The 144179-nt window shown below is 41.3% G+C and overlaps 2 protein-coding genes, 3 non-coding genes and 3 pseudogenes across 21 annotated transcripts; 4 read left to right on the top strand and 4 right to left on the bottom strand.

Annotated features, from left to right (window-relative positions):
* Window positions 1-9510: 9510 nt before the first annotated feature.
* Window positions 9511-24425, top strand: EIF2S3 (eukaryotic translation initiation factor 2 subunit gamma). Its single transcript, XM_036439655.2, has 12 exons — window positions 9511-9659; window positions 10146-10209; window positions 12308-12435; window positions 12525-12646; window positions 14119-14213; window positions 15218-15376; window positions 16554-16688; window positions 18508-18602; window positions 19401-19545; window positions 20554-20723; window positions 21296-21468; window positions 24052-24425. Exons 1-12 carry the CDS (start codon window positions 9591-9593, stop codon window positions 24113-24115), a joined length of 1419 nt encoding a protein of 472 aa, XP_036295548.1. The 5' UTR covers window positions 9511-9590; the 3' UTR covers window positions 24116-24425.
* LOC118720278 lies at window positions 14505-14631 on the top strand. Its single transcript, XR_004988378.1, has one exon. It is a non-coding gene; the product is annotated as a small nucleolar RNA SNORA11 (small nucleolar RNA).
* A 9342-nt stretch (window positions 24426-33767) lies between the features above and the next one.
* On the bottom strand, window positions 33768-34657 carry LOC123652452 (annotated as a pseudogene).
* ZFX (zinc finger protein X-linked) lies at window positions 34319-111020 on the top strand. 17 transcript variants are annotated; one of them, XM_045582334.1, is made up of 11 exons: window positions 82691-83857; window positions 84777-84901; window positions 85470-85473; window positions 85528-85537; window positions 91740-91832; window positions 95109-95672; window positions 106704-106844; window positions 107239-107382; window positions 108057-108209; window positions 108740-108880; window positions 109702-111020. In XM_045582334.1, the coding sequence occupies exons 5-11, from the start codon at window positions 91772-91774 to the stop codon at window positions 110883-110885; spliced, it is 2388 nt and encodes a 795-aa protein (XP_045438290.1). In that variant the 5' UTR covers window positions 82691-83857; window positions 84777-84901; window positions 85470-85473; window positions 85528-85537; window positions 91740-91771; the 3' UTR covers window positions 110886-111020. The 17 variants fall into 17 exon arrangements, with proteins under 17 accessions (XP_045438298.1, XP_045438296.1, XP_045438287.1 ...); XM_045582335.1 differs by lacking the exon at window positions 84777-84901; XM_045582331.1 differs by lacking the exons at window positions 84777-84901; window positions 85470-85473; window positions 85528-85537 and adding an exon at window positions 74122-74254 and having other exon boundaries at window positions 83564-83857; window positions 91744-91832.
* LOC123652453 lies at window positions 34663-40211 on the top strand (annotated as a pseudogene).
* On the bottom strand, window positions 44626-44732 carry LOC118720296. The gene has a single exon (XR_004988391.1). It is a non-coding gene; the product is annotated as a U6 spliceosomal RNA (small nuclear RNA).
* LOC118720310 lies at window positions 54483-54588 on the bottom strand. Its single transcript, XR_004988405.1, has one exon. It is a non-coding gene; the product is annotated as a U6 spliceosomal RNA (small nuclear RNA).
* A 32069-nt stretch (window positions 111021-143089) lies between the features above and the next one.
* On the bottom strand, window positions 143090-143828 carry LOC118720158 (annotated as a pseudogene).
* Between the last annotated feature and the right edge of the window lie 351 nt (window positions 143829-144179).

Consider the following 144179-nt stretch of genomic DNA (forward strand, 5'->3'; position numbering starts at 1 on the left):
CTCTATGTAAAAATCAATAAAATATATTTAAAAAATAAAATGATAGAGCCTTAACTGGTTTGGTTCAGTGGATAGAGCGTTGGCTTACAGACTGAAAGGTCCCAGGTTCAATTCCGGTCAAGGGCATGTACCTTGGTTGCAGGCACATCCCCAATAGGGGGTGTGCAGGAGGCAGCTGAATGATGTTTCTCATCAATGTTTCTAACTCTCTATCCCTGTCTGTGAAAAATCAATAAAATATATATAAAAGAAAATAATACAATATGCAAGCCACATATTCATGAGGTGTGGAAGAGACTTTCAAGGGGCTGAGTGTACGTGCAGGAAGGACTGGCAGCAGCATAGGAAGGGAGTCTCCGGGAGAAGATAGAGAACTGCCAAGGAGACAGAAGGAGGAGCCGTGAGATAGAGTAAAACAAAGAGTGTGGTATGCTATGCCAGATAGGAAAGTATGGGAAGTTCTTCAACACCCATCAAAGATGAAATTAATATCACTATTGTAATGAAATATATTTACTTTGAAACACGTTGTAGACAATGTCCCCTTACAATAAATGGGAATGTTGCCTGGCTGGCGTGGCTCGGTGGTTGAGCATAGACCTATCAACCAGTAGGTCATGGTTCAATTCCCTGTCCGGGCATATGGCTGGGTTGCGGGCTCCATCCCCAGTGTGGGGTGTGCAGGAGGCAGTGGATCAGTGATTCTCTCTCACTAATGTTTCTATCTCTCCCTCTCCTTTCCTATCTGAAATCAATGAAAATATTTTTTAAAAATAAATGAAGATGCTAAACAGAACACTTTCTCACAGAGTTAATTTTTATGTTCTTTCTAAACCAGCACAAAGCAACACGATACTTTAGAAGCCTCAAGATACAAACCACATATTCCTAAGTACTGCATTTCGGTAGATGTGCATGCAAACACACACATTCTAAGTGAGAGCCCCAGAGTTGAGGTGAGTGGGAGCAGTGAAGAGCTAATATATGGTGTTTGCACCATGAAGGAAGTGAGAAAAAAAAAGCCTCCAGTAATGAGCTTAGCCAGAAGCACAGCTTTAGGACTTGGGAGGCCGTGGTTAAGGAGAGAGGCGGGATTGAATATAGGGTCTGAGGTTATTAGTTCGAAAACTAAATTCTTCGAAAAACAGTGATCACATAGCTCTCAGGACAAAATGTCTTTGTCCTGACACAGGGCACAGAGGGACTTCAGGTAAGTCAGCTCCGGCAGCCTCAGCTTGGGGTGGGTAGCTTTAGTGAAAGCAGGGAAAGTGCACACACGTGAATAGCAGCGGGAAGGGGGGGGAAGGGGCGTGCCTGGCTTCAAGGAAGGCTGAACTTCACTCTGTCCAGAGACCTAGGACAAAAGCAGCACTGTCGTGGTGGGGGGTGTTGAAATGCTAAGCATAGGTGAGACAGAATGGCCTTCCTGACTAGAAGTCTCAATATTGTCAAGATGGTGATTTTCCTCAAATTGATCTATAGATTCAAAACAATCCCTAGAAATCCCTAGCAGGCTTTTATGTAGAAATTCACAGGCTAACATTTATTTATTTTTTTAATATATCTTTTATTGATTTTCTTACAGAGAGGAAAGGAGAGAGATAGTTAGAAACATCAATGAGAGAGAATTATCGGTCAACTGCCTCCTGCACACCCCCCATTGGGGATGTGCCCGCAACCAAGGTACATGCCCTTGACCGGAATTGAACCCGGGACCCTTCAGTCCGCAGGCCGACGCTCTGTCCACTGAGCCAAACCAGTTAGGGCACATGTGTCAAACACAAGGCCCGCGGGCCAAATCCGTCCCGCCAGGCCTTGCAATGTGGCCCGCACCGCGCTGTCATCACTGCACTCCGCTGCGTTTCCATCACAATGACAGTTTATGACTGTTCAGTAAACCATTCGGCCCGAGATTTAGGCTGGATTTTAGATTTTGGCCCCTTCTCTGATTGAGTTCGACACCCCTAAGTTAGGGTCTAAAATTTATATTGAAATGCAAAGGCTCTAGAAAAGCCAAAACAACTTTTAAAAAGAATATGGTTAAAAGGACTTATACTTTACACTTGCCAATTTCAGATATACTATCTAAAACTACAGAAATCAAGACAGCGGGGTACTGGCATAAGGATAGAGATAATAGATCAATGGAGCAGAGAGCCCAGAAATAAACCCTTTTATGATCAAATTATTTTCAAGAAAGTTCCAAGGCAATTCAAAAGGGAAACGATTCTCTTTTCGGCAGATAGTGTTGGGACAATTGGATAACCACATGCAAAAATATGGAGTTAAACTCCTACCTCACTCTACATAAAAATTAACTCAAAATAGATCATAGACCTAAATGTAAGAGCTAAAACTAGAAACCTTGCCGAAGAAAACAGAGGGGTAAATCTTCACGTTCTTAAATATGATGCCAAAAGCATGATTTGTTGCCCTGGCTGGTGTGGCTCAGTTGGTTGAGCATTGTCCCATGCACTGAAAGGTTGCTAGTTTGATTCCCAGTCAAAGCACATACCTAGGTTGTGGGTTTGATCCACAGTCGGGTGTTCCAATTGATGTCTCCCCTTCTTTTTCTCTTTCTCCCTTCCTCTATCTCAAATCAATAGTATATATATTTATTGTATAAAGCACGATTCATAAAAGCAGAAATAAATTGGACTTCAAAGTTTAAAACTTTTGCTCTTTCTTCAAAGACACCATTAAGAAAATGATAGCCCTAACTGGTTTGGCTCAGTGAATAGAGCATCGGTCTGCGGACTGAAAGGTCCCAAGTTCGATTCTGGTCAAGGGCATGTACCTTGGTTGCGGGCATATCTCCAATAGGTGTGCAGGAGGCAGCTGATTGATGTTTCTCTCTCATCAGTGTTTCTAACTCTCTATCCTTCTCTCTTCCCCTATGTAAAAATCAATAAAATATATTAAAAAAATAAAATGAATAGAGCCCTGACCGGTTTGGCAGAGTGGATAGAGCATTGGCCTGCGGACTGAAAGATCCTAAGTTTGATTCTGGTCAAGGGCATGTACCTTGGTTGCGGACACATCCCCAGTAGGAGGTGTGCAGGAGGAGGCAGCTGATTGATGTTTCTCTCTCATTGATGTTTCTAACTCTCTTTTTCCCTTCCTCTCTGTAAAAAATCAGTAAAATATATTTTGATGAAAAGAAAATGAATCAGACAAGCTACAGACTGGGAGAAAATATTTACAAATCATGTAGCTGATAAACACTGTTTCCAGAATATTTTAAAACTCTTAATAAGATAAACTGCCCAATTTTAAAATGGCTTTGAATAGATATTTTGCCAAAGAAGATATATGAGTGACTAATAAGTACATGAAAAGATGCTTAATATCGTTACACATTAGAGAAATGCAAATTAAAACCACATCTACTAGCCCTAGCCAGTTTGGCTCAATGGATAAAGTGTTGGCCTGTGGATTGAAGGGTCCCGGGTTTGATTTCAGTCAAGGGCATATGCCTGGGTTGTGAGTCTCAAGGCAGCTGATCCATGATTCTCTCTCATCATTGGTGTTTCTCTCTCTCTCCCCCTCTTTCTTCCTCTCAAATAATAAAAAAAAAAGATAAATGTCTATTCAGATCCTTTGCCCCAATTGCCCCTCAGGAGCAGGGGGAGGTGGAGAAGCCCTGAGAGGCTATCAAGACCAGCAGCTGCTGCTCGCACCAGCTGACAGTGCCAAGCAATTGGGGCCAGTGCTGGGCACCGGCAGTGGGTGCGAGCAGTGACTCTGATGTCAGCAGCAGGTGCAAGTGGGGCCAGAAGCAGGTGAGAGCACCAGGTGGGACTGCAGCATGTGGGAGCAAAAAATTTTCAGTAACAACTAGAGGCTTGCCCCGATGACAGCAGTCAGTTTCCCACCTTGGTCTGGCACCCTCACTCACCTGCTCTACCGTCTTGCCATGGCCTATGCCCATCATGTTCTGCACTCTGCCACCTGTTGCCAACACCTGCCATGTTCCATGCCTGTCCCCTAGTGGTCAGCACACGTCATAGTGACTGGTTGTTCAGTTGTTCTGCCGTTCAGTCTATTTGCATATTAGCTTTCTATTATATAGGATGTCCAGAAAAGGCAAATCTATAGAGACAGAAAGACCATTAATGGTTGCCTGGGGCCAGAGGTAGAAATGGGGAGTGACTGCAAATGGATACTCAGGATCTCTTTGGGAGTGATGGAGATATTCAAAATCTGGATTGTGGTGATAGTTGCACAACTGTAAATTTACTAAAAATCACTTAATTGTGTACTTAAAATGGATAAATTATATGGTATACAAAATTTACCTCGATAAAGCCCAAATTTCTAAAAAGAGCATGCTTATTAATTGCCTATGAGTTCCATCTATGCTACTTACTAGCTGTGGAATTATGGAAATCTTATCTAATCTTTTTAGGAATCAAGTTTCCTCACCTTGGTAATAATAGCATAAATCTTTTAAAAATTGTATATATCTCATCAGATTGTTGTAAGAATTAAATAAAGTTCACACTTAAGTCAGTGCATTATTTGTTAACTACTATTATACTTATTAATGACATTATTTCCTGTAACATTTCTACTTCCAAAAGTTTCAGACAATGAAGCATATATTTTATTATCAATGATAAGTATATATATTGTATATTATACTAGAGGCCCAGTGCACAAAATTCATGCACGGGAGCAGGGGGGTGTCCCTCAGCCCAGCCGGCACCCTCTCCAATCTGGGACCCCTCCAGGGATGTCCGACTGCCCATTTAGACCCGATCCCGGTGGGATTGTACCTAAACGGGCAGTCGGACATCCCTCTCACAATCCAAGACTGCTGGCTCCCAACTGCTCACCTGCCTGCCTTCCTGACCGCTTCTGTCTGCCAGCCTGATCACCCCCTAACCACTCCCATGCCAGCTGATTGATGTCTAACTGCTCCCCTGCCAGCCCGTTTGCCCCCAACTTCTCTCCTCTGCCAGCCTGGTCATCCCTAACTGCCTTCCCTTGCAGACCTGGTCCCTCCCAACCGCCCTCCCCTGCTGGGCATCTTCTGTCCATTTAGGGGTAGGTTCTTTGACCACATGGGGGCAGCCATATTGTGTGTTGGAGTGATGGTCAATCTGCATATTACTCTTTTATTAGATAGGATAGAGGCCTGGTGCACAGGTGGGGGCCAGCTGGTTTGCCCTGAAGGGTGACTCGGATCAGGGTGGGGGTTCCCTTGGGGCATGGGGCGGCCTGAGCGAGGGGCCTGTGGTGGTTTGCAGGCCAGCCACGCCCCCCAGAGACCCAAGCAGAGGCCCTGGTATCTGGGATATATTTACTTTCTACAATTAAAACTTTGTAGCCTGGAGCAGAGCAAAGCCTCCTGCTTGCTCCATGGCATCAGCCATTTGTTTGGATTTGTTTACCTTCAATAATTGAAACTTTGTAGCCTTGAGTGTAGGCTTAGGTGGGCAAAGGCAGGCGGAAAGCTTGGCTTCCTCCGTTGCCGGGGAAACGCCTCCCTCCTGCTCTTTGTGGCTGTAGCCATCTTGGTTGTATTTATTTGCATACTCACTCTGATTGGCTGGTGGGCGTGGCTTGTGGAGAGGAGTGGTGATTAATTTGCATATTACTCTTTTATTAGGTAGGGTGTTACATATTATACATTATGCATTATATATTGTATATTATAGGTTAACATTATACAACATATAGCATACAATCATATACTAGGGGCCCAGTACATGAATTTGTGCACCTTGAAAGGAACTGTGGGCCACGAGGCTACAGTGGGCACAGGGGCAGGTCTCAGCCCATCTTCCGCACCCCTCCCTGGCCCCTCCTGCTGCAGCTGCTGGTCCCCTGTCTGCTGGCATCCCTGCTCCCGCTGAGCGAGCAGAGCCGGCGCCATAAGCAGGTGCGAGCAGCAGCTCTAGCGCCAGCAGCAGGTGCAAGTGGGGCCGGCACTGACAGTAGGTGTGAGCGCTGGGTGTAACTGTGGCATGTGGGAACAAAAAATTTTCAGTAAACACCAGAAGCTCATCCCAATGATGATGACTGGCACTCTGCCTTGGTCTGGTGCCCCTGCTCATCTGCTCCACCATCCTGCTGCGGCCAATGCCCACAATGTTCCACATGCGTCCCCCTGGTGGTCAGCAGATGTTATAGTGAGTGGTTATTCAGTTGTTCCGCCGTTTGGTCCATTTGCATATTAGGGTGTGTGTGTGTGTGTGTGTGTGTGTGTGTATAAATAAGTAATTTACTTATATTATCTCTATATAATAGAGGAATATGCAAATTAGCTGGGATGCCATAAGGTCACAACCGAACAGCAGGGATCTGAGGCTGCATGGTGCCTGGCTGAGGCGAGGGACCTCAGGCCGCACCCCCTCACCTGGCAGGGCTTGATGGGGGACCTTAGGCTGTGCCCCCGGCAGGGCTTGATGGGGACCTCAGGCCACACACCCCTACCCCAGTGCTGTGCCGGGACACCTCAGGCCATACCCTCTGCCCAGTGGGGCTTGACGAAGGACCTCAGTCTGTGCCCCCAACCCTGGTGCCAGGCCAGGGGACCTGAGGCTGCGCCCCCAACCGGGAGTGGCTTGATGGAGGTGGGGCCGACGGGGACTGGGTCTCACCCAATGGGGGTAGGGCCAGCCAGGTCTGGGTCTCCTGTGTTTTCAAAGCACTTGTGGGTGGTGGGCAGGGACTTGACTCTAGGTCCTGTGGCGTGCCCCAGACCCTGACAGGAGAGAGGTTTTCATATACATTTTAGTAATTTTCTTTCATCTCTGACACTTCTATTACAGAGAAAGGGCAAATAGCAATATTAAAATATTTCCTCCAATTAATTCCCTTTTAATGTGCATGAATTTTGTGCACCAGGCCACTAGTGTACTATATATTGTATATTATATATTATCTATACTAATGAAGGCCTAGGTGACCGTTGTGTGCGATGTTGTCACAAGATGGCCGCCACAAGATGGTCGCACGCACAGTGAAGGCAGGGCCTGGCACCCGCTCCATGTGGTGAGGCCTGGGAGTCCTGTGGCTCCACATGGCATGGAGGCCAGTCCCAGTGTCTCTGCTGCCTTGTGCAGAGGAGGTGGGTTCTAGTGGAGGAGGCAGGTCGCAATAGGGGAGGGCAGTTGTGGGCAATCAGGCCTGCAGGGTAGCAGTTAGGTGTCAATCAGGCCGGCAGGGAAGTGATTAGGGGGAGATCAGGCCAGCAGGGGAGCAGTTTGGAGGGCGATCAGGCAGGCAGGCAAGCAGTTAGTAGCCAGCAGTCCCAAATTGTGAGAGGGCCTAAACTGGCAGTGACACATACCCCGAGGGGTCCCAAATTGGAGAGGGTGCAGGCCAGGCTGAGGGTCCCCACCCCCATGCACGAATTTTGTGCACTGGGCCACTAGTATATATTACATTCTGTATTGTATTTATATATATATATATATATATATATATATATATATATATATCCCCCAAAATGTATATAAACTTTTTCTGATAGTTCAATTGATGTCTCTTCCTTTTCAAATTTAAGCATTGGAATTAAATTATTCAAAGTGTGTACACATTTTTTGAGAAACACTAAATATATATTTTTGAAATATATATTTCTTTTATTGATTTCAGAGAGGAAGGAAGAGGGAGAGATAGAAACATCAATGATGAGAATCATTGATGTTGCTGCCTCCTGCACGCTCCCCACTGGGGATCAAGCCTGCAACCCTTGGCTGGAATCGAACCCAGGACCCTTCAGTCAGCAGGCCAATGCTCTATCCACTGAGCCAAACCAGCCAGGACTATATATTTTTATTTTGTTTTTTCTTTTTAAGAGAGAGTGGGATGGGGAGAGACAGAGAGAGAAACATCAATGTGAAAGAGACACATCAATTGGTTGCCTCCCGCACACTCCCTACCAGGGCCAGGGAATCAAACCTCAGACCCTTCAGTCCACAGGCTGATGCTCTATCCACTGATCCAAACCAGCTAGGGCTATTTTTTTAATGTTGTTATTGATTTTTAGAGAGAGAGGGAGGAGGAGAGAGCAAGAAACATTGATCAGTTGCCTCCTGCATGTACCCCAACCAGGGCTGGAACTCAAAACCTTGCTATGTGCCCTGATGGGGCGCGCAGGAAGAAGCAGATCAATGGCTCTCTCTCATCTTTGATGTTTCTACCACTCTCTCCCTCTCTCTTCCTCTCTGAAATCAATAAAAATCAAATTAAAATTTAAAATAAAATGTACAAGTCACTGATTGTTTAGTATATTCACAAAGTAATGTAACCATCACCACTACTGACACATTGTTATCATCTGGGTTTTCTGAATTGGTGATACAACTATTTACAATGTCAGATAAATTCTAAATTTATAAACTAAGTTCCTAAATTTAGAATTAATTGCCTCCACTAAATACAAAATATTGTACAGGTTCTGCCATCACTTAACCAATGAATGTATTTATTGAAATATATCTTCCCATTTTAGGTAAACCGTTGTACCTAAAACTTATAAACATACCCATTATCATCTTTCTTAAGCATTAAATGAACACAGATAACCTAAATTCTTATTCAACTCTCCTTACATTTTTTCTGACCAGAAGTGAAAACATGTTCATGACAAAATTTATAAAGCCTAGAAATACACGGGGGAGGAAAAAAAACTTGCATTCTTTTTAACACTGGATGAAAAAGGGTTAAATCTCAACAACCTTTACATTTTTAAATATCAATTTACTGGTAATATTTCTATTAAAGAAGTGGGTTTTCTTGGATCAGCTTTTAAAACAACAACAACAAAAAAAAAACACCTTTTGGGGAGGTCTTACTGACCCCCAGCTTCTAATTCTTTTTTTCCTCTTTTTTTTTTATTAAGGTATTATATGTGTACATATTTTACCAATCCCCACCCCTTCCACTCCCACCAAGCTTCTTATTCTATGCTAACTCCATTCTAGCGCCACTACGGACCAGAAACGACGGAGAGTAAGTTCCACTTGGCTTTTCCCATCCGCCGGCCGCGGAACCTCCGCGCGGGGGCGCCCTGCCCGCCGTCCGCCTGTGACGCGAGGCGACGTGAACGTGGCCAGCTCAGCGCGTGGCCTCCTCCCGGCTCTAGCTCCGTCACCGGTGGGCGGGGCCCACGCGGACTTCGCCGTCGGAAATTGCGGAAGTGAGTGAAAAAACTCCGTTCCCACAGTCTGTCCTCACATCCTACCTAAAGTTCCCAGGTCCTGAGAAACCCTTCCGGCCACCCCCGCGGGAAACCGGAAATGGTTTCTCCGGAGCCGGCGCGCGCGCCGTCAGTTTCACCCGCGTAGCAAGGGGCCTTTTGGGGAGCTGCCCTCCGCTCTGCCTGCGCAAATAACCGACAGGCCCGCTACGAACAGACCCCGGAGTTTCGCCTCGCGTTTTCTAGTCATCCCGCCGGCAGGCACTGTATGAACCGAAGCAGAAAGAAGCCCAAGGGATGAGGCCCCGCCGCACCGGTCGTTCTCCTTGCCCCGGCCCGGGTCCTAGCCTGCCTGCTTTTCGTCGCTCCGCCCCTCCTCCCCCGCCCTGCGTTTCTCTGGCGGTTGCCGCGGCGACTTCCTTCCTCTACCGACAAGATGGCGGGGGGTGAGGCTGGCGTGACTCTCGGCCAGCCGCATCTTTCTCGCCAAGATCTCGCCACTTTGGTAAGGCTTCGATCTGGGGGAATACGGAGAGAACTCGAGAGTGGGGAAGACAGGGCCTCCCGAGAGGCGTTGAGACAAGGCAGTGCCGGGCTGCAGGAGCGTGGTTGGCTCTGGAGCCTGAGGTCCTGAGCCGCGCTGCTGCCGGCGTGCTGCCGGCACTGCCGTCGCCACCTGCATCTCCGCACGTCCGCGATCTGGGCAGCGGGGGCGTGAGATCCTGACATCTAAATGTCATTAAGGCTTTCACTTTTGAAAGTTTGTTTTCAGTGCTAATGTCAAGGTGTTCTCTAGAGAGCAGAGGAGTATAGTTCTATGGAGCGATGAGAAGGACTTTGAAAACTTGCCAGTCATCCGAGTGCAGGATTGCTTACAGAAGAGAGCTGTCCTCATAGTGGTGAACTTGGGTCAAGTGTAAAGTGAAAGGGGAAAGTTGTGACTTGCCTCATGTGTAGTGATCAAAAGTAAAAGTAAAATGTTTGATTGCAGGACGTTACCAAACTGACGCCACTTTCCCACGAAGTAATCAGCAGGCAAGCCACGATTAATATAGGTAAGATAAGAAGAACTTCTTGGAGACCTGAGTTGCCTGATCTCCAGCAAGTGATTTTCTCTCCCGTTGTGTGATTACCTGAATTATATAAGGTGGCAGATATTCAAACAGACTGTGAGCGCTTGTGAGCAAAGTACTTCCTTGTTTTCTTTGGGAAGCACATGTTACCCATGCTTACCTTACAGACTAGGTGAGGGGGGAAAATACAGACATATGAGAAGTTTAATAGCATAAGGCAGTATGTAGTCATGTAGCACTTTAAGTAAGAAATAAAAATGTGGCTGTACTTGTCACACAGAGTTATTGCAAGGGCAGAGTGTTTTTGAAAGTTTTATTTGCTATATAGGCTATTATTATGTACAGTATTTTTTTCCCCTTAATTGACACCTACAACTGTAGAGGAGAAGTTATGTTGACTGAGTGTAAATTTGGGCTGTTTGATAGTCTGTACAAACAGCACAGTAAAACCTACTTAAAAAGTAAGGATATTAAGGAGTTTTAAGATATATGCTGTCCTTGACATCATTACTGTCATTAAACCTGGGTTTTCTTATTTTCATGGATTCCTTTTGGTTAGGCTTATCATACCTATTTATTTTACTCTGGGAATACTGGCAAATTTCTGAATATATGTATTCTTTTTTTAATTTTTTAATTTTTTTTTATTGATTATGGTATCACATAATTGTCCTCATCCCCCCCAATCCCATCCCAAACCCCTCCCCACATATGCCCTTACCCTCCCCCCCCCCCTTGTCCATGGCCACTGGCCAGGCCCATATGCATGCACACAAGTCCTTTGGTTGATCTCTTCCCCTTACCCCCACCCTCCCCTGCTTTCCCCCTGAGGTTTGAAAGTATGTTCAGTGCTTCTCTTTCTCTGAGTCTGTTTTTGTTCATCAGCCTATGTTGTTCATCATTTCCTCTAGATGTGTGAGATCTTGTGATCTAAGAAATACCCTTATAAGAACCTAGACTGCAACAAGCCATAATGGTTATACTGAGAGGCAAATGAATCAGTCTGTAGTGAGTTCCTTTCTGGGCCAACAGTTCTTTTCTTTTTTTTCTTTAATATATGTTATTGATTTTTCACAGAGAGGAAGAGAAAGGGATAGAGAGTTAGAAACATCAATGGGAAAGAAACATCGATCAGCTGCTTCCTGCATCCCCCTTACTGGGGATGTGCCCGAAACCAAGGTACATGCCCTTGACCAGAATCGAACCTGGAACCCTTCAGTCCGCAGACTCTATCCACTGAGCCAAACTGGTTTTGGCCCAACAGTTCTTTTGAGTCCCAATTTCAATGTCAAATAGTATTCTTATTTTAAAAGTTTTATTTATTGATTTAAGAGAGAGAAACATCGATTTGTTGTTCCACTTATTTATGTATTCATTGGTTGCTTCTTGTGTGTACCCTGACCAAGATGGAAACCACAACCTTGGTATATTATGATGATGCTCCAACCTACTGAACTACCCAGCCAGGGCCTTGAGTGTCTATTTTAACATATTTTATTGATTTTGTACAGAGAGGAAGGGAGAGAGATAGAGAGTTAGAAACATCGATGAGAGAGAGTCATCGATCAGTTGCCTCTTGCACACCCCCTACTGGGGATATGCCCGTAACCAAGGTGCATGCCCTTGACCGGAATCGAACCCGGGTCCCTTCAGTCCCCAAGCCGACGCTCTATCCATTGAGCTAAACCGGTCCCGGCTTGAGTGTCTATTTTAAATGAAGGCAATCTTTCCTGTGATTAAAAACATGAGGTGAATAATTTTTAGTATGCTAAGTATGGCTTTTTTTGTTGTTAATCCTTACCCAAGGATGTTTTTCCCATTGATGTTTTAGAAAGAGTGGAAGGGAGAGGGGGGAGGCTCTCATCATTGATATTTCTGTCTCTCCCTCTCCCTTCCTCTCTGAAATCAATAAAAATGTATTTTAAAGAAATGTGTAGGCAAAAAATTGAAGCCACTGTTGGTTTTACATTGATATTTTATAATGAGTTTATGGCTTTGTTTTTCTGGTCCATTGTTAATTGCAAAAAATATTTGGTGGAATTAAGTGCATGTGAATTAATTTTTTGAATTTTGTCTGTAGGTACAATTGGCCACGTAGCTCATGGGAAATCCACAGTTGTAAAAGCTATTTCCGGAGTTCATACTGTAAGGTTCAAAAATGAGCTAGAAAGAAATATTACAATCAAGCTGGGATATGCTAATGCTAAGGTGAGCCCTGTACTGTGGAACTAAACATCAACTTTAATTGGAAAGTGCAGATAACAAAATCTAAATCTTCTTTTCATTGAAACTTTTAGATTTATAAACTTGATGACCCAAGTTGTCCTCGGCCAGAATGTTACAGATCCTGTGGAAGTAGCACACCTGATGAATTTCCTACAGACATTCCAGGGACCAAAGGAAACTTCAAATTAGTCAGGTGACCTCTTTGGTGCTAAAAACACTTTATGCTTTGTGGTTAGAGCTCTTTGAAGTATATTATTAACCAGGATTTATTTATTTATTTATTTATTTTGAATATATTTTATTGATTTTTTTACAGAGAGGAAGGGAGAGAGATAGAGAACTAGAAACGTCAATGAGAGAGAAACATCGACCAGCTGCCTCTTGCACACCCCCTACCGGGGATGTGCCCGCAACCAACCTACATGCCCCTGAACGGAATCGAACCTGGGACCCTTCAGTCCCTAGACCGACGCTCTACCACTGAGCCAAACCGGTTTTGGCTTAACCAGGATTTTAAACAGAGAGCCTAATCGCTGAATGGTTTTGTTATTTTAACATATGCTTTTTTTTTTTTTTTTAATTGATTTTGTACAGAGTTCTAAGGGAGAGAGAGAGTTAGAAACATGGATGAGAGAGAGTCATCAATCAGCTGCCTCTTGCACACCCCCTACTGGGGATATGCCCGCAACCAAGGTACATGCCCTTGACTGGAATCGAACCCGGGACCCTTCAGTCCCCAAGCCGACGCTCTATCCATTGAGCCAAACCGGTGTCGGCTTAACATGTGCTTTTAAATAGTTGTTTCTATTCTAAGGGGAAGAACAAAGCCATTCTTTTTTAAAATACATATTTTTATTGATTTTAAGAGAAGAAGGGAGAGATAGGAACATCAATGATGAGAGAAAATCATGGCTGCCTTTTGCATGGCCCACAACCCAGGCATGTGCCCTGATCAGGAATTGAACCATGACCAGCTGGGCAGAGAATTTTATCAAAAGCCGGGCCAATTCCAGCTTTTGAAAGTGCTAGAGAAATTTTTGGCAAATTATTTTTTCAGATGGCAATGTCCATTCTGTTAACACTGTTAGCTTTCAGATAGGTGAAATTCCCTATATACACTTCATACTGTATTTATTTTCATTGGATTTGGGAATTTCTGTCTCTTCAGTTATTTCTAGTTACTACATAGCTAATTTCATTCGCTTTGTAATGATCTACAGCGATTTGACTCTCAGCGAGTAGATAATCTTATTTTCAAGGTCTAGAAACACCAAGTCCTGTAACCACTTGACTTTATTTATTTTTATTTATTTTATTTTTTTTTTTACAGATAGGAAGGGAGAGGGATAAAGAGCTAGAAACATTGATGAGAGAGCCATCCACCAGCTGCCTCCTGCACACCCCCTACTGGGGATGTGCCCGCAACCAAGGTACATGCCCTTAACCGGAATCGAACCTGGGACCTTTCAGTCCGCATACTGACGCTCTATCCACTGAGCCAAACCGGTTTCGCACCACTTGACTTTATAGCAGTAATAAGTATTTGTATTTTTTCCATATTCATATGTAACATTTATATTCTGCATTAAAGTGATTTAATTTTGGGAAATCTATAACTTGTATCTTGAAGCATTGGAGGGCTGATTGTTATTTCTTCATTGGCAGGCATGTTTCCTTTGTTGACTGTCCTGGCCACGATATTTTGATGGCTACTATGCTGAACGGTGCCGCAGTGATGGATGCAGCTCTTCTGTTGATAGGTAAGTAACATCAGAATTGGTTTGGACAAATCAATGTGGAGCAAATCCAAGATGAAATATTTAAAGGGGAACGGCCTTTAAAGGCCATATCCATTACCTAAGGGTGACATGAATGGAAATTAACACGAAATACTAGATGACATCCCTGCCTACCAGCTATCACAAAATATTAAACAAGATAGACCTAAGGCCTGTAGAATTCATATGGTAGTATATATTTTTAAAAGTCAATAGTTCATTTTCCACACATCATATGACATAACTTCTTTTATTTTTAAAAGTATGCCAAGGTGGGTGTGAAGAGAGCAGAGCGCCTGAAGAATGGCTCCTCTGTGAATAACACACCAACAGCAACTTGGGCCTATTCTTCACAGGTGGCAGGATACCATGACTTTCCTGTGACATTAGCCCCAAACATGAAAAAAAGCATGCCAAGGGATATAATATAGGACACCTAAACATTACTGCATAGAGAAATGACCGTTGGAGTGCCCAACAAAACATGCCTATTTCTTTTTAATACACTGGTGGTTATCTTTACTATTAGTGTTCTTCCCTTTTTTTTGTTAGGGAATAAATAGTTGAAATTCATAGCTTGTATTAAGTGTCTTTTCACTTGCCCTGACCGGTTTGGTTCAGTGGATAGAGTGTCAGCTTGTGGACTGAAGGGTCCGGGGTTCGATTCCGATCAAGGGCATGTGCCTTGGTTGCAAGCGCATCCCCAGTGGGGGGTGTGCAGGAGGCAGACCTATCATTTTAGCCATTTAAAGTGTACAAATTGGTGGCATTAGGTACACTGACAGTGTTGTACAAGCATCATCACTGTCTAGATCCAGAACATCTTTATTACCCCAAAAGAAAGCCCTATGCCCATTAAACAGTCACTATTCTCCCCCAGTCCAGCTCTGGCAACTACTAATCTGCTTTATGTCTCATGAATTTGCCTCTTTTGACAAATATTTCTAGCTAATTCTCATGCATCTATTTTATTCTTTGTCATTTAGCTGGTAATGAGTCTTGTCCTCAGCCTCAGACGTCTGAACACCTGGCTGCTATAGAAATCATGAAACTGAAGCATATTTTGATTTTACAAAATAAAATTGATTTGGTGAAAGAAAGCCAGGCTAAAGAACAATACGAACAGATCCTTGCATTTGTACAAGGTAAGAAGCCGTAATATCTAATACATCTATGGATCACTTGGAGAGCTAGTTAATCCAGGTACCAGATGTTAGCTTAATAGATTATATAAAACAGGGTAAGCCTTATTTTTCTCTACCTACCACTGGTGAAATCGATGTTTCTGAATGAATAGACAAATATATTTTTGCTGGTTGAAAGAAATGAAGTTGTATTCTGGAAACTACCAGTTTAGTAAAAATCCTCAGTGAGCCCTAGCTGGTTTGGCTCAGTGGATAGAGTGTCAGCCTGGGGATTGAAGAGTCCTGGGTTCAATTCCTTTCAAGGGCACATGCCTGGGTTGTGGGCTCGACCTCCAGTATGGGGCATGGAGGAGGTAGCTGATCAATGATTCTCATCATTGATGTTTCTATCTCTTCCCTCTCCCTCTCTGAAATCAGTACAAATGTTTTTTAAAAAATAAATTAAAAAATCCTCTGATAATAAAATGAACAAAGCACTTAAAAAATAGTTCTTAAATACATTCTTAAAATGTGTAGCTACTTGGAGAATTGGAACTGACAATCATTTATTTAAACTTCATCATCCCTTTCTCTACCAGCTAATGTTCTTCATATCAGGGAGGACATGATACATCTTATTGTTGACATTTGATTCTCTCTCAGCCTTGCTTTTCTTGTTCAAAAGGTTGACTTTCCACAGAACCCAGTTCTTTCATAATGTAAAAGAATAAGTCATATTGATTAAAATTAATTCTGTTTGTTCCATTTCTTTGACCAGCCTGTTTGACATATAATTAATAAGGAGCAAATATTAATATGTGCAGTAGTCTTTGATTAGCAAAGAGTCTATAATTTTAACATTTATTGGTAAGTTAATTACATGTTACTGAAATCTTTCAACTAGTAAAGTGTTCTTTCCCAGGAGTGTTAGTATTTTATTCCTTTAAACCGTTTTATCATCTTAGTATATTAAATATATTTTAACATTTTTCTCTTAAAGGGAATAGTACCCATTTTCAGGAGTAAACGCAAACGGAATACTGCCACCTTTCTAAACAAAATTATCATTTTCTACTGGTTGCTGGCACTTGTGTGGGAATATGTATAGGCATCTGTTTCTTAATAGTTTCCTGTAACGTGTATAGAACAAGTTTTGTAAAGTTGAAGAATTCTGATTTTTCTGAATTTTGTCATATAGGTACGGTAGCAGAAGGTGCTCCTATTATTCCAATTTCTGCACAGCTGAAATATAATATTGAAGTTGTGTGTGAGTACATAGTAAAGAAAATCCCAGTACCGCCGAGAGATTTTACTTCAGAACCCCGACTTATTGGTAAGTGACAGGCTTTGTCTTTAACTCTTAAATTGGATCTTTTCTACATTGGTGATTCCCCCTTAAGAGTATTTATTGCTATTTCCTATACCTGCAGAAGTAATAATAAATATAATCTCCATTGAAAAATGTTTTTTAATTATTGAGTTTTGAGAGCCTATTGGCAATGCTAGATTGCATTATTGAATCAGGGCCAAAGTCCTGAATGCAGAAGAAATGTAACCTTTTTGTATATATGTTACATGATTGAGATGGAATAACACAATATTCTCTATGGGATTATGTTGTAATAAGGAAGAGAATATTAGAACTCTCACACAGATTTGTACCATTGATGAAGATTTTCATGTCCCTTTCACTTTCATTTAAGTTTAAAATATCAGTATTGCTATAATTTGATCATCAAAGCTTGTGATTTCTTTCTTATTTTATTGATTTCAGAGAGGAAGGGAGAGAGATATATCAATGATGAGAGAAAATCATTGATCAGCTGCCTATTGCATTCCCCCTACTGGGGATTGAGCCTATAATCCAGCCATGTGCCCTTGACCGAAATTGAACCCAGGACCCTTCACTTTGCTGGTCTATTGAGCCAAACCAGCTAGTGCTAAGCTTGTGATTTTTACAGAGATGTAGAAGCCCTTTCAAAACACATTTGAGCCCTTTTGGGCCACCTGTGTGTTGTGGGAAGTGTTCTCTTCTCTTGGGCCATTGTGATGCATACCCATTGTTAAGAGACACTGACTGCTCTCAGGACCTAAGTGAAGGTCATATAGTCCTAGAGTTGTTTTATAGTTTTAAAACTCAATTTTTATTTCAGAAGTTGTATAGAGGTATATAAAGAAAAGAAAAAAGTCCATAATGTCCCTGCCTCCCACTTCTAGCCCCTTAGCCCTGAAGTAACCAAAGTTAAACAATTGGCATATATTATTCCCATACCTCTCTTTGCTCACATCATCATGTATTTAGTTTCAATTTTTCTTTGTGGACGTGGAATCAATACTGTGTGTGTTATTTTAGTAACTAGTTTATTCCCCCCTTAATAGTATCCTTCCAGACCAGTACATATGGTTCTACATTCTTTTTTTCTTTTTTTAAATATATTTTATTTATTTTTTTTTTTTTTTTTTTTTTTTCAGAGAGGAAGGGAGAGGGATAGAGAGGTAGAAACATCGATGAGAGAAACATCGATCAGCTGCCTCCTGCACACCCCCTACCGGGGATGTGCCCGCAACCAGTGTACATGCCCTTGACCGGAATCGAACCTAGTCCATAGATGGATGCTCTATCCACTGAGCCAAACTGGTTTCGGCTATGGTTCTACATTCTTTAATGGCTGCATGACAATCCCAAGTATTTTTTTTTTTAATATATTTTATTGATCTTTTTACAGAGAGGAAGAGAGAGGGATAGAGGGTTAGAAACATCGATGAAAGAGAGACATCAACCAGCTGCCTCTTGTACACCCCCTACTGGGGATGTGCCCGTAACCAAGGTACATGCCCTTGACCGGAATCGAACCCGGGATCTTTCAGTCCGCAGGCCCACGCTCTATCCACTGAGCCAAACCAGTTTTGGCAACAATCCCTAGTATTGATGGACCATAAAATGCCTCCTGTCAGTGAACTTTTATGTTATTTCCACTTTTTCATAAGACTGCAATAAACTTAGTTGGAGTAATAATATCAGATTTTGTCACAAACTCACCCCTATGGTGTAAATCTTACGTGTGTACTATTTTAGGGAAGTTAACTTAGAAAATAATATTTCATATAAAATTAAAGTGTACAGACTCGGCTTTAATTTGTTTTATTTTTAGTTATTAGGTCCTTTGATGTCAACAAACCTGGCTGTGAAGTAGATGATCTTAAAGGTGGTGTAGCTGGGGGTAGTATTTTAAAAGGAGTGTTAAAGGTAAGTTGGGTTTTGGTGATTGTGTGTTTGTGTGTTTACTTAAGTTAGGTAAATTGGTTAATAACATTTAAATTTCAGGTTTTTACAACTTTGTAATACAATGTCTCTATACTCCAATGTGTGCTCACCACCAAAAGTCTATTGGTTATGATTTTATGATTTTGCTTTGTTTTCCCCTGGTCTTTTTAGTTTTTTTGTTTTTCTTTCAGTTACAGTTTACATTCAGTATTATTCTGTATTTGTTTCAGGTGTACAGCAAAGTGCTTAGAAAATCATGTACTTCCCAGGTCTTAATCAGGAAAACAGTATATTAATATTTTAAATTGAAAAAAAAAATTTTTTTCGAAAGACATGAAACTCTTTTTAAAAGAATTTATTGATTTGAGAGAGAGATCAATTTGTTCTACTTATTTCTGTATTAGTTGCTTCTTGTATGTGCTCTTCTTGGGGATCAAACCTGCAACCTTGGCATATTGGGACAACACTAACCAACTGTGCTACCCGTCCAGGCCAAAAATCTTTTTCTTGGTGCCTAGTACTTGATATAGATGTCTTTTAGTACTCCACATTTTTTGTGTAAATAGGCTTATGTGGTAGCTGGTTAGGAACAATTGGATGGTTCTGGTTTGGGAGATCTTTTTTACTTTTTTTTATTGCTGTGATCTTTGAAATAGAAAAAGGATTGCCTCTTCAGTTTTGTGGTCTTTCTGTTGGGACTTTTTATGTGTAAATGGGAATTGTGTTGTCCCTAATTCTAAATGCAGTAATTCTAATTATTAATTAATTTATTTTTTACAGGTGGGCCAGGAGATAGAAGTCAGACCTGGTATAGTTTCCAAAGATAGTGAAGGAAAACTCATGTGTAAACCAATCTTTTCCAAAATTGTATCACTGTTTGCGGAACATAATGATCTTCAGTACGCTGCTCCAGGGGGTCTCATTGGTAAGGATTTTCCTCTCATCCATATGTTATTTTTGAGAGGCAGGAGGGGAGAGGGAGAGAGAGAGAAAAACATTAATGTGAGAGAGGGAAACATCGATTGGCTACCTCCTGCATGTCCCCCATTGGGGAGCAAGCCCACAATCTGGGCATGTGTCCCGACTGAGAATTGAACTGAGGACCTTCCAGTGTATGGGATGACACCCAACCAATAAGCCACACCAGCCAGGGCTACGTTTTCATTTGTGGATATTCATGGCACTTTTCATGGGAAATGAATTACTCAAAAAGATATATTATAGATATTCCTTTTGTTAATTAGCACCCCAGGATATGTTCATTAATTTTAGAAAGGGGAGAAGGGAGACAGAGTGGGGAGAGAGACAACTCATGTACTCTCCAACCCTGCTTCCTCTTTATTTCTCTCCTATTCAAAAGATACACTGCTAACACATTTTGAAGTGGATTCTAGGAATCGTATATGAAATCTTCAAGCTAGCTTTTTTACCCGCCTAGGGGAGAAATGGCAGGCAGATATTCTTCACACTACTCATGAATTTTGTATCTTTTTAGCCTTCATTAAGGGTAGATTCATTTTTTAGTTAGTCTATTATCTCTTTGTCCTTTGTTTAGAATTTAAGTCAGGAGAGTCTTTCTGATTTCAAATACACAACTAACCTGGGAGTTTACAGTTCTATTTCTTCAGGTAAAATGGAATTTTTTGCCAAACCTATGTGGCTGTTATATGACTATGAAAATCTAAGTATTAAAATGTATAGGTGTGTGCTATACTTGTTTGAGTACATTTTGGGGTAAACAGCTTTGTAGGGAAAAAAGTTGGAACGTGTACACGCACATACATACACGCACACAAACGCTAAAGGCCCGATGCATGAAATCATGCAAGGGTTCAGCCCTCGCAGTCCAACTTGATCTGGAAGTTGTTTGGCTGTTCCGTCTAATTAGCATATTAGCTCTTTATTTCATAGGATATATCTTATTTCATATCAGGAGTTGGAACCAAAATTGACCCCACTTTGTGCCGGGCTGACAGAATGGTGGGGCAGGTCCTCGGTGCAGTTGGAGCTTTACCTGAGATCTTCACGGAATTGGAAATCTCCTATTTCCTGCTTAGACGCCTTCTAGGTGTGCGCACCGAAGGAGACAAAAAAGCTGCAAAAGTAAGTGCTTTCCATAATTCCTGTTTCCAAAAAAGTGACAGTGATGTAAAGACCAGTTTTACAGTTAACATGGGATTAAAAAATAATAATAATAAATTTGACTTCTTGAAAATGGAGAATTTCACTATGGCAGTCGGTTTAAAGTGAAACCAAACAAAACGGAAAAGTATGTCGTGACAATGTTATAGTCCTGTTATCCATTTTACTTCCTTCCTTGTTAATCTTCACCTGAGGATATTTTCCCATCGATTTTTAAAGTTGGAAGGAGGGGGAGAGACAGAGAATGAAACATCAGTGTGTCCTTCAATAGATTCGTTGCCTCCCGCACGTGTCCCATCCAGAGCCTGCAACTGAGGCATGTGCCCTTGACTGGAATCAAACCCGGGCCCACTCTATCCACTGAGCCAAACTGGCTAGGGCATCATTTGATATTTATTTATTTATTTATTTTTAGTTTCAAGATTATTCTGGTAGAGATAGAAAGTTGCTGACATCTGTTGTTGGCAAGGATGTCAGAAAACAAGTTTTGGAACACATTTACTTGATATTGAGGTTTATTTTTCTTTTCCTAGGTACAAAAGTTGTCTAAGAATGAAGTGCTCATGGTGAACATAGGATCCTTGTCGACTGGAGGAAGAGTTAGTGCAGTCAAGGCCGATTTGGGCAAAATTGTTCTGACTAATCCTGTGTGCACAGAAGTAGGAGAAAAAATTGCCCTTAGCCGAAGGGTTGAGAAACACTGGCGGTAAGTGTATTAGCCTTTGTCACTATCTAATAAAGAAGACACAGTTAATTTTCTTAGATCCTTGGTGGTGTGCATGGGCACACGCACACACTCTTTCACACACACTTTTCCTTCAATGCAACAGTTGTTGCGGCTTAACTTTAAACTGTATTTTTATTTGGATGACTTTGTAATCTTTATTTCTAGCCCTGATTTGTTTTTGTTTTTTTTGTTGTTGTTTTTTTAAATCAATCTTTATTGTTCATATTATTACAAAGGTTCCTCATTTCTTCCCCCTTCCACCAGGTTCCCACCCCCCATTGTCCTCATTCATAGTTTATGTTCAGTCTCTTCCTCTCCCCCCCCCCCCCCCAACAGTCAGACCACTCCCCTCCCATATCGCGGACTCTACAACAATGAACCGCTATTATTCATCAGGTTTTTCAATCTCCTTTTTTTGTTTTTGTTTTTTAATTAATAAACTTTTATACTTCTAAGAATAAATTTTAAAATCTAATAATTTTAAACCTTGTTTTTTTTCTGCCCTGGGAATTGAGAGCAACCTTGTTTACATGTAAACTTGCCCTTAGGCTATCAAAAGGTGTAGCCATTCAAGTATAAATGGACACATTGTTTAAACATAGCTGCTGGTTGGAATTGGATTACCTGTTCTGGGTGGGAAGGGCTTGTCATTCCCTTTCTCCATTAAAATTAAGGTGTTAGCTTTAAAACCTCTTTTTGGCAAGAGACCTTAAACTTTCAGAACTTTAAATTTTTCAGATAGTGAATCAGTTACTTAGCATTTTCTCAAATCAATAATACCTCCACATGCCCAAGGATACACATCACACAAAAGACATTTCCAAATAGATCAACCAACCTCATCCAGGCCCCACACAAGGCATCTAAGCCTTCCTCATTTGTTCAGCAGACCCTCAAGTTCCCCCAAAAGTTTCCAGCCATGTCTGAGAGGCAGCCGTGGGGCAGAGGCAGGCGAGGAGTGAGCTGTTCCAGGCCTGGCTGCTTCGGGCCTGGCCTCTGTTGCTCTGGTCCGTTCCACAACCAGCTGCTCCGGGTCTGGCCACTGCCGCTCCCAACCTGGCTGCTCCGGGCGTGTCCAGCCCTGATTTGTGATGGACACCTATGAAAAACCAATGAATTTGGTTCAGCATTTCCCTTGTCTATGGCTTTTTAAAACTTTCATTTGGAAATAAATTCAGACTTATCAGGAAAATTACAAGAGTTGCACACACAACTCCTGTATTCCCTTTTCCCAAATGCACAATTTATTTTTTGTGTGTGCATATATATTTATATATAAATATGAATAAACTTTTTCTGAACCGTTTGAGGATTAGGTTGTTTATAACCATGCCCCTTGATCTCATAATACTTCGTATATTTCCTAAAAACAAAGATATTCTCTTATATAACTATGTAAAGAAGTTTAACATTGATAAAATAATAAAATCTACAGTCCATATTCCAGTTTTATTGCTTGTCCCAATATTGTCCTCTATGTCCTTCCAGACTGGGTCATGCATTGCATTTAGTTTTCATGTCTCTTTGATGTCTAGTCTGGAACTTCCTTAACCTTTCATTGTTTTGGCATTGACAGCTTTGAAGAATACAAGCTAGTTACTTTATAGACTCTTCCTCAATTTGGGTTTATCTGATGTTTCCTAAGATTAGATTCAGGTTTTATATTCTTGGCTGGAATACTTATATAGGTGGTGATGTCTCCTTAGAGAATCACTAAAATTGTTCAAAGAAATGAGAGCACCTGAATGATTCTTAACATTTTAAAAATATTTTTTATTGAGTTTAGAGAAGAAAGGGGGAGAGAGAGAGAAACATTAATGATGAGAATCATTGATTGGCTGCCTCCTGCACTTGCCCTACTGGGGATTGAGCCCATAACCTAGGCATGTGCCCTGATTGGGAATCAAACCAGTAACCTCTTGATTCCCGGGTTGATGTTCAACCACTGAGCTACGCTGGCTAGGTGATTGTTACATTCTTTGGAGTTGTGGTTTTAACCCATGTGGAGGTGGATTTTGTTCTAGAAGCTACAGTTGAGTTAGCAATCCAGCTTAGTCACTTAATAGAGCAGACATTGGAAGAGGAAGCAGAGGTCCCTCTGCTGTTGAGAGTAATCTGCCAATAATATACTATCTAGTCCTTTTAATTTCCTTTACCAGCTAAGGTAATGCTAAAGCCATTGTGATATGCTGAGGTGCTGTGAATGGAGAAAAGGATAGAGAATGAGATTTTTTAAAAATATCAGAGGGAGGGGTTTTTGTAACAGTGATTCCTTAGGTGGATGGGAAGGCTCTTGGCAATTCTGGAATAGATGAGTTTTGATAGAGTGAAGATGAGCATATTTGTAGAAGCAATTTTTTTTTTCTTCTGTCATTCATTCTGACTGGAATCCATCTGTCTGGGTCTAAGAATCTAAGATGATAGTGTGAGCTATATGGAGGAGCAGGTTTTAGAAACATTCTGATTGAGCAGATAGGCAAGTAAAACCAGTTATGTCAAATGATTGTGTGGTAATAATGAAAGAGCCCCAAACTCACAGTTTCTTTCATTTTCATTTTGCAGTTTAATTGGTTGGGGTCAAATAAGAAGAGGAGTGACAATCAAGCCAACAGTAGATGATGACTGAAGAATTTGGATCAAATCAGATTTTCTATTACCAAATTAGCGATATATTTTCAAAGTAGTGCTGGGGAGTGAATTTCACCGTAGTATCAATTATTCTCATTTTTTGGTGATGCAAATGTAACCTCTCTAGTACTGAAATTAGGGTCTATAATAAATGCAAAAATTACTGGATTGATTCTCTCAGAAACTGCTCATTCCCAAATAATGTCTAAATTACGTATCACTGCTGGTTTGAAAGGAAACTGCTACAACTAGCTTTTGCTGTAGCACATGTATCACGGAACCTATTTGAAATAAATTTCTTCTTCTTATTTTCATGATTCCTCTTTGAGTAGTTTCCAGCTTGAAAGGATTATTACATCAGTAAAAACTTGGAGATACAAGTTTTTTTTTAAAGACTAGCTTCCCTTTGCCTCATATTTTATGTTGCTTTAGCTTCACAATTTTGAATAACAGAAATGAATAGGTTCAAATAAATTTATCCTTTAGAACAAGCATGTCAAACTCAAAGGCTGACACGGGCCAAATAAGGTTTAAGTTTATGTGGGCCGCAAAAAAAAACAAAAGCTTCAATTTTCAATACAAAGCTGAAATAAATGAGTCACTGTTAACATAAAATAATAGAACATTTTAATAAAAATTAATATTTTTTCTTCAACATTAACTTACCAAACTGAGTTAATACAAATTAATAAGTGTAACGCAGATAAACCTATTTTTCTTGTTCTCCAAAAGTGAAATATTTCCTGTTGTGCACACCAAACAAGTCAATCCAAGACTAATGGTGTGGCTATCGGCTGCTAAAATATTCGCTGCTGGTATTAGAGAAATGGTGCACCTGCCCATAAGGCGAGTAAGGGAAATGAGTGCAACAGGATTATAGTAATCAGCGAATGTTGTAGTTATTAAAAATTATAACAGGATATTGTAAAAATTGCAAATTTTTAAAAGAATATATATTGATTTCAGAGGAAGAGAGAGGGAAAGAGAATTATTGATTGCCTGCCTCTTACATGTCCCCCACTGGGGATCAAGCCCATAACCTAGGCATGTGCCCATGACCGGAATCGAACTTAGGACCCCCAGGCTGACGCTCTATCCACTGAGCCAAACCAGCTAGGGCAAATTATAAAATTTTTATTAAAATGTTTCTTACCATTATATTGGCTGGGCCACAAAAATAGTTGTGGGCCACGAGTTTGACATGCTTGCTTTAGAGCATGAGTGCTGGTTACTGTAGGCACCCTACCTACCCCCTTTTCCTGGGCTGGAATACAGGAAACTAGAGTCAGAAGTTCCCACCCTCTCCCTATGAAATCCTATAATTGTGTTAGTTGATGCCTGAAATCCCAACAGTCTTCCCCCATTGCAAATACTGTTAAATCAGGTGCTTCTAAATAAGATCTTCCAAGGCCTTATGAGATTCTAATATTAGTAATCTTTAGGATTTGTTATGTATATATAGATAGATAGATACTTAATTGATGACAGGGAGAGAGAAACATTAGTAATGAGAGAATCATTGATCAGCTGCCTGCTGCGCACCCCACACCAGGGATCAAGTCCGCAATGGGTTATATGCCCTGACCAAGAATCTAACTGACCTGGTTCATGGGTCAATGTTCAACTACTGAGCAAACGGCTGGGCAAAGTTTTTAAAAAAATATATTTTATTGATTTTTTTTTTTTACAGAAAGAAAGGGAGAAGGATAGAGAGAGACAGCGATGAGAGAGAAACATCGATCAGCTGCCTCCTGCACACCCCCTACTGGGGACATACCTGCAACCAAGGTACATGCCCTTGACCAGAATCGAACCTGGGACCCTTCAGTCCTCAAGCCGATACTCTATCCACTCTGCCAAACCGGTTAGGGCTGTTGTACTTTAATATTAGTAATCTTTGGAGCTTTCAAGATAAAAGATGTTAGAAACCAAGGGGTGTGCCCTTTGATTTTTTAAAAAATATGTTTTATTGATTTTCTATAGAGAGGAAGGGAGAGGGATAGAGAATCAGAAACATTAATGAGAGAGAAACATCGACCAGCTGCCTCTTGCACCCCTCCATCGGGGATGTACCTGCAACCAAGGCACAGGCCTTTAATCGGGATCGAACCTGGGACCCTTAAGTCCGCAGGCCGACACTCTATCCACTGAGCCAAACTGGCCAGGGCATGCCCTTTGATTTTTAACTTATTCTCCATGTTCCTGTACTTTACATGTGCTGTGCTTTTTAATTTTGCTTTTTAATTTTACTTATTTTTTATTTCTTAAGATTTTGTTAGAAAAGAAAAAAAAAGATTCTGTTAGAGCACTGGTTCTCAACTCTGACTGACAGTAGAATTGCTGGAAAAACCTGAAAAAAAGAAAGCTGCCTGCCCTAGCTGGTTTGGCTCAATGGAGAGAGCATGGGCCTGTGGACTGAAGGGTCCCAGGTTCAATTCCTGATCAAGGCACAGGCCCGGGTTGCAGGCTCATCCCCAATAGGGGGCATGCAGGAGGCAGCCAGTCCATGATTCTCTCTTAACATTGAGGTTTCTTTCTCTTCCTCTCCCTCTCTGAAATCAATAAAAATACCGTATGTGTTTTTTAATAAAAGATAGATGCCCCACAGAGATTCTGATTTAATTGGCTTGGGGTGGAGCTGAGGCGTTGATGATTTTTAAAAACTCCCCAGTGTTGAGAAACAAGTTTAGAGTTGAGAAGTAGGTGTATCAGATAACACAGAATCTCATTGAGTTTTGGTAGTCTGATAATATTCTCTTTTGCTTTCCTTCAATTTGCGTTTAATGTGGGATTGGATGCCATAGTCATAATAGTATGCTCTTTTGGGCATTGAAGCTGGTGTGTCATAGTTTAGAATCTATGCCTATGAGTTATGTAAGTATAAGTTTTGAGGAACCATGTTAATGTTACATACTTGGTTGACTTTGAAGGGTTGTGTTATAGCATCTGGAATACATTGAAATAAAACAAGGTTCTAATCCAAACCTGAAGTCTATATCTAATATGTCCCCTGTGTTTTCTAAGCATTTACCAGAAATTCTGGAATGACGTAACATCCAGAGCTTTGCAATAGTTGACTAATTTATTATGATTTTTTAAATATTCATACTAATTTTTAGAGAGAGAGGGAGAAACACGGATATGAGAGCACAATATTGATCGGCTGCCTCTGCATGCCCCCTACCAGAGATCCAGCCCAAACTTGGGCGTGTGCCCTGACCGGGAATTGAACTGGCAACCTTTAGGTGCACAGGATGATGATGCCCAACCAACCGCGTCACACTGGCCAGTGCAACTAATTTAATTACCGTATTTTTCGGACCATAAGATGCACTTTTTTCCCCCCAGAAGTGGGGGGGGAAAGTCCCTGCGTCTTATGGTCCAAATATAGCCTACACATATACTTTAAAAAAAAAGTTTTTTTACTTGCCCGGCTCTGTGTGGTCTCTGTGTGCTTGCCCGGCTCTAAAATGGTTCTAAATGCTGCTGTTTACTTTACAGGGTTGATTACATGTGTTTATGACTGTGATGTTGGGTTTTAATGCACATAAAATATTTTAGGACACTATTTGTTTCAGAATCTTTTTTTCTTCATTTCCCTTCTCTAAAAACTGGTGCGTCTTATGATCCGAAAAATACGGTAATCTCATGTCAGAATTGAAACCAGAAGTCTCTTGCATGAATTTCTTTTTTAAAAAAATACATTTTTTAAATTGCTTTTCTTACAGAGAGGAAGGGAAGGGGATAGAGAGTTTGAAACATTGATGAGAGAGAAACACCAATCAGCTGCCTCCTGCACACCCCCGATTGGGGATGTGCCCACAACCAAGGTACATGCCCTTGACCAGAATCAAACCTGGGACCCTTGAGTCCGCAGGCAAACGCTCTATCCACTGAGCCAAACCAGTTAGGGCTCTTACATGAATTTCAACAAATCTGCAAAGCACTGTGCTTAGTGTAAATGGGAATATACCAATAAAACAATGGGCCTTATTTTCTTTCTTTCTTTTTTAGTTTTAATATGTTTTCTTTAACATAATATGTCCAAATGATATAATTTTAATATATAATCAATATAATATATATATTTTTTAAATTTCTTTATTGATTAAGGTATCACATATTTGTCCTCAACCCCCCATTCCAATTCCCTAGGCCTTATTTTCATAGAACTTAAAGTTGGTACAGTAATTCTCAGCAAAAGACATACCTAGTTGAGAATCTGCTTGTACTGTGATGTTGCTGATGAAAGTTCATGGCATCTAAATTCTATTGGCCCTCATCAGCAAGATCTTTTCAGAATCTGACCAGTTCTCACCAGCCCCGCTGCTACCATCCTAGTCCAAGTCAGCAACGACAATAACCCTCTAACTCCTTCCTGCTTCCACACTTTCACCACTGCAGTCTGTTCTCAACATAAGCAGGAACCCTTTTTGTAAGCGAATGCTATGAACAACTCTGATAAATTATAAAGTTAGTCTCACAGAAGGGGGGGGGGGGCATAAGGACAGTGAAGCTGTGACATCCAAATGACATCCAGGCTGGCCTAGAAAGCTCTATTCACTATTTCACTCTGTGTGTAACCTCCCAAGATGTGTGTGTTTACATTTGGCCTTCACAGAGGAAAAAGAACGTTCCTTCTAATAAGTGTACTCATAAGATTTCTGCAATCCCATTTTTAGAAAAAAATATAGTGAAGCTTCCAGTGAAATGAATACCTTTCTAGAAATGCATAAAAACATTTTTAAAATACCAAAAATGAAGCAGGCACTCTTATAATATTGATAACAAGACACAGAATGTTAAAAAAAAAAAAAAGCTTTGCAAAAATTTTCACATTCTGCCAAATTTTAAGGAATAGGTAATTCTGATATTTAAATTGTTTCAGAAAATAGGAAATGAAGAGGGGGCAACAAAAGGAGACATCCTAACTCTGTGGTCGGCAAACTGGGGCCGGAGAGCCACATGCGGCTCTTTGGCCCCTTGCATGTGGCTCTTCCACAAAATGCCACGGCCTAGGCGAGTCTATTTTATTTTATTTATTTTTTTAATATATTTTATTGATTTTTTACAGAGAGGAAGGGAGAGAGATAGAGGGCTAGAAACATTGATGAGAGAGAAACATCGACCAGTTGCCTCTTGCACACCCCCTACCGGGGATGTGCCCACAACCAAGGTACATGCCCTTGACAGGAGTCGAACCCGGGACCTTTCAGTCCGCAGACCGATGCTCTACCACTGAGCCAAACCGGTTTAGGCTAGGCGAGTCTATTTTAAAGAAGTGGCGTTAGAAGAAGTTTAAGTTTAAAATAATTGGCTCTCAAAAGAAATTTCAGTTGTTTTACTGTTGATATTTGGCTCTGTTGACTAATGAGTTTGCCGACCACTGTCCTAACTCATTGTTTAAAATTATTCTATCCCTGCTGTCCAAACCTGGAAATAATACTACCAAAAGCAACAGAACCATTAGAGACATTATAAAGTTCTAAAATTCATACTATAATATTAGTAAATAAAGTCCAGCAATATATTAAAAAATAATGCTTTCTTGTGTACACCTGAGTGTTTTTATTGGTTGGGGGGGGGAAAAAAAGCGTACCTTGAAGATGCCTGTGGTACAATTCAAAAATTTAAAAACGTAGGTGATATAGAGAAGAAAACTATTAACTCGTGTACTTAGAGAACTATAAGAATTGTCGTTTTTAATGATGAAAAAATTTTCGTCTTGGTAAAAAGTTTCACTTGGGTAGAAAGGGGGGTTGTGGGGTTAATAAAATAACTAGGGTGAAATATAGAGGGTGGGAAGCAGTCATCAATTTCATTCCACCAGAATTCATGTTATTGTTTTGTTTCTGAATTCTCAAGTCCAGGTACAAGTCAAGAATGTCAGCTGCCGCTTCAATTCTACAACACGATTCTCTGGGGCTTAGCACATGAGATATAACTATTGGGAATGGAAGTGACAGAACATTATTTACTAGGCCCAAGGTTATCTACCTAAAAAGACATCCCAGAAACTGAAAAACTTATGAACTGCTAAGAGAATTTAGTAAGGTGACAGAGTTCAAGATAAACATGCCAAAATTATTAGTTTACTAAACAATTTACTCACAATACACAAATCAGAAAATGCAATGGTTATAAACTATCCAGGTATAAATGTGGCAAGAATATGCAAAGTATGCCAAAACCTGTTTGGCTCAGTAGATAGAGTGTTGGCCTGCGGACTGAAGAGTCATAGGTTTGATTCCCATCAAGGGCATGTACCTTGGTTGTGGGCACATCCCCAGTAGGGGGTGTGCAGGGGGCAGCTGATGGATGTTTCTCTCTTATCAATGTTTCTAACTATCCCTCTCTCTTCCTCTCTGTAAAAAAATCAATAAAATATATTTTGTTTAAAAAGAATATGCAATGTATATATGAATACAACCAACATTTGGAAGACAAAAAAGGAGATATGAATAATAAGAAAATAGGCAATATTCTTGAATGGGAATACTCAACATTGTACAGATGACTACCATATTTTCCCATAAATTCAGTGCAATAAAAAAATCAAGACTTTAAAGAACTTGTTCAGCTAAACGTAAAGATTTTGAAAAGTAAATTCATGATAGTAAATGAACTTTGAAAAGGAATTATGATGGGAGAGTTGACATACCACATTTTAGAACATATAAAGCCACAATATAAGAAGCATGGTATGAATACAGAAAGAGAGCAATCATTGGAACAAACTATAATTAGATCTAAAATTTTAATAATATATACTAGAGGAAGCATTTTATGTCAGTGAAGAAAGAGATAGACTGTGTTTTAGTCCAAATGGCTATTTGCCGATAGAGATATCTTATTGAAAATCTTATATAAAATTTCATCGAGACAAAATTATGAACAAAAAAGTTATGAGATTGTTTTAGCAATTTGGATGAGGAAGTCAAAACAAACCCAAAAGTTATAAAGGAAAAGTTGACAGATCCAATAAATGAAAGTTCAAAGCTTATGGCCAAAGATATTGCAGATTTAAAAGATGATAAGTTGAGAAAAAATTCTTGAAACTTACATGACATATGAAAAATTAATATTCCCAGTATCAATCAGTAATATAAAAATAGAATGAAAATAGGGAAAATACATACTGCATTTCTTTTTTCCCCCTAAGGTATTATATGTGTATATATTGCATTTCTTTTTTTTTAAATATATATTTTATTGATTTTTTTACAGAGAGGAAGGGAGAAGGATAGAGAGTTAGAAACATCTATGACAGAGAAACATCAATCAGCTGCCTCCTCTACACCCCCTACTGGGGATGTGCCTGCAACCAAGGTACATGCCCTAAACCGGAATTGAACCTGGGACCCTGTATCCACAGAGCCAAACCAGCTAGGGCCATATTCCATTTTTTTTAGATGGCTAGAAACTAAGAGGAAGAGAACTTGTATAGACTCATGAGCACACTGATTTGGTTTGGGCATATGTAGAAGTTAGTGACAGTGAAATGGTCCCACAGGCAGGAGCATATGCTGCATCTCATCTCCATGGAGTTTTCTTAGTGCCTCAGATTCCACAACAGGAAAAGCCTGTTTTGACTTATAAGATAGTGTCTATGGGATCATGAAAATGAGTTTTGTGCTGAACCATTGTACTTTTTAAAAAAATATATTTTATTGATTTTTTACAGAGAGGAAGGGAGAGGGATAGAGTCAGAAACATCGATGAGAGAGAGACATCGATCAGCTGCCTCCCGCACACCCCCCACCAGGGATGTGCCTGCAACCAAGACACATGCCCCTGACCGGAATCGAACCTGGGACCCTTCAGTCTGCAGGCCGACACTCCATCCACTGAGCCAAACCGGTTTCGGCATGAACCATTGTACTTTTATACTCAGAGATCATATCATTGTTCAGGAAGAACTTAGACAAATATTCCTCTTACTATGCTTGCATTTAAAGGACCCTTTACAAACATTTGGCATCAGTGTAATAATCACACTGTATTCTGGAGGATAAGGCACCATTAGTGAATAATGTGTCTGACTTCAGCTTTTTGGCTACAGAGAAAACCCATCTCACAAATATGTATAGGCTATTTATAGAAGAAATACAAATATCCAATACACATTTGTAAAGTGCTCAGCCTATCTAGTAATAAGGAATGTGAAAAGTAACAGTGTGATTCATTTTCACTCTTTAAAATTGGCAAAAATTAAAACACTTTATAGCAGTCAGTGTTGGTGAGGATGTAAACAGGTACATTCTTTAAAGAAGACAGTTTGATTACAACAAGATTTAAAATATCTTGCCCTTTAACCCAGAATCCCCCATGTGGATTATAAAGAAATACTTGCTGTATCATAAAGAAATATTTGCTTATGATGTTTATTTCAGCATTGTTTCTTTCTTTCTTTTTTCTTTTTGGTTAATCCTCACCAGAGGATATTTTTAAATTGATTTTTAGAGAGAGTGGAAGAGAGGGAAAGACAGAGAGAAACATCGATGTGAGCATGAGCCCTGACCAGGGCCTAGTGCTGGGGAGTGCCCAGAATCGAAACTGGGACACTGGTCTGTAGGCCAATGCTCTATCCACTGAGCCAAACCAGCTAGGGCAATTTATCTCTTTTTATTGCTGAATAGTATTTCACTGTAAAGATATACCGCATTTACCCATTCACCAATTGATTGGACATTAGGATTGTTTCCACTTTTTTTGGCTATTAAGAATAATGCTGCTATTGCCGAAACCGGTTTGGCTCAGTAGATAGAGCGTCGGTCTGTGGACTGAAAGGTCCCAGGTTCGATTCCGGTCAAGGGCATGTACCTTGGTTGCGGGCACATCTCCGGTGGGCAGTGTGCAGGAGGCGGCTGGTCGATGTTTCTCTCTCATCGATGTTTCTGGCTCTCTATCCCTCTCCCTTCCTCTCTGTAAAAAAATCAATAAAATATATATTTTTTTAAAAAAAAGAATAATGCTGCTATGAACATTAGCGTTCAAGTTTGTGTAGACATATGTTTTCATTTTTCTTCGTGTAGATTCCTGGGAGTGGAATGTTAGGTTGTATGGTAAGTCCGTGTTCTGCTCTTTAAGAAACTGCTAACCTGTTTTTCAAAGTGGCTGTACCATTTTCTATTCCCTTCAGTAATGTATAAGAGTTCCAGTTTTGCTGAAACCGGTTTGGATCAGCGGATAGAGCGTCGGCCTGTGGACTGAAGGGTTCCAGGTTCGATTCTGGTCAAGGGCATGTACCTTGGTTGCTGATTGATGATTCTCTCTCATCAATGTTTTTGACTCTCTATCCCTCTCTCTTCCTCTCTGTAAAAAATCAATAAAATATATATATATTTTAAAAAGAGTTCCAGTTTCTTCACATCCTTTCCAAAACTTGGTATTGTCTGCTTTCTTTTATTACACTAATTTTGGAGGATATGTAGTGGTATCTCATTGTGGTTTTAATTTGCATTTTCCTAATGTCTAACGAGGAGCCCATCCTAGTACCAAAATATCCCCCAAAATGGAGTTCAAGTTTGGTCAAACCATAAAGCATTGTCCCTTTACAATTGTAAAGGACAGGCAGAAGGAAAAGTCCCCCTAAACCACCATCTGCCCGGGTCTCGCCTAGGAGAATGGGAACAGGGCAGAAGAGAAAGCTACATGCATCGCTGAACTTGAGAACACTGCTTGGGGCCTCGGGGGGCGACTTCTGTTTCCTGCCTTTCCCCCCACTTCCCAGACAGCTGCTCACAGAGCTTGGGCACGTACCATCCTTATTCCGCCTGGTAGCCCGTGCCAGCCACTGGGGACCGAGCTCCTAATTTTTGTGGAGAGATGCCACCTTGAATTGGCCAGGGCGGCCTCCGGGTCGGTTGCTGAGAATGGGCTCTTCTTCCCACTTCAGTGGCCAGTGAGGTCCCGTGCCCTTTGGAAGCCCAGCGCCCACATAATCAGAGGGGACCGTGCCACTGCTGATGTCACTGCCCTTCGTGTTGACCACCAGAAAATGGTGCCATTCCCTACGTTTTGGGTCCTTCCCGCCGGGAGCATCCGGGTCTGTCAAGACCGAGGTGTAGGGTTTACTTAGATCGAGGCCGGCCCTTGCAATACTAGTGGCTCGGTTCTCAGCCTGGGTGGGCGTCGGCGCTCTGCCCAACTCGTCTACCTCCACCCCGGCGCCTGCGACCTGCGGCGGGTGCTGCGGAGCCTCCTCCACCCCCTGCAGGCTCCGGGGCCGGGACCACTCGCCGAGGTCCCGCCGGCACACGGGGCGGAGCAGGCGGACCGCCGGGAGAGCCGGAGCCGCAGCCGAGAGCCGCGGGAGAGACCAGGCGCCGGAAAGTAAGGTTTGCAATCGGGGAATGGAAACCCTCCAACTTTTGTTTTTCGAAATCGTGTTGACTATTCTCAACCCTTTGCATTTCCGCAGACACGTTAGGCTCCGCTGGTGCATTTCTCCCCCCGAAGGGCCTGCCGGGATCGGGGAAGGGATCGCGTTAAATGTTGTAGATCCGGGCGGCGGCCTGGGCCGGAGCCGGAGCCGCATCTAAGATGGCAGCGGCGGCGGCGGCGGGGCGGGCGAGGTGGGGGTGGCGGGCCGGGCGTCTCGGGGCCCCGCGCGGCCGATTCGGGGCTCCCTGGCGCCCATCGGCGACGCGATCGGCGGGATCAGGGGCGCGCGGAGCCGCAGGCGATGCGCTCTGGCCCCGCCGGGGCGGGCATCGCCCTCTACAGCCGTGTAGTTGTGTGTGTGTGTGTGTGTGTGCGTGCGTGCGCGCGTGTGTGTGTGTGTGTGTGTGTGGGCTCGGTGTCCCGCGAGACGGAGTGCAGCCGCGTGGGCAAGCAGGCCTTCACCCTCGTTACCCTGGGCTGCAGCGGCGTCCTCATCCAGTTCGCCGCACCCAAAATCTATCCCTTCTGCAATGTCCCAAAGACCTGCAGGGGCCATAGCCTGGAGCGGTCCGTGTTCTGTGAGCGAGGGAGGAGCCGTCCTCCATCTCAGCAGTATTTCCAGTTTTATGGCCACCTGCCCCGGCGGCAGAACAGGATGCAGGGCTACGTGCCGGGGAGCACCTAGCAGCGTGCCACGCTGCAGAGCCCCAGGGACTTCAAGGACAAGGTCGTTCTTGATGGTGGCTGTGGCTCTTGGGTCCTGTCGCTTTAAAAAAAATTAAAAAAATATATATATATATATGATTTCAGAGAGGAAGAGAGAGAGAGAGAGAGAGAGAGAGAGAGAGAGAGAGAGAGAGAGAGGCATCAATGGTGAGAGAAAATCATTGATCTGTTGCCTCCTGCACCCCCCACCCTGGGGATCAAGCCTATAACCTGGGCCTGGGCCCTGACCGATTGGCAATCGATCAGTGACCTCCTGGTTCATAGGTCGAGGCTCAGCCTCTGAGTCACACCAGGTGGGCTCCTGTTGCTTTTTGCTGCCCAAGCTGGAGCAAGGGAGGCATAGGCAGTGCAGGGCAGCACTGCGGCCCAGCACTCGCGGGTCTTGGTGAAGAATAACAACTTCACCTAGTGTATCAGCCACTGTATGGTGGCCACCTGCAGGAAGGGAGAAGAGGTCTCGCGCCCTGAGCCAGTGTACATCGCCATCTCAGAGCCCATGGGCTCCATGCTGTTCCATGAGTGCATGTTCAAGAGCCACCCACATGCCAAGTACCTGAGGCCTGGTGGAAACATGTTCCCTATCATTGGTGATGCCCACCCCGTGCCCTTCATGGATGAACTGCTCTCCATGGAGCAATTCACTAAGGCCAGGTTCTGCTTCCAGCCATCTGTTGCCCCTCCGAGATGCCGCTGTGGACGAATATTTCTGGAAGCTTATAGCGGACGCATTTGACACCCGGATGCTGATGGCCAGGCCTGTCAAGTACACGGTGAACTAACTCCTTAGAAGCCAAAGATGGAGACTTGCGCAGGATAGAAATCCCATTCAAGCCGAAACCGGTTTGGCTCAGTGGATAGAGTGTTGATCTGCGGACTGAAAGGTCCCGGGTTCGATTCCGGTCAAGGGCATGTACACTGGTTGCAGGCACATCCCTGGTGGGGGGTGTGCAGGAGGCGGCTGGCCGATGTATCTCTCTCATCGATGTTTCTTTTCTTTTTTTTTTTTTTTTTAAATATATTTTATTGATTTTTCACAGAGAGGAAGAGAGAGGGATAGAGAGTTAGAAACATCGAGGAGAGAGAATCATCAATCAGCTGCCTCTTGCACACCCCCTACTGGGGATGTGCCCGCAACCAAGGTATATGCCCTTGACCAGAATCGAACCCAGGACCTTTCAATCCGCAGGCCAACGCTCTATCCTCTGAGCCAAACCGGTCCCGGCTCTCATCGATGTTTCTAGCTCTCTATCCTTGTCCCTTCCTCTCTGTGAAAAATCAATAAAATATATATATGTAAAAAAAGAAAGAAATCCCATTCAAATTCCACATGCTGCAGGAGAGAGGTGAGTGGTAAGAGAAAAAAAAGGGGAAAAAGAAATTCCACATGCTGCAATCCGGGCTGGTTCAGGGTCTGGCTTTCTGGTTTGACGTCATGTTCATTAGCTTATAATAACTGTGTGGCTTGTCCAGGCGCCACTGGTACCAAGTCTGGTGCCTGTTGCTGTCACACACTCTCAGGGACATGCCTGCTTACTCCTACCGGAGACAAAGCTACGACATCAGGATTGTGGCCCAGGTAGACCAGACGGGTTCCAAGTCCAGTCACCTACTGGATTTGCAAAACCCCTTCTTCTGATACACAGGGGCGACACCCTCACCCCCGCCGGGGTCCCACTACACACCCACTTGGAGAGCACGTGGAACATGGCAGCACCTAAACCTCAGCAGTGGGATGCTGACTGCCCGGACCTGAGCAATGTTATTATAGACGGCTCCAGCTTTGGGCCACAACAACCAGATTCTTTTAGGGCAGTGGTTGGCAAACAGCGGCTCGCGAGCCACAGCCGCGGTTTGCAGCTCTGTTGACTAATGAGTTTGCCGACCACTGACCTAGACTCTCGATTCCAATAATTGCAGGCTGCTGTTGCTCCTTGTGATTAAGCCCCTCCCCAAGTGGTCGGCAAACTCATTAGTCAACAGAGCGACAAACCTCGGCTTGCGAGTTGCATGTGGCTCGCGAGCCGCAGTTTGCCGACCACTGCTTTAGGGTCCTCTGGCGCCCAGGGCAGCAGTGGTGGGGCTCCAGCACCCACCAGCTGGTCAACAGCCAGTTTACTACGGGCACCCCTGCCATCTCCATGGTCTCACCCATGTCTATCCCAACCAACAGCATGAACTAGGGGAGCTAGGCCCCTCCAGTTGGGAATGGACTGACAATACCAAGAAACCAAATGAAGACCCTGCTCCCCCTCACTCCCCACCCCCCGAAGCCTTCCTGGGCAGCTTTCACCCCAGTATTGAAGAAGCCCAAATACTGGCCATGGTCCTCTTTGCCTATAGAAACTTGGACACTTTTTAAAAAAATATATAGTTTATTGATTTTTTACAGAGAGGAAGAGAGAGGGATAGAGAGTTAGAAACATCGATGAGAGAGAATCATCGATCAGCTGCCTCTTGCACACCCCTTTCTGGGGATGTGCCCGCAACCAAGGTACATGCCCTTGACCGGAATCGAACCTGGGACCCTTGAGTCCGCAGGCCGACGCTCTATCCACTGAGCCAAACCAGTCTTGGCGAAACTTGGACACTTTAAAAAAGTGTATTTAAATATATTTTAAAAGTGCATTTTAAGCCAAAACCAGTCTGGCTCAGTGGGTAGAGCGTCGACCTGCAGACTGAAAGGTCCCAGGTTTGATTCCGGTCAAGGGCATGTACCTTGGTTGCGGGCACATCCCCAGTAGGAGGTATGCAAGAGGCAGCTGATCTATGATTCTCTCTCATCAATGTTTCTAACTCTCTCTTCCTCTCTGTAAAACAATCAATAAAATATGTTTTTTTTAAAGTGTATTTTAAATATATGTATTTAAAAGTATATATATATATATATATTTTACTAGGGGTCCAGTGCACGAATTCGTGCATGTTGAAAGGAACTATGGGCTGCAGTGGGCACGGGGGTAGGTCTCGGCCCATCTTCTGCACCCCCACGTGGCCCCTCTTGCCTTGGCCCTGGTCCCCTGTCTGCCGCAGCCTCATTCCTGCTGCCACTGTTTCCATGTGCTGACTATGCCAGCACCACTCACACCGATGGTAGTGCTGAGCAATTGGGGCTGGCACCAGCAGTGGGTGTGAATGGGTGGGAACAGGGCCTGTGCTGTTCGTTGGTATGAGTGGTGGCTGCTGCCCCGATCACCCCTCAGGAGCAGGGGGAGGTTGAAAAGCCCTCAGTGGCGATTGGGGCCGTCAGCCACCTCTCAATCCTGCTGACACTGAGGGCACCGAGTGATAGGGGCACCGAGCTATCAGGGCCCGCACTAGGCAGGACAGTGGCACTGTAGCAAAGAATTTTCAGTAACCACCAGGGGCTCACCCTGATGACGGTGACTAGTGCCCCACCTTGGTCTGGTGTCCCTGCTCATCTGCTCCACCATCCTAGCGCGGCTGATGGCCACCATGTTCCGTGAGCACCCCCTAGTGGTCAGTGCACGTCATCGCGACCATTTAGTTGTTCAGCTATTTGGTCTATTTGCCTATTAACCTTTTATTTTATAGGATTGATTTCAGAGAGGAAGGAGAGGGAGAAAGAGATAGAAACATCAATGATGAGAAAGAATCATTGATTGGCTGCCTCCTGCACTGCAGGAGGGTGGAGCCCACAACCTGGGCATGTGCCCTTGACTGGAATTGAACCTAGGATCCTTCAGTCCACAGGCCAATGCTTTATCCACTGAGCCATACCAGCTAGGGTGAACTTGGACAGTTTTTACACAACGTTGCTGCAGCTACCCTCACTGCCCACTCACCTCTTGGCCCTGAGCGTGGGTCATTGCCATATTTTACACAAGATCATACCACGGATCCCTGCTTCCCCCTCCTGCGTTCTCTACCCTGACCTGGGCTTGAAATCTAACGAAACAGACGTGCCCAGGCCTGACAGCTGCAGGCCCTGTGGGTGGGTGGCAGGGAGCAACTGTGGCCCTGCCCAGTCCCCCAGCGCCGGCCCCCCTTGCCTGTCTCCAGCGAGAAGGCAGTCTTTGCCAGACGGGGCCTCCCTACGCCTTGGTCACAATGGGCAAGACATGCTGCTTTTTAAATTCTATTTTTTTATGAAAAGAACCAGTGTCAATCCACAGACCCTCTGAGGAAACCAGGCCGGCCTGGCGGAGCCAGCAGCCCCCTTCCCCCAACTCAGAGGCTCAGTGGGGAGGGGTGGCCCTGCTAGGGCTTCAGAACAGGGTGGGGCCGGGCCTGCACAGCTCCATATATGTGTCACAAAAGGGTTCAGTTCACACTCGAATGTACAACCCACTCCAGCTGTCGGGAAGGCCCTGCCTCTCGCTGTTATCCTGTCCCTGAGCCCCTCTGGGTCCGCCCCCCTAATCCCTGCCAAGAGCTAGAGCAGGAGGCCCACGGGCCTGGAGGGGAGGAGGGTCAGAGTCAGCCACAGAGAAACCTCAAGGATCTGTGAGGGAGGGCGTTCTTTTTCCTTGTAGCTAACATTAGGCCTGCGTATTTCCCTCAGTATTTATATTCCCAGCCTAAATCCCATTTGGTCCCGATGTATGATTCTTTTCATATGCTGCTTCATTCAGTTGGTTGACAGTTTGTTAAATATTCTTACATTGATGTTAAGGAGGGATATTGATTTTTACTTTTCTTGTGATAGCTTTGTTTGGTATTGGGAAGGGGTAAAGCTAGCCTCACAGAATGAATTGGGCAGTGTTCTGTCTTCCGCTGTTTTCTGAGAGTTTGTAAAGGATCGGTAATATTTTTTCTTTAAATATTTGATAGAATTCACCAGTTTGCCAGGGAAGCCACCTGGATTTGAACTATATTTTCGGAGATTTCAAATTAGTAATGGGATTTCTTGTTGTAGGTGTGTTCAGATTTTCTATCGCTTATTGGGTGAATTTTGATCATTTGTGTCTTTTCAGGAATTTGTCCGTTTCATCTATTCTAAGGTGTCTCATGTGTGGGCATAAACTTGTTCAAACCCTTTTTAATCCTTTTACTTTCTGCAGTGTGGGCAGTGTTGTATCCTCTTTCGTTCCTGATTTTGGTAATTTGTGTCTTTTCTTCCCCCACCCCCCTTTTTTTGTCAGTTTTTTCAAATATATTTTTTATTGTTTTTTTTACAGAGAGGAAGGGAGAGGGATAGAGAGCTAGAAACATCGATAAGAGAGAAACATCGACCAGCCGCCTCCTGCACACTCCCCACCAGGGATGTGCCTGCATCCAATGTACATGCCCTTGACCGGAATCGAACCCGAGACCTTTCAGTCTGCAGACCGACGCTCTATCCACTGAGCCAAACCGGTTTCAGCCTGGTCTGTTTTTTCAACAAACCAACTTTTAGTTTTTAAAATTTTTCTCTATTGTTTTTCTGTTTTCTGTTTCATTGATTTCAGTTCTAATCTTTATTATGTCTTATCTTGCTTTGGGTGTCATTTGCTCTCCTTTTTCTAGTTTCCTAAAATAGAAGCACAGGTTATTGATTTGATTTTTTGTGTGTGTGATATAAATATTTAAAGCTATAAATGTCCCTCTAAGCACCATTTTCTCTGTGTTCCATCTTATTTTAAAAAGTAAATTCTTTATTATGAGATAATTATGAGTTCACATGCTGTTTTAAGAAATCATACAGAGATATCCCATGCACCCTCTACAAAATATCCCCCAATGGTAACATCTTACAAAACTATAATATCTCATTGTGGTTTTAATTTGCATTTCTAATGGCTAATGGTGTTCATGGGCTTTTTGCCATCTGTATATCCTTTTTGGTGAAATGTCTGTTCATGTATTTTCCTCATTTTGTAATAGGATTATTTGCTTTTCTATAGTGGAGTTTTGAGTATTAATCCTTTGTCAGATATGTGGTTTGCAAATATTTTCTCCCAGTCTGTAGCTTGACTTTTCATGCTCTAAATAAGGTATTTCATAGAGCAAAATTTTACCCATTTTTCCTTTTATGGTGCTTTTGATGTTAAGTTTAAGAACACTTTGCCTGGCCCTAGTGGGTTAGGCTCAGTGGATAGAGCATCAGCCTTCAGACAGAAGGGTCCCAGGTTCAATTTCGTTCAAGGGCACAGGCCCGAGTTGCAGGCTAGATCCCCCAGAAGGGGGCGTGCAGGAGGCAGCCGATCAGTGATTCTCATCATTGATGTTTCTATCTTTCTCTCCCTCTCCCTTCCTTTCTGAAATCAATAAAAAATAAAAAGAACACTTTGCGTGGCCCTAGGTCCTGAAGATTTTATCCTCTGTTTTTCCCCTAAATGTTTATAATTTTATATTTTACATTTAAATCGACAATCCATTTTGAGTTCATTTGTGTATCAGGTGCGAGGTTCAGGTTTAGGCTTGTTTATTTATTTATTTTTGCCTGATGGCTGTTCAATTGATCCAGCACCATTTCATGAAAATACTCTCCTTTCTCCATTGAATTATTTTTTTTCATCCATGTCAAAAATCAATTGTGTATCTTTGTGTGCGTCTGTTTCTATATTTTCTATTCTGTTCACTGACCTATGTCTATATGTCTACAATCTGGATTACTGTAGCTATATAATAAATCATGAAATCAGGTAGACTAAATTTTTTCTACTTTATTCTTTTTTTTCCAAAATTAATTTAGCTATTCTAGTTCCTTTTCCTTTCTATGTAAATATTAGGATAAGCTTGTCTACATCTATAAAAATATTATTGAGCTCTAGCTGGTTTGGCTCAATGGATAGCGCATTGGCCTACAGAATGAAGGGTCCTGGGTTTGATTCTAGGCAAGGGTACATACCTTGGTTACAGATTCCTTACCCAGTCCTGGTCGGAGCCCATGTTTGAGGCAGTCAATCGATGTGTCTTTCTCACATCAATGTTTCTCTCTATCTCTCCTCCTCCCTGCCACTTTTTAAAAATCAATGGAAAAATATCCTTAGGTGAGGATTAACCTGATATATCTGAGATTTAGATAGGAATTGCATTAAACCAGTACAGGAATTTGGGGAGAACTAAAATCTTTTCTATGTTGACTTTCCTAATCCATGAACACAGAAAGACTCTCCATTTATTTAGATCTTTTTGTATTTCTTGCATCAGTATTTTGTGATTTTTAAGAATACAAGTCTTATACATGCTTTGTTAGATTTATACCTAAGTATTTTATTTTATTCTTTACTGATTGTAAATGGTATTGTATTTTAAATTTTGGTGTCCATGTGTTCATTGCTAATATATAAAAATAGTTATTTTATACACTTATCTTGTATCCTGTGACGTTGTCAAAATTATTAGCTCTAGGAGTTATTTTATAGATTTAAAAATATATTTTTATTGATTTCAGAGAGGAAGGAAGAGGGAGAGAGAGATAGAAACATCAATGATGAGAAAGAATCATTGATCAGCTGCCTCCTGCATGCCCCATACTGGGGATCAAACCTACAACCCGGGCATGTGCCCTGAATGGGAATCAAACCATGACCTCCTGGTTCACAGGTCCATGCTCAACCACTGAGCCACACATGTGGGGCATCCTATATAATAAAAGCCTAATATACCAAATGGTGGAAGGACCAGTGGAACAGTTGGTCACTATGATGCACACTGACCACCAGGGGGCAGACGCTCAACGCAGGAGCTGCCCCCAGCCCGCAGGCCCCAGGCCAGCCAAGACAGGTCACCCCATCGGTTGCTCTACATATTGGCCCTGATTGCTAACCAGGTCTGGATCTAGCCCAATGGGGATGGGGCTGGCCAGGTCTGGCTCTTTTGTGATTTCGAGACACACGTGGGTGGGCGGGGACTTGACTCTGGTTCTGGTGGTGCGCCCCAGACTCTGACAGGAGGAAGGTTTTCATATACATTTTACTAATTTTCTTTAATCTCTGACACTTCTATTGTATTATAGAGAAAGGGCAAATAGCAATATTAAAATACTTCCTCTAATTAATTCTCTTTTAATGTGCATGAATTTCATGCACTGGGTCACTAGTGTTGAATAAGATGATGAGAGCAGACATCCTTGTTTTGTTCCTGTTCTTTGCGGGAAACAGTCAGTTTTTCATCAATAAGTATAATGTAAGCTGTAAGTATTTTTTTTTGTAGGTTTTATTGATCAAGTTGAAGTTACCTTCTATCCCTAGTTTTCTGAGAATTTTTATCGGGAATCAGTGTTGAATTTTGTCAAATGCTTTTCTGCATCACTTGATATGATTATGTGATTTTTTTTTTCTTTTTTAGCTTGTTGAAGGGATTTTAAATATTGAACTAGATTTGCATCCAAGCAATAAACCTTCCTTGGCCATGGTGTATGATTCTTTAAAACATTTTTTTTTTACTGTAATAAAATACATAGAGCATACAATTTACTATTTTAGCCATTTAAAAGTGTACAATTGTCACTAAGTACATTCACGATGTTGTGCAATCATCACCACTATCTAATTCCAGAACATTTTCATCACTCCAAAAGGAAACCTCATACTCATTAAGCAATCACTCCTCATTCCCATTCTCCCAACCCCTGGCAACCACTAATCTGCTTTTTGTTTCTATGGATTTGCCAACTCTGCATATTTCATGTAAATGGAATTATACAGTGTGTGGCCTTTTGTGTCTGGTTTATTTCACGTAGCACAATGTTTCTGTGGTTCATCCATGTCATAGCATGTGTCATTCCTTTCTATGACTGAATAATATGGCATATTTTGTTTATCTGTTCATCGGTTGATGAGCATTTGGGTTGTTTCCATCTTTTGGCTATTGTGAGTCGTGGTGCTATGAACACTCATGTGTAAGTTTTTGTTTGAACACCTGTTTTCAATTCTTTTGAGTATGTACCTAGAAGTGGAATTGCTGGGTCATATGGTAATTCGATGTTTTAGCTTTTTGAGGAACAGCCAAACTTTTTTCTAACGTGGCCACGCCATTTTGCATTCCCACCAGGAATGTATGAGGATTCCAGTTTCTTCACATCCTCATCAATGCTTTTTATTTTATGTTTGTTGTTGGTGTTACGGCCATCCTCGTGGGTGTGAAGTGGTATCTCATTGTGATTTTTATTTTCGTTTCCCTAATAAGTAGTGATGTTGAACAGCTTTTTATATGCTTGTTAGCCATGTTTATATCTTCTTTGCAGAAATGTCTATTCAAGTCCTTGGCTCATTTTTAAAGTGGGTTGTCTGTCCTTTTGTTGTTGAGTTGTAGATGTGTTTGATATATTCTGAACACTAGAACCCATATAATTCTTTTAATATGTTGCTGAATTTTAATTGCTAAATACAGGGGTGGGCAAAAATAGGTTTACAGTTGTATGTGAAACAGAATTTATTCTGTGTGTATGTTTGTGTGTGTGTGTGAACAGCCACCTCTTCAATAAATTATTTCTTATTTATTTATTTATTTTAAAATATGGACTGCTTCACGAATTTGCATGTCATCCTTATGCAGGGGCCATGCTAATCTTCTTTGTATCATTCCAATTTAAGTATATGTGCTGCTGAAGCAAGCACCAGAGTTTATTCTTTTTTAAAAAATATATTTTTAAAATTTATTTCAGAGAGGAAGTTAGAGGGAGAGAGAGAGATAGAAACATCACTGATGAGAGAAAATCATTGATTGGCTGCCTTCATGCCCCCTACTGGGATTGAGCCCATAACCTGTGCGTGAGCCCTTGACCAGAATCGAACCTGGGACTCTTCAGTCCCCAGGCCGATGCTCTGTCCACTGAGCCAAACCAGCTATAGGGCCCAGAGTTTATTCTTATGTTATTTATTAATTATTGTATTATTTATTTGTATTACATCTGTATTCATGAGGGATATTGACTGTACTTTTCTTTTTTGTGATTAATCCTCACCCAAGGATACTTTTCCATTGGTTTTTAAAGAGTATGGGAGGCAACCAATCGTTGTGTCTCTCTCACATAATTTTTTTAAATAATTTTTTTTTTCTTTTTGCCTCTCTGGGTGTTTTTAGCTACCTTGTCTTCTAAATTGTTGACTCAGTCCTCTGTTTCATCTAATCTGCTGTTGATTCTTCTAATCTTCTAGTGTATTCTTCATTTCAGATATGGTATTCTTAAATTTTGACTAATTCTTTTTCATTGTTTCTATGTCTGTTGTTTTATGCTTACTATCTCTTTATTGAAGTTCTCACTAAGTTCCTTGTACATCCTTATAACCAGTTTTGAACTCTATTCGTGGTAGATTGCTTGCCTCCATTTCATTTAGTTCTTTTTCTGGGGATATTTCCTGTTCTTTCCTTTGGGGACTGTTTCTTTGTCTCCTCATTTTGGCTGCCTCTCTTTATTTGTTTCTGTGCATTAGGTAGATCTGCTATGTCTTCTTGTCTTGGTATGGAGGCCTTATGTAGTAGGAATATTGTGGGGCTCAATGACACAGCCTCCATGATCACCTGAGCTAAGTGCTTCAGGAATGTCCCTTGTGTGGGTTATGTGAGCCCTCCTATTGTAGTTGAGTCTTGATTGCTGTTGATCCATCAGTGGGTGGAATTGATTCTTAGGCTGGGTGAAGATGTGGATTGACCCCAACCACAGTGTATGAACTGCTGTGTGAAGGCTGACCCCACAAAGTGGAATTTGCCCCAACGGGGTTTGTGCCTACTGAGATTTCCCTTTTCTTGAGGAACTAATTAGGTGGTGCTCTGCTGTGGTCTGAAACCTGCCACCATGTGTGTTGGGGCCTCTTGGGAGGGACTCCGTTGCAGCAGGTCAATATTAGGCACTTCAGTGACTGGCTCTAGGCTACCTGTTTGGAGCTACAAAGGAATCCACAGTTTGTGCTACCTCTGCTGGGCATGGGTGTGAAGAGAGGAGCCAGGCTGCATATCAAGGCCAGTTTCCACCAGCACCAAGCCTGGGAGCAGGTCAGCAAATAGCCCAAAGCACCCCCCAACTCCACCTCCGCCTGTGGCTTCCTGTTAGTCTCAGTGAAATAGCCTCTGGTGATATGAGAGTTGCATGAGGTAGGTTCACAGTGAGTCACCAGGTAGAGGCATGTGTTCTTCACCAGAATGATACAGATTCAAACTCAGTACCAGTGCTGGGACTGAAACCACTCAGCAAAAGTCCCAGAGTACACAAAGGTCAGCCGCCACCATCCAGTGCCTGCAGTCCTGTGTAGTGGGGCAGGATCTCGTGGAGTTATCAGGGTGAGGCCAGTAGAGTTCACCAGACCCAAAGAGACCAAGATTTCGCCATGTGAAGGGAGGGGTATACACAAGAATGGTGGCGCTGGTCAGGTATGTGAGAGAAAATTGGCACCTGCCCTAGAGGCACAGAATTCAGTCTCTGCCTGATTCTGCCCAGAGCTTTTCTAGAAACTGCACTGCAAGCCCAGGCTGGCCACAGCCAGGTGACAATTCTGCAGGACACCAGGTTGGCAGGGAGGGGCCACTGGGAGTTGGGAGGGTGGGGCTAGTGGATTTCTTCTGGGGATAAGCTCCAGTCAGGTACGTGGTAGGAGGCGTGGTCTCCGCCCCAGAGTCATATAACTGTCTCTGACACCCCCTGAGTTCATCCTCAAGAGGCCTTCAGGAAATTCTACCCAACAGGCGCAGGCATCTGACTCCTCTTCAGGGCTTGAGCATCTGTGGGAACGTGAGAGAGGGACTCCGCACAGGGCCCCTGGCGGCTGTCCCTTTAGCTCTCTCCTCGGAGCCACACAACCCAGTCTCTCCAGTCTCTTCTTTGAGCCTCCTTCCCTCCTCTGGAGCCCATGGTGAGTGGCTGTGAGATTTTATGCTCTGATTCTTTAAGAGGGTGCCTGAGTTTCTAACAGACCCCATCTCCCTGATGCAGTGGTCGGCAAACTACAGCTCCCGAGCCACATGCGGCTCTTTGGCCCCTTGAGTGTGGTTCTTCCACAAAATACCATGGCCTGGGCGAGTCTATTTTGAAGAAGTGGTGTTAGAAGAAGTTTAAGTTTAAAAAATGTGGCTCTCAAAAGACATTTCAATCGTTGTGCTGTTGATATTTGGCTCTGTTGACTAATGAGTTGGCTAATCGTTGCCCTGGTGGACAGAATTTGCACTGATTTTCACAGCCAGATGTTACGTGGGCTCCTCTTCCCGGCTCTAGTGTTCTGGGCTGGGAGCCCTGCTGGGGTTGAGACTCAATGCTCCTGGCAGGGGGAACCTCTGCAGCTGAGATATCCCTCTGGATTCTCAGCCACTGCACGTGGGTATGGGTCACATCTCCACTCTTCCTACCATTCTCGGTATGGCTTCTTCTGTAAATCCTTGCTAATAAGATTTTTGTTCAGCTAGTCTTCAGTTGGTTATATAGATTAATTTTCCTTTATTTTTGTTGTACTTTCAGTTTGGTCCTAGGAGGAAGTGTGTGTGACTTCTATCTACTCTGCCACCACCTTGGATCATCTGTGAAGGTATTTTTTTAAATTGTGATTAACATTTAAATCAATGGTAAAGCAGAATATCCTCAATAATGTGGGTGGGCCTTATCCACTCAGTTAAAGACCTTAAGTGAAAAAACTGACCTTCTCTGAGGAAGAAAAAATTCTGCCTTTGGACTTAACACTGCAGTTTTTCCCTGGGTCTCTAGCCTGCTGGCCTGCCTTGAAGATTTTACAATAGATTTGCCAGCCCCACAATTGTGGGTGAGTGTGTGTGTGTGTGCGCGCGCGCGCGTTTTCTCCCCTCTTTATCAGTGATATTTTGCTGTTTCAAAAAACCCACAAACTTCCAGAATGCTCCTTAGAGGGCAGTATTGTCCCTATTGAGCCTGTAGCACTTTTGAGACAATTGCTGTATCTCCTGAGGCTACTTTTGGGCCAGAGACTTGAGTGGGTTGTGAAATCGGGGCTGTAGAGCTCCAGTTTCTCATGGTCTCAAAGGCTGGACTAATCCCCTTTTATAAACAAAATTATATGGATTCCAAATTTTTAAGTAGGGGTTGTACTCACAACCTACATAATCTTCACCTTTTTCTCTCTATAAAGATATATAATATATATTATATAAATACAATATATGTGATATTTTGTGTTATATATAAAATAAGGAATATATATCCTGAGTGGCCAGATTATTATGATCTCTGAATGCATAATAATCTGGCCACTCAGTATATATATATTAGAGGATTAGAGACCCAGTGCATGAATTTGTGCATGGGTGGGGTCCGGCCAGCCTGGCCAGGGGAAGGGGACATGGGCGGTTGGCCAGCCTGACTACTGGTTGAACTCCTGGTTGAAGGGACAATTTGCATATTAGCCTTTTATTATATAGGATATACACTGAGTGGCCATATTATTATGTGTTCAGAGATCATAATAATCTGGCCACTCAGTGTATATAGATATATATTAACACATCTACTTCTATTGAGCTCATCTAGTGAATTTTTAATTTTATATATTGTATTTTTACCCTCTAAAATTTCCATTTGGTAATTTTTATAGTTTATTTTTACTCTGCTGAGAACTGTATTTTCATTTATCTAAAGGGCGTGTTTACCTCATAGAGCATAATTATAACAGCTTTAAAGTCTGTCTGTTAATTTGAACATCTGAGTTATCTTGGATTTGGCATCTGTTGAATGTCTTTTCCCTTGGGAATTAGCCATGTTTTTCTCAATTTTTTGTATGTCCAATAATTTGGATTGTATACTGGATATTATGAATCTTACGGTGTAAGAATCTGGGTCCTGTTAAACTCTCTGGTGGATGAGATATTTTTTTTAAAAGCAGGAAATCAACCTGGTTAGGTTCAGACTACAAGCTTTGTGTGCAGTGGTCCCAATGTTGGTTCAAAAGCCTCTGCTCTGGTACTTTGGTCTTATCCCGCATGTGCTCTACTCAGGAGTTGGTTGAGGGGTGTTTTATATAATAGTTTAGTTCTCAAAGTCTTTGCTTTGTTGCTTTGGGTCTGTCCCATGCATGCTCAGCTCAGAGTTGAGTCTGGGATTTGTGCTAGTTCATGTACAGAATTAACTCCTCCAGCAATCTCCTTTTTGTGATTCCTTCCACACTTCCAACTTTCAGGGGCACATTTTCTCAGTTGTCTGGCCAGAGTATAGGGTTCCTTGGAGGTATTCTCTGTGTACTGTCTAAGCAAGCTCTGCTGTAGATTTCTTCTCTGATCAATGTTGGGAGAGAAAGTAGCTAAAATATATGGGTAACTCACCCCTCACCTCTTCAAATTTTTACTTCCCTTCTCAATGCACCTGATTTTGCTGACATTTCAGAGTATTCAGGTAGTTGCTTTTGTGTGTTTCTCCCCTCCCCCACACCTCCACCCCAGAGATTATAGTTGTTCTAAGTGGGAGAGATAGACTATAGTGGGCTTATTCCGTTTTGGCTGGCACCATAAATCAGCACATCCACAGTATTTCTATCAGTGGTAAACTACTTTTTATGTCTATAAATGTCTGTATTTTGCCTTTATACTGGTAATTTATCTAGGTATAAAATGCTATGTTGGTAATATTTCCCCTTTTCACTTTGAAAATATCATTCCACTGTCTTTTGGCAGAGTTGGTGACTTATACAAAGTCTGTCAGTTATCTAATTTTAATTTCTTAGTGATAATACCTTTTTTCTCTTGTGGCTTTTAAGATTCCCTTTATCATTAATGTTTTGTATAATAGTTTCACTCCAACATCTCAAAAAAAAAAAAAAAAGTATCAATAACCATCCATAATGCCCCATAGAGGGCAGTATTTTTCCTGTTGAGCCCAATAGCACTCCAGTGACAATTGCTGTCTCTCTTGACTGAAGTTGCTGTTTGGTCAAAGACTGGATAAGTTGTGAGATCTGAGTATAGAATTCCAGTTTCTCACAATCTCAAAGGTTATACTAATCCTTTTATAAACAAAATGACATAGATTCCAAAATTTTAAAATAGAGGTCATATCTACAATCTACACAAGCTTCATTTTTGTGTTTATAACCTATTTCTTTCATTGCTTCATGGAAATTAGCCTGCACTAAGGTTTTGGCGAACTTCTTTCAGTCCTTAATTGCTTTGTATTTCTTTATTACCTTAAATATATTTCATTGTAACTTAAAGTCACTTAAGGTCATTCATTAGACCCTTTGCACTCCTTCCTACTTTCCTTCCAGTAATTGTCAACTTATTTATTTAACATTAATTGGGTTGATATGCTAGGTTCTATACTAGACCCAGACCTTTTTCTCAATGTTCCCTCAACCTCTTTAATGCACTAATAATCCAGAAAAAAAGTTTCATGACAGAACAGAGTTTTGAGGAACATACAAAGTTGTGCCAGAAAATTCTTTGACTTACGTAACTTAATCTCCTCCTTAGTGGGTATATTTTTGGTCAGAAGAACTTAACCATTGTTTCTTAAGCTTCTATAAAACCTGCCCTGCTACTTTCTATGAAATATATTACAGTAATATTTATTGACCCATGTGCAGGGTGGTTGTGAGATATTTTACAATATTTATTGTCAAGTCTCAGTCGATAGAGAAAAATTGTTACTGAAAATGGTACTTTTGGGAAATGTTATTTGTCAGGTTGAATCATTTGTTCTATAACATTGTGTGTTAAACCTGAAAGTGATAAATAAGTATTAAAAATGAATCTGAGTATTTTTCTTTTATTAGTATTAATAACATCATTTCAAGTGGATGTTGGAAGACATTTAGTTTTTGAGCAAAAATAATGCAAATTTTAATGTACTTATATAATTTAATGATAAAATAAATATTTCTTACTAAATATTAAAAAGAAGTGGTTGGTTTAAATTAGGCACATCTTTGTTCTTCATAAATGGTTGTCCAGAGCTTGAACTTTGAATTTCTATTTCATAAATTTATTAAAAATACAGACTCAAACTATGTATTTAACTGTGTGTGGGGTTTTTTTTTGTTTTGTTTTTTTTTTAAACATTTTAAAAGCATAAGTGTGCCTTGTTTGGGGAAATAAAGTTAGAAAGAAGCAAATAATTTGTATTCTAATTTTGCCTATATCAAATTTCTATTAATTGAATGTTGTTCCAAAATTTACTAGAGAAACTTATACATGCAAAATTCACTTTAAACCATGAAGTACTACATTACCAAGAAATATTACAGTAATAATTTAAAGGAATCCTAGGGCTAAAAATTATTTTGAAGTGATTTCATAGACTTAGTTAAATGAGCAAGGCCATAGGAGAAAAAATATTAAGGAATAAATGTTCCCCTTCAAAGAGAGGAAGAATGAAAAAATACAAAGGACAAGAGATCCCTTATTTTCAGGGATCCCTTATATTCACAATTTGGTGTGCAGTCCTCATGGGGATAGAGCCAGAAAATCCATTATTTATAAAAATAATAATAATAATAATAGGATAAAATCTAAGAAATTAAAGAAACCACTAGAATATTAAAATTGAATTGGAAATATTCACATAAACCCATTATTAAATAGTACATTAGTTATCTACTGCTATTTAACAATATTAACACAGACTTAGAGGCTTAACACAAGACACATTTATTCTCTCTCTTTTTCTGCGGGCCAGTTGTCTGGGCATGGCATGGCTTAGCTAGATGCTCTGCTTCAGAGACTAACAAAGCTTCAGTTAAGGTGCCCGCCTAGTTGCGTCTCCAGTTGCGTCTGCTTCCACGCTCACGTGGCTGTTGGCAGCTTTTCATTCCTTGCGGGCTGCTGGACTGAGGTGAGGGTCTCCGTTTCTTGCTGGCTGTCAGCTGGTGGCTGCCCTCAGTACAAGGAAAGCCAGGGAGATTTTGTTATGCTAGAAATCAGTAGTTCTCAAAGATTAGTGGGGTCACATTGCCCTGGCCGGAGTCAGGGCATTTAGAGGATTATGAAGCCTCACGGTGGCAATGAACTGAAACAGGTGGAATCTATGAAAAGCCATGGTTTAATAATGATGCTCAAAAGTCTGAAAAGGTTTACTTGTCACCATTCGAGGCGGCTGTTATTACTACCCTGTTTCCCCGAAAATAAGACAGTGTCTTATATTAATTTTTGTTCCCAAAGTTGCGCTAGGTTTTATTTTCAGGGGATGTCTTAATGGTACACATTTATTGTTAAATGAAAATAAAGGGAATTTATTACCTGTATACGGTACAGTAGTATGGTAGTTGTCAGCACAAACCAGACAAACTGTGAATCCTACAGTATCAAGAATTTACTCATTTATTCAATGACAATCATGTCATCATCTTCTGGAACATCATCATAACAATCCAATTCCTGAATTTCCTGGTGAATGTCTTGTGACTCCATTTCTTTCAGAATCAGTGGACCAAATCTCTCATGTTTAGCCTGGGGGGGGCTTATTTTCGGGGGGATGCCTTATATTTCACTCAGAAGGAAACCTGTAAGTAGGTCTTATTTTCGGAGGATGTCTTATTTTTGGGGAAACACGGTAGGTAATTTGGCTATTAATAGTAAAGAGTGGAGAATTTTTTTGCCTTTCCAGTAGAATCTGAATTTCAATAACCAAATATCCCCAATGGATAAGGGGAGCTCTACTTCAAAGATGAACACCAGTTAATAAGTGTAGAGGGATGATAGATTTTAAAACACCGCAGACTTTAATGGAGGCGCCAGGGGAGAACTCATTCCTTGCTTTTTCGAGCCCTGGAGGCTGCTAACATTCCTTGGCTCTGCCCGCATCATTCCAGTATCTGCTCTTATCTTCATATCACCTCTGCCCTCTGACTATCTTGCTTTTTCTTATAAAGACCCTGTGATTATCTGGGGCCCACAAGGATAATCCAAGATAATCTCCTCATCTCAAGATCCTAACCCTGGCTGGGTAGCTCAGTTGGTTAGGCCATTGTGCTGATATGCTAGGTTGTGGGTTCAATCCCTGGTCAGGTCACATAAGAATCAACTAATGAGCACTAACCAGTTTGGTTCAGTGGATAGAGCATCGGACTGTGGATTGAAGGGTCCTGGGTTCGATTCCGTTCAAGGGCATTTACCTTGTTTGCGGACACACCCCCAGTAGAGGGTGTGCAGGAGGCAGCTGATCGATGTTTCTATTCCTCTCCCTTCCTCTCTGTAAAAAATCAATAAAATATATATTTTTAAAAAGAATCAACCAATGAATGCATAAATAAATGGAACAACAAATTGATCTCTCTCTTTTTTTCACTCCTTTCCTCTCTTCTCCTCTCCTTGTCCCTCTCGCTCTCGCTCTCAAATAAATAATAATAATTTTAAAAAGATCCTTGCCGAAACCCGTTTGGCTCAGTGGATAGAGCATCAGCCTGCGGACTGAAAGGTCCGGGGTTCGATTCCGGTCAAGGGCATGTACCTTGGTTGCGGGCACATCCCCGGTGGAGGGTGTGTAAGAGGCAGCTGATCGATGATTCTCTCTCATCGATGTTTCTAACTCTCTATCTTTCTCTCTGTAAAAAAATCAATAAAATAAATTTTTAAAAAATAAAATAAAAATAAAAAACAAAAAAGATCCTTAACTTAGTCACATCTGCAGAGTTCCTTTTGACATGAAAAAGACTCAAGGAATTAAGTCATGGACATCTTTGAGGGGAGGCCATTTTTCTGTCTACCACAGTATGTGATGTTTTTACTTTTGTGCCTATATTTTGTAATATTATATAATGTGTATTCATTACTTAAAATGTATAAGTTAAATGTAGAAAACTGTTATAGGTTAATACCAAGTGACACGAAACACGGCTCTTTGAGAACTTTTATCGGGCTCCCTATGAAGTGTGAGCTTGGTTTTTATTGATACTAAATCAGAACATTCAAGTTCACAAGTATGGGTCGCCAGAAAAGGCAGTCAACGTTCGGTCACTGGGCCATAGACTTTCGTGTGTTGGATTGAACAAGGACCCATCCATTAAGTTGTTTCTTCCATTTTGTGTTGTCCCCGGACACTAGGAGGATGAAATAGCAAACTCAAATTCTGCAAGGAAGAATGTCTCATTAGGAGAGTGGGCCTCACGAAGGGCAGCACCGCCCAAGGCTGTGCTTTGGACACATGTGGCGTTGGGACAGTGATTGACAGGACTCCCCTGGCAGGGACTTCCTGGCAGTCAATGGGAAGGAGCCAAGAATGTCATATGTTCCTTAATGCATGTGACATTCTTCCAAGGACAGATTTTCCGACCTCTTATGTAATTTTCAAATGTCCCCTGAGAAAGTCACATATATGAGAAGCCTATTTGTCATTGTCTGAGCCTAAACCCAATCTCATTCTGCATCTACACTCCGAGTACTTTCTTCTTCTTCTTCTTCTTTTTTTCCCCTGAAATTGAATTTAAAAAAAAAATATGGAATGCTTTCACAAAGCTGCATGTCATTCTAGCACCGGGGCTGCGCTTATCTCCTCTGGATAATTCCAATTTTAGTATATTGCCGCTGAAGCGAGCATAACTCACAGTCTTTTACACACAGTTTTAATATCCTGGAATTTTCCAGGAACGGAACCACTATACAAACTGAGAGGAGTGTGTATTGTTTTGTTTGGCACGCTCCCAAGAACGGTTTCATGGTTTAGAAAATCACACCAGTGACATCAATGCCATTTATGGGCTGTGCTGGCTATCTCCCATTTGCCCTTCGAGATCCACTCCCCTCCTCTCTGTCTGCTCTGTGCCCCTGGGAAGGGTTTCTTTGCCTTCCCGTTTCTGGGTGGGTTCCCTCAGAAAGGGAAGGCAGGAAACGTGGGACGTGAAAGGAGAGGGGTGTATGCCACTTGAAATGACTACCAGGTAATAGGTGTTTTCTGATCCGTGGAAAAAGGAAATTGAATGTGGCAATTTTAGATTCCATTAGGAAATGATAACGTTGTGCATGCGATGGAGTCCCAGCTAGTCAGAAAGCACAAATAATGCGTAGGAAGAAATTCTTTAAACCTCCATGGGCTTAACGGTGGCAAGCTAAAGTTTGGATATCCTTAAAACATTTGTCTTTTTTTTAAAAACTTTATTTTATTTTTTGAAATATATTTTATTGATTTCTTACAAAGAGGAATAGAGAGTTAGAAACATCGATGAGAGAATCATCGATCAGCTGCCTCTTGCACACCCCCCACTGGGGATGTGCCCGCAACCAATGTACTTGCCCTTGACCGGAATTGAACCTGGGACCTTTCAGTCCGCAGGCCAAGGCTCTATCCACTGAGCCAAACCAGTTTTGGCACGTTTGTCATTTTTATTTTATTTTTAAAAAAATATATTTTATTGATTTTTCACAGAGAGGAAGAGAGTTGGAAACATCGATGAGAGAGAATCATTGATCAGCTGCCTCTTGCACACACACACACACACACACACACACACCCCGGGGATGTGCCCGCAACCAAAACCAGAATCGAACCCAGGACTTTTCAGTCCACAGGCTGATGCTCTATCCACTGAGCCAAACCAGTTTCGGCCGTTTGTCATTTTTGTGTGTGTGTGTGCCATCGCTATGAGATTTATTTTGCTTATGTTAGGCTAATATTATTAAAACTCTATGAAGCCCGGCCGGTGTTGCTCAGTGGTTGAGCATCTACCCATGGCCCAGGAGGTTACCGGTTTGATTCCTGGTCAGGGCCCATGCCTGGGTTTCAAGCTCCATCCCTTGTCCCCAGCAGGGGGTGGGTGTGCAGGAGGCAGCCAATTGATGTTACTGTTTCTCCTTGGTGTTTTTGTCTCCCTCTTCCCCTCTCTCTCAAAAACAAAACAAAACAAAAAACCCCAACCCTATGAAAAGATAGACATATTAATCGAAAGGGAACCACCATCTTAGGAAATATATGGAAGACAACACTATTAATACTTTTCTATAGAATCTTCATTTAAAAATAAAACCCTTTCTCGTGTAATATTTCCATTGATACTGAGAAGATAAAGATGAATATATATTGAAAAAAACAAACAAACAACCCTGCTATGGTGTTTGCTCCCTCTGATATACTTCTTCCTTAACTCACATTTATGGCTTCCCGAAAGTTCTCTATGATTGTTCAACAGCAAAACCCAGTTTGCTGTCACTGGGTAAAAATGGATGGCTGCATTGTAGCGCCTGAAAGCAGTGGGGAAGGGAAATATTCCTAGGGGTAAAACTTTGAGCGTTATGTCTTATTGTTCACTTCATGTGGAAGGAGAGATGGCTTATTTTCTCTTGAGGCATAATATTGTTGGGAGATACAATCGGCCAGAGCCCAGAGTGACCCTGATGTTCTTGTTTTGAATGCCAGGAATGCGAGGCCCTGGCCCTCTACCTGGACTTTCATCTCTCAAGGCCATATTTGCAGGGACTTGCCCGGAGAGAGGAGATGCTATCGGACAGAGAGCAGCTTTGCCATCAAAGATGTGAGGTCAGCAGCCCGGGCCAGTGTGGCTCAGTTGGTTAGGCACTGACCCATGCACCGAAAGGTTTTGGGTTCGATACGGTCAGGGCACATGCCTGGCTTTTAGACTCAATCCTGGATAGGGGGTATGCAGGAGGCAGCTGATGGATGTTGCACTCTCACATCAATGTTTCTCTCCCTCTCCCTCTCTAAAAATCAATAATATATATATATGTAAAAAAATATATATGTGTGTATATATATATATATATATATATATATATATATATATATATAGACACACACACACACACACATATGTGTTTTTTTTTTTTCCGAAACCGGTTTGGCTCAGTAGATAGAGCATCAGCCTGCAGACTGAAGGGTCCCAGGTTCGATTCCGGTCAAGCGCATGTACCTTGGTTGAGGGCACATCCCCAGTAGGGGGTGTGCAGGAGGCAGCTGATCGATGCTTCTATCTCATCGATGTTTCTACCTCTATCCCTCTTCCTTCCTCTCTGTAAAAAATCAATAAAAAATATTTTAAAAATATTTTTTTAAAAAGATGTGAATTCTCAAGGCCAGTATTTCTTGGCTGCGATGCAAACTTGCATTGGGTACAAAGTGTGTCCATCTGGGCCCCTCCACATCCTCCCTGTGGGACTTGAGGAAGTGGACATTTTAAGTATGCAGTATCCCCCATGCAAGCATGCTGCTGATGCTCATACTTACTGTGCTGCTGGCTTCCAGGGAATGGAAAGAGGCTACCTTGTTAGCTTGTAAGTAAGAAAAAGTCCCATATACCAACAGATATTTGTTATACACTTTGTAGGTGGTTTTACAAGCCGTTTGGGTATGACTTGACTCATACCTGAGTTTGCATTGAGGGTTGCGACTTGGAATTCTTCCTCTGTAGTTTGGCCCTTATGGAAAAATTTTTGTCATTTTTATGTTCGAATGACTTCTTTTTTTCTTGGTTCAGGCAAAACTCCACTGGCAGAGGTGTCATTGCACATCTGTTGGAAAAAGCAGATAAGTTTTACTGAGTTCATGAAACGATTTGACAAGTTTCATAAGCAGACAATACTAAGGACCAGGGGTGAATGTATTGCCAATATAATAAATCAGAAATTCAAATATTCATTGTCAGGTTTTTTTAATTCACACTATAGATGGAAAACACTACATGGTCATTCTTCATTGTATATAATTCTATTTTGCTTCTTTCTTTCCCATATTAAGTTTTATTTTTAAAATATATTTTTATTGATTTCAGAGAGGAAGGAAGAGGGAGAGAGAAATAGAAATATCCATGATGAGGAAGAATCATGGATCGGCTGCCTCTTGCAAGTCCCCCACTGGGGATAGAGCTCACAGCCCAGTCATGTGCCCTTGACCGGAATCGAACCTGGGCCCTTTCAGTTCACAGGCTGAGGCTCTATCCACTGAGCCAAACTGGCTAGGGCTCCATTTAAAAAAAAAAAAAAAAAAAAAAATATATATATATATATATATATATATATATATATATATATATATATTCTTTTTTTTTTATTGATTTTTCACAGAGAGGAAGAGAGAGGGATAGAGAGTTAGAAACATTGATGAGAGAGAATCATCAATTAGCTGCCTCTTGCACACCCCCCAATGGGGACGTGCCTGCAACCAAGGTACATGCCCTTGACCAGAATCGAACCTGGGACCTTTCAGTCCTCAGGCCGATGCTCTATCCACTGAGCCAAACCGGTCTCGGCAGGGCTCCATATTAAGTTTTGATCTTCTTAGAGCTGTCTTTATGTCCCTCAGTTCTATCGCTAAATAACGGGATTTCGGCATTTGAACTGGAAACCCACAGGCCCGCCTAACTGCTGGGGTAAGAAATCCCAGCAACACCCTCGGCCAGTGCAGCCCAGTTGGTTGGAGCACTGTTCTTTTGACCAAAAGGTGGCAGGTTCGATCCCTGGTCAGGGCACATATGGGAGATAACTGGTCGATGTTTCTCTCTCTATCTCTTCCTCTCTTAAAAAAGAGAGAGAGAGAGAGAGAGAGAGAGAGAGAGAGAGAGAGAGAGAGAGAGAGAGAGAGAGAGAGAGAGAGAAAGGAAGAAAGAAAGAAATTTCAGAAACAGAATAAGATGGTTTTCTTGTTTCTTAAAATGTCCTTGAAAATGTTATGTCTAACCATATAATACTTTTGGGTCTTGTAAGACATCTGGAAATCAGAACTTCTGGCTTGTTCTGTGAACGTAACCTTGGCCTTAAAAGGCCAGTGCTTCTTTCTGTTTGTACTACTTAATAATGTGTTTCCCGGGTAATGGTTATTTAAATTTACATCTCCATGTCCTAAAAGCTATGAATACCCATGAGTTTTAGTAGCGAAGTTAATTGAAAATTTATGTGCACACACAAATTTATGTGCACATGTTTATAGCAGCTCTCTTCATCAAAAACTGGAAACGACCAGATGTCCTTCAGCAGGTGGGTGATAAACTGGTAGATGATTACAATGGGACACTAGTCAGTGAGGGAAATATCTACCGGTTCACTCGACATGAGAGAATCTCTTTTGAGTGGTAAAATATACATCACATAAGCATGGATGAATCTTAAATGCATTTTGTTAAATGAAATCAGCCAGGCTCCAAAGACCCAAAAGTATTGTATGTTTCCGCTCATGTGACATTTTGGAAAAGGCAAAGCCAGAGGGATGTGTATAGCGATAGGAATATGGCTGCTGTAAAAAACGGCCACAAACTTGGTGGCTTACAGCAACACAAACGTATTCTCTTACAGTTGGGAGGCCGGGGTCTAAAGTCAGTCTCACTAGGGTAAAGTTGAGGTGTGGTAGGGCCGGTTCCTTCTGGAGCCTTAGGGGAAAACTTGTTTTTTTGACATTTCTAGCTTCTGGAAGCCTCCTGTATTCCTTATCTGACTCCTTCCTCGTATCATTCCAACCTCTGGCTCCCATTCTCATGACTCCTCCTATCTCCCTTGACTTTTTTTTTTTTCTAAATATATATATTTTATGATTGTTTTACAGAGAAGAAGGGAGAATGATAGAGAGCTAGAAATATCCATCAGCTGCCTCCTGCATACCTCCCACTGGGGGTGTGCCCGCAACCAATGTACATGCCCTTGACAGGAATCAAACCTGGGACCCTTCAGTCCGCAGGCCGATGCTCTATCCACTGAGCCAAACCGGTTTCGGCCTTTCCCTATACATTTGAAAGCTTTGTCCTTTTGGGTCCCTTCTTCAGCAGTTTAACCCTGTTCAAGTGCCACTGTGAGTGCAGCTATATATCCTATTCTTATAAATGTTGCATGGGCACTGGGGAGGGGAGAGGAAAGGGGGTATCGTCTAGTACGCATATTTGTTTTCAAATGTATTAGTCATATTATTAAGTGATTCTCTATCCTTCATATTTTGGCTTTATAAATGTCAGTGTCACTTTTGTTGTTGTTGCTAATCCTCATGGAGGATATTTTTCCATTGATTTTTAGGAGTGGAAGGGAGGGACAGAGAGGGAGAAACATTGATGTGAGAGAGACACATTGGTTGGTTGCCTCCCGCACGTGTCCCAATCAGGGCCAAGGATCGAGCCTGCAAGCTAGGTACATGCTCTTGACTGGAATCGAATCTGGGACTCTTCAGTCCGCAGGCCAACACTCTATCCACTGAGCCAAACTGGCAAGGGCTCAGTGTCACTTTTTTAAAAATATATATTTTATTGATTTTTTTACAGAGAGGGGAGAGGGATAGAGAGTTAGAAACATTGATGAGAGAGAAACATTGATCAGCTGCCTCCTGCACACCCCCTACTGGGGATGTGCCCACAACCAAGGTACATGCCCTCGACCGGAATCGAACCCGGGACCCTTCAGTCCCCAGGCCGACGCTCTATCCACTGAGCCAAACTGGTTAGGGCTCAGTGTCACTTTTTAATGTCAGATTTTACTAATATAAATATTTCCATCTTTGATTTGTCTTGATTTGCATTTGTTTTATATGTTTCCCCCTTTCTTTATGTTAATTTTTATTTCATTTTGTGATTCATTTAAATAATATGAAATTCAAATTTTATTTTTAAAATTTATTTTTAATCATAGTTGATATACAATAGTATATTAGTTCCGGGTGTACAACACAGTGATCCAACATTTATATACCTTACAGAGTGATCACCACAGCAAGTCTAGTAATCATCTGTCCCTGTACACAGTTATTAAATGTTATTGACTCTATTCCCTATGCTGTATATTACATCCCCATGACTTATTTCATAACTGGAAGTTTGTACTTCTTATTCCCTTTCCTCTTCTCTGCACAAACCCCCATCCAACCTCGCCTCTGGCAACCATCAGTTTGTTCTCTGTATCTATGAGTTTGTTTCTCTTTAGTTTGTTCATTTGTTTTGTTGGGTTCCAGATATAAGTGAAAGCATATGGCATTTGTCTTTCTCTGTCCAACTTATTTCACTTAACGTAATACTCTTTAGGGTCCATCCACGTCCAAAATAGCAAGATTGAATTCTTAGTCCAATTTGTGAATCTTAATCTTTAATAGGGGAGTAGATTCCATTTCTACTTCTCATGATCACAAATACATTTAATTAGTTATGTCATATTTTCTATGCTATATTTAATGTTTCCTTATCATTTTTATTTCTTATGATTGAAAAGATTTTGTGGTTTATTTATTTATGTTTGTGTCCACGAGTTTCTGTTTTATATCCCACATACGAGTGAAATTATAGAGTTCTTAGCTTTTTTGCTGACTGACTTATTTCACTTATCCAGTCCTCTATTGCAGGGACACTTTGGTTCTTTCCACGTCTTATCCGTGGTGATTTTAAAAATTGGTTTGTTTTCCCTTTTGACTGTTTGCTTTTATCGAACTCCTTTCTTTGGAAGACATGTACACTCTGTGATACTGCTAAGCGCGCCTTTTAAGTTTTCCCAAAGCTTTCTCTGTGTCTGGGAGGGAATGCACACAAGCATTTTAATAGCAAGAAAGCTGTGAACAACTGTCGGGGCCATGTCAGAAGGACTCAGGCACCAACTTAAAAAAGTTCCCACTCTCCGAAGCCGGTTTGGCTCACTGGATAGAGCGTCGGTCTGCGGACTGAAGGATTCCAGGTTCCATTCCGGTCAAGGGCATGTACCTTGGTTGCGGGCACATCCCCGGTGGGAGGTGTGCAGGAGGCAGCTGGTCGATATTTCTTTCTCATCGATGTTTCTAGCTCTCTGTCTCTCTACCTTACTCTCTATAAAATATATATATATTTTTTAAAATTCCCATTGGCCACAGTTGGTATAATTTGAGCATCAATAAAAGTAATTGCAGTGGATTGAAACACATGGAATATGTGTGAATCATGAGTTTAAAATGCTACTAAATGTATTTTTAAAATTTTTAACAGAGTGGAAGAGAGAGGGATAGAGAGTTAGAAACATCTATCAGCTGCCTCTTGCACACCCCATACCGGGGATATGCCCACAACCAAGGTACATGCCCTTGACCGGAATCGAACCTGGGACCCTTCAGTCCGCTGGACTTGCTCTATCCACTGAGCCAAACCGGTCAGGGCGCAAATGTATTTTTCACTTTCAAAAGAAAACACCTGATGGAGGCAGCTGACTTCCAAAACGTTGAGGTGACTCTGGGAATTGTTGAGGTGACAAGTCTCTACTAACACTCTCCCCAGTAAAAGAACAATTTAGCTGGTGAAAATTATTTTTTAAAAAAAAAACCCAAAAACCAACCATTTAAACTCTCTGGAATTTGTCCCAAGGACATACAGCAAATAGAAACATTCATTCAAGAAAATTTCCTGCTTCAACTTTAGTAAGAACAGTGGGCGTCTGTAGCATTTGAGCCGCGAACTGCTTCCCACTCCGCAGCTCAGTGTGAGGAAAGCTCCACTGGAAAATTCAGTCCAGAAGGCGGGGCTCCCTTTTCTTCCCGCTGCCAGTCTTCACTCCAGGAAGGGCAGGCTGGCATAATCTCTCATCTCACATCAGCTCTGTGTTGCCCAAACTTCATCCAGGCAGATAGATGCAGGGAGGGGACTGGAGCTCCCTCCCCCGCCCAGTCTCCCCAGTAGGACAACAGTTCAGGTTGGTACTGGGTCCCACCTGATCCGCCCTGCTTCAGCTTGCTCACAGGGCAGAGGATTTAAAAATCAGGAGGAGGAGCAAGAGAAGCCCTGACTGGTTTGGCTCAGTGGATAGAGCGTTGGCCTGTGGACTGAAGGGTCCCGGGTTCGATTCCCGTCAAGGGCATGTACCTTGGTTACAGGCACATCCCCAGTGGGAGGTGTGCAGGAGGCAGCTGAATCGATGTTTCTCTCTCATCCATGTTTCTAACTCTCTGTCCCTCTCCCTTCCTCTCTGTAAAAAATCAATAAAATATATTTTTAAATTAAAAAAAAAAAAGAGAAGACCCAGGCCGAAGACCCCTGCCCAGGTCCCCTCCTGTAAAACAGATGTGTCACTCCAGAAGCGGGAGCCATCCTCGCCTCCCCCAGCTCAGGTGTAGTAGTGAGAGGTCCCTCTTAGAACTGTCACACGGGGTGTGTGTGTGTGTGTGTGTGTGTGTAATATTTGTTAGCTATCATTGTGAAAGACAGTTTGGCAGAGTGTACGGATCTTTGGTTACAACCTTTTTCTCTAAAAATGTCTAGCTGTTGCTCCACTTTCTTCTGAAAGCTGATGTGGCAGGAGTCGGAACCCAAATGGCCTCTGCTGCCTGGGAGCAGAGTGGGGAGGGACGCTGGTCGGACTGCCTTGGTTTGCACTCTGACCGCCTCAGTTTACATGGATGTGTGACCTTGGGCAAGGGTCTCCACCTCTAACCTTACTGCCAGCATCTGCACAGCGGGGCAACTCCTAGACCCCCCTCCACTTGTGTGCCCTTGGCGTTTGTTGGCCAAGCTTCTCTTTGATTCGCTTACTTTTCTCGCTCCGCCCTTTTCATTCTGGGGGGATTTCGAATCACAGGACCCGCAGCCCCTGGCCAGTTCTCTCACCCCGTTCCCTTGGCCACTGTGATGGATCCCAGGGCGAGCACAGGGAGAAAAGAGAACTTCTCTGGTGAAACCAGGACAGACTCCCTCTCTCCTGGTGTCACTGAGCTCTGATAAGTGAGCAGGAGCTGCTGGGGCGTCTGGAGGCAGCCCGTGGGCCCCCGGGAGGAATGAGAGTGAGGCAGCTGGAGAGCAAAGGGATCCGGACAGCATAGCTGGAGTTCCTGACTCTGGTCACCTAAAGGCCAGCACCACCCTGGTCTGGAATGTATGAAGGCCACAGGAGAGAAGTCACGCAGGGCACCAAGTGCGCAGAACAAATGATGTTTTCTCCTGTCCTGAGGGTCCCAGGCCCTTTGCTTTTGGAGCTAAAACGTATTGCCGTGTGTGTGTATGTGTGTGTGTGTGAGATTAGATAATCCTCCCTGAAATGGGGCAAGTTCCTTCCTTCAGTCTACACATGGAGATCGCCCTTAAACTCAGAAAAACCTAAAAGATCTTTCATGTCCTGGCCGGCTAGCTCAGTTGGTTAGAGCATCATTCCAATATGCCAAGGTTGCTGGTTTGATCCCTGGTCAGGTTACATACAAGGATCAACCAGTGAATGCATAAATAAGTGGAACAACAAATCTCTCTCTCTCTCTCACTCTGTCTTTCTCCCTCCCTCTCTCCCTCCCCCCTCCTTCCTTCTTTCCCTCCCTCCTTCCTTCCCTCTCTCCCTCCCTCCCTCTCTTCTTCCCTCCCTCCCTCCCTCCGTTCTTTCCTCCCTCCCTCTCCTTTCCTCCTTCCCTCTCTCTCTTCTTCCCTCTTTCCCTCCCTCCCTCTCTCTCTCCTCCCTCTCACCAATAAATGAACATTAAAAAAATAAAATAAAACATCTTTCATCATGTATGTCTTGGCCAGGAACATCACGCACCTGTGATTTGTTGATCATTGTCCCCGTGTCCACGTTCTCCTCCTTCTCCTCCACATCTGAGCACCAGTTCCCAGGGGCATGGACGTGGGTGATGCAGTATCCATGCCACAAGCTGTTGCTGCTGGGCCACACCGTGCCCACGGGAGGACTCTAGCCACTGGCTGCCACAGGTCCGGCCCCAAAGGGTTCCCGCCTTGTCCTTGGCCCACTGTCTTCCTAGTGGCAGGGTCTGCGCTGCAGGATTCCCCAGTGACAGACTTCAGAGTGAGGACCCCAGAGAGCCCTGCTCCCTCCGCGGCGCCCTGGAGCTCGTGGGAAATGCAGGCTCTCAGGCCCCGTCCTCATCAGGAGCCTTTTCAAAACGTCCCCAGGACACTGTGGCCCAGTAGTTTGAGAAACTCTGCTCCACAGCACAGGCTCATTTTGAGCCTTTTCATAATCCATTTTTTGGGGTTTTCTCCCAAAATCTTCCCCCCTCTCCCTCCAGCAAAAACCTTCCCAGCCCCAACTGGTTTGGCTCAATGGATGAAAAGTTGGTCTTCGGACTCAAGGGTCCCAGGTTCGATTCAGGTTCAATTCCTGCCAGGGGCATGTATCTTGGTTGCGGCACCTCCCCATTGGGGAGTGTGCAGAAGGCAGCTGGAAGGCAGCTGATCGATGTTTCTCATAGATGTTTCTAACTCTCTATCCCGCTCCCTTCCTCTCCGTAAAAAAATCAATAAAATATATTTAAAAACGAAAACCTTCCCAAACTGACCAGACCAGATCATGTAACGCCCTGACACTTGATTTTCATGTGAGTTTTCCTGAATAATGACCATAAAGTGGGGGTTCCATTGCTGGGTCGCTTAGAAGTCATACGCACAATTCCCACTCTATAGAAACCTCAATTTTACTCAGTCAGATTACTGCTGTGTCCTTGGCTTGTCTCACCTTTTGGAGAATTGCGAAACTTTCCACATTTCTGCCAGCTGCTTCTTCCTGTTTTTGCTCTCAATTCGGGTTGTTTCTATTTGCTTGATGCCTGAATGCAAAAACAAGTAAAAATCATTTGCGGTTCATGTAAACACAGAGCACAACTCAAATGTATTCCATCTGAGATTCTCTGAAGAGGAATTATGTCTGATTACTGGTGAGAACATTTCTGCCTTAAAATGTCATATGTAGTTGTCGCTCCTTTGAGCATATTTACTGAACCATTTTGGGGCGAAAAGTCATTTGAATTAGAATAATTACAATAATTACAATAATGAAACATCGCTCAAAAGGGCTCTTTGTTCAAAATGTGGGAGAACTCTCCAGAGCTGCTTTAACAAATGTTGCTAACGGAAAGGTCATTCTGTAAGATACTTATGTTCTTGGCAAAAAGGAAAAAGTATGAGCACATCAAGTGTTGGCCATGGAATGGGGACTTGGGAATTCTCTTCTGCTGGAGGGAATTTATATTAGGATAGTAATTTTGGAGAGTAATCTTGAAAACGTGCCATATCCAGCCATTTTACTTCTTTATACTGCAAGCAAAACTTACAAATAAGAGCAAAGAGGCGTTTACCAGAATCTATTAATAATATTTCTTTTAAAAAATATATATATTTTATTGATTTTTTTTTACAGAGAGGAAGGGAGAGAGGGAGAGAGAGCTAGAAACATCTATGAGAGAGACAGATCAGCTGCCTCCTGCACAGCCCCCACTGGGGATGTGCCTGCAACCAAGGTACATGCCCTTGACCGGAATCGAACCTGGGACCTTTCAGTCCGCAGACCAACGCTCTATCCACTGAGCCAAACCGGTTTCGGCCTAATATTTCTTATAGTATCATTGGCATGTGCCCACCGGTCTGTGTATTCACCTGAAATGCTGGTTAAATTGCAGATTCCTGAGCTTTATCACAGATCTGCTAAAAACCAGAATTTCTGGGAACTGAGGCCCAGGAGTCTGCATCTTTAGGAAGGTGTGCCCTTGCAAGTTTGAAAACCGCTGCAATTTTCTTAATCATAAGTGGTCTAGTTTTATTGATTTAGAAAGTAAGCGCAACTAATATCCGTAATGCTTGCCCCACTCCAAAGATTCTTTGATAGTGGAAGTGTTTTTGTCTTTGTATTGTTGCTTGTTTTTTAAACTTGCGGTGGAAAATTCCAAATATACAATCAGAAGGAAAGCAGGAGGAGGGGGAAATGAGAGGAATTAGGAGGGGGTATGGAGGGATAAATGGTGATGGAAGGAGACTTGACTTAGGGTGGTCAACACACAATGTAATATATAGATGATGTACTATAGAATTGTACACCTAAACCTATATAATTTTATTAACCAATGTCACCCCATTAAATTCAATAAAATGTAAGAGAGAGAGAGAGAGAGAGAGAGAGAGAGAGAGAGGGAGAGAGAAATTAAAATATACACACAAAGAGGATAATACATCAAACCCTCAGGTGTCCATCATCCAACTTCAACAATTGTGTGCTCATGGCCAGTCTTATTTTATTTTATTTTAAAAAATATATATTTTATTGATTTTTAACAAAGAGGAAGGGAGAGGGCTAGAAAGCTAGAAACATCGATTAGAGGGAAACATCGACCAGCTGCCTCCTGCAACCAATGTACACGGAAGTGCCTGCAACCAATGTACATGCCCTTGACCTGAATCGAACCTAGGACCCTTCAGTCCACAGACCAACGCTCTAGACACTGAGCCAAACCGGTTTCGGCTGGCCAGTCTTATTTTAATTATATCTCCCACCCACTGCACCGTCAACCCCTGTTCTGTCCTCACTCATATTATTTCCAAGGCTACCTCTGATAGCTTTTTTTTTATCTGTAAATAGTTTGATAATGTATCTCTAAAATATAAGTACTCTTAAAGATCTAATCACACTATCATCACACCTAAACCAAATTAACAAGAATTTGTTTATATCAACATGTATCTTGTCATTGTTGACAACAATCCACTCAGTGGTCACATTTCTTCAATTGTCTCATATTTTTTTTACACTTGCTTGAATCAAGATTGAAATAGGTTTCATATACAGCAATTGATGGATGTGTCTTTTAAGTCTTTTCTTATCTATGGTTTCCCCTCCAATTTTTTCCCCTATGTTTGTTGAAGAAACCAGGTCCCAGAGTTTCCCACCATCTTGATGTATCGATAGTCGTTTGCATCCCCGTGGTTTCATGAATATGGTTCCATGTCCCCTGTATTTCCTGTAAATTGGCAGTTAGAGCTAGTGATCAAGTTCAGGTTTGGCTTTTTTGGCTAGTGGTGCTCATGGATAGAAGGGGGCCTCCTCTCTCCTGGTTGCTAGTGGGGTTGGAATTCTTGTGCTCTCCAGAGAAAATGAGTTTTCTGACGCTCACAGGGGAGGATGAGATAAAGCAGAAAGCTTTATTTCTGTGTAATCATATCCTTCGCTTTCCAGAGTCCCATTTTCTTTAATCCAGCCATAGACATGTAGCAGGGGCTTCAGCAGAGCTAAAATCAGAGCCAGTGTTCAGAGTTCCCTTTGCATGTTGGAGCTGGGGCCAGGCCAGCATCAGGCCAGCTTAGCTTGGGTTTCCCGCTGCAGTCCATCAATCCGTTGCATGTGGGGTCCGCATGGCCCTGGGTCCTATGGCTGAATGCAAGAAAACAGCAGCAAAAAAAGAGTCCAACAAGCCGATAGTCAAGCATGACAAGAAAGCAACAAGGGAGAGAGCTCCTTTGTAGGGGTGTCGAACTCAATCAGAGAAGGGGCCAAAATCTAAAATCCAGCCTAAATCGCGGGCCGAATGGTTTACTGAACAGTCATAAACTGTCATTGTGATGGAAACGCAGCGGAGTGCAGTGATGACAGCGCGGTGCGGGCCACATTGCAAGGCCTGGCGGGACGGATTTGGCCCGCGGGCCTTGTGTTTGACACATGTGGTTTAGGGTATTATGTATTCCCCAAATTTTTAAAAAATATATATTTTATTGATTTTTTACAGAGGATAAAAAGCTAGATAGAGAGCTAGAAACATCTATGAGAAAGAAACATCGATCAGCCGCCTCCTGCACTCCCTCCCACCCCCAGGGGATGTGCCTGCAACCAAGGCACATGCCCTTGATCAGAATCGAACCTGGGACGCTTCTGTCTGCAGGCCGATGCTCTATCCACTGAGCCAAACCGCTTTCGGCTATTCCCAAATTTTTGCATGTTTGCAGTCATCAAGCCCATTCTGGCCAACCATCTCTGTCCCCGGGTGTGATTGACAGGCAAGTACCTCTTCTATGTCACCCCAACTTTACTGGGGATGCATCTCTTTCATTTCGTTAGATCCCCTCCCCCACTGTTTTGCAGGGAATTGGCTTGCAGTCCCCTGGGGAGTGCAAAGTTGCAACTTCCTGCTAAAGCTGCCCAAATGACATGCTTCTAATGCCTGGCCTTTCCCCTTTGCTCCTTTCCTATTATCGATAACTAGCTAATGACAATGGGATCAGGGGTGGTGTGTATCCATCAAGAGGCATATGTCTTATTGTCGCTCTGCTTCGCAGCCACTGATGGCTGTTGCCTAGGCCCATTGATTCCTTAGGGGCTGCAAAATGGTGATGTCTAACTCTGGCAAGTCTTCCTGTATTCCTTGAAATACTTCTATGAAAAGAAAATGCCCTTCATCAACGATGTGTTTAACCTGTGGACAGTTCATACAGTGTAAGTGCCTGATCTTTCCCTTTATTAGTTTTCAAAGTAATGAGTTGGTTCTGTAGCATTCTCCAAAGGTGATCGTTAAAAACAAAACAAAACAAAAAACAACAACACACAAGATATCATTTACGTGCCATAAAATTTCCTAGTTTCTAGTATAGTCACAAAGCTGTGCAACCATCACCACATTCTAAAAAATATTTTTAAAAATATATTTTATTGAGTTTTTACAGAGAGGAAGAGAGAGGGATAGAGAGTTAGAAACATCGATGATAGAGAAACATCGATCAGCTGCCTCCTGCACATCCCCCACTGGGGATGTGTCCACAACCAAGTTACATGCCCTTGCCCCGAATCGAACCCGGGACCTTTCAGTCCGCAGGCCGATGCTCTATCCACTGAGCCAAGCTGGTTTGGGCTAAAAAAATATTTTTAAAACATATATTTTATTGATTTTTTACAGGGAGGAAGGGAGAGGGAATAGAGAGTTAGAAGCGTCGGTGAGAGAAAAACAGCTCAGCTGCCTCCTACACAACTCCCACCGGGGATGTGCCTGCAACCAAGATACATGCCCTTGACTGGAATCGAACCTGGAACCCTTCAGTCCGCAGACTGACGCTCTATCCACTGAGCCAAACTGGTTTCTGCTAAAAATGTATCTTTATTGTTTTTTTGTTTTTTGCTTTTAGAGAGAAAAGCAGGGCGAAGGAGAGAGAAACATTGACAGGAGAACGAAACATCAGTCTGCTACCTCCTGCCCACCCCCTAATGGAGACTGAGCCTGCAACCTGGGCATGTGCCCTAATGGGGAGTCAAAGAAGCCCCCTTTAATGCACAGGAGGATGTCCAGCTAACTGAGCCACACGAGCCAGGGCTAGTTGATCATTTTTTAAAATGCTATTACAAACTCATCCACCTACTTGATGCATTTCAATTCATAGCAATTATTTTTTATTTTTTAGTTTTTTAATGTATATTTTATTGATTTTTTTACAGAGAGGAAGAGAGAGGGATAGAGAGCCAGAAACATCAATGAGAGAATCATCCATCAGCTGCCTCTTGCACACCCCTGAATGGGGATGTGCCCGCAACCAAGGCACCCGCCCTTGACCGGAATGGAACCCAGGACCCTTCAGTCTGCAGGCCGATGCTCTATCCACTGAGCCAAACCGGTTTCAGCAGCAATTATTCTTTTGAGATTTAAATTTTTTAATCTTTAGCAAAGGGGCACCTCTGTAAACTGGTTCCTGACACCTTTTGACACCTAGTAAGCTTTCTGTTATGAGGAGATATTCCTGGTTTATCTTGTACTTTTCCACTCCAGCTCAGGAATCAGTCATGTCTCAGAACTGTGGTTCCTCTAGTCGAAAATTGTACATAGAAGCAGCAATCTGGACACCCAGCATGCTCATTATTTTCTCACTTATATTCAGGAATTCAACAATGTCTTATTCAACTAATGACTCGTGTATAAAATATTGTTTGAAAATCATCTAATTGTCAGTCATTATTCATTTTAAAATGATTTCCCTTGGGGAGGGCGTGTGGCTTAAAAACTCAAATTAAAAATTCTTACTTTGGCATTAATTATAGCCTGCTGAATTGCAACGAGATGCAACTTGTTCATGTTAAGATAAGTACATAAAAGATGACTTGAGTATCAAGTATCAGATAGATGGTTAATTGTTATAGGGTGTGCTTAGTTCAATAAAATTAGAGCCTTCCTAAGGGAAAGTAAGTATTTTTTAACATTTGGGACATAAAATAATTACCACAACGTTATTCGAGGTCTATATTTTCTCATAAACCAATAACTTACTGTTTTCTATTTGATTTCCAGCAGTTAGTGATGTGAAGTGAAAAATCAACAGTATTTTTCCTTCTTTTTTTTAAGAGCTTCTTTTCTGACTAATCTTTCTCCGGAAAAATGATTGAAAGGCTTTGTATTATTTCTGGCTCAAGGACCTATAAACATGTCAGGAATTTTTAGTTAAGTTATTAAAACATTGTCAAAACCTTGAGTGGATGCTTTTAACTATCTGATATACATGAACAGCTCTGAAGGAACAAATACATTTGGGCACATAACCAAAATCCCTTGACTGCTTTGTAATCATCTGTTTTGTATTCACAGTATCTACCTGTGAAATGTTCCGCTCTCAATCTCCCTAAATCAGATTTGTTTTGAGAAAATGGAAGGACTTAAGAATGTTTTTATTCTGCCATAGGTAACCTCCTTATTCAGACTTCTCCAAGTACCACATCTTTTTATTCCCTGTGCCCAGAATCCTATAGGTCCTTAATACTAAAACAGTGAACAAAAGTATCAAAGCGAGTAGGCTGTAGGAAGTCCTTTAAGTGCAAGGTGTCAGGTTAATCACCCAGTGATTAATTACCAAATGCGTTCAGTGTTGTTAGGTGTCTCAATGCCCTATTGTGAATATTCTCAAAAACTATGTTTTGATTTTATTATAACATCAAATGATTTCTAATTAAAAAAAAATATATATATTTTATTGATTTTTCACAGAGAGGAAGAGAGAGGGATAGAGAGTTAGAAACATTGATCAGCTGCCTCTTGCACACCCCGCACTGGGGATGTGCCCGCAACCAAAGTACATGCCTTTGACCTGAATCGAACCCGGGACCCTTCAGTCCGCAGGCTGATGCTCTATCCACTGAGCCAAACCGGTTTTGGCGATTTCTAATTTTTTTATTGTTTTGAGAGAGAGAGGAAGACACCAATTTGTTGTTCCACTTATTTATTCATCCATTGGTTGATGCTTGCATGTACCCTGACTGGGGATTGAACATGCAACCTTGGCATATTGGGACAGCTGGGCTAGCCAGCCAGGGCAACATAGAATGATTTCTGATCTCTGCCATTCACACTTCCTTTGTGAGTTCACTTTATCATAAGTATTTTATATGAAGGGTATTTCTAGTAAAATGCTTTTTATCATACGCTGTTCTTTACAATGGATTTGAAGTAGAAGTTACTTTCCCCTTTTTTGAAAAATAAAAGCATGGTTGATTTCACCTGCATAATCATCTACGGGCGAATTTTTGTTGGGACTTCAATAAAAGTTTATTTTATGTAATTAATAGAAATAGGCTTTCCTTTTCTTGTTTCCTATAAAAGTGTTTATGCATGGAAAATAATGGCAAAGGGCTCTTTTATTATAAAAGTATCAATACCGAAACTACTTCTGGTCTTTTAAGTTGAGGAAATTTTTTTTTTTTTCATTTGTGTTCCTTGAATCTCTTAAGAGCTTTGTACTGGTGGGCTTAGAAGTATTTGGTGGTAATTATGGAAGAACGAATAGGAAGGCTGACATTAGGTTTTGTGTTCATGCTGCTTACGGTTGCATGGATGAGACCCCGTTCTTGACATACCATAGCATTAAACACAGGCGCTTGGAAGGAAAGTATCTAAATGCTGGTAATCAGTTTTTTTTGAAATTATATTAGTGTGAGTATACAAGATATTTCTCTTTTCTCACTTATATTTACCTTTCTCCGAACAGAGTCTATATCATAGCCGGATGGGGGTTTTCTACAAATGCTGAAGACATGTTGTCATTTATCTTTTTAAAAATAAACTTAACCGCTTGAAAAAAATCAAAGCTGAAGTCTTGAAAGGAAAATTACCAGTCAGCACATTCTCAGAGATTTCTTCTTTCTGTACCTTTGGTTTGTAAGATGTCTGAGGGAAAGGACGACTTGCATTCTGGGAGTTTTAAAAAGTTATGCCAGGAAATTAAAAATATATGGCTTCTGTATTTAAAACGAGATTTCACAACATATGCTATTTGTGTTAAAACTTTTGTGTTTGGAACTGCTTAAAATGTTTTTATCTAACATTTAGTGAAGAAATAAAGCACTTCAGATATCCTGATTAAAAACCACAGTTTACCATTTAAGTGTAACTTTTACAAACATAATTTGGGTCCCAAGTTTAGTATGGAAAGAGCTTAAACATTTAAACGAATGAAAAAGCAAAATACGCATTTTGGGGGTTGATAAGTGCTTTGTTTAATCAAATACATGTCACCCCTTCTCTCCAGTCCGTTTTCTTTTTAAACTTTAAGAGGCTGTTTCAGGAAGTTTGTAAAAAAAACACTCCCATTTCCAATTCTGCTCCCTCTCCGTATTTATTGGAGAATGTGAAAAAATTGATCTTATGAAACAATTACACAAGACTTCCATTTCATAGGCTCCCGCACTCTGAAACACCGATTTATATATATAGAAAATATACGTTAAAAAAAAATCTGTTCGCTGCAATGCGCGAAACCCGTTTCAAATGTAACCGACCCTCTTCCTTGTTTTTCTTCCCCACTCCCGCAAACGAATAAAATCAGTTGGGCTCTCTGGCTGCATGCTTATTTTAAAAAAATTAAATCAAATGGTTTCGTCGTTGCTTTAGGATCCCCTTCCTACCCCTCCCCTTTCCCACATCCCCACTTAAGACGGGCGAGCCTATTTTCATTTTATTTCAACGATTTTTTTTTTTTTTTTTTTTTTAAAGCGAAAGCAGGGGGACGGCGGGGGTTGCTAAATTTATCTTCTCCAGCCACGGGGCTGAAAACACATTTACTGCGGGCGGGGGTCTGAGGGCCTGCAAACAACTCGAGCGGGCGCCCGGGCCAGGACGGGTGAGGACGGGCGCTGTGTCTCCGGGGAGGGCCCGGGGGGTGGCCGCGGCCCACAGGACATGGCGGGGGGCGGCCGGGCCCCACGCGGGCTTTCCAGCCGGGGCGGCGGCGGCGCGTGTGTGGCGGCGGCGGGCGGGAGCGCGGAGGAGGTGGTCAGAAGGGGGGCGCTGTCACGGAGACCCCGTCGCAGCGAGGCCCACTAGGCTTCCCGGCCGCGGGGCGGATGCTTCGCCGCCCCGGGGCTCCAGGGGGACCCGGCGGGCGGAGGAGGGGGCCTCTCTCCCCTTCCGCATTTTCCTGGGTCTCTCTCCCGGGCGGTGACGTGACGTGCTGACGGCGGGCCCGTGCCGGGGAGCTGGGCCGCTTTTTGTCAGCTCCGAGCTCGGCCCCTCCTCCCTCCCTCCGCCCGCCCCGCCAGCCGGAGCCCGGCCCAGTGCTCCAGAGAAAGGCCGCCCGCAGTCCCCGCCGCCGTCGCCGGCCGCCCGCACGCCCGTCCGGTGAGTCCCGGGCGCCGCCGCGGCCGCGGGGCCTAGCGCGCGCGCGGCGGCCTGCTCCCGGCCTGGTCGGCGGCCCTCGGGGCGCCCTTCGGCGCTGGGCCGGGCGGCGTGGCGCGCGGCGCCGACCAGGCCCGAGGAGGCCGCGGCTAGGCCCGGGGAGGAGCCGGCCGCCCCGAGCCGCGGCGGACGCGCGCTCGGCGAACGGCCGCGGGTTGGGGGAGGGTCGCCCGGGGGCCCGGGAGCCGGTGGAGGGGCCGCGGGTCGACGGCGCGGCCGGCGCGGGGCATCGCGCGACCGTGAGGCCTGGCCGGGAGGCGAAGGCTGCAGGCGTGAGGTGAAGGCCGCAGGCCGCCCGGGCCGATTTTCGCTATGTAAATATCGGCCGGGGGGGAGGGCCGGGGGACAAGATGGCGGCGGCTCGGCGCCTGCTGCAGGGGACGACGGAAGGGGTTGCCGGGAGGGGGAGCCGCCATCTTGAAGGCGGTGTCGGAAGAGAAAATTCCGCTACAGCTCGGGAGCGGGGGGAGGGGGCGCCGAGGGCGGGCTGCGGCGGCGGCGGCTCCGGTGACGGGCCCTGGGGGCCGGGCGCGGCTGCGTGTGCTCGCTCCCCGCCGCGGCCATTGCCCTCGCCGCCATGATGGGCCCCTGGCGCTCGGCGGCAGCGCCACCTTCCTGCCCTGCGTCGCGCAGCCCCTCGAGGGGCTGTGGCTTCCGCCGCGTTTGGACGGAGCTGCGCAGGCGGCCATCGCCGCCGCTCTGACGCCGGGGACGTGTCCTCCCTCGGCGTTCCCAGCGCCGCCGTCTTCTCCCCGCTTTCTTAGCCGCCCGAGGGCGATCGGGGCGGCGGCAGCCCAGATATCGGGGCTCCCTACGGCCAGGGGCACCCCCAGACATTTTCTTGTAAGTCACACGAAGTCATACATGGCTGTTAGGGCGCCCTCGATGCGGTTTTCCAGCCACCATTGCCTTCTCCGGTGTCTAAATAAAGCAGTAGCGATCCAATTGGCTAGGAAGAAGTTCTCACCACTCTCCTATCCAATGGGAGGAAAAGTGAAAATTCCACGGGACGAAAACGGAGGAATAGCCTTCGAAGGAGTCTTTTGAGCTCGTTTCTTCGGAAATAACTTTTTTTGGGGAAATTCCTTGCTCGAAAAAGGTGCATTTCAGCTATTCGCGATCTGTTGGTGGTATTTACTTTCTTTTTCTTTTTCTTTTCTTTCTTTTTTTTTAAGGAGAAAGGGAAAGGGCAGAAAGTTTTATTTTCTTACCGAAGGGTTCCATAATGGGATGCGGTATATATTTTTTTTTTTCGTTCGTGTGCGTATCGTGGCACTTAGGCGTCTTGGATTTGAAAAAAAAAAAATCGGAGGTGTAATTCCATCCGTTAAAGCGCCTTTGATTGCGCGCTGTGCGACTCTCCAGGAAACTCGGAGCCCGGTGCGGGCGATGCATTGTGCGGGGCGCTGAGAACGGTTTTTCAAAAAACGGTTCTTGTAATGCAGCGGGGCTGCAAGAAGTTCGTTGTTCGGTGGTAGAGGAGACGAGGTGAAGTGCACCCCAGGGCTGCGAGAGAAAGGTACAATTAATTACCGACGTTTCAGGCGGAAGAAGGGTTTCCTTGGGAACATCGGGGAAGTGTGCCTGACATTTTGAGGTTGCTGAGTGATGGGGAGGACTTGATTAGGCAGTGGCGGAGGTGGGGAGAGGACATTTCAAGGGTGTATGTTCTTCGGGAAACAGTAAGTATTTACAGTTGGGTCGGAGGAGATAGTGAAGGTGTGGGGGCGGTGGGAATTCCGGCCAGAAAAGGGTGGTGGTGGAAGAGCTTGCTTGCCTGGCTGGCGTTATGGCTTATAAACCCAGTGGGGGAATCCTGGCAGCCAGCCCTCAAGTTTCTGGGCTTTTATGTCCGCTTCGTGGTTCCATTAGACTAGGAAAAGTTTCAAAGTTGAGAAATAATGAAAGTAGTAAGTTCCTCAGCGTTTTCACTACTGGGATGATGATGAAGAATATTCAGAAGTTAAGCCAGTTTGACTACCTTTTCAATGATCCATCTATTCGATAGCTGCTCCTTTTTTTTTTCTTTCTGTTCTAACTTCTCATTTCAGATGATAACCTTTTGCTCAGCTGTTATAATTTCTCTAGTAAACAAAAAGGAAGGGGTTGCTAACTTTTTATTTACCAGGTGAAAAACACAGGACTGGCGCCGGCGATTGCTTTACCAAAGCGAGGAATGCCTCTGTAAGCATTCCCGTGGTGATTTTGAAAAGAAGTCAGTGTGGAGAAGTAGGTTAGGAGAGTCGGTTACTTGCTAAGCGAAGCCTTCTCGTGTTGTGATTAATCTTCGATGCTTATAGATGCCCCTGCGGGGGACGTGCGCCCTAGAATTTTATGATATAAAACATAAATACCCGCTAGAAACTTGGCGTTTTTCCGTTCCTAGACTGTGAGGTCAGAGTATTGATACTCCGTGTGAGAGGACGGGAGGGAGCTGGCGATTCTCGTGGTTGTCATAACGGGCTCTGGTTTCCAGCCCATTAAGAAACGAACGGTACATTGCAGGAGGCCCGCGGGTTGCTAAGGGGCTCGGCTGCTCGGTGGTAAGAGTAAACGCACACTTGGAAGAACCAGTTGCTTTCTCGCCAGCTGGGAAAGAGAGAGAATTGTTGCACGCACGGCAGCAGTAGATGTTTTACTAGCGCAAGAGTGGACGTTCCAGATAAAGATTGTCCAACTCAAGTTGTATAACGAAGAAGGCAGAGAAGTGCATAGCTTAGAAAGATTTCTATCGCAAACTGTCACGTATGAAATGCTTTTGGCGTGAAATGGACTTTGATCTGGAAAACTGACTAGTGGAAAACCTTATTACCCTATCCTATTGGATACCTGAGGTGTTGATTTTTAAGTTATGTAGATGTTTCAAATAGGTGCAAGTTTCCTTTTTTAAAAACAAAACAAAACATGCTCACAGTACGTGAAAACAATTTTTTTCCACATGACTTTTTGTAAATACTTTCTCTCTAACCCCATCTGTGTTTGTATTGTCAGCAACGAGACCGTGTATTTATTTTGTGTGCATGTATTTATTTTGTGTGCGCGTTTTAGCAATCCCAGAGTTTTTTTACTCTTAAATTCCTCAACCCGCCCTGGAAACCCCTCCGCGTTAGCAGAGATTGCCTAATCTTTTCCTTAAATCTGGATAGATGCTCATCTAATCGGAGCATTGGCGCTCACTTCCTTCCATATCACGCTCTTGTCGAGTCTCTAAGGCTTTCCTCCCTCCTGCTCTGTCCCCGCAGGAAGAATTGGCCTCCTTCAGGCCCAGCTGCTCGCCGAGCACCCCGCCCGTCCTCTGGGAGGACCTGTTAGTGAATCCGAATCCGCCGATTGCATCATCGCCTTCTCACTCCGCTGGCGCCTCTCCCTCCCCTTAAAAACATTCCTCGCTTTCTCTTGGTGCAGAAAACCTCACCTGTCTCTCTTTCTTCCACCAGTACTTCTCTTTTCGTTCCACTTATTCCTAAATTGGGTAACTGTTCCTCAGCATGTCACTGGGTGTGTCACATAAAAGTATTCTGTGTTTCAGAAACTCTGTCTTATATCATGAAGTTTCCGTCGAGGTCAGTCTTCTGTCTTTTTTTTCTCAATCTCCCCGGGTTTCAGTGTTTCATACCATGCCCACATTCTCTCTTAGTTTCTCCTCTATCATTTTCTGTTGCTTACTGACCATCGTCACCCAGGTGCCCGGCTGTCTCAACACGGCTGAAATAAGATTTATCTGGCACATAGTAAATTGATGTCCAATACTATATATTGGAAAAATAATCTTAAAAAAAAATCCAGAGCCCCTAAAACAATACCTACTCTGGTTTTCTTTCTCTTAATGGCATCATTATTTTTCCAGGCTCATTTTTCTCTGTCTCATACAGCAATGTGGACATCTTTAATTTATTAGCATTTAATATTCACCCGAGGAGATGTTTTTTAAAAAAAATTGAGTTTAGAAAGTGAGCAAGGGAGAGGGATAGACAGAAAGAAATATCGATGTGAGAAAGAAACATCAACCAGTTGCCTCCGTACTCACCCCAAGTGGGGATTGAACTTGAACCCTAGGTATGTGCCCTGACTGGGAATCGAACCCAAGACCCTTCTGTGCAAGGGATGAGGCTCCAACCAACTTAGCCACACTGGCCAGGGCTAATTTATTATATTTTAACTGTTTATATGTTTGTCATCTTTTCTAAACTCTCAATGTAGAAATAGTTTTCTTCTTGTCCCCAAGCAATACCTGGCACATGGTCATTATCTCTAAAAACAATGAATTAGTTGCTGGGTGCAGAGAGTTTTATATAGTTGAATAGTTTTCAACTATTCAAGCATCTAGTCAGTGTGTCTTTTGACGAAGGGGTATACATACTAAGGGACACCACATAAGTTGAGTAACTCTTATCCAATCCCCACTGCTTACCTATTTGCAGTTAATATAGCCAGTATATTCTTATTCCTGTGAAATTACTTTTCTAAACAATGTTTTATAAAATCCAGGAATCTTAAACTATATTTACTCCAAGGGAGGTCCACTTTAAATTATGAAATATTTCAGAATTACAAGTGTCAATTTACAAATATTTCAGAGAAGCAAGTATCGCCTAGATTTAACAGATCTTAATATTCAATTATATATTTGATTCATAACAATTTTTGTTTGTGTAAAGAAAGAAAATCTCATAGACCCAGTTAAAGAGTGCCCCTCATTCCATTCCTGTCTTTTCTTTGCCAGAAGTAACCACTGTCCCAGTTTGTATGTACCAAAAACAAGAGTGTATTGCCTTGTGTGTTTTTACTTTACATAAACAGTATCATACTGTTAGTCATTTTCTTCACCTAGCATTGTGTTTTTGAATTTTATCCATGTTGTATGTGGATCTCGTTTAGTGATTCTCAGAGTGTGTTCCAGAAGTTCCCAGGGATCTCTTAAGATTCTGCCAGCTGCATTCTTCTGTACTCTGCATGGGTGCTGTACAAAGCCTATGTTACACATGATGTCTTACATTGAACACAAGCAGTTAAGGGGATCTAGCTGGCCTCTAGTAACCTTGATTTTTAGAGGCTTGCAAAAATGTAAAATAATGCTATTCTTTTCACTATTGTATGCTATTGTTTTTTTTAAAATAGTAATGTGTTACTTATGTTGACCTAAAGTGGGTTTATTATTTTTTATCAGTTTATAACTTATTTGTAAAATGCCTCAGATTTAGTTTCTAATGTAAACATAGATAGAACCCATATAAGCAAAAACGTTTTGGAGGTCTCAGTTTTTAAGGCTGTGAAAGGGGTCTTGAGACCAAGAAGTTTGAAAACTATTGATCTAGTTCATTCATTTTATTTGTATTTCAATGTATAAATATATTGTGATCATTTATTATGCAGGGACCATTTGGTTTGCAATTTCCTATAATTCCAAACAGTGCTACGGTGAACATCCTTATACTGTACAGGGTTCTTCTCTCTCTTGGGATTATAGTAGTAGAATTGCTATATTCAGGAATCTGCATTTGTCACGCTTACTGGGAATTGTCAGATTTTGTTCTGTTTGACACTCCCACCAGTTGTGTATGAACCTCTGTTTCTCCAGACCAATGCTAAAAGATTACACTACATATTGTTTTCCAATCTGTTGGGTGTTAAGAGTATCTCATAGCTGATTTCATTTTGCATTTCTTAAATTTCCAGTGAGGTTGAACGCCCCCCCCCCCCAATCCCCACCCCCGCCCTCCTATTTATTTACCATTTGAGTTTTCTATGACTTACTCGTGCCTGTCCTTGGTCCATTTTTCAGTTGAGTTGTTGTCTTTTTCTCATTGGCTTATGGAAAGTTTTATATTCTGAATACTAATAAGTTGTAATTATACACATTGAAAATACCATTTCCTAGGTTGTGGCTTACCTTTTAGCTTTGTTTATGGAATATTTTGGGTTTTTTTGGTGTAAGACTTCTTGATAAGAAGGTAGTCTTCCCCCCCCCCCCCGCCCCCATTTATGGCTTATGTACCCCCCCTCACCCCCTTTAACCTCCAAGGTTATAATAGTGCTATGCTTTTTCATATTTAGGTCATTAATTCATCTGGAACTTTTTTTCTCTATAGTGTGATCTAATTTTTTAAAATTATTTTTATTTTTTGGTTAATCCTCACTTGAGGATATTTTTTTCCATTGATTTTTAGTGACAGTAGTAGAAGGAAAAGAGAGAGAGAGAACATTGATGTGAGAGAGACACATAGATTGGTTGCCTCCCACACATAATCCAACTGGTCCAGGGAACGAACCTGCAACCCAAGTACATGCCCTTGACTGGGAATCGAACCCATGACCCTTTGGTGTGCAGGCCAACTCTAACCATTGAGCACACTGGCCAGGGCTAATTTAAAATTTTAATTTTTAAAAATTTTTTATAGGTTTTAGAGGGAGGGGGAGAGAGAGAGAGATGCATCAATCAGTTACCTCCTACATGCACCCTGACCTTATATTGAACCCACAAACTGGGTATGTGCTCTGATTGAGAATCAAACTGTCACCTTTTGGTGTACAGGACGACACTCAACCAACTTAGCCACACTGGCCAGGGCTAATTTTATCTTTTTAATATGGATTTGCCAAGTAGTTTAGCCTTTCTCCCCACTGATTTATAATGCAACTCCTGAGGTTTACCGTATTCTCACAATATACATATCTGTTTCTAGTTTCTCTCTTCTGGTTTCATTTGTTGACTAAACATCTATACCACTCTGATTTAATAATGATTGCTTTATAATTAAATCGTAATATATGTTCTTTTTCTTCAGGTAAAAGCTATTTTCCTGTTTATTCTTGGGTCAATTTGTCAATTTCTATGAAAAACTTGGATTTTTTAATTTATTTTTTAATTTAACTTTGTATGTATTTTTTAAATATATTTTATTGATTTTTTACAGAGAGGAAGGGAGAGGGATAGAGAGCTAGAAACATCACTCAGAGAGAATCATCAATCAGCTGCCTCTTGCACACCCCCTACCGGGGATGTGCCCGCAACCAATGTACATGCCCTTGACCGGAATCGAACCTGGGACCTTTCAGTCCACAGACCGATGCTCTATCACTGAGCCAAACCGGTTTCGGCAACTGTTGGATTTTTAATGTATTTGCATCAAATTTATAGAATAAATACGTAGGTACAGATAGATATATGCTAAGTAGTGGAGCTGGGATTTGAATCTGGGTGTGCTCTATTTTTCATAAAGGCTCAATTTTCATCAGATTTTTTTCTAGATACTGTGTAATTTCTGTTATGAATAGGTTGTTTTTTTTTTTTTAGTTATTTCTATTTAGTATCTAAGCTGATGTAAAGAGAACACTATGGACATATATATTGATATATAATCCCGCTGAACTCTCATGTTACCATACTTCATAGATTTTGAGATCCAGTTTCCTCCCTTACATTTTAATATCTCTGAAATCAAAGTAGATCTTGAATTGACTGTGTCCTGTAATCAGTGTTGCCCTGGTAGCAGTCATGATATAGTTATTGTTGCCTGCACATGCACAAACTTGATCAAGACTCTTCATTTTGTCATCATTTAAATGAGTATGTGCATTGTTATGCACTAGTTATTTCAGGCCAAACAATACAACCAAAGGGAATGGCGAAGTGGGTGTCTTGACTGGAAAGAAAATCCCAAAGATAATAATGGAGCATTTTAAGAAATGCTGCCTCACTAGCACTCTTGGCAGAGGGCAATATTATTAGGAAAGTTTGAATAGTTTTGAGTAGAAAAGTAAATCATAGGACGCTGAATGTGAAGTTTTAGGAGTACCCTACCAATTTCTTTTGCTTCTATTTTTCTTTTTTTATATGCACAAAATACAAAAATATGTCTGAGTCAAAAGAATTTTCTCTAAGTCTAAAAATGAAAATTCTAGATAATAAAGTATGATATTCCTTTAATTGGCAGTGTTTTTTTCTTAGCTGTATATAAAAGAAGGATGCAACTTAAAATTGGTGGTATCTTTAGAATCAGTGAAATGTGGGAGCAATAACACATTATAATTTTGTATTTTCTAGGTAGTTGTGTGTGAATGAGGGGTTTTATTTTCCATTCATTTTGTCTCCTGTTTCTTTTTTGTTTGTTTTGTTAATCTTTACCCGAGGATATTTTTTCCATTGATTTTTTTAGAGAGAATGGAAGGTAAGGAGAGGTGTAGAGAGAGAGAATAGAAACATTGTGAGAGAGACACATGGATTGGTTGCCTCTGGCATGCATCTCGACCTGGGTGGGGATCTAACCTGCAACCCAGGTATGTGCCCTTGCCTGGGAATGGAACCCACAACTCTTGGGTGTGCGCGCCGATGCTCTAACCATTTAATCACACTGGCCAAGGCTCTTTAAAAAAAAAAAAAATAATAATTGCATTGACTACTGTCTCTAGAACAGTGTTAAATAAAAGCATTAATAACAGGCATTCTTGTCTAGATACTTGAATGGAGTGCTTCTAATATTTTATCATTAAGCATGATATTGTAGTGGGGGTTTTTGTGGATGGGGTAGATGTTATTTATTACATTCTCTTCTGCTTATTTTAAGAGTTTTCATTGTGAACAGAAGTTGATTTTTCTAATGTGTTTGCTGGATATATTGGTTTGATGGATTGCATAGATTTTTCTTTAAATTAAAAAAATTTAATTACAGTTGACATTCAATATTGTATTAGTTTCAGTTTGCTATCTTGAAAGGAGGATGTAGATTTTCTATTTTAAATTATCTTTGGATTTCCTGGATTATTGCTATGTACTTTTCCTTTTTCATGTAGGCTTTGTATTATTTTGATAACAAACAAAGTTATGCTAATTTCATATGATGAGTTTGGCAGTATTTTTTTCTTTTTGAAATAAGTTTTAATACTCCGTTCTTGAAAGTTAGAATTCATCTGTGAAACTGCTGGTGTCTTTTCTGTGAATTGATTTGATTTTAGTTTCTTTTGTGGTGGTAAGTCTTTTTATCTTTTTTTAAAAATTGATTTGAGAGAGACAGAAACAAGAAATTTGTTGTTTCACTTATTTATGCATTTATTGGTTGATTCTTGCATGTACCTTGACTGGATGTTGAACTCGCAACCTTAGTATATCAGGATGGTGATGTCTAACGAACTGAGCTACCAGTCCAGAACTTGACTTTTCAGGGAAATGTAACTTTTCAATTATATTGGTATAAGATACAGGTTTCTCTGACTTTAAAATATCTAATTTGATTAATTTGTCCCTCTTTTTTTCAGCACTGCCAGTAACTTGCCTATGTTATTAAGATTTTCAAATAGTTTGTTTCTTTTAAAAATATATTTTTGTTAATTTAAGAGAGAGGAAGGGAGAGAGAGAAAAATATCAATGATGAGAGAGACTCATTGATTGGCTGCCTTCAGCATTACCCTCACCCCCATTGGGGATCGAGCCTGCAACCCAGGCATGTGTCCTGATGAGAATCGAACCCTGACTTCCTGGTTCGTGGGTTGACAGCCACACCGTACGGGCTTAAATAGTTCTTATTGACCCTTTGTGTTTCTGCTCATTTGGTAAGATTTCTTTCCTTCTACTTTGTTTGCATTTATTCTAACATTTAAAAAATTTAAGTTGAAGGTTTGGCTCTTTAGTATTTAATTTGTACTCTTATAAAAATGTGCCTTTAAAACTATAAATTTTCCTTGAACTATTAACTGGTTGTGATGATTTTGATATGAATTGGTTTTTATTATTTAGTCTTAAATATATTGTGATTTTCATGATTTCCCTACTGCCCTTTGAATTATTTAGAACTTTGTTTTAAAATTTATGGGATATTTTTTCTTTTGGTCTCTGACATTTATTTCTAGTTTTGTTGCTTATAGTTGGGGAACATTGATATGCAAAAATTAATTGTATTTCTCTATATTAACAACAATTTAAAAATCAAGTTTATTTTTATTTTTTAGAAGTCTTTAATGTACAAAATGTATGAGTAGAAACAAAAGCAAATTAAACATTTTTATTTGTTTAGACCACGATTTAGTTCTCCATATCGACTTTACTATTCAAACAAAAGAAAGCAGGTTGCAATTTAGGGGTTGGGAAAGATACAACAAAGAAAACTTTCCTGCCATGTTTGTTTTTTTTTAAATTTTTTTTATTTTTATTAAATTATTATCTGTGTGCCATGTTTATTTTATACTGTGCTCACAGAAGGGGCTTCTTTTACTGATCCACTGTGCAGGAATTCTTTTGTATATAAAACGGAATCTGCTCCAAAGCTGAGGAGACTAGAAATGATGGGCCCGTATCCTGGTGTATTGTCCATACAATTCGAACAATGCTCCATCTACCCACTTATAATTTTTAGGGACTGCTAACAAGATTTTCTCTGGAAGTTGAACCAAAAACAATTTAAGTCCCTTTGACTTTGTAATATGCACTGGAATATGCGGACTCTGAGGACATTCAAAATTCGGTTTCTACCAGTTACCAAAACCGTCAGTCATCAATGGCCCAGTCTGGCAGGACTCCATCTTGGCGACCTAGTATTTCTGTCATTAAGCGTTTTAGTCCTTCAACTTCATCTTCTCCTGGGTTAAGTTCACCATCAGGTAATTTGAAGAAACGTGTTCCCAGTTGTAGCAGTAAAACATGGGGTAGCCAGTCCTCATTCCAATTTTATCAGATATCACCCTCATGTGTTGAAATCTGGCTGCAACAGAGCTGTCTTCAGAGAGGTGCTGTTTTATTGCAGTAGTGTAATTGATAAGAGGGTACAGGTTGATGGTGTGCTCCAAGGTGAGGGGCTTGGTCTCCTGGATGTGCTTGGTCAAAACCCTGACAGAATTTTATTAACCAGTCACCCCAATAAATTCAATTTAAAAAACAACAACACAGGATTTTTTTTTTTTGGTAGACCAGTTTTCAAATTTATATGGAATTAATGCCGCTGATATTCAATGGAGTATGCCCATTATTGGTCATGTAAGAAGCCGGTGTACTGTAAACCAGCCCCTTGCATTGTCCAGCCTGTTATTAAAAAAAAAAAAAAATGGTTAAAGGATTGCCCTGGCCGATGTGGCTCAATGGTAGATCATGGGTCCACTCACTGAGGCGTTGTGGGTTCGATTCTTGGTCAGGGGCACGGACCTGGGTTGCAGGTTTGATCCCTGACCCCAGTGGAGGGCTATGTGGGAGGCAACCAATTGATATGTCTCCCTCCCCTCTTCCACTCTCTAAAAATATCCTTGAGTAAGGATTAACAACAAAAACATAAAATATTAAGGATTTATTAAGTTACTAGAGGCCCGGTGCATGAAATTTGTGCGTGTGTGTGTGTGTGTGTGTGTGTGTGTGTGTGTCCCTCCCTCAGCCCAGCCTGCACTCTCTCCCATCTGGGACCCCTCGAGGGCAGTTGGACATTCGCCTCATGGTCCAGAATGCTGGCTCCCAACCGCTAGCCTGCCTGCCTGATTGCCCCTAACCACTTCTACCTGCCAGCCTGATCACCCCCTAACCACTCCCCTGTCAGCCTGATTGATGCCTCATTGCTCCCCTGCTGGCCCGATTGCGCCTAATTGCCCTCCCCTGCAGGCCTGGTCCCCCCTAACTGCCCTCCCTTACAGGCCTGGTGGCCCCTAACTGCCCTTTCCTGCAGGCTTGGTCCCTCCCAACTGCCCTCCCCCACCGGCCATCTTGTGTCCACATGGGAACAGCCATCTTCTGTGTTGGAATGATGGTTAATTTGCATATTATCTTTTTATTAGATAGGATAGGTACAAAACATACTGCTTACCTGCATTAGCAAAAGATAAATGTATAAGCACTCCATAATTCTGCAGTTTTCAATTTAAAATTTTTATAGTTGTTGAAAAGCTTGAAATTACATTCTTGCCAGTATTTATGATGTACAGAAAACATTGTTAGTGTCAGCACTGAGTTTATAGAACCTTACAGACCCAAAGTAATATATTTACGAAAACAATAATAGGGAGCATGTGTTCAGGTAGGTGAGGGAAAAGATTAGGGATCAGTATTAGTCAAGTTAACTATGTTGGTAATCTGGCAAGAGAGTAATTTAAATAAGTTTTGTAGTTTAAGGATATTTAAAAGTTTAAAAACTGAAAATGCTGCATTACATGAATTTTATAAACTGCTAGAAAACTAAAGAAAGCACTTATTAGCCCGAATAAAATAACTTAAAAGCGAGAAAGCTTTAATTTTTAAAAATCCCCACCCATAATTCTGCATTATCAGAAAGGTTTTTTTTAAATACGAGGAGACACATTGCTCATTACTGAGTTCAGATACTGACCTTTCTTCATCATGTACTGCATTTGCCAGAAATTACCCTTTTAAGAAGTTTTCCTCTGACAGTTTTATTTAGTTTATATCCGGTACAATGTAGTCTAAATTAATCTCCACTTCATATTAAGTCAAAACACTCTTCATCCTTTGATCACACCAAGTGCTTCAAACACTCCACTCCATCACACCTTGAACTAAAGGCGCATATTTCATTAGAGGAAAAATATAAATAGGATCTCTGTCCATAATCTCAACAGAAGTTACTAAACTTTATTTTTTAAAATTTCACTACAAAATCAAAGTGTGATCCAAAGAGTTGAGTTATATATTATGATTTACAGAATGTTATATAATGAACATGGATTGGTAAATTATTAAGTGCATTAATTAGCAACATTTCATTAAGGAGGCTATACTGCTTTAGTTAAGAAAAACTAGTTAGAAAGTGTATGCAGTTCCTAATATCAAGCTCTAATCTTAAGCAAAGGCATTGAAAGGTTTAGTGTTCATAGAATATTAATACAACTAAATTCAGAGGGTGTTTTGGCAACTTTTAATCTGAGCACGAATAGGGGCTTTGGAAAAATAAGGCTTTAAGAAGGCTTGTCATTTTAGGACCAAATTTTAATGTGTTCACCCAAATTGTTAGATTTTTTTTCTACTTGTTTGTCTTCAGATTCAACTGGTCTCTGACCTCGGATCCTGCAGCAAAGTCAGGAGCACCTTTTTTTTTTTTTTTTTTTTTTTTTAAATCACAATCCTTAAAATCTTCTGAGTAGACGCCATTCTAAGAACATTGGTTTCATTCTGATTATCAGAGGAATTATTTCTAACCCCACTGGGGTTTCAAAGTTAAGTATAGTCATCTCTGCTTGGAAATACAGAACATGTTTTTTTTTTCTGATCTGAGTGTTTATACTGACAAAACAGAAGGGGGAAAAAAAGCAGGTCAAAACTATTCGTTGCATACTTACTGATCACCTAAGTTAAATAAGGTAAGGACTCTGTCCCGTGTGGCTCAGTTGGCTGAGTACCCTCCCATGCCCAATGGTCACCATTTAGATTCCTGGTGAGGGCACATGCTCAGGTTTTGGGCTGGATCCCCAGTAGGGGGCTTGCAGGAGGCAGCCAATCGGTGTTTCCGCACCCCCCCCCCCCCCCCCCCCCGTTCTCTCTCTAAAATCAATAAAAATATATTAAAAAAATAAGGTGAGGAGACACCCTCTATTTGGGCTATAATATCTGTTAGGAAATGGGTATGTTGTTCAGTGACGGAAATATAGCAAATAGGTGTATCACGGTGCTTGGGTGAATTTTTTAGCGCACAGTGAATACTGGGAACTGCTGGAGCTTGCTGAGGCCGGGATCAAAGCAGTGCTTTGAAGGATTAGATTAGTCTGCCTCAGTACTTGGCACCAGCCCTTACTTGTAGTAAGGTTCCTAGTCATTTGTTGTGGGAGTGGCAGAAAAATGAAAGGCCAGTTGAGAGGTTATTTTTGTCCCCTGGGACAAGGAAATATGAAGCTGAGAGTAACCGGTGACAGTGGGAATAAAAGAAGGCGGGGGAGGGAGATAGAATCCTGAGAAGTTGAGGATAAGGAATGGATAAGGTCTGACAACCTGACTGAATATAAGCAGAGAAGAAAGAAAAGTCCATAGTGGTCACGTGAGGAGAAGCGGGGCTTTATCCCGCTGAAAATACTCAGCGGGCAGTCTGGTGGAAGTGCCAGGTGCTAGCCTGAGCATGTGTGTTAGGGGAATCACCTTTGTGTAAATGGTAGTTGAAACAGTGGAATGAAGAGGAAGCAGAAAACAAAAGGGCTGAGTGCACCACCGTGGGCAAGGCTATGATAATGGTGAGGGGAGGCAGAGTAAATAGGAGCCAGGAAGGTGGGAAGAGAATTAGAACTCAGTTTAAAGAAACTGAGGCAGGAGAGAATTTCAGAATTGAGGGGGATTAATTATCTGACCAACCCCAATAGAGAAAAGCTAAGGAGGATTGTGCAGGTTGAGAATTCTTAAAGCTGATGGGATTGGGTTTATGAAGGGGGATTGGGGAGAGGGGCATTTAATACATTAATGAATTGCATTAATTGGCTTAATTTCATTTTAGTAGTCTATCATTATACTTAGAAGCTTAATTCACGTTTATCATTTTGTAATTACATTTTTTAAAGGTGAAAAAGAATTATGGCCAGAGGTGATTTTGGTGGGGAGAGAGTAGTGACAACTTAGCATATACTCTTTCCATTTTTCATAGTTGAAAATGTGTTTTTTTATTGGTCCTTTTAATTTGAAGCAGTTTGAATAAATAACATGAAACATGCTCTTTTTTTGTTTAAATATATTGATTTTGTACAGAGAGGAAGGGAGAGAGATAGAGAGTTAGAAACATCGATGAGAGAGAGTCATCGATCAGTTGCCTCTTGCACACCCCCTACTGGGGATATGCCCACAACCAAGGTACATGCCCTTGACCGGAATTGAATCTGGGACCCTTCAGTCTCCAAGCCGACGCTCTATCCACTGAGCCAAACCGGTCTCAGCTGAAACATGCTCTTTCTTGAGAATAAATACAATATGTCTCAGTTGACATGTCAAAAATCCAATTATTAATATTAATTGAGTTTCTCAGGGATATTTCTTTAAGGAATATATGCACACACATATGTTTTAGCATTTGAAAAACATATATAAATAACCATGGTTTATAGCAAACGTGCAGTCAGAAAAAAAGGAAAAAGTAAATTGGTGTGGAAATTCAGAGGAGAGAGAGATTTCCAGCTTTTTCTTTTTTGGTGGGGAAAGGGATTTTGGGGAAAGGCTCAAGCAAGATAATAGGGGAAAGGTGTTCCATCTAGGTAGAAGCAACCCTGAGTCAAATATAGGGTTTGGGGTCTTATGGGGACATTGGGCATTTTTGTTTAGATGAAATGTGTGTGTGTCATGGTGGGGGGAGGTGCTTGGAAGAAAGGGAAGATGATGGAAAGATAGTTTAGTCCCCAGATTTAGAAAATGGCAGGAGCCATTAAACATTTTTAAAAAAATATATATTTTATTGATTTTTTACAGAGAGGAGGAGAGAGGAATAGAGAGGATGAGAGAGAAACATCGGCCAGCCGCCTCCTGCACACCCCCTACCGGGGATGTGCCCGCAACCAATGTACATGCCCTTATGGGAATCGAACCCAGGACCCTTCAGTCTACAGGCCAACGCTCTAGCCACTGAGCCAAACCGGTTTCGGCTAAACATTTTTTTAAAACAGGAATGACATCACCTAGCTGATGCATTAGATTAGAAAGTGAAAAATGTAAAGATAAGGAAACCAATGAAAGGAAAGAGGTTTATGCAATACTTACAATATGAGTAAACCACAATCTTTGATGTCTGCCCTTTTGAAACAGTCATTAGTATTAAGTAGTATATTATTTTATGGATTAAGTTCTTTTTGTTGTAAGTTGAGGCTTAAATAGAAAAGGAGCATTGAGATCATTGGGATGTCTTGCCCAGACTCAAGGCAGACAAGGTTCTGTAGCTAGCTGGACCTCAGAAAGTTCTAGAGCCAGGAGCTAAAAAAAGTACTGGTAAGCCTCCCTTACCTGTTCCCTCTACTCTGTTTCTGAGGGCATTCCCTGGATTCTTTTTCATTTGTAAACTTCATCTCACTAGTCTAAGCCGAAGGTGGAAAAGGGCCTTTCTCAGCTCCTATATACCGTATTTTTTGGACCATAAGACGCACCGGACCATAAGACGCACCAGTTTTTAGAGAAGGGAAATGAAGAAAAAAAGATTCTGAAACAAATAGTGTCCTAAAATATTTTATGTGCATTAAAACCCAACATCACAGTCATAAACACATGTAATCAACCCTGTAAAGTAAACAGCAGCATTTAGAACCATTTTAGAGCCGGGCAAGCACACAGAGACCACACAGAGCCGGGCAAGTAAAAAAACTTTTTTTTTAAAGTATATGTGTAGGCTATATTTGGACCATAAGACGCAGGGACTCCCCCCCCCCCCCCCCCACTTCTGGGCGGGGGAAAAGTGCGTCTTATGGTCCGAAAAATACGGTAATAGCTACCAGGAAAGAGACCAAGTGACCCTTGCTCATGGTTTTAGTTCTCAGGGACAGGACTTTGATTTTATTGTGCTCAAAGATGAACTTATTTTTATCATTTTATAGCCAGTGCCAATCAACTACATGGCCAGGAGAATAGAAGTATAATACACTGTGGGAATTTACTTCTCTAGATCAGAAGGTTAGTTAAGGGATGTCATTGTAAGTTAGGCAGAAATCCCAAATGGCATTTACTATAATCATGCACTTGGAGTTTTTATTGATCTTTTATGTATTGGTTGAAAGCAGACTACATAAAATTTAGATAAGTAATATGAAAATTGTGCAGACATTTCCCCCAGTAAGGAACAGTGTGTGTTTATGTTGAACCTTAATGAAACTAGTTACCCTGTGGGAGTGTGGGGTGTATGGACTGAGAGGAGACAAGTGCTGGGGTGCTGGAAACGTTCTGTATCTTGATCTGGGTAGTATAATGATTAACAGGTTTAAAAGCATGTGTCAAAATTAATCAAAATGTGTGCACTTGATGTATGCTAGCAGTATCTCAAGCAAAAAGTCTAGGCAAAGTTGACTTGTTTGATTTCTCTTCCTTTCCTTGTCTTATAGATGCCTATTATCATTGGAAATCAATTAAGTTACCTTTTATTTTAGATAGATGTGTGTTTTGTTTTATTTTTTTAAATCCTTCCCTAGGGGAAAGTGGACAGGAGGAGATGTGAGGGACGGGGGGAGGGGGGAAATGGGGGAAACAGGGGGACACACACACGAAACATTGATGTGAGACTCATTGATTGGTTGCCTCCTATGTGCCCCTGACCAGGAGCTAGGGATTGAACCTTCAACTCAGATATGTTCCTTTGATCAGGAATCAAACCCACAACCCTTTGGTCCCAGGGCCAACACTCTTAACCGCTGTGCAAAACCGTCCAGGGCTAAGTAGATAAGTTTTTGATAGATGTTCATCTGTGATATACTTTTGAGTGTTTCGGAAATATAAATATCATGGTGCATTTTAAATACATGATACAATAAAAGTAATACTTGGCTTACTTTCTTCCCTAATTTAGGAGCTGTGACTGATGAAAATTAAAGGCCATGGATGAAGATGGACTTGAATTACAACCACAAGGGCCAAACTCATTTTTTGCTACAACAGGTATAACTACTTGGGTTGCTCAATTTTCCAGCTACCAGATTTGGAGTTGGTTATCCGAGTGGACAAATTGCTAGACTCTCATATTGATATTCACACTTAGGTATCTTGTGTCAAGTCTACAAATATTAAAGTGAGCCACATTATTCTCCTCCTTAAAAATTTGGCTCCCTGTGCTCGCCTCGGCAGCACATATACTAAAATTGGAACGATACAGAGAAGGAAAAAAAAAATTTGGCTCCCTTACAACCAACTCTTATATTTTTGTCAGTAACAGCAGTAGTATCAAAACCTCAGTTACTCTCATCTTGCCCAGTTAGAGCACTAAGTCCTGTTGGTTCTCTCTTTGAAAATGTTGCTAATATTTACTTCCCACCACATAGACAGGCTTTATCATCTCATTCCTAGTCTGTAATAACTTGGAAGTTATGCTTTTAAAGAGGGAGGGAGGGAGAGTGAGACATCAATGTGAGAGAGCCACATCAACTGGTTGCCTCTCACATATGGCCCAGCCAGGGAGCTAACCTGCAACTCAGGCATGTGCCTTTGACTGGGAATCGAACCTGAGACCCCCTGAGACTCTAACTACTAAGCAACACAGACCAGGGTGAACTGGCAACCTTTTGGTGCACAGGATGACGCTCAACCAACTGAGCCACGTACCGGCTAGGGGCTTAGTCTCTTTTATATAGTTCCCCAGCCAGAGTACTCATCATAAAATAACACATGGATCATGTCATTTCTTTGTTTTCCATTATAAACCTCAGGCCCTCCACATTCTTACCCCATCCTACTTTTACAACCCTATCTTTCACAGATTGAGAAGAGGAGCCTTTTGCTTCAGGGAGTCAGTCTTACCCCACTCTCCAAACTACACAAGTAAAATTAAATTCATGACGTTTTAAAAATAGGAAAAAGATTATTCATAATTTTAGGTTATCCATCATTCTAATTATATGACATTGTAAAGTGATTACACTAGGTTTTTATGACATAAGGTGGTTTTATATCACACTAGCTAGCTACCCTTATAAATAAAATATTAATGAGTTTTCCATTGGACTTAAAATGATCATATTGCAGAATATTAAAGAAGTAGAAATTAACTATATCAGGAAATTCAATATTAATGGTTTTTAATTTTAACTTCTTTAATCTCCAAATCCAGTGTGTGTATGTGTTGGAGGGGTATGTTTATTTTTCTTAACAATTTGGAATAGTCTTTGACTAAAGTTTGGTCATTTTAGTTTGATAGTAATAAATGCAGTTATAATTCTTCTTTTATTAGAACATGTATAATTAACGTGCTTGAAAGAGAAAGAAGCTCTTTGAGGAAAAATGTACGGTATTTGCTAGCTTAATCTTGTCATGAGCAATCCTGGATCATGGGCTAAGCGGTAGATTGAAGGGCTACTTCATTTTAGCCCTGGTTCTTAACACTTATGGTGTTTGTTTATCTTTGAGCAAGTCACTTAATCTGCCAGGGCCTCCATTCTCATTTGTCCTAATAATAATGAAACCTCTCCTTACAGTTTTTCAGAATACTTCCCATACATTTCCCATTTGATCATCACAGCAGTCCTGTGAGGTATGCATGGCAGATACTACTATCCTCATTTTACTGATGAGGAAACCGAAACTCAGAGGTTAAATGACTTGCCCAAGGTCACAAAACTAATAAGTGTCCATACCCTGTTCTCTGGTTTAGATTTTTTAACTATTGCTCTTGCCACTAAATGCTCTCATCTTTATATCTGCAAAATGGAGGTTATAGTGATCTATTGCTTGATGTTCATATTAGAATATTGAAAACAAAGGAGTATAAAAGCACTTAGTAGAAGTTCTATAGAAAATAAAGCAAGCATTTTTTTATTACTTATAGATGTAATTAAAATAGCTATTAATTGGCATCAAGATTTCCTACGTTTTTAAAGGTTCTTTGGCCTTTGTTGATCATTTGTGTTTGTTAAACAAAACCATGCGTCTCTCTGAGGGCCTGGCCAGCGATACAGTCATTGAGTTAGGCAGCTGCTTGGATTCAGCCTGATCTGAGTCACATCCAGAATCACTAATTAAATTAATTGCTTTTTAACTAAGATTTTTATGAAACCTCATTTGCTTTTCTCTGGACCAGGAGCCAAGATACCAGATTTGTTTTATTTTATGTTATGTGTTTTGACAAGGATATCTTGATTTGGAGTCCCATTTGTGGCATTTATTCGAAGTAATATTTACTGAGCACCATAATCTGTACAAACGGTGTGATCTTGGTGAAGTCATTTAATCTCACTGGGCTTTAATTGATTCATCCCTATACCTTTATTCTTAACTGCAGAGTGGACTAGAGTAGTGTTTCTTATACTCTGAGGAACTGCCTGGGGCATTAGGTTATGGGGCGATGCAAGGAGGCTGGATGGAGGCAGAGTACCCTGGTAAAGTTGGAGCAGGCCCCGCTCCAACAAACCTCACCCTCTGCTGCTGCTGCTCCAGAGAAGTTGCACTTTTATTCATCTTATCTATTCACAGAGGATCCTTAACTAGTTGCCTTTCCTCTAGCTGTGGCCTTGTAGCTGTCTTTCCCCACCCCATTGTTGACACTATTACAGATGTCCCCCATTTTACTCACTTTCTGCCCCCCTCCACCCAGCCCCCGCCCTAGCCCTCTTTTATTTATGCCCCATTCCTCTCATATCTTAGATGCAGAGGATGTCAAAGTTTTCATCATCATAAATACAGGATATTGATGAGATATTATATCAGAACAAAGGGGGAAAAGGAGAAAAATGGAAGGGAAATAAAAGAAATACATGGGAGAGATGGAAAGAAGATAAAGTATTAGTTGAGGGAGAGATGGAGCAAGATGGAAGATGAAAAACACATGTAATAAAGGAAAATGGTATATTTGCAACCTGAAGTTGCTTTACTTATTAATTTTAATAATCATCCCTTAAGTATCTATGCATATAGATTTAATTTTAGTTAGCCTAGAATTTTACTTTCATGCACATTCTTATTTTGTGACTGCCTCAATTGCTTGATTTTTTAAATTTTCTTATCAATTGATTTGGGATGAGTATAAGAGTTCTTATATTAAAAATTTTCATTTCTGATATTCAAAAATAGATTCCCTTTTAATTTTTTTAATCTATCTGAATGTTTGAGAAAACTGAGGAGCTAGTCTGTTTTCCTGGTAGGAATTAAATAACATTTACATTAGCTGAGGTAGTCATACATGCCTTCCTGAAATTGTGCTTTTAAATTTTTTTATTTTTTTTTAAGGAACTGATGCTGCACACATGGATGGTGATCAAATTGTTGTGGAAGTTCAAGAAACTGTTTTTATTTCAGATGTTGTGGATTCAGATATAACTGTACATAACTTTGTTCCTGATGACCCAGACTCAGTTATAATCCAAGATGTTATTGAGGATGTTGTTATTGAGGATGTTCAGTGCCCAGATATCTTAGAAGAAGCAGATATATCTGAAAATATCATCATTCCTGAGCTTTATTCAGATGTAATCGAAGAAATTTCTTTAGCACATTGCACAGTCCCAGATGATGTTTTAGCTTCCGACATTACTTCAGCCTCAATGTTTATGCCAGAACACCTCTTGACAAGTGAATCTATACGTGTGTCTGACATTGGATATATTGAACACATTGTTCATGATAGTATAGTAGAAGCAGAAATCGTGACTGATCCTCTGACAACTGATGTAGTTGCAGAAGAAGTATTGGTAGCAGATTGTGCCTCTGAAGCAGTCTTAGATGCCAACGGGATCCCTGTGGACCAGCACCATGGTGATAAAAGCAACTGTGAGGACTTCCTTATGATTTCCTGTAAGTCTTGGGGTACAGTGATTCTCAAAAGTATTTTTGAAGGCTGTCTTTCCTAACTTACATCAGAGATGAAAATTTCTTGACTTCTATAAAAGTAAATTTCATAGACCTTCCTGCATTGTTGTTTCAGTTTGGAGCCTGTAAGATAACAAAATTAAGAAAATTAAAATTGTACAGATTAAAGCATCATTTCTCTCTTATAAGGACACAATAGAAAGATGAAATTTCTTCAGTCTAGAAAGACAAAGACGGAAAGGAATAGAACTGAACTCTGTGAAATCATGAAGGATGTGATTAGGCTGTTACCAGCCTTTATTAGAATTAGGAAACCTATTGAAACCTTAAAGGAGTTTAAATTGGAAAAAGAAAAAATGTATAACCAAACTACTTATATTCTTGTATATGCCTGTATGTTAGTACTTATGTAATACTTATATGCTTATGTAAAATACTAATTATATAACAGATAGCATGGAAAAAGACTCTGGTATAGCATTGAAACAAATGATTCTAAAACATGATTTCAAGTATGATGGACTCAGATTATTGAAGGAGAGCAAGGTGTTTTGGAGCACATATCTAAATGTTTGTTTAACTTAACATCTGGGAGGAAAACTGTCTTCTTACACATATTTCTTGGTACTGCTTTCAGAGATCAAGTCCTCAGTTGGCTAGACCACAGCTCTGACCCAGTATGGAAATTAGTATGCCTTTAGAAACTAAACATCATATAAAGACCCCCTCTTTTTAAAAATATATTTTTATTCATTTCAGGGAGGAAGGGAGAGGGAGAGAGAGAGAGAGAGAAACATCAATGATGGAGAATCATTGATCAGTTGCCTCCTGACACGCCCCCTACTGGGGGCTGAGCCTGCAACCTGGGCATGTGCCCTGACCAGGGAATCAAATCTCGACTTCCTGATTCATAGGTCAATGTTCAACCACTGAGCCATGCTGGCTGGGCTAAAGACCTCTGATCCATTTTGAGTTTATATATGGTGTGAGGTCAGGAGCTAACTTTACTTTCTCTGGCACATAGATATTCAGTTGTCACAGCACCATTTGTTGAAATGGTGTTCTTTACTCATCCTATCTAATAAAATTATTAGTAGTAATATGCATAATATGCAAATTGACCATCACTCCAACACACAAGATGACCACCCCCATGTGGTCAAAGATGGCTGTCTCCATGTGGACACAAGATGGCCACTACAAGATGGCCTACAGGGGAGGAGAGATAGGGGTTACTGGGCCAGCAGAGGAGAGCAGTTGGGGGAGACCAGGCCAGCAGGGGAGGGCAGTTGGGAGGGACCAGACCAGCAGGGGAGGGCAGTTGTAGGTGATCAGGCCAGCAGAGGAAGGCAGTTAGGGGTGACCGGGCTGGCAGAGGAGGGGAGTTGAGGGAGACCAGGCCTGCAGGAGAGGACAGTTTGGGGGGTGGGGGGGGCACCAGGCCTGCAGGGGAAGGCAATTGGGTGGAGCAGGCCTGCAGGGGAGGGCAGTTGGGGCGGGGGGGGAGGGGAACCAGGATAGCAGGGGAGGGCAGTTAGGGGTGATCAGGCCAGCAGAGGAGGGCAGTTGGGGGCAATTGGGCTGGCATGGGAGCAGTTAGGCGTTGAGCAGGCTGGCAGGGGAGTGATCAGCCTGGTAGGCAGAAGCAGTTAGGGGCAACCAGGCAGGGGAGAGGGGAGCCAGCAGTCCGGAAAATGGGCCTAAATGAGCAGACAGACATCCCTTAAGGGGTCCCAAATTGGAGAGGGTGCAGGCTGGGCTGAGGGGACACCCTCTCTGCCCCCCCCCCCCTCCTTGCACCGGGCCTCTAGTTATTGAATATTCTTGGTACTCTTATTAAAACACATGCATCAAATTTTTATCTACTGATTTTTTTAGGGAGAGAGCAAGGGAGACAGAGACTTCAATTTGTTGTTTTACTTATGCATTCACTGGTTGGTCCTTATATGTGCCCTGACCAGGGATGGAACCAAGCACTGAATGCATAAGGAAGTAGAGGGTTACAGAACAAGGTTACAGAACCTTGGTGTATCAGGATGACGCTCTAACCAGCTGAGCTGCCTAGCAAGAGTCTTATTGAAAACCATTGATAGTAAATGTGAGGGGATCATTTCTGGACTCATAATTCTATTCCACAGATCTGCCCACCCTTATACTAGTTTTATGCTGTCAGGAGTGGGTAGTGAATTTGCAAAATTTATTATCCTAGATATTAAAGTCTAAAATGTAAAGTCCAGGCAAAAATGCATAGTTCAGTTTTAAAAGGATTAGCAGAATTAAAAGCAGTAAATGCATTCTTATGGAAGACTAGGGTATGCGGATATGTGTGCCTACCTTTTATAATAACATCAGAGGAAACAACTAATATGCCTCTGGAGATTAGGGTTTCCTTCTGCCACAAACCTTGGCCAGAGAGCCTCTATTCTAATATAAATCAATATGATCCTTCATTTCTAATACATATTTAAGTAAAATATTGCTTTGTTATTGTAAACCGTTTTTAAAAAGACATTAAAATTATAGCAAACATTTTTTTGTTGTTAATCCTCACCTGAGGTTATTATTATTTTTTTTTAGAGAGAGAGGAATGGAGGGGGAGGGAAGGATGGAGGGTGGAGGAGAGAGAGAGAGAGACATTGATGTGAGAGAGACATCGATTGGTTGCCTCCTGAATGCGCCCCAAGGAGGTGGGGTGGGGATCAAACCTGCAACTCAGGTACATGTTCTTGACCGCAATTGAACCCATGATCCTTTGATATGTGGCTGACGCTCTAACCACTATGTCATGCCAGCCAGGGCTATAGCAAATAATTTAAGCTTAGAATCTTTTAAACTAGTTTGGTTAAATGAAAGTATGTCACCATTTTTAACATGATTATAAAATTGGAAATTTTTCTTTGTACAGACTATAACTTGAATAAAACTTTCGATGACAGTACAATATCTGTGATCTCTCCATTTAGTTTTTATATTCTAAGGCCAATGACTTTTTCATTAGGATAAAATTGTGTTCAAAACACTATTTTCTGCAATATGCAACTGCTTTTATAAAAGCTGAATGTTAATAAATCATTAGACTGTTTAGTTCTTAAATAATGCTTATTAAACTTTTTGTCTGGTGGCATATATATAATTTAAGTCCATTTGAATTAATATATCAAAGGCAGAGCTCAGTAATGTGCGCTGAATGCTTTCAGACTCATCAGATCCATCTTTTAATGACCCTTGAGTAAATTGACATTTTTATCAGAAGATTTAATTAAGTTTATTTGGTGAGGTTTGTTGTTAATAAAGCTCTTTTCAGGGGAGAAATGTTTAGGATTGTTGTCAATGTGGCCAATTTTTAAATTTTTTGAAACAAGATTTTTTATCCCAAAAGATTATTCAGTTGGAGATTTGTAACAAGTTGGTAATAATAAAAAATAGGTCATAGTAAACCTTTAATAAATAGTATCTGTGTTCCAAAACAATATGTATATTACCATATATAAACAATATATATGTTGTTTTGGAACACAGATACTATTTATTAAAGGAATATATATATATATATATATATATATTCCTTATAACAACCCTATAATGTTGGTGTTAATCACCATTTTACAGCTTGGGTAACTGAGGCTCAGTTTATGTAACACATCCAGTTAGCATTAGGGTGAAGATTTGAAATCAGATATTTTATTCCAGCCCTGGCTGGTTTGGTTCAGTAGTAAGGGCGTCTGCCTGCAGACTGAAGGGTCATGGGTTCGATTCTTGTCAAGGGCAGGTACCTCAGTTGCAGGCTCGATCCCTTGTTCATGGGAGAGACACAACATTGATGTTTCTCTCCCCCCACCCCCACCCCCACTTTCTCTAAAAAAAAAAAAAAATCAATGGGAAAAGTTTTATTCCAGTGTTTACTGAAAAAAATAAAAAAAATAAAAAGAAGAAGAAGAAAACAAAAGCAAGGAAAAAAACCTAAAATAAATAAAACAAAATAAAAAAACCCCACAAAGTATCTACTCCACTCTCATATTGTCTTTTTTTTGGTCTGTGTATGTTTATATGTATGTGTGTGTAAAGTTAATACTATAACGCAGTAGAGTTTGGGATAAATAGTGATTATTGGTGAATGGAGGAGGCAAATTGAATTTCAGTGATTATTAAAATGTACAGTATTCATGAATACCCAGTTTTAGCAATGTTAGGAAATAATTTGGGAAGGGGGCTTAAACATTTTCTTAATCCTTAATAGCAGAAGCCACCCGGACAACCTCCACACCCTATTTCCCTTGTTGTTCTACCTAAAAAAATTCATTTTATTCTTCAAATTTATGTATAAGAAGAAGGAATCATATCTAAACGATTATTTTTATTCTTGCCTATGCTTACTTATGTCTTCATTCAGTAACATTAATCAACCATGATAAGCTAGGAATCTTGTTAGCTATTAGAAATAAACAGTGAAAGTTTCTGGCTTTTATGAATTCACAGCTTGGAGAGAAGACAGACAGAAACACATAGTTATATAGTTTAGTGTGAAAAGATATATAACTAGAAATACAAAGTATTTTGGAAGCACTAAGGGAGAAAATGTTGAGAATTTTGGTATGCTTGAATGAGCTAAATGCTATGAAAGCATAAACCAAAAGTTCTTTGGGAGCTTGGTTGAAGATATAACTAAATTTATTTCATATCTCCTATTCATTTTCCTCCCTCTATTTTGAAGCAAGTCCCACATATTTCTTTCATAAGTATTTATATAAAACAGGGGTGGTTATATTTTTTTAAACATAATTTGGGATGAATTCAATTTGAAGGATGAGTAAAATGTTCAGAGAGTACCTGAGGAGGGAGGAATGGCAGAGAACATATTTAAAGGCCTGGAAATGTGGAAGGTCTTGGAGTGTTCAGAGACTTTTTCTTTGGAGTGCAAATGTCTTTAATGAAGAGAATGGAGGAAATGATGAGAAAAGTGGCACAATTGGGCACAAATCATAAAGGCCTTTGAGTACAATAAGAAGCCTGCTTTACCTTTCTGATGTGGGGAGCTATTAGCGTTGTAAGCCGATTAATAATAATATGCTTAGGCTTATAGTTTACAAAAGTAATCTTAGTCATGGCAATGTTGAGAGCAGACAAATGGAGAGTAAAATTAGAAACAAAAATTACGCTATGAGAAGTGGTTGTAGTAAGTAGTCCAGGTAAGAAACAGGCGGATAGTTTGAAATGAGGTTCTATCAGTAGAGTTGGGCAGAAAGTACTTCATGACATATTTAGGAAGTGAAGTTTGATTAAAGTTAGGGTGGAGGAGGGAGGTGGAGGGTTTGATGCTCCCTTCCTGGTTTCTGGCTTGTGCATCTGGGCAGATGGCAAACCAATTACTAGAGGAGGAATACATGTAGACATGCTAGAGATCTGTCTACAGGACTGCTGCATGCAGCTGTCCGCTGTCCAGCTGTAGTGTGAATGGCAGCCTTGCAGATATGGAGCCTAATGGCCCTGGCCTTCTAGTTTAGGTGTTTTGACCATTTGTTCTGACATTAGCTCTTAATTAAGCACAACTTTGGTCATAGTAGACATCCAATAAAAAGTGGTTCAGGGAATGAGTGGATGAATAAGTAAATCCAAACTCCTATGTTCAGTGCATGAACTCTGAGGATCAATACAGTCTAATGGCTTAGAATTGAATTATTCTAGGGGATATTATTAGCACAGGAGACATGGTAAAGTATTTGCTTATTTCTTTGTCCTCCAGGCTGATGGTTGTATAAATCTTACCATTATTTTTATGTATATACTCCATCAATTTCATTTAGTCCCTTAAAGCCATTTGGTAAACCACAGAATAAAATTTTAGAATTTAAAAAATATATTTGCATGGGGACATTTCTGAAATGTGAGAAAAGTCTAATTTAGTGAACTGAGAATATTTTAGAGAAGATGTGTTAAACAAGCTTTAAGCTCGTTCTGATAAAATTAAAAATTTCTGTTACTCTAAAGTTATTGTGTCTTTACTGTAGGCACTCAGATTTATTTAGAAATCAGTACTAAAATTAATGAATTAAGAGTTTTCAGTTTAATGTTCAATCTGATTTCAATTAGATTTATACCAAGAATAAAGTGCTTAAATAAGGCAAAGGTGTGCAGTGCTCCCCTCTTCTCACCATAAAAAAGAGAGAGGTGTGGGGCAAGGGATTGGTAAGCCAGGGAATGGCTTTAAAGTTTGAGTAAATTCTAATATATTTTTTGTTTAAAAATAGCATGTCACAGCATCCAATTTTCACTAAAAAATCTCTGTCCAGTCTGTCTCCCGTCCTTTCAATGCCTAAATATGCATAGAAATGTCTGAATAATGATCTGTAAATTCTATTGATAGTTCCATGTGATGGGCTTTTGGGCACATTTTAATTTTTTTTATACTTTTCTTAATAAGCTGTACATATTCTACAATAAATATGTATATATTTTAAAGCAAAGTTGCAGAAGCATAAAGGAATGGAAATAACATACTAATAAGTTCAGGGTACGTGGGGTAGTCTGGGGGTGCTGGGGAGACAAAACTGAAGGCAGAAGGCAGTTTGGTCAGAGTTCGGTTGCTAGACTGTAATTGTATTTTACTTGGTAGGAAATGGGGCACCATTCCCTGCTAGAGAGTAAGGAGACTTGATCTTTGTTTTAAGAAAGCTGATGGAGGGCAGTGTCTAAGGGATTTTGGTGTGATGTCTCTTTTTACATTATTAATGTACACAAAATGCAATTCTATAACAATCAGATATCATATATCTTGGCAAAAGTTATAATGAAATCTGTTTAGAAGCTTTGAGAGGTGAAAATAACAAACCAGTATCACCTGTTTTATAAGGTTGTTGTGAGGAGTAAATGGTATATTTTAAGGGCTTTAGTATCATGCTTGGCATGTGGTATGTGATAGGTAAATTTTTGGTGTTATCATTATCACAACCATCGCCATTTCTTATTATATAGATTCTCCATCAAATGCTCTCCAAATCAGCTTCGTTTTGCTGATTTTTAAATTAGATCAGTGTTCCTTTAACAAGCAGTTTGCTTGAAGTGAAGTGATCCCCCCAACCCCCCAACCCCAAGTAATTTTTCTTTCCAGGAACTACTGAGTTTTCTGGAGTCTTAACTATATTTTTAGACTCCGTAGCATCTGATAGTATTGCAAATAAGCAACCCTTAATTTTTGGTCTTCAGGGATTTTACTGACGCTCCCTTGAAGCAGTATAAAATATGCCTATATTTTGCCATAGTTTTGCTATTACTAATGAGATAGTTGCTAAGTCAATATTTTCTTCAGTTTTATAGTTTAAAACTGCTGGATGAGATACAAAGGTTATTATTCCATAAGGCTGGAGGAAAATGTGATGCCAGTTTTACTTAAAAGAAAAAACTGGGAAGGAAATTTACTAAGATAATGATAGAATCTCTGGTTGGTGGGACTATTGTTGATTTTCAAAAATACTAAGTTATATACAGTGAACATAAATTTCTTAAAAAATCAAAAGATGAAAATAAAGATCTGGAATCTAAAGACAGGTACCATCTCACTCTGTCTCCCACTTCCTTCTTACTAGTTCACCTATTTGGACAAGTCACATAATCATCTCAGAGCCTTTATTTCTTTATCTGGAAAAGATGAGAATCAAATTAGTAGAAGTACATAGAAATGCTGAGGAAATTGTGAAATGCCATACAAATGGTGGTTATTATTAGAAGTAGTCTTAATTTTCACGAATTATGCTCTTCTGTTTTGGAGAGGTCTATTCTAAAGCTCTAGTGCTTCATTTTACTGCATTAGAAGAAGGCACTTACGTAGAAATCATAGGTATGATGACTCAATTTTATCCAAGCCTTCTTTGTCTGTTTTTAATAGAAATTCATTTTTAATGGTAGCATTCAAGTCAGAGTGGAATTTTGAGTAATAGGACCAGCGAAGTATTTTTTTTTAACAAATCACTTCTGTAATATTTCATATTTAGAAGAACTTCATAGGTTGAGTTAGTGGGGCAAATTCTCAAGGTGAAAATCTAAAGTTGAATTCTTTTGTCAAATGATAGAATAGCTCTGCTTGGCTCCAGTAAGCCTGTATATTTGAAATGTGTTTCCCACACATTTATGAAGACAAACAGAAAAATATTTTAGTTCAAGTTACAGGTACATGCATGACATTTTGTAAGCTCAAAAATGATTAGATTTTCCAATCATCAAAGGTTTATCTTATGAGTTCCCACAAACCTAGTATACGCAAAAACAGCCTGACCTTGTTCTTTGTAAACACAAGGGCACTTGATTTTCTAGTACTTGTTAGAATCGGTTTGGACAAACCTTGCCGAGCTTCGTCAACAATGTCACCTGTCAGAGATGAGTTCTTTGAAGACATAAATTTATTCAGGATTTTCCTGCTAGTTGGGTGAGAGCTTCATTTTTCTGATGTTATCTCAGCTTAAAATTCCAAAGCTGTCTTTAAGAAAATAACATTGGCTCAATCAGCTTGGGTATATCACAAAAATATTTAGCCCTATCAGGCCAGAAATTAGGACATAATGCTGATTCTTTCCCCCTGCAAACCATTTTTATAAAACGCAGTTAAGATACTTGAATATAGGCAGTTACATTCAGGGTTCAAAGAACCTCTTTTTTTAAACTGCAGAGTTTAACCAACTGGTCTCTGACCCTTCATATCATCAAGCTTGTCCTGGATCAACTCATTTTCTCTAGCTTTTTAAGTTCTTAACTCAGTCTGCCATTTTCTCACTAGTAACCAAGTCCTTCCTTCCTATTTCATATCTATGGTTGAAGGCACCAGTCATGAACTCCTCCAGTTTTCTGCATTACAACCTTCCCCCTTTCCCTAAACACAATGTAGCTATGTTCTCATCCATGTTTACTTTCTCATCTCAGAAGCACAGCATATTTTTTTCTCCTATTGAAGAAAAATTCCTTTATCATCTTTTAAAATATGCTTTTATTGATTTTTGAGAGAGAGAGGGAGAGGAAGAGAGAGAGAGAAACATCTATTGGCCCCCTCCTGCACGCCCCCTACTGGGGATCGAACCTGCAACCCAGGCAAGTGCCCTGACTGGGAATCAAACGAGACCTTTTGTAGCACAGGGTGACATTCAGCTAACTGAGCCACACTGGCCAGGGCTCTTTTATCTTGGTACCTAGTTTCGTTTCTGTTTCCCTTTTCCTCTAAGATCTTGATCTATAAATTTCACACCATGTCTGGTTTTAGCCCCTCACTCTCTATTATATTTTCTCCTACAGATTGAGCATGCATAAGTATTTTCCTCAGTTAAACAGAAAAGTCTTTGTTCCTGCAACCCATTCTAGTCACTGCCTCTCTGTTCACTTTAAAATTAGACTTCATAAAGAAATTCACTTTAAAATTAGACTTCATAAAGAAATCCGCCGAAACCGGTTTGGCTCAGTGGTAGAGCGTCGGTCTGCGGACTGAAAGGTCCCAGGTTCGATTCCGGTCAAGGGCATGTGCATTGGTTGCAGGCACATCCTGGTTGGGGGTGTGTAGGAGGCGGCTGGTCCATGTTTCTCTCTCATCGACGTTTCTAGCTCTCTATCTCTCCCTTCCTCTCTGTAAAAAATCAACGAAGTATATTGAAAAAAAAAAAAAAAACAATAGAGAAAATTAAAAAAAAAATTCATAGTTTCCATTGAATCCTCAACCCACATCTGGCCCCATATACCCTTCACTACACCACTTTTCACCAGGAACATCAATGACTTCCAGGTGACTCTGGTCAATGCAGACATTTCTCCTTGAATAATGCATGTTGCATTATTACCTTGGGTCTCAGTAGGATTCTTGGAACTTTTAGCTCCCTCGTTTCCTTTATGACTCTCCATCCATCTCTTCAGCTTTCCTTTCTTGAGTTCCTATGTGAACTCTTCTTGTTCCTCCCTTAGACTATGACATTGCCAGGATTTTCTCAGCCCACTCTTGCCTCACACTGCAGGTTCTCATTGTCTGTCTTGGTTAGCATGGAGCTGATGGGCTCCCAAATCTGTGTGTCAGCCTTCAGCTTTCAGACTGGAATATCCAGCAACTGACTTCACATCTCAGCCACCCATTAAATCATTGATTCATCAATATTCTGAGCATCTACTATCACCAAGCTCTGTCTTAAAAGACCGAATAATGAAAAGACTGGTTCTACTCTGTCAATGGGAAAGCTAGGTGGAAAACCCCAGATAGTAACAATATAGTGAATTGTACACTCAGAGAAACAAAGGGTGCTATGAGTACAGAGGATAGGGACAGACACCACCTCAGAGCTTTCAGAGATGTTACCCCCTGAGTCTTAACATGCAGGAAGAGAGATCCTTTTCCTCATTTATCTTCTTAGCATCAGGTGCTGCCATTTTAGTTCTAAGATAGGCCTCAGGTCCAGCCCTCTTCCCCATCTGTACTGCCTCTGCCTGATTCAAAGCCTTGGTATCTGTCGCCTGCATTATTGAAGTAGATTCACAAGTGGTATCCTGTTTCATGTCCTAACCCCTTTGGTCCACCTTTCTCAAGGCCAGCATGGTAGAGCAAAAATGGTGATCTCACTTCGTCACTGTTTGGCATAGAAGTGTCCCGTCACCTATAGCAGAGGTTCTCAAAACTCTGATCAGAAACCCTAGGGCAGGGTACCTCTTAATCTGTCTATATATCAGGCCCCACCCTTGCAGATTCTGATTGTGTAGAACTGCTGGGCGCTGGCCTACGTTTTTAAGTTCCCAAAGAGATTTTGACACCTGACAAGATCGAGAAACCTCCAGCCAAGGATCAAGTCTGATCTCTGCTTGGTTACACCAGACCCTTTGTGACCATGCTTTAGCGTAGACATTGGCCACATTTCCCATCATGCTCCACATGTCTACTTGTCTAGGTAAAATCGTTCATTTTTATGTGAATCCACTTAAAGATTATATTTGCAAAAAAAGTGGAAAATGGTAACATTTAAATCCCTACTAATGTTATTTGTAATGTGTTTCCTGCCTTTTTAGTGGATGATGCTGGCAAAATAGAACACGGCGGTTCCTCTGGAATGGCTGAGTCGGAAATTGATCCTTGTAAAGTGGATGGTTCTTGCCCTGAAGTCATTAAAGTGTACATTTTTAAAGCTGACCCTGGAGAGGATGACTTAGGTAATATCACTCATCCTGATCGGAACCCTTTAACCTGATTACTTTTGGGTGGATTAGATTGAGAACCTTTTCTGAAGATAACTTTTAAGCATGGTTTCCAGCTCGGCCAGCATGGCTCAGTGGTTAAGCATATGAACAAGGAGGTTGGCGTTCGATTCCCATTCAGGACACCTGCCTGGTTGATCCCCGGTAGGGGGTGTGTAGGAGGCACTGATCAGTATTCTTTCTCATCATTGGTGTTTCTATCTCCCACTCTCCCTTTCTGAAAGAAATAAAATTATATTTAAGGAAGGTTTCCAATGTAGCAGTAGAAAAGTATGTAAAACGTGATATGTGAAATAGGTGGAAATGAAGTTCTCTCATAAATTTGTGGAGCTGTCATCTTCCCTAATAGGTGGCACCGTAGACATTGTGGAGAGTGAACCCGAGAATGACCATGGAGTTGAACTAATTGAGCAGAATAGCAGTATTCGTGTGCCAAGGGAAAAGATGGTTTATATGACTGTCAATGACTCTCAGCAAGAAGATGAAGATCTGAGTAAGTAGATGGTCTTTTTGTGGCCGAAAATGTAATGTTCTTGTAGCTCTTTAAAAATAAAAATAAAAAAATCTTTAAATATGGCCCTAGCCGTTTTGGCTCAGTGGATAGAGTGTCAGCCTGTGGATTGAAGGGTCCCAGGTTTGATTCCGGTCAAGGGCATGTACCTCTGTTTCAGACTCAGTCCCCGGCCCCAGTCGGGGTGCATGTGGGAGGCAACCAGTCGATGTGTCTCTCTCACATCAATGTTTCTTTCTCTCCCTCTCCCGTCCACTCTCTCCAAAAATCAATGGAAAAAATATCCTCAGGTGAGGATTAACAAGTAAAAAAAATAAAAAATAAAAATCTTAAATATGGCTAATATTTAAAGGAAACAAGTAACATTATTGTAGAGATTGATATGCTGCCGTAAGGAAAACAACAATAACTCATTATGTATTCTAAGAACTTGAATGTAAAAACGAATAGTATCAGCAATGAAAAAATGAATTATTGTGAAAACCAAGAAATGAACGATTCATTCATACATTTGAGTGCTTATATGTGAAAACTATGGTTCAAATATAACATTTGAACCTTCTTTCTACTTGTCTATTAATTGAATTCAAATGGCAGTATCTTCCCTATTATCTGTGTACACCTGGTCACAAAAGTTTATATAATCTTCGACTTAGATGTTGCTGAAATTGCTGATGAAGTGTATATGGAAGTGATTGTAGGCGAAGAGGATGCCGCCGCAGCCGCCGCCGCGGCCGCCGCACACGAACAGCAAATCGATGACAATGAAATCAAAACCTTCATGCCAATAGCGTGGGCAGCAGCTTACGGTAAGTTGCATAGCCGCTCTCCCAATTGAGTTGGTTCTTAAATGTGAATTCAGGCTTGAAAAACGGTTTCTGCGGTCTTAGGTTTCAGAAATCTGAAATACCAGTACCCTATCGTGGTTACTTGATTTGAACAGGACTAGAGGAAGATTATAAAGTCTACTGTTTGTGTTTATTTTTAACAAGACTTTTCTTCATGTGTGTAGCATGTAGAATGAAGTATTGCAAGAAGCACACAGGCTTTCAAGCTGAAACTTGCAGCTCGATTCTATCTGGCCCATGCCTTTTCCATTTTGGGAGACAAGGGAGACTATGGGGCAAAATGCTGACGTGTCTTTTAGATTTGGAAGCGAGGCCATTTCTTCCGGTCTTGTTATAATAAATACGGTCATGGAACCCATTATCTAGAATGGGGAATTTCTGTCATTCATGAGTATCATGGCTTACTTTTCGTTGTTGTAGTTAATAAAGAATCCCTCATTCTTTATAATTTATAATACAGTATAATTTTGTTTTTTAATGCGCATCGTTAGGTAATAATTCTGATGGAATTGAAAACCGGAATGTCACTACAAGTGCCCAATTACACATAGATGAGTCTGTTGGACTTGGCAGACTGTCTAAACAAAAACAAAAGAAAAGGAGAAGACCTGATTCCAAGCAGTACCAAACAGGTGAGGGCACACGAGTTGCACAGCGCAGCGTGCTTTGCGAGCTCTCAGTTGGAACTAGTATGTATCCACAGAGGTGTTGTGATGGCGTTTTAGCTGCTAGAGACCACGTGTAACTTCTGCATATCAAAGTTGAAAATATAATTTTAAGAATTCAGTGATATTCATGAATGATTTTCTTGGATAAAAAGAAACTGAATGGATCGAACACGGATGAAAATAATTAAAAACTCTGATTTTTTTTTTTTTTTGTGGAAATGAAAAGAAATCCCTCAGATATGTTACAAACATTAACTTTTTAAAAAGTAATATATTTAAAGAATCTGATTATGTCAGCGTAAGGAGGCATACTTTACAGAGCAGCAGAACAGATACTTCAGTTCATGTGACGTATTCCTGTCTATTTTTGTATGCCCATTTAAGCTTTGCTGTAAGTTGACATCAATTATGTTTTTTGGAATAACCAAAGAGGACATTGGGATTACACCACTATATTTTTATGAATAATTTCCCACTGATTTCTAAATTGATAATATTAGCTTTAACCGCTAGTTAATAGAAGTTACATATTCATGTATTGTTTTATACTGGAGGGAGTGAGGTTGGTCCAGTCATACCCGATAAAGTTTGCAGACCAGGTTCCTCTTTATGACAAGGTTGATATATCTCCTATGTTGAAAAATGCTAAAAGGAATGTTAAGCAGCAAATAGCTTAACTTGGGAGTATTTGCCCAATAATGGCCAGAACACACCCTTTCAATTCTCGACGAAACCAAACTAGAACTTGGTTTGATCTCTCATGCACCTCTCTTTTCCTTTCTTAGCAATTATAATTGGCCCTGATGGACAACCCATAACTGTCTATCCTTGCATGATTTGTGGGAAAAAGTTTAAGTCCAGAGGTTTTCTGAAAAGGCACATGAAAAACCACCCCGAACACCTTGCCAAGAAGAAGTACCGCTGTACTGACTGTGATTACACTACCAACAAGAAGATCAGTTTACACAACCACCTGGAGAGCCACAAGCTGACCAGCAAGGCCGAGAAGGCCATCGAATGCGATGAATGCGGGAAGCATTTCTCTCACGCCGGGGCTCTGTTTACTCACAAAATGGTGCATAAGGAAAAAGGAGCCAACAAGATGTACAAGTGTAAATTTTGTGAATATGAAACAGCCGAACAGGGGCTACTGAACCGCCACCTCTTGGCGGTCCACAGCAAGAACTTCCCTCACATCTGCGTGGAGTGCGGCAAAGGCTTCCGCCACCCCTCGGAGCTCAAAAAGCACATGCGCATCCATACTGGGGAGAAGCCATACCAATGCCAGTACTGTGAATATAAGTCTGCAGACTCTTCTAACTTGAAAACGCACATAAAAACTAAGCATAGTAAAGAGATGCCATTCAAGTGTGACATTTGCCTCCTGACTTTCTCAGATACCAAAGAGGTGCAGCAACATGCTCTTATTCACCAGGAAAGCAAGACACACCAGTGTTTGCATTGCGACCACAAGAGTTCCAACTCCAGCGATTTGAAGCGACACATCATTTCGGTTCACACGAAGGACTACCCCCATAAGTGTGATATGTGTGATAAAGGCTTTCATAGGCCCTCAGAACTTAAGAAACATGTCGCTGCCCACAATGGTAAAAAAATGCACCAATGTAGACATTGTGACTTTAAGATTGCAGATCCATTTGTTCTAAGTCGCCATATTCTCTCAGTTCACACAAAAGATCTTCCATTTAGGTGTAAGAGATGTAGAAAGGGATTTAGGCAACAGAATGAGCTTAAAAAGCATATGAAGACACACAGTAGCAGGAAGGTGTATCAGTGTGAGTACTGTGAGTATAGCACTACAGATGCCTCAGGCTTTAAACGACATGTTATTTCCATTCATACAAAAGACTACCCTCACCGTTGTGAGTACTGCAAGAAAGGCTTCCGGAGACCTTCGGAGAAGAACCAGCACATCATGCGGCATCACAAAGAAGTGGGCCTGCCCTAAAAATCCTTCTACAGACGTTTGTGCAGATGCTGGCCTTGGAGCAGAGAATTCATTTTAAAGCCAATTAGTCTTGTTCCCATACAATACTGTATATTGATTTATTCTGTGTACAAATAGAATATTGCTTGTAGTTGACTTTTCTTTTTTTTCTTTTTCTTTCTTTCTTTCTTTTCTTTTCTTTTCTTTTTTTTTTTTAAACATTTTCTTCAGTAGTGTGTTCTGAATCCTATTCAGTTTGTTTAATTAATGGGGAAAAGCAGCAACAAGCAAGTTGCTTTTAATGAAGTAATCCTTGCTTCTATACTGAAATTTTCTATTAGTTTCATATTTATTTAAATATTTACCTTGCTTATTATCTTGATGGTACTCTCCTAAGACCATTTAACATAAAGCTAGGGTAACTTTAGATCGAGTCAATATGATGACTTTCAGAGTAACTATCCCCCCCCAATACATTTCTTACAGTAAAATTGTTAGAGACGTCTAACAGAAATGGAAGATTTAACAGTCACGTCCAATTAGGCTAACACGAAAGTCATGTACTTGTCTTGCTTAATCTTTTCTGACCACATGACAATGAAAGTTTCCATTTGAGCTTTGTATCCCTGGCATTGCTGAGTAAAGAACAGTGGGTGGGTTTTGTGCTTACTTTTCATTTTGTTTAGTGGAAAAAATATACCTTTGGGGGGCTTTCTTTGGAGTATTTACATCTTTTGTCTGCATAGCAAAGTCTTAGAAAACCTTATTGACAAATTTTGCTTGATCCTGTTGTATTTTGATTATTCTGTCTGTGCTGCTTTGTCTTGGAATGGTTGTGTGCTACAAATGAGACTTATCGAGGACTGCATTTTGGAATCTCCTAGAGGTAATTTGTGGCTCATAGGATCTTTTTGCAACTTTATATATGTATATGTACCCTGAACTATGTATATGCACATATATATATAAAACATGTATCTGTGTGTATTGCTTATTTTACATATTTATACACACAACCCCAAGTAGTAGTTGTTTAAAAATCTATAATGAAAAGTATTAAATTTACAATAACATGAAAGATGCAGGGATGTATGAGAGCATTTTTTAAATCATGCTCTTCAGAGAGACTACTCAGGTGAAGAATTAGAAGGAAAATAAGGACACTCGTATTTTTAAAGAGTAAAGGTATTTTCTTTTAAATATCTTTGGTAATCGAGAAATAGAAGTTAAGATGTTTCTAGATAGAATGTTTTCATACACCTTCAGCTCCATGCCTTTATATTTTTCTGAAAAGCTAACGAGTATCCAGACAGACCTTCCTCAGTTCTCTCTGAGAAGCCCCCGAGGGAACTCTGCGTTACCGAGCGAGGGAGACTCAAGAAGCTATAAGCTAGCTTCATGTATCAGAGATCGGGTGCTAATTATGATTTACACTTGGCAAGTTCAGCCTACTCTGTTATTTCTTAGTTGTAGTTAGGAAACTTTCGAAAACGTAACGCTCAAGTTGGCTTTGATTAGAACATAACGTTAAAGGTATGTTTTACGTGCATGAGGAAAATAATCTGATGCCTTATTTGGAACTTCATCATGTCTTTCACTGTTTTATTTTTCTTTGAGTTGATTTTTGTTTTTAAACAAATAGTTCAGACTCAGATTGACAAATGCATAAAGGAACACTAACGTTAATTAGCATTTGGTTATGTTAGCATAAATGTTAGAGAACAGAAAAGACAGTTGGGGGGGGTGTCCTGAAATTGGCTGTCAGCACATACGAGTACCTGGCACGTCGTGGGAGATTTTGGACTTTTCTTCCCACTTGATAGCTGCCTTGCCACTTCATTATGGTGCTCCATCCTCTTTGTGCTTTTAGGTTTTTACCTTTCATCTTTCTCTTTGCCGTTGATCTGTATTCAAGAGTTTTATAGGATTAGAACTCTAAATATCGTGTGTTTGGCAAGCGTCCGAAGTATCGGATTGATTTACTTCAGTTCTAAGTCAAGTACTTTGAAGCTGGCATGAACTCCAACCTGAATGCCAGTCAAAACCAAGGCATGGGCCTGTCCCAGTGGGAGCTCCCGTGCCCTCTTGGCCTCTATAACGTGCTTTTAAAGAAAAAGTAACTTAAAATTGTGTGATTCATTGCCCTGCAGTACTATTCTTGAAAGCTCTTTTTTTGAGAACCTTTAAAATGTCCCTAATTTTTAATTTTTTTCCCAGAGGTAATGTAAAAACACTTCAGTGAAAGTGGAAATTTATTAATTTTAAAACATCCTATAAAATTAATACAGAAAATATAAATAATTGGTCATTATATTTTTTTAAATAAACTGAGATAAAGAACACAGCATTTTACACACTTTATATTTCTCTTACATAGTCTGGAATCATACACAGTTCTTTTCTTTTTAAAGCACAATATTGAAACCTTTAAAAGCTATTTAAGGGTTTGGTCAAGTGAATATGATAAGATGTATTTGTCTGTATAAAGAGAAAATGAAATTGTAGTCACTGTTATGTACTGACATTAGTTACAACCTAGTTTTACTTAAAACAATTTTGATTAGCAAAGCTAAAAAAAATGGATGTTTCAGTTAAATGTTTTAAAGAGGTACAGATTTTTACAAGGACATAATATAAGTTATTGTTCTGTAGAAATACCCTATTAAATATTGTATGTCCCTCCCTCTGTACACTTTGTAAAAAAAGTAAAATACATAAAAAGAAAATCATATAGGGATGTGTGACATTATTGTAATTGTGTACTTGAGAATAACGTGCAAAAATAAAAATCAGAATATTTTCCTGTTACTGAATGTTTAGTCTATTTGATACCAGTACTAAGTTAATGCTTTTTCTTAAGAAAAAAAAAAAATGTACAGTTTTTGTAAACCTAATAAACATCAAAAGCAGTGGTTTATTTTCATTTCCCCATTTCTTAATTCCTTTTATGCAGCAGTGGAATTTAAAATGCTTGATTGCTTTGAATTTTATGACTTGAATGCAAATACTGATAATATTTCAGCCCTGCGGATTTGCAAGTATTTCAGAGGAGTTAAGAGGTGATTGGTGAGTCCTTTGATGAGCATGTCCTTGAAATTTATTTTTTTCTTTTATCTTCATAAAGGATTTGTTTTATTAGCATCTCAAATTCCCCAGAGATAAATTTCCCTCCCATAAAGTGGTTTGTGAGAGCACTTAAAGTTCAATTTAGTATCAGTGCATAGCACATTGGGTTAGTGGGGGTTGTCCCCACCCCCACCTCAGAAACCCTGCCCTAAGCTTCCCATTTGTGCCCACTTTGGAGGGTTCTAGAAGACACTAACATACTAGAGAATGATTATTGTCATAATAAGAGAAGTTAGGGAAAAGTTATCAGGAGTTAAAAAAGAACAAGATAGATTTGTCATTGATTTTTAAAGATGAGATCCTGCTGATCCTCAACTATGTAGGACTAAGTATTTGCCTAATAGTTGAGACAATAAATAATAAAAACTTAAGGCAAAGGATCAAGAGGACATGGTGAACGTCACTGTCCAAAGCCGTAAATCGGACAAAAATCGTAGCATGCTGAGAAACTGAGTTGTAATAAAATACCTGATGACATCATACCAATCTTTGAGCCCAGGCAGTGTATCGCTCTGTTCTCTGGGAATCTTTGTATTGACAATTTCCTTGATCTCCCACAAATTCTAGAATTCATGTAAAGAAAAGCATGACCAGTTAAACTCTTAAAAGGGTTGCTGTTGCAGAGCAGTGGTTTTTCAAGTGCTGCCAAGTTCTCAGCCCTACCCAAGACCCACTGCCTGAATCAGAAAACTGGGTGTGGGACCCAGTGATCTTATGTCTTAACGTGTCCTCCAAGTAATTCTGCTGCATGCTTAAATTTGGGAAACACTGTTTTAGAGCACTTGAGGGACTTCAAAGATTAGAAACACACATACACACGAGCCAGAGAGAAGCAGTTAAAGGTGACATGGGACTCAGTTGATATCTTGGATTTACCCCTCTTAAAGTGTGAGCCTGCTGGTCAGTAAGTAAATCCTGTAGTCCACATGTAAGTAGCCTGCACTTAATCTTGTATGACTTCCCCTAAGTTACACTCCTCAAAGGTGGATTAGAATTCAGAGGAAGAGTCAGCAAGTAAAAGAGAAGGACTGGAAAGTGTGTGTGTGTTTTAATTGGCCCAACATCACTTAAGTAATTCATATCTGAAAACCCATATCGGTAGCTGTTCAACTTTGCCCATTTGGGTTTTGTTTTGTCTTGTGTATATATTGTTTGCCTTTTTCATAAAATAATTCTTGGATTTGTTATATATTGTTCCTGTTATTTTTGACATCTGCTATTGTTGTAAATAAATTCCTATTTTGTTTTAAGTTACCCTAGTGGAGTGTTGGCTGTAGACAGGGTGTGTGCGTGCATGCGCGCGCACGCACACACGCGCACGCACACAAACACACACGTGGAAACGAAGAAACATAAATCACAGGGTTAATAAATTCTTGACACAGTATCAGCTGGAAGTGATGTGACCTCTTTAATAGTTGAGCACTTCTAGCACCAATGAAAGTGTCAGTGTTGCATATAGGTGTGACACCTGCACCAGCTCGGACTTTATTTTTTTATTTAAAAAATTGTTTTTTATTGATTTCAGAGAGGAAGGGAGAGAGAAAAACATCAATAACGAGAATCATTGATCAGCTGCCTCCTGCACATCCCACACCGGGGATTAAGCCCACAACCCGGGCATGTGCCCTTGACCAGAATTGAACCTGGGACTTTCAGTCTGCAGGCTGACACTATCCACTGAGCCAAACCAACTAGGGCACCTGCTTAGACTTTAAAATCACTTTTGTGACCTCTGGGATGGCAATTCTTGCAGTTTTATTAAGTTTGAGGTAAAACTCAAGACTGATTTTTTTTTTCTATTCACTTGATCCCAAATTACTTGTATTGTTGGTATCAGTGAACACAAGGGATTTGGCATTGTAGTGACCTGCTGATCCTGTAAAGCCATCAGGATACTTTGCTACAGAAAACTTGCTTAGGAATTGTAGGTAGCATTTATTCATGATGTGAATTACCACAGAAATACCAAATCTATTGACAAAAGTAGAATAGTTCACTAGAACTATATCATTTTGCTTTTATCCAAGAGAGGCCAGTTTCTGCTTCATGCTGTGTTTGGCTTTAAAAGCAGAACCCTTTTCCTTTTGCCTGGGCTTTTTAGAAGGAAGGGGAGGGATTGCAAAGCATCTGTTGGGGTTTGAGAGGTTCTAATTATACCCATCCTCTCTGGGTTCTAACCACATTGAAAATACACACAAGAAGCTACCAGTTGAGTGTGTGACTTCATTTTGTAAAGCTGGGTTGGGAGGTCGGGAGACCACATCTGTTTCCCCCCCCCCAGGGTAGGCCTTTGAGTGATGCAGCCAATTACTCAAAGGTGTGGGGCCCACCCTCCCCTTTGTGAGCTAGAGGGAGACCAGAGAAATGGAGCATGTGGGTGAGAATGCTCCAGTATTCTACCCAGGGCTCCCAGGCCCGGATTCAGAGAAGGCAGAGATAAATTCCCTTAAGTCATCTCTATATATAAAAGGCTAATATGCAAAGTGTCCGCTGGGAGACTGGGAGTTCACTCACTTACTATGATGTGTGTTGATCATCAGGGGGTGGGGCGGAACACTGAGGGTGTGAGGGAAGCAGGAGGTGGGGAACTGTGGTGGTGATGCGGGTGGCAGGGAAGGAGGAGGCGGGTAGCGGGGAACCTGATGGGCCCTGATCACCAACCAGGCCGAGGGGCCCTACCGGTGCACGAATGTCATGCACTGAGCCTCTAGCGAAGTAATAAGGGTTAGTCCGATTCTGGTGGTCGGTCCTCTGGCATTAGCCCACTAGCAAAGTGTGAGGTTATTTGCCATTAGTAGGTCCACACTCCCACAGCAATAGATGGGAGGGCCCATTCTCCTCCATCTTACAAAGTGGGTGTTAGAGTCAATAGCACCGGTGAGAAAAGCTTGCTCTCCCACCATTGTTTCCATCTATTTTGACCTGACAGTGGAGTTAGGTAATACGGTAGTTTCATATGTCTAATAACCCTTTGAGCTTTCTCTGTCATGAATCACCTGTTCAAATACTGTGGTCCATTTTCTCTTTAGAGCCTTTTGTACATTTGGCCTATTAGCTTTCTTTTTCCCCCTTTTGATTGAATTTATTGGGGTGACACTGAATAACAAAATTATACAGGTTTCAGGTGTACAATTCTACAACACATCATCTGTATGTACACTGTACTGTGTGTTCACCTCAAGTCAAGTCTCCTTCCATCACTGCTATTAGCTTTCTAATGTTTGTTGCATGTTTTTCTAGTCTGTGATTTATCTTATTGTTTATGTTGCCTTTTGATACCCCAAAATCTTTAATATTTGTTTAATCAAATATATGTCTCCCCCCCCCTTTTATGACTCCTGGGGTTTCTTGTCCTACTTAAAAAGGTCTTTTCTACCCCAAGGCTCTTTATAAATATGTGCCCAGATTTTTCTTCTGGTATTTGTAATATTTTAATTAGTTTGAATTTTTATACAATTAAAATTATTTTGATAAATATGATGGTTTGTTTTTTGAGAGAGGAAGACAGAGGGAGGGAGGGAGGGAGAGAGAGAGAGAGATGAAAGAGAGAGAGAGAGAGAGAGAGAGAGAGAGGGGAGAGACTTCACATCCAACCAAGGCTGATTTTTATAGACACAAAATTTTTCTTTTTTTCTTTATTTTAATATATCTTTATTGATTTCAGAGGGGAAGGGAGAAAGAGAAAGAAATAGAAACATCAATAATCGATGGCATCCTGTACACCTCCCCACTGGGGATTGAGCCCACAGCCCGGGCATGTGCCCTTGACCGGAATCGAATCTGGGACCTTTCAGTCCACAGGCTGATGTTCTATCCACTGAGCCAAACCAGCTAGGGTAGTTATTCTTTTTTTTTTTTTTTTTTTTTTTTAAGTCTTCAGCAGAGGCTCCTATATGTCACTAAGGTTCTTGGAATAGGAAATAATGCTGGGGCCCTTACATTCCTCACCCATTAGATTTTTAAATATGTTTTTAATATACCGTATTTTCCGGCATATAAGACGACCTTTGAAACGAAAAAAGTCAACCGGGGGGGGGGGGGGGGGATCATCCATCCGGGGGTCGTCTTATATGCCAAGTATATCCCGAAAAACATCTCGATATGCCGCTAAACGATTTCTTGTTTCTTGGTCAAGTTCATGGCATTGCCATTTGTGAAGAGACCTTCCATTCATCGTATCAAAGTACGGTATATTGATATGATCGAAAAATGTCATTCATTAAAAATTTAATTAAAAAAAGAACTGGTGTTGCCTCGGAAGTGGGGGGTAGTCTTATCCAGCGAATATAGGCATAAACTTATGTTTTAACTGTAAAATTAGGGGGGGTCGTCTTATACGCCCAGTCGTCTTATATGTCGGAAAATACGGTATTTTTTATTGATTTTTTACAGAGAGGAGGAGAGAGGGATAGAGAGCTAGAAACATCGATGAGAGAGAAACATTGACCAGCTGCCTCTTGCACCCCCCACTGGGGATGTGCCCGCAACCAATGTACATGCCCCTGACCGGAATCGAACCCGGGACCCTTCAGTCCGCAGACCAATGCTCTACCACTGAGCCAAATCGGTTTCAGCACCCATTAGATTTTTATCCTATCGCTGGGTACACTGATATTCACCATTCCTGTGACCTGGGCAATGAACCTTGGCCCTGTTTAGGCTAGGATTAGGGGTGTCAAACTCAATCAGAGAAGGGGCCAAAATCTAAAATCCAGCCTAAATCGCGGGCCGAATGGTTTACTGAACAGTCATAAACTGTCATTGTGATGGAAACGCAGCGGAGTGCAGTGATGACAGCGCGGTGCGGGCCACATTGCAAGGCCCCGCGGGCCTTGTGTTTGACACATGTGGGCTAGGTGATAGCTTCAGGCTCCTGAGAACTGCAAAAGAGCTGGGCCCAAGACATGAGTACTGTGGCATGCTCTTTCCTTCACATGAGCACAGCCCCTCATGTTGGGGAGGGGTGGAGGAGGAGGAGAAGAGGGAGCCTAATTCCAATGGAAAAACAGCAGGCTGCACACACACTGTGACTAAGCACTTGTAAGACTACAGCAAGTCCTTGGTTAACATCGTCTATAGGTTATTGGGACTGGGGCAACATGACATATAATGAAACCAGTTTTACCACGGGCTAATCCATATAAACAAGCGTTAAAGTCCTAGGACCGTGGTCGGCAAACTGTGGCTCATGAGCCGCGGTTTACCGCTCTGTTGACTAATGAGTTTGCCGACCCCTGTCCTAGGCTACCTCATCAATGTTTTATAATGAAAGGAGACATTTGTTAAAGAAACATTCACACCTGTAAAGAACTTTTCTGAGTTTATTTGAGCCAAACTGTCGACAAGTAACTGGATTGAGATAATTTCACCTTGTTTCATACATTACAATAAAAAGTGGAGAGTTAAGCTGGTTACAAGAAATCCATTGATGATAGATTGGGGAGGCGGTAGAAAGCAAAGCGGGGGGAGAGGGGGTCCTCTAGAATTGGGTAAAAAGTAAAATGATAGGCACATACTTCATTTACACATACTTAACAGCCAACAATCACCTCAATGACAATAACAATGGCGGTGCCCTGGGGGGTCCGGAAAAGGGGAAGTGACAAATTACCCTGACATTCCACAGGTAAGTTATCTTAGATGCAAAAAGTCAATAGGCTCCGTAAAGATCGAAGTTGATCTTTGTCTGGGAAGATACTGGCCTAGGACAGGACTACCCACTATAAACTGCTTTTTCATTAAAAGGTTTTCATGTCAGACCGTCCTTTGAATTTGCAAGGCCGCTATGCTGGCCTTCGCTGACTCAGCCAGGTTAGGCTGGCGGCCCCTCTTCGCCCACACATTGAACAAAACAATGTTATTTGAGGATCTGCTGGATCTCAAACTTTCACTTCTCCCCTGGGGCCGCTCTGGATAAGAATCCTTCCTTGAAAGTATCATCCCCTCAGCAATGCTATAAGTTGGTTTCTGTTGAGAACATATGATAGTCCATACTTTGCAGTTTTTGTAATTTTTTTTTTTAATCCTCAGCCCGAAGATATTTTTTTCCATTAATTTTTTTAGAGAGAGTGGCAGGGAGAGACAGCGATGTGAGAGAGACACATCAATTGTTGCCTCCCACATGCCCCCAACCAGAGCTGGGAGCCTGCAACTGAGGTACATGCATTCCCTTTACTGGAATCAAACCCAGGACCCTTCAGTCCTAAGGCTGACGCTCTAGCCACTGAACCAAACCGGTTAGGGCTTAAATTCTTTCTTATTCACCTCTATATTGTGTCTACTATATATAATTCATCATTGAAGTACTTACACCAAGCATGTCACACTCAAAGGCTAACATGGGCCAAATAAACAAGATTTAAGTTTATGTGTGCCACAAAAAAAACAACACAAAAGCTTCAATTTTCATAAAAACAAAGGTTTATTTCTATAGAGACATGTTGAAGACAAAGGGCTGAAATAACTGAGTAATTGTTCACATGAAATAGAACATTTTAATAAAAATTAATATTTTTCCTTAAACATTAACTTGCCATTCACTGAATAACTGCACAGATTAATAAGCATAACGCAGATAAGCCTATTTTTCTTGTTCTCCGAAAGCAAAATATTTCCTGTTGCGCATAGCAAACAGGTCAGTACAAGACTAATGATGTGGCCATTGGCTGCTAAAATATTTGCTGCTGGTATTAGTGGAGAGAAATGCTACACCTTCACCTAAGGTGCATAAAGGAAAAGAATGCAACAGGATTGTAGTCATCAGTCATTAGTGAACGTTGGAACGTTGTAGTTCGTTATTTATTTTTTTCAAGGCAAACATATTGTATTTACTTCTATGTAGAAAGGTGCACACACATGGTCTGGAAGCGCATGCACACCACAGACTGTCTGCTTGGCTTTATAATTCCTTTGCTCTTGATTGGAGCTCAGGAACACAGTCTTTTGCGATTTGCTAATTCAAAGGGGGGGGGGGGGTTGGCCTTTGCTGTTTCAAGATGGCAGCCCTCAGGGGAGGGGCCTGCCAACATAGCGGCTGCCAAGTCACGTGATCCAAAATGGCGGCTGTCTAAACTGTTCTTTGACAGAAAAGATGACTTGTTTATTCTCACAATTCCCCCTTTGCTTTATTTAAACTCTTTTCTTCAAACTCAGCTGACATCCATTGACTTTCTTGCTCTGCAGTGTCTCAGAGGAGACTAATTTACTGTTTGGTTAATGCTGTTTCAATTAATCCTTGGGTAAGACATGGGATGATGTGACATCCTATCACTGTAGCTCCTAAACAAAGTGTAGTTCGTTATTAATAATGATGTATAACAGGATATTGTAAAATTAAGTTACAGAATTATTTTAAAAATATATATATTTTATTGATTTTTTACAGAGAGGAAGAAAGAAGGATAGATAGCTAGAAACATTGATGAGAGAGAAACATCAACCAGCTGCCTCCTGCACACCCCCTACTGGGGATGTGCCCGCAACCAAGGTACATGCCCTTGACCGGAATCGAACCTGGGACCTTTCAGTGTGCAGGTCGACGCTCCATCCACTGGGCCAAATCGGTTTTGGCAAGTTACAGAATTTTTATTAAAATGTTCCTTACCGTTATATTGGCTGGGCCACAAAAATATTCGTTGTGGCCGCGAGTTTGACATGCTTGGTTTACACTTCTAGATGCCACTGAGAAGCAAAGAGAAGGCTTTGGATCGGAAAAAGCAGTCCTTGGTTCTTTTTAGTTTTGATCCTATCTCACTTGGCCAGGTTACTTACCCTCTCTAGGCCTCAGTTTCCTTATCTGTACATTGAGAATAACATACCTACTTCCTAGGGTTGCTGAAAGGATTGAATGAAACATTTAGCCTTCTCATACCTAGATTTTGTCACCATGACACTGTAATTGGCATTAAGTGAGAAAATATTAATAAAAGCATCTGGAAACGAAGAGTACATAAGTGAGCTTTATTGCTTTGTCCTTAAGGAGCTTACAATCCAGTTAGAAAAATAACAGTGATATAGGTGGGACGATTAGGAGACAAGAGGTTGATGATAATCAGGATCCTATGAGAAGCAAAAGGAAAACACGTTGCTTGAATACCCACTATGAGCCAAGTACTTTCTAAGTAATCTCCTCTAATAAGAACAGCAACCCTGCTGAGACCGGTTTGGCTCAGTGGATAGAGCGTCGGCCTGCGGACTGAAAGGTCCTGGGTTCGATTCCGGTCAAGGGCATGTACCTTGGTTGCGGGCACATCCCCGGTGGGGGTGGTGCAAGAGGCAGCTGATCGATGATCCTCTCTCATCGATACTTCTAACTCTCTATCCCTCTCTCTTCCTCTCTGTAAAAAATCAATAAAATATATTAAAAAAATAATAAAAAAGAATAGCAACCCTGCATGATCATTTAGTTTCCCCCAAAGCCCAGGTTAGACCATTAGTAAGGGTCAGAGCCAAGATTTTAATACAAAGAGACAGATCTCAAGCTCTCCTTTACTTCAATACTTCCACGAGACCTGCTCAAAATCAGTCTTTTCTGGATAAGGCCAACTTTATGGGGAACTATGAAAGACAGATACCCCTGAGCAACCCATACTGGAGATCCGAACCTGCAACCCAGCCATGTACCCTGCCTGGGAATCCAATCCTGACCTCCTGGTTCATGGCAATGCTCAACCACTGAGCCACACTGGCTGGGCTCTCTGGGACCTGTGTGTTTCATCTATACTAATAAAAGCGTAATATGCTAATTAGACCAGACAGCCAAACGACCTTCTGGACATCCTTCCGGACAAAACCGCAATGGCAGAGGCTGAGGCAGGGGTGATCAGGCCAGCAGTGGAGCAGTTAGTGGCAACAGGCAGGCAGGCAGAGGCACTTAGGGGCGATCAGGCAGGCAGAGGGGTTAGGAGTGATCAGGCAGGCGAGCAGTTAGGAGCCAGCAGTCCCGGATTGCGAGAGGGATGTCTGATTGCCAGTTTAGGCTGGATCCTGCAAGGGTACCAGATTGGAGAGGGTGCAGGCCGGGCTGAAGGACCCACCCTCCACCCCTGCGGGAGTATTGTTCAAGGGTGAAGCGCCATAATTACCAACTGCTGAGCCCAGAAGGATTCTCGCCATATGGTGGGAATAGATCGGCAGCCAGCTTTAATTACCACCACAACCTAGAGGCGTGCTATTATCAAGCTCACCTTCACCGGGAGCAAATGAAATGTAGAGAGGGGACAGGACTTGTCAGAGAGTCGCTAGGCTCCTGAATTTGAACTCAGGTCTAACTCCAAAGCAATTATTTATAAACTAGAGGCCCAGTGCATGAAATTTATGCACAGGGGTGGGGGGTGGGTGTGGTCCTCTTGCACTACCCCCACCAGGGATGTGCCCACAACCTAACTGCTGCACTGCTGGCCTGATCACCCCTGCCTCAGCCTCTGCCACTGTGGCTTTGTTTGGCTGTCTGGTCTAATTAGCATATTACGCTTTTATTAGTATAGATGAAACACACAGGTCCCAGAGAGTCCAGCCAGTGTGGCTCAGTGGTTGAGCATTGCCTATGAACCAGGAGGTCAGGATTGGATTCCCAGCAGGGTACATGCCCAGGATGTGAGCTCGGATCTCCAGTGTGGGTTGTTCAGTAATTCTGTTTCATTTGATGCCTCTCTCTCTCTCTCTCTCTCTCTCTCTCTCTCTCTCTCTCTCTCTCTCTCTCCCTCCTCTTCCTCTCTGAAATTAATATATATATAATCTCCAGAGTCCCCACTGACAGAACAACAAAGAGAAGTTGAGAATGCAAGGCTGCCTGTGGGGCTAAGTTAGAGTGAAATTTTATACAAGCTTTTCTTTACTGATATCATTAACTCCAGCTGCCTTTATTGACACCTGAGTGGCACAGTACTAAAACTTGCATTATACAATATCCTTCGTGAAATGAGCTAATGATGGCATTTCACAGAGGATGAAACTGAGGCTCAGAGAGGTGAAGGAACTCACCCAAGGCCACACAGCAACAAAATAGCATTTGATTTGAACTCAGGTTTTGGCGTCTCCTGAGACCCTGCGTCTTTCCATGGCATCAGCAACCACAATAACAATCGCCTTCACCCAGCAGTTAGAAAGGCCCCACAAAGGAAGAGAGGAAAAGGGCGTCGGAGGGACTACCCTGAAGTGCGAAAGGCAGGCGCTACCCCTTTAAGGCGCAAAATCGCCCTTAAAAGTCCCCCGACCTCACCACCCAGGGAACTCCGGTGGGCGCTGCTTCCACTCGCTGTCCTCAGGCCACAGAGCTTTCTCTGCTGATGCCCCTGCGCCTGGGGTCGCAGCCACGGCTACTGTCGCTCAGCCCAATCCACCTGAGCTCTGCGGGGACCCAGGGCCGTGATCGATGGATGATCAATGGATCGAGACCCCACCGCCATTTTGTCCTGGGGTGTTTCCGTGTGAGTTATTTGGTAGGTGTAGTTTCTCTTATCTCTTGGATAGAGCGCCAGTTATTATGGCACTGTTTGTTTAGTCAGTCCTCCTGTACTCCCTTGAACTATTGATAAATGATTACTTGGTTCATCTGTAACCTGGGATTAAGTTCTGAAGGCTAGTCTGCTTTACTGATCTCTTGATTCTTCTTGTGCCAATCTCGCTGGTGAACTGTAATATCTATTATAGAATGCAAGTTCTTTCCTTTTTCATTGTTTTCTGGACATCTACTCTTCCACAGGAACATTATGCGCATTTTACCCCACTAAGAAGACCCATTGGGAGTTTTTGTTCGAATTGCATGAATTTTTATTTTTTATTTTTCAAAATAGATTTTATTGATTTTTTTACAGAGAGGAAGAGAGAGGGATAGAGAACTAGAAACGTCGATGAGAGAGTAACATCGACCAGCTGCCTCTTGCACATCCCCTACTGGGGATGTGCCTGCAACCAAGGTACATGCCCTTGACCGGAATCGAACCTGGGACCTTTCAGTCTGCAGGCCGACGCTCTACCACTGAGCCAAACCGGTTTCGGCGAATTTTTAAAAAATATACCATATTTTTCGGACCATAAGACGCACCGGACCATAAGACACACCAGTTTTTAGAGAAGGGAAATGAAGAAAAAAAGATTCTGAAACAAATAGTGTCCTAAAATATTTTATGTGCATTAAAACCCAACATCACAGTCATAAACACATGTAATCAACCCTGTAAAGTAAACAGCAGCATTTAGAACCATTTTAGAGCCGGGCAAGCACACAGAGACCACACAGAGCCGGGCAAGTAAAAAAACTTTTTTTTTAAAGTATATGTGTAGGCTATATTTGGACCATAAGACGCAGGGACTTTTCCCCCCCCACTTCTGGGGGGAAAAAAGTGCGTCTTATGGTCCGAAAAATACGGTATATTTTTTTATTGATTTGAGAGAGGGAAGTGGAGAGGGAGAAAGAGATAGAAACATCAGTGATGAGAAGCATGGATTGGCTGCCTCCTGCATGCCTCACACTGGGGATGGAGCCTGCAACTCAGGCATGTGCCCTGACTGGGAATCAAACCGTGACCTCCTGGTTCACAGGTCAATGCTCAACCACTGAGCCACACCAGCCGGGCAAATTGCATGACTTTTTAATATTAAATCAAACCTGGCAATTTTATCATCTTGTCTTCATATTCATATCCCTCCATTTATTCTGGGCTTATTTTATAGCTTTTAAATAAAATCTTCATAGCTTTCTTTATATATAGGTCATATACTTTTCATAAGCCCATATAATTTTTAGCCACCTAGATACTGCTAAAGTATAGAGAAAAGCTATTAGGCTTTTATATACTTTTCATGTACCCAGCTACTTTTCCACATTATCTTCCCAATTCTAATTGTGCTTTGAATTTCTGTGTGTGCAGTTAAGTAACAAAAAGAGGTCAGTTATTTCATTTTTGTGTCTTATGTTAGGTAGAACTTCTAAAACAATGCTGAATAAATAATATATATTAGAACAGGAATTTCTTTTTTTTTTAATCTTTATTATTCATATTGTTACAAAAGTTCCTCATTTTCCCCCCCTCCTCCAGGTTCCCACCCCACCCTCTGCCCTTTCCCCACCCCCCACTGTCCTCATCCATAGGTGCACAGTTTATGTTCAGTCTCTTCCCGCACCCCCACTCCTCTTTTCCCGGAGAATTGTCAGTCCACTTCCCTTCCATACCTCTGATTCTATTATATTCACCAGTTAATATTGTTCATCATTTTTTTTTTAATTCCCTTGGTTTTTAGTTTCACTTGTTGATAGTTACATATTTGTTGTTCATAATTTTTATCTTTATTTTCTTCTTCTTCCTAAAGAACCTCCTTCAGCAATTCATATAATTCTGGTTTGACAGTGATGAACTCCTTTAGCTTTTTTTATTTGTGAAGTTCTTTATCCAATCAGATACTCAACATCTTCTCTTTGCAGAAAGCAGTAAGATTTTGGCCCCAAGAGTCTTCCATGATTCCTTTCTTATACCCCATGGAGTAGCTTTTTCTTTTTGCGCTCATTTCTAGGGGTAAAAAAAAGGAATTGGGGTGTCAAGGTGGGGGGAGGGGAATCACTTAAAATGACACAGGGGGGATTAGAGAGGGGAATCAAAATGACACAGGAGAATCAGAGGGGGGATTACCATTTTAGTAACCCCTCTTGATCCTCCTGTGTCATTTTGATTGCCCCCTCTGATCCTCCTGTGTCATTTTAAGTGATCCCCCTCCCCCCACCCCTGTGCCACTGAGCACCTTCACTAGACATCTCCCCTATCCCTTTATCAGACATTTACCCCCTGGGGCCTGCCTGGGGACTGGCACTGGGCTTGCTGGGGCCTGGATCTGGGCTGGAGCAGGGTCTGTCACTGACTGAGAACCTTCAGTCATCATGAGGGCGGCTGCGAGCATCAGGTAGTGTCACCAGAGACAGACCAGCACTCACCACCTTCTCTGCATCCCGTCCGCCCTAATTCTCCTGTTCTTCTACATGCATCTGCGAAAGTCTCCTCCTCTCTCCTGCCCTGTGCTCACCGCTCACTCCGACCTCCGGTCCTCCTCCACACAGCAGTGATGTCAGGACTCCGTGTAATGTCACTGGTTGCTAGATGCCAGTCGGGGTAGCCCTAGCGACCAGTTTAGGGTAAATTAATTTCCATTCTGAGACAGAGCCTAGGGGGGCTTTATTTTCGGGGGGATGCCTTATATTTCACTCAGAAGGAAACCTGTAAGTAGGTCTTATTTTCGAAGGATGTTTTATTTTTGGGGAAACATGGTACCTGCTTTTCTCTTGCTGCTTTTAATATTCTCTCTTTGTCTTTTGCTCTTGGAATTTTGATTATGATGTGTCTTGGTGTGGTCCTCTTTGGATTCCTTTTGTTTGGGTTTCTGTGCACTTCCTGGACTTGTAAGTCTATTTCTTTCACCAGGTGGGGGAAGTTTTCTTTCACTATTTCTTTCAATATGTTTTTGTATCTTGCTCTCTCTCATCTTCTGGGACCCCCATAATTCTGATGTTGGTTCGCTTGAAGTTGTCCCAGAGGTTTCTTACATTATCTTCAACTTTCTGGATTCTCTTGTCTTCTTGATTCTGTGGAGGAGTGTCCTCTGGGTCTTTGTGTTCCAAATCTTTTACTTGATTTTTGTGATCTTCCATTCTGTTTTTAGGACTCTGTATATATTTTTTATTTCAGACAATGTATTCTTTATTTCTAGTTGATCCCTTTTCATATCCTCATAGGTCTCCTTTATTTTATCGGCCTTTTCTAAGAAATTCTTGAAAAACCTTATAAGCGTGGTTTTGAACTCTATATCCAGTCACTTTTTGTCCTCCATTTCTTTCATTTGTGATTTGTTTCCTTGTCTTGGCATTTTCGCTGCTTCCCTGAGTTGTAGGGTGGCTTTGTGTGCTAAGGTGTCCTATATGGTTCAGTGGGTCAGCCTACCCAGTTACCTGAGGTGGACACTCTTGGTGCACCCCTTTGTGGACTGTGTGTATAGTCTTTAGTAGTTAAGTCTTAATTGGTATCACTGGGAGGAACTGACCTCCAGGCCAATTGGCTGTGAGGATCAGCTGTGTCTATGCCAGGAGACAGCCTTATTCAAAAGCCTCTGTGCTCAGCTTGGATGGGGTGGAGTTTCAGGGTGGAGCCTACAGCCTTGGCTTCCTGTCAGCCCCGCCCTATGAGATTCCTGAGTCTCAGTGTTCCTCAGTGTCCTTTGGTACTCACTGCAAGCACCTCTGAGAGAAAGGTGCCCTCGAGTTTCGCCCGGTACCTGATGGTCTAGTCTCTCCCCCAATGGGCCCGGAACTGGGGTTCAGTGCAGTTGGAAGTGGGGTTCAGTGCAGTCCGGAGCTTTTGTCTCCTTCCCGCTAGGGCAGTCCAGCGGCACAGTCAGTCCTCTGTGCACAATATGCGTGACTCTGGGGCTCTGCTTTTTGCCTCTCGCCTGAGTTTCCACCTTATAGCCTAGAATCCCTCCGTATGAGCCCGGGTCCCCAGGGTCTTGCCCAGAACTGGGGTTCAGTGCAGTCGGAACTGGGGCTCAGCACAGTCCGGAGCTTTTATCTCCTTCCTGCTAGGGAACGCCAACAAGACACTCAGCTGCCCCCTCCTCTCCGGCTCCATCCTCTCCCCACGCATGCACCACGTCTCCGTACCTTAGGCTTTTACAGCTCCTCTGATTTTCCTTCTGGTTTTCTCTTTCCTTCTCGTTGTCGAATTTCCAGTCAGTCAACTTTCCTGTAGTTCTGGGTAATGTCCACTTTATATTTTAGTTGTATTTTTTGAAATTATTGTGTGAGGCTGTAGTTAGGCGTTTACCTATGCAGCCATCTTGGTTTCCTTCCTAGAGCAAGAATTTCTGTGCTATGCCTGTTTTTAATGGAGATACTTCAGTAATTAACCACTTAGTTTAATAGTGATTTTGGAAAATAGCATTTTCCAAGGTTGCGTAGTTTCCTTCCATTATCATTTTACTTAGAGATTTTATTAGCAATGACTAAATAATATTATCAAATGTCTTTTAGCTGCCTATTAATATAATTACTTGACTTTTTGTTTTTATTTGTTGATGTATGAAGAATATTGAATTACAGTGCTGGATTTTCTAAAGTAAAACCCTATTCATATTTCTAGGATAAAAGTATCCCCCTTTGGCAATTTTTATTCTTTCAAAATACTGAAGCATAAATTGGCTAGTATTTTATTTGGAATTTTTGTATCTATGTTCATAATTCTGGTGCTTTCTTGTTTTGTACCATTACGATCAGGTTTGAATACTAATGTAATTCTAGTTCCATAAAATAAGCTTGGGGAACTTTTCTATATTCTGGAATGGTTTAAAAACCAGAGACATTGTCTGATTTTTAAAATATATATTTTATTGATTTTTTTACAGAGAGAAAGGGAGAGGGATAGAAAGCAAGAAACATTGATGAGAGAGAAACATCGACCAGCTGCCTCCTGCACACCCCCTACTGGGTATGTGCCCACAACCAGGGTACATGCCCTTGACCAGAATCGAACCTGGGACCCTTCAGTCCGCAGGCCGACACTCTATCCACTGAGCCAAACCAGTTAGGGCCATTGTCTTATTTTTAAGGATTAGGCAGAACTCAGTTGTGAAAGCATTTGGGTCTGATGCCTCTATAAATGGTAGGTTTTTACTTCTCTGATCTTTTCAACATGAATTCGTCCATCAATCTTTCTTCCTAAATAAACGTTGGCATGTATATTTCCCATGGAATTTCCCCATTTTCTCTGGATCAATACGTATCACATAATAACGTGTACACAGATCACCTAGCTCAGTGGTCACCAGAGCCAAATATGAACAGTACAATGATTGAAATGTCTTTTGAGAGCCACATTTTTTAAACTTAAACTTCTTCTAACGCCACTTCTTCAAAATAGACTCGCTCAGGCTGTAGCATTTTGTGGAAGAGCCACACTCAAGGGGCCAGAGAGCCGCATGTGACTGAAGAGCCACAGTTTGCCGACCACGGACCTGGGGGATGTTGTGAAAGTGCTCGTTTAGATTCAGTGGATCTTCAGTGAGACCAGAGATTGTGCATTTCTTGTAGGTGCCCTAGAGATGCAGGTGCTGCTGGTCCATGGACCACACATCCCCCTCTAAGAATTCAGGGGCAGCTGAAACCAGTTTGGCTCAGTGGATAGAGTGTCGATCTGCAGACTGAAGGGTCCCGGGTTCGATTCCGGTCAAGGGTATGTACCTTGGTTGCGGGCACATCCCCAGTGGGGGGTGTGCAGGAGGCAGCTGGTTGATGTATCTTTCTCATCGATGTTTCTAGCTCTCTATCCCTCTCTGTGAAAAATCAATAATATATATATATGAATTCAGGGGCAGTTTGAACATCCAACTACCCAGGCCACACCCCAGACCGGTTAAATGAGAATTTCTGGGAGTGAGGCTCCGGACATCAATCATTTCCCAAACCTCTCACGTGGTTACAATGTGTAGCCAAGGTTGAAAACCACTCTTCTAGATTTTCAATTTATTGCCATCAAGAGGCACACATTATTCTCTCATAATTATTTTAATCTCTTGCATGTCGGATGGCATCTTCTTTCTTATCCTGAATGTTTTTATTTCATCTCTCTGATTTCTTTAAATAGGCTTTCAGAGGTTTAGCCATTTCATAGATGTTATCAAAGAGGCAGCTCTCACTTTTGTTTATTTATATTTGTTGGTTTTCTATTTAATTAGTTTCCTTGTGTATTGTTATTAATTTTCTGTTCCAATTTTCTCCTGGGTTATTTTGTGGATCTAGTTAAAATGTCTTATGTTTCAAACAGCATTTATTTTAATTTATTTTAAAATGAACTCCTTGAAAGCTGCGCATTTCCTTTGCTACACAAATAGCATTAGCTGTGTCCCATTGCATATGAATTGTTCTTTTTATCACTTCCTAGATCGACATTAAAGTTTTTTTCAATTACAGTTGACATATAATATTATATTAGTTTCTGTTGTACAACCTAGTGATTAGACCTTATGAAGTGATCACATTATCAGTTTTAATTTCCTCTTTGTATGTTTAACTTCCAAGTAGTAAAAGTTTTATTAATCTCTTTAGTGTTGGTTTCTAGTTAGTTTTATATAAGCTTGTTGATTGTATTTTCTTTTTAAAAAATATTTTCATTGATTTCAGAGGGCAAGGAAGAGGGAGAGAGAGTTAGAAACATCAATGATGAGAGAGAATCATTGATTGGCTGTCTCCTGCACCCCCCCCCCCCACTGGGGGTCAAGCCCACAACCCGGGCATGTGCCCTTGACTGGAATCGAACCTGGGACCCTTCAGTCCACAGGCTGAGCCAAAGCAGCTTGGGCTGTGTTTTCTTTCTTTCTTTCTTTCTTTCTTTCTTTCTTTCTTTCTTTCTTTCTTTCTTTCTTTCTTTCTTTCTTTCTTTCTTTCTTTCTTCCTTCCTTCCTTCCTTCCTTCCTTCCTTCCTTCCTTCCTTCCTTCCTTCCTTCCTTCCTTCCTTCCTTCCTTTCTAAAATATATTTTATTGATTTTTTTTACAGAGAGGAAGGGAGAGGGATAGAGTTAGAAACATCGATGAGAGAGAAACATCGACCAGCTGCCTCCTGCACAACACTCCCCATTAGGGATGTGCCCGCAACCAATGTACATGCCCTTGATGGGAATCGAACCGGGACCCTCCAGTCCGCAGGCCAACGCTCTATCCACTGAGCCAAACTGGTTTCAGCTTCTTTTTTTTTTTTTAATGTTGTGAACCCTCACCCGAGGATATGTTTTTATTAGTTTTAGAGAAAAAGAGAAACATCAATGTGAAAAACATTGATCATTTGTTACCCTACCTGGGATTGAACCCGAAACCTTTTTGTGTATGGGACAACCCTCCAACCCACTGAGCCACCCGGCCAGGGCTGATTATATTTTCAAGTCCTCTATATTCTTGCTAATTTTTGACTAGTTGTTTTTTGTTTGTTTGTTTGTTTTTTGTTAATCCTCACCCGAGGATGTTTTCCCATTTATTTTTAGAGAGAGTGGAAGGGAGGGGGAGAGACAGAGAAACATCGATGTGAGAGACACACATTGATTGATTGCCTCCTGCACATGCCCAGCCAGGGCTGGGGATGGAGCCTGCAACCGAACATAGTACATGCCATGGACCAGAATGGAGCCCTGGACCCTTCAGTCCATGGGCCAGTGCTCTATCCACTGAGCCAAACCAGCTAGGGCTGACTACTTAATATATGAAAAGCTATTAGCATCTTCTACCATACGGGTATTTTATGCAGTTTCCTTGTATTTCAAGTCTTGCTTTATGTAATTTGATTTCTATAGATATTTGACATATCATCTTCATAAGTGTACCTTTAACAGACCATCTGTTTATGTTCTCTTTAACACTTGATCTTGAATTCAGCTTTGTCTGATATGTTTTCTATTTTGACAGTTCTTTCTTATCTCTTGCCTTACAGCTATCAATCATGTTATAATCTATTTAGACACTAAGTCTATTTTCCATGATTTATTGCTACTGGTATTTCTTATCATTTCATCTTTCCCCATGTGACATCTCTGTGCTGAATAAATTGTCCTGTGATTGATGGATACTTCATGTTTGTGCCTTCACATCTGGTATGTGGGTGTATATTCTTTCAGAGGCCTTGACTACCTCAAAATAACCACTTTTGCCTTGACAAATGGTATCTCAGTTGTGAGGGAGAAACTTTTGGTTATAATCCCTTTTCTTTCTCAGTTTATAGGTGTTTCAGTTTTTTTCCCAACTTCATTGTTATGAAAAGTCTGATACTAGTCTTTTTAAAACAAAATATATTTTATTGATTTTTTACAGAGAGGAAAGGAGAGAGATAGAGAGCTAGAAACGTCGATGAGAGAACATCGACCAGCTGCCTCTTGCACACCCCCTACCGGGGATGTGTCTGCAACCTACGTACATGCCCTTGACCGGAATTGAACCTGGGACCTTTCAGTCCGCAGACCGACGCTCTAGCCACTGAGCCAAACAGGTTTCAGCCCTTTGCCTATTTTTAATTGGACTATCTGTCTTGTTATGACTGCATTCAAAGAGTTCTTCATGTATTCTGAATAGCAGTCCCATGACTTACTATAATTTAAAAATAATTCTTGTATTTTTGAGGGCAAGTCTTCCCATTTTCTTGTTCTCCAAGGGTGTCTTGGTTTTCTTGGTTCTTTGCAATGGCAAGAGAGAACTTAACATGTTCTTACAAAGACATAACCTTTTCCTCTATTTTTTTTTTCCTTTTAACCTTTTGGTATCACCATGCCTTATCAAGCATGTCAAACTCAAAGGCTAACATGGGCCAAATAAACAAGGTTTAAGTTTATGTGGGCTGCAAAAAAAATAAATAAATAAAATGCTTCAGTTGCCATAGAAACAGGTTTTTTTATTTTTTATTTTTTATTTTTTTAAAATATATTTTATTATTTTGTACAGAGAGGAAGGGAGAGAGATAGAGAGTTAGAAACATCGATGAGAGAGAGTCATCGATCAGCTGCCTCTTGCACACCCCCTACTGGGGATATACCCGCAACCAAGGTACATGCCCTTGACCGGAATCGAACCCGGGACCTTTCAGTCCCCAAGCCGACGCTCTATCCATTGAGCCAAACCAGTTTCGGCAGAAACAGGTTTATTTTGATAGAGACATGCTGTATACAAAGGGCTGAAATAAAAGTCATCCTTAATGAATATTCATTGTGGGCCTCATGCGGCCCGAAGGCCGCAAGTTTGACATGCTTGCCTTAGATGAATCTTTTGTAAGCAGTATATAAGCAAATTTAAAAAATCAATACTATAATCTTAGTCTTTTAACTGTAATTGTTTCAATCAGTGATATATTTAATATTTACCTAACCTGCTGTATATTTTTTACATTTTTATAAAAATTTTAAGCATAACCAAAAACAGTCAGACTAGGGTAATGGGTAAACCCCTGTTTCTCCATTATCCAGATTCAATAATTATCAACATTTTCCCCAATCCCCTTTTATCTGTCTCTCCCATCCCATTTTATGCTGGAGTGCTTTAAAAATAAATCCTGGATATCATATAGTTTCATAGATAAGTACCCAAGTGTGCTTCTCAAACAGATGGCATTTAAACGAAATATAACTACCACACCATTATCAGATGTAGAAACATTTACAATAATTATTGTGTATTATTGAATCCATATCCAAGTTTCTCTAATTGACTCTTTTATTCTATAAGAGTTCTTCACTCACTCACCTACCTTTTTTTTTTTTTTTTTTTTTTTTTTTTTTATGAAATTGATTTTTCAGAGAAACCAGGCCGTTTATAGTATGGAATGCCTCACAAATTGTATTTGTTTGCTTCCTTGCAATGCCATTTAACTTGTTCTTCTTTTGCTCATGTTTCTTATAATGGGGTAGATGTCAAGCCTTGATTAGGTTCATATTCAATTCTTTTGGCAAGAAGACTTTATAGGTGGTGCTGAATGCTTCATATTGCATCATATCATTAGGCACAGATCTGGTTTTTCCCACCTTTGGTGATGCCAAGATTGTTGAGTAAATTTAGATGCATATTTCATCTACTTACTTGATTAATTTTATATTTATTGTTTTTTACTACCCCATTTCCCCCCTTCTGTTAGTCTGCAGATTAAGTTTCTTTTACCATTTTAATGCCCAGCCAGCATGGCTCAGTGGTTGAGCATCGACCTATGAATTAGGTCACTGTTCGATTCCCGGTCAGGGCACAGGCCCAGGTTGTGGGCTCCATCCTTGGGCGGGGGGAGGAGTGGGGAGGTAGGGGGGAAAAGGAAGGAAGAGGGGGACGAGAGGGTGTGCAGGAGACAGCCAGTCAGTGATTCTCTCTCATCATTGATGTTGCTATCTCTCCCTCTGCCTTCTTCTCTGAAATCAATAAAAATGTATTTAAAAAAAATAATGGTTACTCTGGACATTATAACATGGTTCCTTAACTTATCAAAGTCAAATGTCAATTGGTACTTTTACATTTCTCTAAGAAAAGGTAAGGACTATAGAACACCTTAATCACATTAGTTCCTCCAATTTAAATGCTACTGTTGTCATACATTTTAATTCTCTCTGTGTTTTAAACCCTCTAAGACATTACTATTTTTAGTATACAAGTGAGTGTTCATTTTTACCCACATATGTTTTTGTTGGTCTCCTTTTCTCTGAAATTTTCTCTGTTAACATTTTTGTTTTGCCTGAAGAATACTCTTTCGAGTTTTCTTATCTACAGGTATATTGGTGGCAAATTTTCTCAGTTGTCTAAAAATGTCTTTATATCATGTTTGTTCTTGAATGATGAGTTTGCTAGATACAGAATTCTAGATTGACAGTTATTTTCATCTAAATTGATGATCTCTTTTTATATATACAACGCTTACTTTATTTATATATTATAGGCACTTACATTGTTTTTATATCTTGGCTATTGTGAATAATGCTTCAATGAACCTGGGAATACAGATATCTCTTTGAGATACTGATTTTTCCCCCCCTTTAGATATATACCTAGAAGTGGGATTGCTGGGTCATATGGTAGTTCTACTTTTAATTTTTTTTTTTGAAGCCTCCATACTCTTTTTCTTAATGTCTGCACCAATTTACATTCCCACTAAGAATGTACAAGGATTCTCTTTTCTCTTGATCCTCACCAGCATGTCTTTTCTTTGTTATAATAGCCATTCTAACAGGTGTGAAGTGATAATTCATTGCGGTTTTGATTTGCAGTTCCCTGATAACTTGTGATGTTGAGCACCTTTTCATGAATTTGTTGGTCATTTGTATGTCTTCTTTGGAAAAAAAAATGTCTATTCAGGTTTTTGTCTATTTTTAAGTTGGGTTATTGGTTGTTTTGCTATTGAGTTGTATGAGTTCCTTATATATATATTGGCTATTAACCCATTATCAGAAATGTGGTTTGCAAATATTTTCTCCTATTCCATAGGTAACAACATTTTGTTGATGGTGTCCTTTGCTCTCCAGAAGCTTTCTAGGTTGATGTAGTCTCATTTGTTTATTTTTGCTCTTTTTTGCCTGTGCTTTTGGTGTCATATCCAAAAAGTCATTGCCAAAGACCAATATCAAAGAGCTTTTCTCTTTGTTTTTATCTAGGAGTTTTATGGTTTCAGGTCTTACATTGGTCTTTTATCCATTTTGAGTTAATTTTTTTGTGTATGGGATAAAAAGTATGTAAAATTTCAATCTTTCGCATGTGGATATTCAGTTTTCCCAGCACCATTTATTTATTTATTTAAAAAAAATATATTTTATTGATTTTACACAGAGATGAATTGAGAGGGACAGAGAGTTAGAAATGTCGACGAGAGAGAAACATCGACCAGCTGCCTCTTGCACACCCTCCACTGGGGATGTGCCCGCAACCAAGGTACATGCCCTTGACCGGAATCAAACCCGGGACCTTTCAATCCGCAGGCCGACGCTCTATCCACTGAGCCAAACCAGTCCCGGCTCCCAGCACCATTTATTGAAGCAGATTAATAATAGCCAAAATTTGAGAGCATACAGAAGGCAGCTGATCAATGTTTTTTTTCCCCTCTATCTCTTTTTCTCTCTCTCTAAAACATACACACACACACACACACCATATCCATGGGTGAGAATTTAAAGTTTTTTTTAAAAAATTAAAAACATTTTAAAATTAAAAACACACACTGTGTAATGACTTCTTTCAGTTTTTGTAAGTTTGAAAAAGCCTATATTTCCCTTCATTTTTGAAAGATATTTTCACTTGCTATAGAATTCTAGGTTGTTTTCTTTAAAGATGTTTCTTCACTGTCTTCTTGCTTGCATTGTTCAAAAAAAAAAAAAGTGCTGTTTTTCTGTTGTGATTTTTTTTTATTGTCTAGCTGCGTTTAAGATTTTTCTCTTGATCACTGGTTTTGAATAATATGATTATGGTGTGCCTTGATATAGTTTTTCTCATGTTTTTCATGCTTGGGATTCATGGAGCTTCTTGGATCTGTGAGTTTCTAGTTTTCATCATATTTGGAAAGTTTTTGGCTATTATTAATCTGTTATTTATCCTATTCGGTATAATTTCATCTCAGACTTTGCAATTTTCATTCCTTGAAGCTCAATTCGGATCTTTTAAAGAATACCTCCCATGTCTCAACTTCTTTGAGTTTACAAAATATTCTTATTACTCTTTTAATGTTCTTGTCCACTAATTGTAACATGTGTGTCATTTGGGGGTTAGTTTGATTGACTAATTCCACCTCCCTCATTTTGGGTTGTACATTCTGGCTTCTTTGCATACCGAGTAATTTTTTAAAAATATCTCACACAAGGATATGTTGTTGTGTGTGTGAGCTTTTTTTTAATTTTCTTTTTTATTTTTTATTTTAGAGAGGAAAGGAGAGAGAGAGAGAAACATTGATCAGTTGTCTTCCGTATGCTCCCTGACTGGGGATTGAACCCACAACCTAGGGATGTACCCTGACTAGACCAGGAATCCAATCCCCAAACTTTTGGTGCAGGGGACAACGATGCAACCTGGCCAGGGTGGCATGTCTGGTAATTTAAAAATATATATATATTTTATTGATTTTTTACAGAGAGGAACGGAGAGAGCTAGAGAGCTAGAAACTTCGATGAGAGAGAAACATCAACCAGCTGCCTCTTGCACAACCCTAACGAGGATGTGCCCGCAATCAACGTACATGCCCTTGCCCGGAATTGAACCTGGGACCTTTCAGTCCGCAGATCGATGCTCTACCACTGAGCCAAACCGGCTTCGGCATGTCTGGTAATTTTTAATTGGATACCAGACATTGTGCATTTTACTTTGTCAAGTGATGGATACTTGCGTGGTTCTTTTTAAGTTTAATTTTTTCCATCACCATTGATCTAATTTTGCATTTCTAGAAACATTCTTGAGCTTTATTCTGTGACACAGTTAAGTTACTTTGGAAAACAATCTGACCCTCCCAGGTCTTGCTTTTGAGATTTGTGAGACAGAACCAGAACAATGTTTAGTCTAGGGTTAATTATCTCCACAGATGACCTGAGATTCTTCTGAGTCCTCTGCCAAATTCCCTGTGAATTTTGAGTTTGTCCAGTCTGTTTAGTGGGGACAGGCAGTATTGTTGGCCCTGAGTAAGCTCTGAGGACTAGTGCTGTTCCCCCTAATCTCTTCACTTGGTTCTTTCTCTGGCCTTGGGCGTTTTGTAACATAACCCTACCGAGTTCTCTGCTGAATACTCAGGGGGACCCTCTGCCGATAGCTGGAGTCTTCTCCTTTGCAGGTCTCTCCTCTCTGGAAGCCATCCCTGCAGATTCTAGCTATTTAAAAAAAATATATATATTATTGATTTTTTACAGAGAGGAGGGGAGAAGGATATAAAGTTAGAAACATCGACCAGATGCCTCCTGCACACTTCCCACTGGGGATGTGCCTGCAGCCAAGGTACATGCCCTTGACTGGAGACAAACTCCACAGGCCAATGCTCTATCCACTGAGCCAAACCGGTCTCGGCTGATTCTAGCTATTTTGATCTCCCCAGATTTTCAGCTGTCTCCTCAACTTGGGGAGGTTGCCAGTCTGTCTATCCCTGGGTTCCTTTCCCTATACTGTGACCCTAAAATCAAAGGCAGCAGTTGGGGTGATCATAGGGCTCACCTTGTTTCCCAGTTTTCCCCATTCTTGTCACTTGTTGCCCTCATGTCTAGTGTCCTGTAACCCAGTGCTTCATATTATTTCCCCCCCATCTTTTGGTTGTTTCAGTGGGAGGGAAACTTTGATCCTCTTCCTCCATCTTGGCCACAATCCTTTTCCTAATTTCTGATGGCCTATTTGACATTGTGTATGAAAAATGACAGAGCTAATTTGATTCTCTGTCGTGTTATTCTCTAATAGGATAGTTTGACGTTAGCTTTAGGCTGGCAGCTGAAGGAAAGGCAGTCCTCCTTCATATAACCAGGGATTGCACTGATTTGAAGCTGGGAATAAGTCTTTTGGAGGGCTTATTCATCTCTGATTCATCCTTCTTTCTAATATATATGGCCCTCCTGAGATTCCAGTTGAAAATGTGGAGTGTTTCTCAGAGCCTCTTTTCCTTGGTGGACCTAAACTTTTCATTTCCCCCCTATCCCTTTGAGACGGCTGGAAACACGGCTCAGCTCCTCGGCCTATGAGTCATCGCTTCTGCTAAGCTCCTCGGCCTTTCAGCTGCTTTTTTAGAATCAGTAAATGCCTCGAAGGGAAAAGCAGCCAGCAATGAACGTTGGGCTCATCTTTGTGTGTTTCTCATCTCTTTTTGAAATCTTGGCTCTCAAAGCCCTCATTGAAATTGGCTCCCATACCTTCAAACAGATTTAAAAAATACCTCACCTCGTTTTTCTGGTTGTACTTGCTGAGACTTGGTATGCAGCGAGTTAGTCCACTATTGCCAGAAATAGAAAAATCTATCTATCTTTCTTTCTTTCTTTTTCTTTGTGTGTGTGTGTGTGTGATATGCTTCATTTTACTGCATCAAGGTGTTTGAAATTTGCCTTCTGTTTTATAATCACAAATTTCTGTTGTTTAGTGCAAATGCTACCGTTATATACATACAATGTTCTTCACCAGTCATTTTGCAACTGCTGCCGTGCCATTTTTGAGCTCTTTATTTTTATTTTATTTTTTTGATTCAGCGTTTGCTTGGTTGGATTTTATTCTCGAACAATTTTCTCTGGGAGCCTCCTTCCCCTGTTTCAACTGGCTTGGTATCCCTCCAGGTCTGTTTGTGCAGCTGCTGTCCTTGAGTTATTTTTTTCTTCTTATTTTCCTCGTGATACTTGCTGTTTCTTTAATATTATGTCCTTTCTCTTTCTAGGCTTACACAGGAACATGCTGGAACACATTCTCCAAATTCCTGAAAAGGGTTTGGGAGGGTACATTTTGAGTCTTTTCATGTCTGAATATGTCTTTATTCTATTTTCACTCTTGATAGTCGAAACTACATTCTTTCCTTTCTTACAGCGGTTAGTGGCAGTGATGAGAATGCTGAGGGGAATATTATTTTAGTTCTTTTGAAGGCAAGATGTTTTTCCTCTTTGGAAATGCTAAGGATTTTTTCTTTATTCTTGGTGTTCTGAAATTTCACCGTAATAGATTCAGATTTTAAAAAATTTAAAATGATCCTATTTGGCATTTGATTGACTCTTTAAGTATGAAAACTGTGTTATTTTATTTTATTTTATTTTATTTTACATCTGGGGAATTTTGATTTCATTTCTTTTATTATTTCTCCCCTCTATTCTCTTTAGCCACTCTGGAACTTGAATGAGACCAATGCCGATGCTCTGTCCTTGTTCTCTTAACTTTCACGTGTTCAGTTCTTTTGTTTCCCCTTTACACTGTGTTCTAAGAAGACCACTCAGAAAAATTTGTTCTACAGTGAGAGTTGTTTTTTAAAAAAAATCTTAACATTAGTTTGTTTCTTTAACAACCAATTCTTGCTTTATAAATGTGATGGCCTCTCTTAATCTTTCTCCAGATATTAATAATTAATTTGAACTCACTTTCTCTGGGTTGTATCTACTCTTAATACTTTTAATTTAAGTCAGGGCCTCATGCGATCCAGTTACTTACGAGGCGTCTGTCCAAGGAAATCTAGGTCAGCAGCCAACATCCACGATGAGTAATTTACAGCTCCACTTGGTCTCTTGAGAAAAAGCAAAGAGGAAATGCATTTTTAATGCCGATCTAACATCTTAACTATTGCTTCTCCCCACTGCTGCCTCCCCAGTACTCTTTCCGCTGCTGGCACCAGATCTCTGAAAATCTCTCCCACTACCCCTTCGCAGCTCTCTCAAATCCCCTCTCCTATCTAGTCCAGACGGCTTCTCCTCCACTTCCCCCACCCCCTTGTTGTTCTTCTTTTTCCAACGCGGAATCTCTGTGGTCTTTACATTAACGGTGGATTCACCACCATAAAGGAAAACCCAAGAGCTGCCACATTGAGAAGCATCTTTCTGCCTTAGAAACTGCACCCAGTGAGAGGACACTGTGAATAACAAACAGCCGGGTTACACTTTTCCCAAGGAAGCATTTGACGATTTCTGTAAAGAGACTCCTGGAACTTAATAGTGGGGCACTCAGGGGCTACTGTTCCAGTTCGGTCTCCATCCTCCTCCTGCTGGCATGAGTTTAATGACTTTGTTGGCATCCTGGAGGCCATGCCAGGCGGAGCCTGAGCTCATTGTGATTCCTTCTCCCAAGCCTTAGAGTAGGGGTGTCGAACTCAATCAGAGAAGGGGCCCAAATCTAAAATCCAGCCTAAATCGCAGGCCGAATGGTTTACTGAACAGTCATAAACTGTCATTGTGATGGAAACGCAGCGGAGTGCAGTGATGACAGCGCGGTGCGGGCCACATTGCAAGGCCTGGCGGGACGGATTTGGCCCGCGGGCCTTGTGTTTGACACATGTGCCTTAGAGCATGGAGTGGCGCGCTCCAGTTTCTGCTCTATGTCATGTGCTTGACTATTTAATCGTGCTTTAAACAAACAAACAAACAAAAAATTATTTATTTATTTATTTTTATTTTTATTTTTTACAGAGAGGAAGGGAGAGGGATAGAGAGCTAGAAACATCACTCAGAGAGAATCATCCATCAGCTGCCTCCTGCACACCCCTCTCTGGGGATGTGCCCGCAACCAAGGCACATGCCCTTGACCGGAATTGAACCTGGGACCTTTCAGTCTGCAGGCTGATGCTCTATCCACTGAGCCAAACCAGCTAGGGCTCATTGTGCCTTTGTGCTTTTGGTCACCTTGTTTTTGCCACCAATTAGCTTCAATGGTGAGACTTCGGAAGATTGCCACGAAGTCTAAAGGGTTTAGTACATCTTGCCTGTAAATTAGGATTGCAAACCCTTAATCTGGGTCAGAGGTTCTCAACTCCAGCTGCACAGCAGATTGACCTGGGACGATTTAAAATCAATTCCTCAGCCCGGGCCAACTGAATTGGAATCTCGGCCGGAAGGGCCTGGGCATCTGTATTTTTCAAAAGTTCCCTAGACAACTCGACGTGTAACCTCTGCTCCTGGCGCCTCTGGCCCTTCTAGCATTGCTGTCTTCTTCCCTGGGGCGGGGGGTGGGGTGAGGGGGGAGGGAGAGGAGGGGGCCGGGGTGCTGCTGTCGTTGCTGTTCCGGTGTGAGGTAGTGGCCTTTCTCCTTTTCACCAACATGCACTGACAAACGGCAAATGAAGAGCAGCCTGTGTCCATTCTGTTATACTCTCTAGGGCTATGAGGCAGCTCTCAAAATCAAACAAACAATTTGGTAACTTAGGTCTAATCCTAACATGGGAGCCAATTGATGCTTCAATATATATATATATATATATATATATATTTGCAACGACAGACATCCAAAACAAGAAAGAAAAGCTTTAAATATTTTCCCTTAGAAAGAGCCTTCCTTGAAACTGTTTACTGCAGTTATTATATAAGTAAACTGATAATTGCAGGGGGAAAACAATCTAAATTGCTATTAAATCTGTTTAATATCTTTAATAATCTATTTCTAAATCCTTTCACAAAAGGGCATTGCAGTTTTTCAGTTTATTGCAAACATATTCTTTAAAAACTATATATTTTATTGATTTCTTACAGAGAGGAAGGGAAAGGGATAGAGAGTTAGAAACGTCGATGAGAGAGAAACATCGACCAGCTGCCTCCCGCACACCCCCCACTGGGGATGTGCCCACAACCAAGGTACATGTCCTTGACCGGAATCGAACCTGGGACCCTTCAGTCTGCAGGCCGATGTTCCATCCACTGAGCCAAACCGGTTTTGGTGCGAACACATTCTTTAAAAAAAAAAAAAAAAAAGTCAGCCCTAATGCTGCAGCTATCATACACATTTTTAGTTTTTGGCACTAGACTGTTAAGCACAATAAAGAACGCCTGCTTTGAATAAATGACAACTCAGGATACTGTCGCATACATCCCATATAGGTTGTTTTACAGCAGATAGAAGTTGGCCAAACTTCAGATGGCAAATTGCTGAGGTTTGAGTGTGATATTGTCCAGCGATCACTCTGGATTCCACTGTGGCAGGACTCTCACGTCCTTAAGATGCAAGGCCTAGCAGAAAACCTCCCACAAATCCGCTGGATATCACAGTGTTCTGTCATCAGATTCCGTTGCCTTTTCAAGTATGTTGTTGATCTCACACGCTGCCTTCTTTGCTCATCTCTTAATCTGTCTTCTTGCTCTGTGTACGCCCTTTTCAACTTTCTTCCGGCCGATCTGCACGTAGTCACCTATTGCGGTTGCCGCAAGTTTTCCAGCTTTCTGGAACAACAGTCCCACACACCGGCTAGTCTCTCCACCCATTACAATCTGGGTGGCTGCTGAGTATTTTTCTAACGTAGGTCATAACTGTGGCCCAAAACACAATCCCACCGGCGGTGTCTTCTTGCATACTTACTTAAATCCAACACTTTGGTCCTAACCGGTTTGGCTCAGTGGACAGAGTGTAGGCCTGCGGACTGAAAGGTCCCAGGTTCGATTCCAGTCAAGGGCATGTACCTTGGTTGCGGGCACATCCCTAGTGGGGGGTGTGCAGGAGGCAGCTGGTCGATGTCTCTCTCTCATTGATGTTTCTAACTATCCCTCTCCTTTCCTCTCTAAAATATCAATAAAATATATTTAAGAAGAAAAAACAAATCCAATACTTTGTGAGAGTCATCATCACTTTTATACCCTTGGGGAGGGAGGTCTGAGTTGCCATTAAACTGCCAGTGGCCTGTATTGAAGGTCGATGCTCCATCCTTGTAATTTCCACTCTTGTCCCGTGTCACTGGCATCTCTAATCACAATCAAACCCTTTTAATCTAGTACCTTAAGAGCTACTTTTCACTACTTAATCATGTTTCTGGTAGCAAGTGTTCCCTGTCAGTGATTTTAAGGCCTGTATTATTGCCAGCCTCACAGAGGCTGCTCAGTCCCAGGGGTTAATGGCTCTTGTGGAGCTGGGGTCTTGAGTGAATGCAGGCATGTCTGTCACAAGACCTCTATCCCCACCCAGGAACAACTCTAATATCTTAAGAATCTGGATATCTGTGGAGGTTATGTTTTTTAAAAAAGTTTTTATTGATTTTTTTTTGAGAGAGAGAGAGGAAGGGAGAGGGGTAGAGAGAGAGAGAAACATCGATGGG

This window comes from Pipistrellus kuhlii, unplaced genomic scaffold (genome assembly GCF_014108245.1).
Source record: "Pipistrellus kuhlii isolate mPipKuh1 unplaced genomic scaffold, mPipKuh1.p scaffold_m20_p_16, whole genome shotgun sequence".
NCBI classification, from domain to species: domain Eukaryota; kingdom Metazoa; phylum Chordata; class Mammalia; order Chiroptera; family Vespertilionidae; genus Pipistrellus; species Pipistrellus kuhlii.

Bases quoted from the DNA above. Each gene is read 5' to 3' on its own strand.
- EIF2S3 (XM_036439655.2), top strand. From the start codon at position 9,591: ATGGCGGGGGGTGAGGCTGGCGTGACTCTCGGCCAGCCGCATCTTTCT. The intron at 12,436-12,524 runs GTGAGCCCTGTA...TGAAACTTTTAG, and splicing joins TGGGATATGCTAATGCTAAG to ATTTATAAACTTGATGACCC. The intron at 18,603-19,400 runs GTAAGTTGGGTT...TATTTTTTACAG, and splicing joins TTTTAAAAGGAGTGTTAAAG to GTGGGCCAGGAGATAGAAGT.
- ZFX (XM_045582342.1), top strand. From the start codon at position 91,772: ATGGATGAAGATGGACTTGAATTACAACCACAAGGGCCAAACTCATTT. The intron at 91,833-95,108 runs GTATAACTACTT...TTTTTTTTTAAG, and splicing joins CTCATTTTTTGCTACAACAG to GAACTGATGCTGCACACATG. The intron at 107,383-108,056 runs GTAAGTAGATGG...TCTTCGACTTAG, and splicing joins GCAAGAAGATGAAGATCTGA to ATGTTGCTGAAATTGCTGAT.